General features: G+C 39.7%; 2 protein-coding genes across 5 annotated transcripts; one reads left to right on the top strand and one right to left on the bottom strand.

The window, feature by feature from the left end:
• Positions 1–33,810: 33,810 nt before the first annotated feature.
• SERBP1 (SERPINE1 mRNA binding protein 1) lies at positions 33,811–47,801 on the top strand. Of its 4 annotated transcripts, none has more exons than XM_081143600.1 (8): positions 33,811–34,250; positions 37,759–37,909; positions 38,545–38,685; positions 38,798–38,887; positions 39,528–39,602; positions 42,467–42,644; positions 45,365–45,538; positions 47,401–47,801. In XM_081143600.1, exons 1-8 carry the CDS (start codon positions 33,938–33,940, stop codon positions 47,455–47,457), a joined length of 1,179 nt encoding a protein of 392 aa, XP_080999726.1. In that variant the 5' UTR covers positions 33,811–33,937; the 3' UTR covers positions 47,458–47,801. The 4 variants fall into 4 exon arrangements, with proteins under 4 accessions (XP_080999726.1, XP_080999727.1, XP_080999725.1 ...); XM_081143601.1 differs by having other exon boundaries at positions 33,832–34,250; positions 38,816–38,887; XM_081143599.1 differs by having other exon boundaries at positions 33,832–34,250; positions 38,816–38,887; positions 39,483–39,602.
• Positions 47,802–58,121: 10,320 nt separating this feature from the next.
• On the bottom strand, positions 58,122–118,155 carry IL12RB2 (interleukin 12 receptor subunit beta 2; the record flags this gene model as incomplete). The annotated part of the gene is made up of 15 exons (XM_081143602.1): positions 58,122–59,359; positions 63,993–64,092; positions 66,732–66,822; positions 69,531–69,668; positions 73,629–73,787; positions 73,877–73,975; positions 77,914–78,111; positions 86,905–87,124; positions 97,931–98,010; positions 106,596–106,746; positions 107,238–107,380; positions 108,836–109,020; positions 110,176–110,290; positions 116,257–116,544; positions 118,080–118,155. 15 exons carry the CDS (start codon positions 118,153–118,155, stop codon positions 58,820–58,822), a joined length of 2,583 nt encoding a protein of 860 aa, XP_080999728.1. The 3' UTR covers positions 58,122–58,819.
• Between the last annotated feature and the right edge of the window lie 26,024 nt (positions 118,156–144,179).

Raw genomic sequence — 144,179 nt, 5'->3', positions numbered from 1 at the left:
GTCTCTATAGATTTGCCAGTTCTGGATATTTCATATAAATTGAATTATACAGTATATGTTTTTTGTGTGACTGGCTTCTTTCATTTAGCCTAATAGTTTTAGGGCTCACTTGTGTTATAGTACATATCAATACCTCATTCCTTTTTATTGCCAAATAATATTCTATTATATGGATATACTACATTTTGTTTATCAGTTTGTCAGTTGATAGACATTTGTGTTGTTTCCATTTTTATGTATAACCATCCTAGTGGGTATAAAGTGGTACCTCATTATGGTTTTGATTTGTATTTCCCTAATGGTTTGCACAAACTTACTGGCCACCTTTTCTAGCTGTATTTCTTACTCTATGAATTTTCTGACTCTGTCCTTTCCAACATTTATGTTTTTCTTGGTGCTTTGTACCATACCCAGATGCCTAAATGTAAAGACACTATTCTGCCAGACAGGGTCTCTGGCAAAATTGAGAAGCAGGCAGAATGTGCCTTTGTTACTCATCCAACAACCTTTCTGTCTCCCTCCTTTTCAAGGTACTGTTGACCCTTGAACACAGGGGTTTGAACTGCATGGATTCACTTATACACAGATGTTTTTTCAATAAATACTGTAAATGTATTTTCTCTTCCTTCTGATTTTCTTAACAACATTTTCTTTTCTCTAGCTTACTTTATTGTAAGAATATAGTATATAATACATATAACATGCAAAATATGCGGTAATCGATTGTTTATGTTATCAGCAAAGCTTCCAGTCAACAGTAGGCTATTAATAGTTAAGTTTTGGGGAAGTCAAAAGTTATATATATAGATTTTCAACTGCATTGGGGGGGTGTCAGTGCTCCAAACCCCCCACAGCATTTAAGGGACAGCTGTACTTATGACTTCTACTTGGTACCTGCCTTTCCGTGCGCCACACCATTTTTGGCTCTTTGCTTTCTTCTGAAAACTTACTAGTCCTGGGTTCCACCCCTTCAAAGCTCTTCTGGTTGGCTCATTAGTTAATTTAACTTTGCAAATAATGTAGTTATGTCAGGTAAAGCATTAGGTATGTATTACTTTGCTTTAGCTCACATAAACACTAAGCAATAGTTATCACTATCATTCATGAAATGGGAAACCTGAGGCACAGAGAGGTCAAGTACTTTGCTCAAAGTCACACAGCTAGTTATTGGTTGAAGTGAACTCTGACCAGGCCATCAGACTCCAGAGCCAATGGGGTGGCTGGTTAGTTTATCTCGTCCATAAAATCACATCAAGGCGAAATTGGGTGACTAGCGCTTGATGTTCTTATTATAGTCTAAAATGTGCACTTAACAGCAACCTCAACCCAAAGTTGTGACTAGTTCTGGGTACCATGACAAGACTGGTATAAGGAACAGAAACTATTTTTGGATCAGTTGCCATTGCCTTCCCTTCCTCAAAGCCTGCTGCTTTGTTATATATTGTGTCTGGGCTAAACATGTACAGGCACAGAGTACGTGCTCAAGAAATGGTAGTTTTCTCTCTGACTCCCTGGGCCCCAGACAGATGCTCTGTCATCATCAGTGTAGAGCCTTAGTAATGGTCTATCAAGTTCACTAATAGTATAATAATAAAAGCTACCCTGTGAGTCTACTGCCAGACACTCAGCTAAGCAATTCATATACACTGCCTTATTAACTCACGTCAATCTTACCACATGCCTGAGAAGTCAAACCTTAAACACATAGTCAAATAAAATGTTAAAACATCTGGAAAGTTGATCTTTTTCACATACATCAGATTATGTTACTACTCTTCTGCTTAACCGGTCCCCCTCCCCCAGTGACTTCCCAACTATTTAGAGTAAAATGTAAAGGCTTTACATGGAGTAGTGTTCCAACCAACTTGACTTTCTTACTCTTCCTTAAATAGTCACTCAGAGTGTACCTCCCACCTTAGGGTCATTGCACCTGCTGTTCCCCTCACCTGGAATCTTCTTCTTTACACTTAGTTTATATCTTAGCTCAGAGGGGCCTTCCTTGACCACCCCTTGTAAATAGCTTCCCTCCATCCCTCATATCCCTACTCTCTCATTGCACTCACCACCTGACATCCATATTTATTTTTATCTACTTCACTCAACAAAATTCCTACACGAGAAAAGGAATTTCGTCTTTGTTCACTGCTGTATTTATTCCCAGAGCCTTGAGTCACACATTGAAGGCGCTTAAAAAAATATTTGTTGAAGGAAAGATGAGAGGAAGGAAAAAAGGAAGGAAGGGAGGGAGAGAGGAAGGAAAGAAGGAAGGAAGGAACCATTTCATAGATGAGGATTCAGAGAGGTTACATAACTTGCTCAAGGTCACACAGCTAATTAAGTGGCAAAACAGAGATCTAAGACTTCTCTTAACCACAACATGGTTCTGTCACTAAATATCACCTCACACACTTGAGCACTGGAGAGTTTATTTGCAATATTGCATGACTTTAAAAATAAAAGAGGCCCATGTAACTGTCATTTATAGATTGCTTTCTTCTAAAAAAAGGAAAAAGGAAAAAGAAAACACAAAAAGAACCAAAAAAACAATACTCATTTTGGGTGAAAACACAAATAAAGCTTGAATACCATAGCTATCTTTGGTTTAGTACCTTATTTTAATTCCTTTTTATACATACACTCAAAGGCATGGAGGAATCCTTTTTGTCTGTGACGCAGGGCGGTCATTGTAAATGCCTGGGCTCTGGAAGGCCATAATCTGGGCGCCTTCTCAGAACGCTGACCTGTTCTTTTTACTTAATCCAAGGTAACATAATCCTTCAGACATCCAATTTGTTGGTTAACTGTAAGGTGGTTGGGAAATTGAAGGCTAGATATTATCCTTTTTTACTCTTTTCAGTTTATAGTAAACAGAAAGTGAAAATACAATGTCCAAAATACATAAACCAGAGAGCACAAATGCTAGAAAGCCCTTTAGGGAGCATCTGGTCTACCCCCGCATTCTCCAGATGAGAAATGCAAGCCCTGGGAGATGAATTTCTACATATATAATAATTATGTTTGACATTTGCTTTCAAATTTAGCATGGAGATATGCCAAATGAGCCATAAAGCCAAGAATAGATAGCCAAAAAATTCCATATGTTTCCTCAGGAACTCATAGAATCATGATATCAGTTTTCTTCCCAAGTCTCTAAAATCTGAGTCTCACTAAAAATGATCTCACACCTCAACAGGGAATAAGTCTGTGGGACTGTTAACCTCACAGTGACCAAATACTGGTATTTTTTGTGTATCCTGGACCACAATCGATTCAACCCACTAATCTTTGTTAAGCTGACCGTGCACTACAAATACGAAGTCTTAATCTTTAGCTAGGCAAGAATTCAAAACTAAGGATGGTCTATGTGACTGCAGTGAGATCCTCTGCACAGGGCACTTAATAGCTTAGAATGGCCAGAGACAAGTCTAAACAATTTCTTTTCTTTTTTTTCCTATTCCATTGTTGTTTTATTCCCCACTGTTCCTTCTTTCCTTCCTTCCTGGTAGTAACATAAATACATGTTTGAAGAAGGGAAAAAAAAATCTGGATAGAAGAGTTAAGTATTGTCAACGTTACATCTATAATTCTAAACATCAGTAATGCTTCCATGTGTGGCACTTAAAAGTCCATTAATTAAGAACACAAGGTTGTTAGTGAGAAATCTGGAACCGCAGGTTTGACATCGTCCATCAAGAACCTCCTCCACATCTTCCCAGAGCCCATACTGAGAAAGAGTCTTAGTTGAGTCCATGGGGGGAAATTTCTGTAACTGAGATCCCTGAAGTAAACTGCATCAGAATGTCACCTTGAGATTGAAATCACGGTAAGGGAGAAACGAAGGGTAAGGGCATGGTAGGCATGTCACGGAAAAGCTCCTTGAGGCTTTGGAGCCTGGCTACCTGGGTTAGAATCCTGTCTCTGTTACTCGAGGTTACTCGAACCTCAGAGCCTCCTCTATAAAAATGGAGATAAAGGGTCCTTCTCTGCAGGAAGATGATGAGGATCTTATAAGATGGGCTTACAGAGGTCTTAGCACGGAGCCAGGCACATACTGCGTCCTCACTCACCAGAAGCCACTCTTGTATGACGCCTGCCAGTGCAGCGCCATGGCAACCAGAACTAAAGGAAGAGTCAGAAAAAGTGGGCTCCCTGCTCTGAGTCATCTGCATTCACAGGGCCCCTTCTGGTAATCTCATGATAGGCTGTTTATGGAACCCAGGCTGCGACAAGGCACAGCCTGCCCTCTGCTCTGGGCTTGGGAAGTTAGGGCAGTGGCTGTCAGGGTGCAAAGACATCTCTGTGGGCTGCCTTCACCCAGGCCACCCCCTCCCTCACCCCAGCATGTAGTTCGAGTGAAATCTGGTGGAAATGAGGAGTCTGAACCACCAAAGGAACAGGAGGAATAGAGTCCACGGAAGGACAATCTGAAGCCTAAGGAGGGGGCAGTGTGGAGTTAGGGAAGCGACTTCCACATGCATTGCCCTAGTGTTGGAGGCAGGAAAGGAAAACGAAGTCAGTGCTGGTTCCTATGACAGGAAAAGGAACTCCCCAAGCCAGAGCCCTGGGGAAATCAGCTTAGGAAATCATGCAGGGCTTAATTTGTTAAACTGTTAGAAGGATCAAGATACTAGGAAAGAGGTTCCAAGTACTTTGGGAGAGGGGTACAGTAGGAGGCACACCCTCTGCAGGGAGAGATTCAAACAAATACACTTCTGCTGTCTGTTTTTCAGTGTAAATGAAAAACACACACACCCTCTTCTCCATAATAAGAGGTTTGGTCCGTGCCTCTCTCTGACTTCCTGACAAACAACCACAGGGAGCAGACAGACTCCTCAGATTACTGTTGACCTTGGGAGTTGACCCTTAGAAATGCATTCTGAAAAAACAAACCAAAATCAAACCCAACAACCTCTTGTGAAAGATGGCTTATTTCTGCTGGGGCCTGTTTTCCCCTCTCTAATCCACTGCCACTCCACAGTTAAGATAACTTTAACACACACACACACACACACACACACACACACACACGCGCGCGCCAGATCATCTCTCTTCTAATTAAAACCCTTCACAGCTTCCCACTGTCCCAAGATTAAAATCCAAACAGCAAACTGTTGACAATAATGTCTCACATGAGCCAGACTTGCCCTCTCTCAGACCTCATTCCACACCACTCTCTGGTTGTTCATAATGGGCTGGCTTCCCTGGCCTCGCTCTCGCAGGTTTGTTCCCACTTAGGGCCTTTGCACCAACTGTTCTCTGTGTTTGAAATGCTCTTTCCCCTGATTTCTGCATGGCTGACTCCTTGCTTTCATGTCCCGCGCAAATGTCACTGTCTCAAGGAGACCTTCCTGATCTCCCAAATCTGAAGTAGCCTCTCCATCACTTGTCAGCACTTATCACTTTCTGGCACTTTTCTTGTGCACATGGCAGTTGATTGTTGTTGTTTGTCACTCCTACAGGGACAAAAGTTCTGTGATCACACGGCCTTAGCTGTCCTGTATCCACAGAGTATAAAGTCTTGCCAAACACATGGCAGAGCTCAAAACCTATTTGTAGAAACTTGTGTCTCCCTACTCTTTCCCCCACTGCCATTTCTGACAACTCGATCTCCTTCTTTGATGGAACCTAATTCCTCCTCGCTTCCCCTCTACACCACCGATACCAGCAGAGCCGTATTTTGGCCTTCATCATTATACGCTGGGGCTCCCACTCAAACATCTCCAGCTTGGTACCACTCTTTTCTCTTCAAATCTCTGTATCTTTGAAGCCTCCTTTACCCCACCTCCAGTAAAGCAGGTGAGCCAATGGCTCAGCCCTTCCCAAATCCCCAAGCCTGTTAGCTTCCTTTCCATTTGACTCCCTGAGCAGATTTTTGGCATCATGGCTAAGAACACAGGGCTGCTATCACACCGGTGACTAGGGTTTCAGGGTTTTTTCTGAGGATTAACCCTTTGCGGTCGTTTGTCTGCTCTCAGCCACCACAGCAAGGAACCGTACGAATCTTAACTCTATTCATTCATGTATCAGTTCATAAATCTTGTTTATCTTTCATAATCTTGCATGTTATGTATCACTGCTCTTTCAATGGAAATTAATTCCAACCAGTACGACACCCATGTCCAAATTTAATACGACCGCAAAGGGTTAAATGACTTCAGCACCATGCCTGGCACATTAAGAACACTCAAGCAATGTTATATCACTGTTGTAATTAAAGTTTCTTCTTTGCCTCTGTCTCCTGCCCTTTTTTCTCTCCCTCCCCTTTCACTCCATTTGATTAGTTTTACTCTCCTTGGTTTATTTACATGAGGTGAAGTTGGAACCTTGCCCGGTCATCTTGGTGGCAGTGCAGAGTTCTGACTGGATAGAACCAGTTCAGTGCAAGTTGGAAAGTTGCTGAGAGCTTTCTAAGCTGCCTGGGAGCCTTGAGCACTAGCCTGTGGGCTTTGGGCTCTGTCTGTCTGCTGTCCATCTGTGGATCCCTACAGTTGTTGAGGCCAGGGGACAGAGACCCCCTGAGCTGGGTAGGCTGAGTGATATTCACCTGTGCTTTCACTTATTAGATGCTTAAGAAGCCAGTTTTTATCCTTGGGGTCATCAACTTAGGGTTTACTATAACCCCTTCAATTTTTTAGTCTTTCTCATTAAAGGTCTCAGGCATTCAGAGACGCAATCCTTGGAAATGATCATGAGTAAGTTGGCCTGGTTCCCTGTGAGAGGAGGGGTGGAGTGAGCGCAAACAGATGAGGCTGCCTAGATCCTCTGACCCAGGCAAAATGAAATGATGAGACCCTGTCCTTGCCTCTCCTCAGATAGATCTCAGACTCCAGTTGTGGGGAATTTTTATTTGAGGAAGTCCAGTTTATTTCAGGATGATTAATGCCAATAACATACCAGATTCCCAAAAATATTTGCTGGAAGAATTTATGAATGACTGAATAAAGGAACTGGATATGACTAGAAATGGATATGACTAGACTCCTGATGCTATGAGAGATGGGCAAGTCTGGAATAACCAGTGTCAGATACTGTACTAGATGCTAGGGATACAAGGATGAGCAAGGCAGGCCCAGTCCCTGTTCTCCTAGAGATCAAAGTCAGAGTATACAGGTGAGGATGAGAGAATGTGATAAGTGCTACTGCCAGAGGGAAAGCACAGGGTGATTGATCTGGAAGCACATGGGAGAAGACCCTTAACCCAGACCTGAAGCACGAGGCTTGGAGAGAACTTCTTAGAGGACAACATGATGCCCCAGGTGAGGCTTGAAGGCTGAATGAGTCAGCCAGGTGTCAGGAAAGGAGGCTAGGTTCAAGGAAAGTATTTCAGGCAAAGCCACGAGCATGTGCAAAGATGAAAGATGGGAGAGGGCATGGGGCTCTGCAGGAACTGAGGAGCAGTTGGGTAGGGCTCCACTGCCAGAGGTTCGGATCTAATTGGCATTGGATAGAGCCCAGCCTTGGGTATATTTTAAAAGCTTCCCAGGCGACTTTAATGTGTAGCCAGGGGTGAAAGCCACTGGACCAGAACATGGGATGAAAGGGAGGGAGTGGTGAGAGGCAAGGCTAGAGATGTGAGCTCGGCCAGATCATGCAGGGCCTGGAAGACGGTGTCAGGGACCTGGAGTTTTCTTCTCTGAGCACTGGGAAGCTATTTAAACATTTAAGCAAGGAACAAGTGGCATGTTCAGACTTGCAGACTTCAGAACACCTCTGCTGCGGAACATGGATTAGAAGGGGGCAGGAATAGAAGTAAGAAAACCAGTTGGGAGGCTCTTGCATTAATTCAGGCAAAAGATAATGACAGCCTGAATTAGACGAGTGGCAGCAGGAATGGAGAGAAGTAGATGAATTTCAGAGATATTAGAACTGCTAGGGCTTGATGAAAGATTGGCGATGGGACGATGTCAAGGACTGTACCTTTGTTTGGGAATTTTAGACAGTTGGGTGGATGGAGTGTCACTGACTATGATAGGGCTCCCTGGAGGGGAAGCACCAGGAGAGGAGCACCTGGTTTGTGCATGCATAGGTGAGGACCTCAACCTCGCACCTGTTCAGTTTGAGGTGCCAATGGGATATTCAAGAAAGACGAGCAGTAAACAGATGGTCGCTTAAACCTCAGGAAAAGCATCTAGGTTGAAGATAGAGATTTAGAAGTCATCAGAAACAAGTAGGAATGACTGAGATCATGCAGGGGAGAGAGTGTGAAGTACAAAGAAGAAAATTTATTCACGGAATTTTGAAAGTTCTTCTCTTCCTCCAGGTAGGCAGACATAAACCCATTAAGGGTAATTAGGCTAAGTGGTGATGTGCTTATCTAGCTAGTCCTCAGATAGGTAGGCTGACTCACCCCAGCCACTGTGAACTCCTGCTACAGACCTATACTCAGCCTGTTGTGTCAGTGTAATTGGATAGAGCTGATTTGTAATGAGAAGTGGCTGGCTGCTGTGCCTTGCACCTATGGAGCTCGGCTACAGGAAGCAGTTCCAAATTCCGGGCTCTGCTCAGAGGTTTCTAAATACAGTGGTGGTTATATGTTAGACATCTGAGGCATTTTAAAGAAAGTAAGCCTGAATCATCTGAAAATGGGAACATTCAACAACTAACTCAATACAAAGGTCCTGGGAAGAATTTGCTGTGCAGAGGGAAAGGACGGATAGGCAGCTAGAAATGCTTTTATTAAAATTAGGCTCTGGGCAATTATGTTTTTGGGTTTCAGCCTGCATGGATCTAAGTGCCCTGTTATGCCCTCAGATTCCAGAATCAACCTTTGTGGATTCTGTAAATAACAACAACAAAGCACTTTGACATTAGTAGTTTACTTTAGTCCCAACAACAAACCTATAAAGTAAATAAGGCAAATGTTAGCCCCATTTTAAAGATGAGGAGACTGACTGGAACTAATTAGCTTGCCCATGTTGCAGAAAATACAAATGGGGCTGAGGAGCTAATGCAGTTTCTCACTCCAAATCTACTCCCACCGCCCAACTCCTTCCAACGTTCTGCCTCTTATAAAAGGGCCTTTTGAACCAACTCCAGAGAAGAGAGGATGAGAAAAGGATTTGGAAAGAAGCTTAGCAGGTACCTACTGTTACTGTGTTTGTGACTTTTTCCTTGGCTCTTAATCTCATCCCAACATAAATTGCACATGCCCAACACCAAGAAGTTCAAAGAAAATTGTCATGAGTGGGCAGAGGAGTCAGGGAACCCAATTCCAGATGAATTCTAGACCCTCAGGACTGGAAGGGACCAATGAGTCATTTAATTTATTATTATTATTATTATTATTATTATTATTTTAATCTTCACCCAAGGATACTTTTTCCATTGCTTTTCTGAGAGTGGAAGGGAGAGAGAGAGAGAAATATCAGTGTGAGAGAGACACATTGACTGGTTTCCTCCTGCACTCTCCCCGATCTGGGCCGGGGATCGAGCCTGCAACAGAGGTATGTGTCCTTGTGGGAACCAAGCCTGGGACCCTTCAGTAGGCAGGCTGACGCTCTAACCACTGAGCCAAACTGGCTAGGGCTGGGTCATCTACTTTAACTTCTAAATTTATAAATATATCTTTTATTGATTTCAGAGAGAGGAAAGGAGAGAGACAGACAGACAGACAGAAACATCAATGATGAGAGAGTCATTGGGGATTGAGTCCACAACCCGGGCATGTGCCCTGACAGGGAATCGAACTCCGATCGCCTGGATCCTAGGTCGAAGTTCAACCGCTGAGCCACACCCAGCCGGGCTTAACTTCTAAATTTATAGATGAGAGAAAGTGAGGGCATGAGGGGAATGTAACTCTGCATGCTCACCTGGCCAACTGTGGCAAACAGGAGACCAGATCCTAGCCTGCTGATGTATACCCAAATAACAGTGTAAAATAACCTCAGATTCAGAGCACTGAAACAAACAAACAAAATCAAAAATATCTGGAGAATAGAAGGCAGGCCTAAACAAAACAGGATACACTCTGCTACGCATTCCCCTTTTCTTTGGATACATTTTCATAGGACTCTATTTGAGAAATTTAATTAGGAAAATTATTACTCTCTTTCTCTTGTCTTTTACTGAAGTCATGGGAGGAGGTAGGTGGAAGTGCCTTGAAGGTAAAGTGGATAAAATTGGGAAATTGTTTTGTAAGATTCAGGTTGGTAACAATGGGATTGTTGGTTCTACCAATTTATTATTCAGCAGTCACTAGAATTAACTATAATAATAGCTTGCATTTGTAAAGCATATTCTAATTTACAAAGGGCTTTTATCACATTATCTCATTTGATCTCACTGACAACCCTGTAAGGTAGACAAGGCAGGTATAATTATCCCATTTTATAGATGATAAAACTGAGAGTTGGAGAAGTAAAATGACTTAACCAAGCACATTCAGTTGTTCAAGTCTGGACTAGAAACCAGGTGTAAGACTTAGAGAGCTTTGCAAAGGTCACACAGCCAAGTAGGACTTGAATCCCGGTGAAGCCTCTAGCACTCCTGCTTTGACCACCATGTTCTACCATTCATTCAACAGACATTTGTTGAACAAGGGTGTCTTGTTTTCTTAGTTCCCTGCTCATTGTAAATATAATCCATGTGCTCTTGCTGAGGCAGGTACTCGTTAGTGAAGGCTTGCTTGGTAAAGGCTTCTAGAACCCTCTCCATACCTCAGTAAACACAAGCCTGTGGCCTAATTCCGGAGTCCCCATAAGCACTAATTGCAGGGAAGATGAACCAAGAGGAAATTGACACACAGCCCAAGGACAGCCTCAGCCTTCAGGCTTTGGGCTGTGAGAAGCTGGTGTGCTATACTTCCAGCCTGGGTCTAATTGGAAGTGAGGATGCCAGATAAAGACTTTTTCCCCAGGAGTTTTCTGTGTTGTTCTCTCCCTTCCCCTCTTAGCATTTTTTCCTAAAAACTAGTAGAAACTGTTGGCTAGTCTTGAATATTGCCCAACCTTAGAGAGAGCATGTCACAAAGTACACAAGGCCTCCTTGTGGCTGGACCCTGGGACAGGAGGCTCACCCAGGCAGCTCCATAAATAGCACCTGTGATACGTGAAAGGGGAGGTGGGTCAGGAAAACATGCTGTTTCTCCCTGGTGATTGTAAATCAGCAAGTCTATACGATGTGTCTTGGAAAAAATGTAATTGCTATTATATAGGTCCCTTTAAGAATGAATTCATATTACGAGTTGTTTAGGACTTTCTGTTCCTCGCTCCTTCACTCCTCTTTCTGTCAGTCCCTGACCAACATGCCTTTCCATCCTGTCGGTCAGATGATATTGTATAAGAATCCAGACTGAGTTTTTCTAACTATTTATAGAAGACAGTTGCGCTGCTTTAGCCACTGTAGGAACTAAAGTTTGGTTCCCGGTTGTGTTACGCATGAAAAATTTACAGAAATGTGCTTGTTCTCAAATGTTCCTACCCCACTCCTGCCCCATTGAATCAAAGAAGCCTCTCTGAGTAACATCTCCCTCTCCCGTGTCCTTTCTTAATTAAACTTTTTTTTTCCTGATTATAAAAGCAGTCCATGCAGTTACAAGTTTCAAAGACTGTATAAATGTACAGCTAGAAATGTACAAGTGCCTCTAACTCTCTATCCCAGTGATAACAACTATTAACAGTTATTGTGTTTTTTAGTTTGGAGGCTCTTGCAATGATTCACGGGAACGGTAGAGTACTGAATAGTAGGTATGCATGGAGAAGGGGAGACAGATACAAACATATCAAAAAGTGTTTCAAAGCAAAACCAACAGGAGGTGGGAAAAGAGGAAGGTGAAGGAAATTAGCCTGTCTTTCAGCCTAGGTGACTGGAAGGAAGGTATCTCATGGTCATCTTATGTCAATTATTATCATAATTTTAGGAGCCACAGGTACCGATGCTTAAAAGCCTACAAATGTGCTGTCAGTGTTCCCAGTTCAGACCACTTCAGCATCTCGACAGGAATTAAAAGCTGAGAAAGAGGGAGGAGAAAATTCAGATGTAGAAAAGACTGACTCACCTATTTGAGGAACCTACCGTTTTCAATTATCACCTCCAAGCAGTGGCTCAGAACATTTTAGCTCTGGAATTCACATTTTCTGTAAATGTACCCATAACCTTCTCAAGGTTTAAACATTTTCCAATGAATGCAAAATTAGCTTCAACAAAATGTAACTTGAGCCAAACATACATCTTAAGGCTCAGGTAAGATGCAGAGTGTTTCTAAGTTAGAAATATGAATTCTGCCAGCCTACTTTGGGGATACATTATCTAATAATTAAAAGCAGACCAAGAGTCAAGCTTTTGATCCTATCACTCTTTGCTACTATTAATGCTGCTGGTACTCAATGTTGTGTGTATAACCAGGAAAATTCCCATTTTAGGACCTTGACAAACAGGTCTCACTTGTCTTTCCCTCCTTAATCCAGTATCCTGACAGAATGCACGCGCTATTAAGTAGGCTGTACTAATGCCAGCTCTTATGTACCTTGAATAAGGCCAGTGAGGACAGTCATCCCTTAGCCCTGCTAACTCCAGAGTGGAGGGGTAATTGCAGCTGACTTGCAGCTTTAGATCCTCAGAGGCTCCTCTTCTCTGGGATTGCCCCTCCAGTGAGATTTTCCTTTGGGGTGATGATTGCTGCATCAGTACTTCTATTTTTTTTTTTTCCCCATTATCACAAAAGAAACATAAGAGTTCAGAGGTAATATTGTTTGTTGCTGCTGCTTGGTTATTTTATTTAATTTTACTTTGCCTCTTCAGATTTTTAACATTGGTTTAACTAAAACAAAACTTACATTTTCTCAGCATAGTTCCAAGGGATAGAACAAGCATCAAAGAAAAGAAAAGGCAAAGGAGGCGAGGTTTAGCATTTCTAAAGGCACCAAGCGAGGACTGAAAACGCAGGCTCCTGAATACTGTGTTCCCTCTAACAGAAGCCAAGCAGCCAGCCCGCAGCGCCCAGTGAGCCACGCTACCAGAAGAATGAACAGCCCACATTCTGCAATGTACTGTGTTGCCAGTGGTTTTGGGATATTGTGTTCTGAGTACGTTTAAGGCAGGCTAAGTTAAGCTATAATGTTTTGTAGGTTAGGTGTACTAAATGCATTTTCAACTTACGATATTTTCAGTTTACCGCGGGGTTATGGGGACATTGTAAATCTGAGGAGCATCTGTCTGGAAGTGTGATTCTTTTGTCAGGATGTTGTCATCTGAATGGAAAGGCCTGGGGCAAAGCTCGTTGTTGACTTGGGCAACTCAAGGTAGTTGATCATCTAGAGAGTTTACTAGGTGATGGCATTAATTAGGTATAGTCACCAGATTTCCAAGAAGGGTTATCCCCTTTAAAGGCTCATAAATTGAATTACAAGTACATCAAGATATGATCAAAAGCTAAGAAACTAATTTGCTAAGCTCACTAAAGACATGTATATAAACCAAAGAACCACTTACTCTTTGCCTTTGAGAAATATAACTAGACACATACTGGATATGTCGACCAATTGACTGGATTATCAATTGTAAGGGAAAAAGAACAAAATTTAAACATATCTACAGAATCCTGAAAATACAGTCAAGACTGTATAGTTAAGGATTTTATCATACTTTTAGTTTTCTAGGAATAGGCTCAGCCTCATAACATGTAAGACTATTGACCAATTTTAGCACACTTGACTTTTGGAACGTGTTTCCAACTTTTGAGTTTAACTAGTTTTCAAGAATAGGTCTGCCTTTATGTGGTTAGTAGAAGTGCTTGTTTTAGAAGGGGAAAATTTACAGACTCTCTCTTATGTCATTTCCTTAGTTACTGAGATTATGCCTTACATTGTGCTCTCACTGTTCTTCTCAGAGTTCTGAGTTGAGTCAACTGTGGGAAAAACTGGCAGCTCACTTCTGTACTGACTATAGCGTATCCAGTTATTGAATGGAAGGCCGTACTAGATGACCTTTATGGTCCTTCTGAACTTTGGTTTTATGGTTCTATGAATCTATTAATATGGGAATGAAGCAAGGAGTGGGAAAAGTTGGATAGTTGAAGCAGAGGAATAAAGTGAGGGCTGATTTTGATTTAATTAACTAAAGACATTGTTTTTATTGAGTGCAGAGATGGAATTATGTGTGCTGAATTTTCTCTACTTTCATGTTCATAAGCAAATACCACTTTCGGCAGCTATAAATCCAAGGAGCCTCTGCTGTGAGACAAACTAGGCAGCTGCTCAGAATTGTGCCTGTGTAGTGGCCTCCTCTATGTAAGGGCCCATGTACCTTGTATTAGATTACCATAAACACTTCCTGATTCCAGGCAGAAAATCATTTGGCCTCAATTTAGTTCAGTTAAGTAGCTTGTTCATTTGTTCGAACAACTTTTATTAAGCACTAAGCCAGATGCTGGCAGAGAAAAATAAGTAAATATTATCCACTCAGTCTAAGGAAGAAGGATATAGAACGAATGGTTTTAAAACAAAGTTTTGTGTTTTGTTAAAGGAACACACTAAGTGCTGGTAGATTCAGCGGACAGAAGGAGTGCCTCCAAGCACTTCTTAGTTGTGTTCTACAAATTTTGATACACTGAATTTTTATTCATTTTAATGTACTTTTTTCTTATTTCTCTTGAGACTTCCTTTTTAACCCAGGGATTATTTGGATGGTTTTTGTTTTGTTACCAAGTGCTTAAAGATTTTTCTATAATCTTTCTGTTATTTCTAATTTGCTTTCATTGTGGTTGGAGAATGCACTCTGTATGATTTTAATTCTTTTAGTTTTGTTGAGGTTTGTTTTATGGTCCAGGATATGCTCTATCTTGGTATATGATCCACGGGCACTTGAAAACATGTGCATCCTATTGTTGTGGGATAGAATATTCTATAGGTATTGATACTGTTCGTTGATGGTGTTGCTGAGTTCTATATTCTTGCTAATTTTTTGTCTAGTTGTTCTATCAATTGTTGAGAGATGTATATTAAAGTCTTCAATTATAACTTTAAATTTATCCATTTCTCCTTTTGGTTTTTGCTTCACATATTTTGCAGCTCTGTTGTTTGGTGCATATGTATTTAGGATTGCTATATCCTTTTGATGTAGTGTATCTCTTATCATTATATATTGTCTCTCTCTGTCTTTGGTAGTTTTCTTTTTACTTGAGTCTACTTTACCTGATATTAGTATGGCCATGCATGTTTTCTTTTGATTGTTTGTATGGCATTATCTTTTCTTTCTCTTTACTTTCAACCTGCCTATTGTTATATTTGAAGTGAGTTTCTTATAGATAACATATAGTTGGATAATGTTTTTTAATTCACTCTACCTGTCTCTGTCATTTGATTGCTGTATTTAGACCATTTACATGTAATGTAATTATTAATATGTGAGGTCATAGTTTGTCATTTTATTTTTATTTCCTATTTATTCTGTTTTATTTCTCTCTTTTCTTTTTATGCCTTTGTTCTGGCCACCATGGCCAGAAGAATATACCTAAGGAACTAACAGTAAAGGTAGAACAAGATCCCTACTGTACAGGACAAGGCCCAACAAGCTAGCCCAATAATTACCGCTCCCCCTGAGTTCCTATAGAAAAAACAAACCAGTCACGCTCCGGCCAAGCATGACCCCATTACTCATTGTAGGACATTGTGTTTAAATCGTCCCTTTTATGTTGCTAAAGGTCCCTCCCTTGTTTCCTGTAACAAAAGCTGACAACCTAACAAATTATTGGAAACCCCTTTACCACAGTTCCTTTGTAGTTACGGAGTATAAAATGAGGGAAGAACTAAGGGTCAGGGCTGTAGTTCAGCTCTTACATAGGTGAGACGCTGCAACTGTAGCTGCCAGCCAGCTAATAAAAGCTCCAAAAATTCAAACACCAATTCTGGTGGTCATCTGTCAAGGGTCACCCCAGAACACCTTCTTTGAGTTACTTGACAATTTTTGAGAATTCCATTTTGATTATCTACAGTGTTTTTGAGTATAATTTTTTGTATAGCCTTTCAGTGGTTGCTTAAGGTATTATATACACATAACTTATCTACTGGTGTCATCACTTTACCAATTTGAATGATATGACTGAATTATAGATGAAATTCTTTCCAAAGTCTGTAACATTTAACTACAATACATCACCTCTGGTACCTGAGAAACTCTTGATGTCACTGAGGTCCAGATTTCAGACCTTCCTCATTCTCCAGAGGTACCTGCCTGTGAAATCCAGGCTGTCACCTCCATAGGAAAAAGAAGTTCATTGAAATGTTTACTTAGAAAGCTACCAAGTGTCCATGCTGATGAGCAAAGGGAGAGACTAGATAATTAAAATCCAGATTGAACTTTCAAAATTTCGAATTTTAACTGTATATGCCAACCTGATCAACTTAAAAAAATTTTTTTCATGATTATAATTATTATTTTATTTTTTTAAAATGGAGTGCCATAGATGCCAACCAAAAGTGGATCTGTCTTATTATCTCTTTTTTTTAAAAAAAGAAAGTTTAAAAATAGTAAAATTGCATTACTCAAATTTCAACTGTTGATTTTATTCTTTTGCTAATATTTAATGTAAAGGGAGAAATGGGTCATAAATGGCTCACATTGGGTCATCAGGCTGCAGGTACTCTGAGTGAGGCAATATGAGTTGGCTGTTTGGCCTTATAGATGTCAAGACTTGGATGTCAGATAGAGATGTATGGTTGAATACCAGCTTTGTTATTTATAAGCCATGTGACATTAAATAAATTACTTAACTTTTTGAATACCTCGTTTTTTAATTTGTAAAGTGTAGTCAATCACTTTTACTGCAAAAGTTTGTTGTGAGGATTAAAAAACACATAATATATGTAAAAGGCCTGGCCTAGTGAACGTGTTTAAAAAAATGAGTTCCCTTGCTATGTTTCTGTAGATTTTCACAGAGAAAAACAAAATAATTGTAGTTAAGTGTATGAGTTTCCAAACTAGGCCTCTCTCATCAACTAAAGTTTGTATTTATTGATACCATTTGACATATAAGCACAAGGTGGCTATCAGCAGAAAGGTGTGCTAAATTTTTAATATTTTGGTAGCATTAAAGAAGTCCTTCTTAAAGAGCTTTAAAAATTAAAAAAAAAATTTACTGACCACTGACTCTGATGAGCAGTGGGTGGACACTTTGATATCTGACATCATGGCTTCCTTCTATTGCACCCACCTTGTCATTTCTGAGATCCAGAGAGATGAAGAGTCAGGCAAAAAGAGAGTTGACCTGAAAATTAAGTCTGGGATCCAGATTGGAGTTGTCTAGGTAATTGTTTGACCTTGAAGAAATTACTTAGCTTCTTTATACCTCAGTTTCCTCATCTATTAAATGGGACTAGACCAGTCTTTAGGAAATTGTGAGGTTGAATTAGGTCATGTCCATAAATACTCTTGAGATCTTTGAAAGAAAAGCTTTTACAAATCTATAAACGGCATAATTAAATGTCATTATCACCATTATTATTGTTGATGATGGGGAATAGTTCACACATGCAAACTTCAGAGTTGGGAATATTTGTTACAAACAATGTGAATCTGAAGACTCTCCTATGGAGCATGTCTTTCCCCATTCTCTTTTTGCTGCCTTAAAACATCCCATTCCCAGAGAAGTACTTTGCTTATAGAATTGGCATTTTATTACCAGAAAAAAAAAGTGTCTATGAAGTCCCCTGAGCCATCACCCCTCTCTTTCATAATGGTTAGGGGGTCCCTTGGGGGTGTCTTGAGTGGAACTAGAAAGATTTTCACCTACCTGTACCCTTCACTGTAACACAATAACTTTTTAAATAATATAAACAGCTAACAGTAATATAGTACCCAGGGTATTCCAGGTACTGTGCTAAGAGTTTATCTGCATTATATCATTTAAATCTTACAACAGTCTAGAACACACTTCACTTTCTTACTTTCTTTAGTTTCTACTCAAAGGGTACCTACTTGGGGAAGCTTTTCAGACCATCCTATATAAAAGAGTAACCTGCTCCCTCTCCCCCAGTCCTTTTGCCTGGCTTTATTTTTCTTCATAGTCAACCACCTGACTGACTAGTCATCATTTGACATAATTACATTTCTTTGTAAATTCTGTGTCTCTCCCAATGGAATTCAAGGTCTGTAAGGGCAGGATATTGTTTTGTGAACTGTCTATCCCCAACATCTAATACAGCGCCTGGCACAAGGATGGGTGCTGAAAAATATTTGTGAGCAAATTTATGACCCTTGAGTTAGGTAAGATTATGCTATTTTACTGATGATGAAACAGAGGCTTTAAGACTTGCCCATGGCCACAATAAATGGCAGAGGTAGGACTGGAAACAAAGTGTATCTGATTCTAGTGTGTTCACTAAGTCTTGACCTCATTCATGCTCCACTGCCTTCAGGGACGATCACAAAGATGATACTTATTGCTGTGGCATGTTTCTGTCAGAAGAGTCATGAGGGCAATAGAAATGAGATAAAATCAAGGGATGTGTCTAAAGTGTAAGATAAACTGGGGAAAATAATTAGATTCTAGTAAACTGTCCCTTTCTCTCCTTCTAACATCTTTCATATCTAAAAAAGATATATCAGTCAACTTTCTCTTCAGGTCTAGCTAAGAAGACCTGTAATTTCAGGGACCCAACATCTCTCCCCTCCCTTGTCTGCCTTCTATAACTTCCCCATCAGTTTGCTGGAGCCACAAATTTCTATAAGGAGAAAAAGGGAAATAATATTAATTAAGCATTTAAAATTCATTGCCACTGCTTTAGGAATGCTACATTCCTTATCTCTACTACACACTGATTTACAGGCAGTAGGTATTTTAAACCAATATTTATAGATGGGAAAACTGAGGCTCAAGGAGGCTAAATATCTTCTCCAAGTTGTCTCAGCCTGACTTCAAAACTCATGTTCTTTATCTGTATAGATTAGGGAAGACAGAAACTAGAGTAAACCCACTGAGGTTTTCTAACTACGATCTCATTTAGTCTACTGAGAGATTGATGACAAATACCAGTTATTGAGTATGATAGATACTCAAGATTATACGGTTTGCAACCTCAATGCAAAATGACAAGATTGGTACCTTAATACTTGGTTGAGATATGTCCTCATTGTCCTCTATACCTGGTTCTAGGATGCTCTTCTGTGTGGGAAAGACCAGGGTCCGGGGCTGGGCATTCTGTACCTTTGAGCCTGTACTCTCTCCAGGTAGGATGCTTATGCCTAGGAAAGAAGATCCTGGTTAAAAATAAGTTATCACTAGGACAGTGAGAAAATGGATCTTAATCTGGAAGACAAAAGGGAAGGAATGTTGAGGGAAGGCAGCCTGAGGAAGGAAAGGTGGTTGGTGGTTAGGCTCCCGGAACAGGACTGGAATTGGACCTGACACTTCACGCCAGCTCTCTACTTTCTCGCCCGTCTCCTCCCTTAATCCCTTCCTCCCTCATTCCCTTGACCACCATCTTACACACTTTCTGTACCACCCCTTGTCCACCTCCCCCCACCCCTACCATCCCTACCTCCCACCCTCTCTATCTGTATAAAAGTACACCCTCAGAGGGAGACAGGCTCTGAGGGAAGTACAAATGCCTAATAAACATAAGAAAAGCTGCCAACCTTTCTGGAAATGTAGGAAATTGAAAACAAAGCTAACAAACCTTGGAAGAGATTTTAAACAGGGGAGGGAATGTGGTGAGAACATTTTTTAAACTTGCACCTTTGTTTGACTCTGTATTTTAATGTAGTGTATAATTCTTTGGATACATCTCCAAAACAGAGGATTTAAAATCTGAAAGGTTTTTTTTTTAATATACCAACAAATGGACTGGAGTTTTGGTATTTAAAAATAACATGGTATGGTTGTATATGAAAAACTAGTTTTGCAATTACTATTTTTCTTTTTCCATATCTAAGGATTTCTTTTACCTTATAGGAAAAAAATGATCAATGATGAAAAAGCAAAGGGCAAGGTACATCCTAACACGAACAGTTTAAAGTTTGTTAAGAATTACTGAAACATATTTAGATATGTATAAATTTCATCTAATATGAAGATATACCTTTAGAGTGGTTCTGGAGTTAACTACATAACTCACAAATATTTTGAAAAGTTCTAAAAGTTACAAGTTGGTGGTGTTTTGCTTTGTAACTCATTCCTGGTAAGACCTAACCTGACCTGAATTCATTTAGTGGCAAAACCTGAACTGAGCTCACGTCATGTCGCTATTTATAGTCTTTATTTCCCACTTAGAATGAATATTCATGGGTTTCGATGAAGAAATAATGTTTAATTACAGGTCTGCTGTATACCCCACCAAAGTGTTATATATGTTATATACATATATTATTTTTCTTAAATCTAAGTTCTGAATTCTAAAAACATCTGGTTCCAAAGGTTTAGGATGATGAATTGAGCACCACCTTTCTCAACTCAGGTATTAATAACTGCATAAAAATGTTAAAGAAGAAAAATATCTTAGAGATCATTAAGTCCAACATCTTCCCTTTTAAAAAAGTGAAAACTAGTGTCTATAGAGGAAGTACTTCCAAACACACAAATGGTACCTCATAAAGCTAGGACCAGCATCGCCAAATCCTGTCTCTGATCCTGGAGAAACTCAGCAAGGGAGGGGTCCCTATGCCATCTGGTCCTGAATCATCTCCTTTCACTGTCATGACTCTGAATCCGGCTTTCATTTACCTTCTCTCAGAGGCTGAGAGAAGCACAGGCCATGCACGGTTTTTGAGAATCTTGCTATGTTTTTTAAAGATGCTAAAACAGGGTTACAAAAATTGTGGTCATGCTTACATTAAAAGGTTTTTATTAACAGTTTTGTAAGTATATGGTAAAAGCAATATATTTTTGCTACACACAAAATAATTACAGGACTGTCTTACTAAATTTATTAATATTATTAAAAATATTAATTGATAAAACATTACAGGTGGTATTGTCCAGCAGTGAAAAGCACATTTAAAATTGTATAATGAACATGACCTTCTTTCAAGTCTGTAAATGTATCTCTAATCAGCCACCTTATTTGGAGATAACATCAAAAGTCTATACTGGAGGGCTTTGAACATGAGGCCCAGGCCCTGCGTCAGACCTCCTGGACTGTCCCTGAAATGTTTACTTTCATGTTTTAATGCTCATCTGCTAAATGCACAGAACTCTCAGTCTCTGAAGCTGCCCAAAGTTGGGTCTTTCAAGCATGGGGTTTCCCTGCACTATATGTTTCTCTTGCTGAATTTATATTATTCCTATGTTTTGCTTCTGTACTTAACAGTTATAGAAAAGACCCACATATATTAGGAGCCATGACTCTCCCTCCAGTCAAAATTCCTCTGAAGACTCCAGAATGTCAGTGACTCTTCTCAGCCCTATGGTGAAAGGACAGGCTGTTAGGGACCTATGTATCTAAATAAAGTCTATTGAAAAAAAGGCTGTCTTCTGAGCCAAGTGCTGCCCGGAAGACTCTCCTCTACTCAAAAACATTTTCCTCTTTGGTTGTTTCCTGCCTCTCACTGTAATTGTCTCCCTGGCAGAGGAACCACCTGCTCTGGTTCTCTGGAGGCTGAACATAGCCAACTGACCTGGGTTTTTCTCTTTAACTACTTCAAGTCTATCCCATATGGGTTATTATTCACTCTCTGCAGGCAAGGAGACTGAGGTTGAGAGAAGTTATGTAATTTGCCTAAGGTCTTATTGCTAGCAAATGGTACAGAAATGACATCAAAATGCATGCCTTATTCCACTATGCTAGTTAGGCCAGGTGGTCTATTTCTTCCGACTTTTATAAAGTGTTTGTAACTGATTGTTGAATCCGTTACAAGTGATTCAACTCTACTATTTTGTGGCCCACATTTCTCTCTTTCCCTCAAGGAATTCATGAAATGCTTTTCTAAATGCATTGAATTCTTTATGAAATATGTGGTAACTCCATAAAAAATAAGATTAATTCATAACTCAAGTATTTCTTGAGTATCTGCTGTGTACCAAGTCCTCTGTCTACCATGATTTATTCCAAGGGAATTGATGTGGAATCCTAGTTATCAATTCTTCCTCTTAGTAATTCATAAAACTATTCCTTCAACCTGCTATTCCAAGAATCTAGCCCAGGATGCATGTTGAAGTAACTAAGTTTGCAGAATCCAACTTTTTCACCTTTTTAGAAAATCAAACTATACATCTCCAGAAAACTTTCTTATTCTCCCTGAAAGATAACCAAAGTGGTTCAGCTCTCTCATTTTTAACTTCTTTCCATCGCTCCAACAAATACATCGGCAGAGTACAACTTTATACACATTTTGTTTGATTTTTTTTTTTTTTTTTAATGAGAGTACTTCTTCTCGTAGCTATTACTGAGGTAGCTGTACTGACTGCCTTCTTTTCCCAGGGTCTGCCCAAATGAGAAAAATCTCTCTGACCCAGGGAAGCCTTACTCCTGGATCTGGGATTTATATGTTTTATTGTATAAAATCAAGCTTCTGTGCATATTTGAGCCACCTTTAGCACTTTTCTGGTTAGGGTTACCTGCAGCTGTTCTGTGGAATTGTTCTAACTTTCTATTGCCGTATAACCATACCACGGCTTCATGAATTAAAATAACAACTTATCATTGTGTCTCATAGTGCTGTGGGTTGACTAGGCTCAGCTGGGAAGTTCTCACTTGGGGGTCTCTCAACTGGTTGCAGTGAGTCTACTATGGCCAGGCAGGCTTCCTGGCACGTGACCTGTGTGGTCCTGCAGGACCCGGTGTTTAGAGGGTCTTCACCCTTGGTTCAACACTGCTGTTGCCGTCTTTAATCTCTTAATACTTTTTGAATAGGGAGCCTAAAATATTCATTTTGTACTAAGTCCTACAAATTATGGAGCTAGTCTTGGCTAAGGCTGCAGTCAACTGAAGACTCTGACTAGGCCGGATGTCTAAGCTGCCTCACTCACAAAGCTGGCAGCTGATGCTGGCTGTTGACTGGGAGCTCCACTGAGGATGTCACCTGGAGTCCCCACACATGACTTCTCTGTGTCACCTGGGCTTCTCAGAGAATTTCAAGAGTGAGTGGTCCAATAGTCACAAGCAGAGCTGAAATGCTTCTTATGACCCCACGTGGAACACTCAGAATATCCTGTCACTTGCAACACATTGAGTTGGTCAAGCTAGTCATTAGGACCAGCCCAGACTGAAGGGTAAGTGCAACGGACTCCACCTCTTGATGGGGAGTTGCAAGATCACATTGCAGAAGAGTGTGTGGGATGAGATAGTTGTGTTCGTCTTTGGAAAATACATTCTGCCACAGAGCTATTTGGGGCATGTCATTGCTTTGCTTGGGTGCTCTGCCTCTCTCAGGCTTCTCTGCAAGCTCTGCCCTGTTGGTAGGCATTCATTACCAAATGTGGATAGACAAGACAGCTTCTGGGTATTAGCTCTGTCTTATAGTATCTTTCTAACATGATTAAAATGGATATTGTTCAGAATCTCTTCAAACCAATCATGTGTCTATAAGAAATGTGCTTATGGGGTATTCTGATCCTAAGGTGGAGTAAGGGGCTGCCGGGAGGAACTACCTTTTGAGCTTTTGCCACAGTTCATGTTAAGTAAAAATACTGAGCTTTTCTAGATTACATTGCTAAATCTTGAAGCCTTCAGATCCAAGACCTTAGAGACGAAAGAGAAGAAGGTTTAGTGTTTGATAATACTGGAATAAATACCGATTCCACAATGTACTAGGTAGGTAAACCTCGGAGAACTTCAGTTTCTTTATTTATAAAGTGGGACTGATACTCCCATAGGGACTATTGTGATGATTAAGTAGGATAACGTATTAGGTGTTCAAATAGGTACTGTTATTAGTAAATATATCACTTGTTTTTTATTCAAGTCACTCCTTTTTAGTTTTCCTTTGCCCTGGACACTCATGACTGAGTTCTTAGACCCACCCAGATCCTCTGGAGTGACTTACTGGTGTAGACATAATGAAAACAGCCTAAGAATGGCATGGCCTTGCAGCCTCTGTACTAGAAGGTATACTATGAGGTGTTGGTTCCCATCTGTCAATGTTGAGAGCTGGCAAAACTAATAGTGGTGGTAATTAACATTTACTGAGCAGGGTATTTAAATGTGTTAGAAACTTTTAATTTAATCCTTACTACAACCCTGTGAGGTGGGTACTGTTTTATTCCTAATAGTAAAGATGAAGAAATAGTTATTTGGCAAGAATAAGCAATTTGTGCAAAATCACCAGGCTGGTAAATAGGGGGCCAGGATCCAAACTGAGGTCTCTCTGGCCCCAGTGTGCTTCACTATCCTGCCATATAGCCTCCCAGATAGATTAAAGCATTCACATATCTGAATCCTTTGCATGAGACCTGAGATCCCAGGCTCTTGTTTAGTGACTGACTTGGGAGCTTAAGACCCTAATATTTTACTAAGTCTGGTTTTAAGATCTTCTTGGGGAAAAGTTTCTAAAGTCATCCAATGTTTAGGCTGTTGGTATAAATTCCCTTGGAGGATTATTATCCTGTGGTAGGCCAATCCCTCATGCTTGTGGCTGGGTAGCTTTCTGCAAGGCCTCTACCATTTGGCACTTTTCCTGGCAGGCAGCCAATGGGACTGAGTATTCCTCTGTTTTCTTTTACTTTCGTTCTTAACCATTTCCTCTCAATGTAAACAAAAGAGAACTCAGGGATTTTACTAGTGGAAATGAATTTCAAAGAGCTGTTGTGGGGGAAATGTGCAGTTAGAGGGGAAAGGGGAAAAGATGAGGGGAAGGGAAAAAAGGAAAGAGGGCCCTTATAATTATTAATTCAAAATCCCCTTGAGCTAGAAAGGTTCTAATTTTAAAAGCTGCTTAAATTCCTGAAAGAAAGCTGTTCTGTAAGTATAAATATATGGTTAGGAACCCCTTAATGAGCCATGGAGAATCACTAAGGTGATTACTTATTTGTATTGTGTCCCCAACATTTCTCTTTAGCAAACACTTACAATGGCCTTCCCTTTCCTAATGTTTAATTCCTAAACTTGATGAAAAGTAGCAGAATCGGCTTGTTTGGATCCTTTTTCATCCTTCTACTGATTTAGAAAAGGTTCTGGTAGCTCTTTACAAACCACTAAAATGATTACTTGGCTTTAGTGACCCTCCCCAAGGGGGAACACTTTTCCCTCCTTCTTTTTCTTTTTCTGAGCACTTAACTACAGACCCTGCTCTGCTTTAAGTGTTTTACATGTATGAACTCACTGAATCCTCAAAATCCTAAAAGATCCCTAAAAATGACATCCCTACTTAACAGAGAAGGAAACAGGCTTAGAGAAGTTAAGAAATGAGCCCAGGGCACATGGCCATTAAATGGGGTGATGGTTTGGTAAGGGGGGGCAGGCTTTATTCCATAGCCCCCCAATGGAATCAATCAATTTCACACAGTTGGAAATCAAGACCACGCTCTGCTACCCCCCAACTCACAATTGCTTATACTGCCTATAATGTGCCTGATGTTTTCACAGTATGTATTTCAACTAATCCCAATGAAATCTATGACCTTATGTCCATGAGAAATTAAGTGCGTTCCAGTCCCTAATGCACTTCCTATCCTCTCTCCTTCAATAGGCTCAGAGTTTCTGCGTTTTCACTCCAGTGGAGGTTGGAAGGGATCCTATTTATTTATTCTCTTACTTGACAGACACTCACACACAGGCCATATGGCATAGTGTCAGAGTGCAGACACCAGAGCCAGACTTTGAAATGTAGCTTTGCCATTTAGGAGCTCAAGGTCACACAGCTTGTTATTAAAACTTTTGGTGCCTCGGTTTCCTTATGTAAAATGGATTAATGATAACAATGACCTTGAGCATTATTATGAGTTTTAAATGAGTATTAAATGCTTAGACCTGTGCCTGGCACACAGTAAATGCTCTCTAAGCATAATGTATCATTAAACAGATATTTAGAAAATAGAAGTATGCTAGGCACTGGAAATAAAAGCACTTGTAATCTAGAAAATATGAGGCACATTCCTTCAATAGATCCATTTATGTGCCAAGCACAGAGGGGGTGGGGCATAACAGTTAAACAAAACACATTCACTGCAAATATTTACAAACTATTAGGAGAGGTAAATAAACAACGACATTTTAGTGTGATAAGTACTGCAAATGAGGTAGAAATGAGTAATAGTAGACACACGGTGGGAGGGAGCGGGAACAGGGGGCATGATGTTTGAGGGTCAGAGGGGGCTTCTAACGGGAAGTGAACTTAAGGCAAGACCTGGTGAATGAGAAGGAATTTGCAACATGAATTACTAGAACAGGATGTGAATTGTGAGGTATATGAAGGACATGAAGCATGTGCATGTGCATGGGGTAGAGTGAGTAGTCCTCCATGGCTTGAGGGTAAGGGTGCATAGGGAGGGAGACAGGAAGGAGGAGGCTGGAAAGAAGGTGGCACCAGATTACATAATTGGGAGCCATGAAAAGGTGTCAAGTCTAGGAGTGATAAGATCAGATAATCCAGATGAGGTTTTAAATCAAGGCCAACAGTTACAGTGATACTCCTACAGAGAAATGAAGGTCTGCATTGGAGTGCTAGCCCTGGGGATCCAGGAGAGATGTTTGGGAGACAATAGGAAGAATTGTTAGAATGTAATGACTGAATAGAGCAGAATGGAAAAGCAGTAATACCCTACAAGGCCCTGAAGGGTGGTATCCTTATAGCTACACTTAGCTGGACAAGTTTCAGAAGTACTGGTGGCATAATGGGAAGAAACTGAATTTTTGGAGCTGAGTGGAACTGAATTCAAACCCAGCCTCTACCATTTGTTGGTTTCATGTTTAGTGTGGCTAATAATCCTACCTTAAGGTTTGTTATATAATAATATACTAATAAATGTAAAGTACCTACTACAGTGCCTGGCACATAGTGAGTACTTAGTACATGAGAGCTGTGAGTATCCTATTAGAAAACAGGACATATCAAAGGTTCATGCCAGACAGGAAATGGTTCTTAGTCTTTTGATTGTCATAGATGCTTTTTATTTAAAAAAAACTTTATTGATATATAATTCATATACCATCAGTTCACCCATTTAAAGTTTACAATTCAATGTTGTTTTTTTAATATATTCACAGAGTTGTACAACCACCACTACAATCTAATTTTAGAACAATTTACTTGCCTCTAAAAGAAACTCCATATCCATTAGCAGTCACTGCCCATTCTTCCCCACTGCCCCACCACAGCCCTAGGCAGCCAGTAATCTTTTTTTTTTTTGTAGATTTGCTCTTAAGTATTTCAGAAGATCTGATGAAAGTAGCTTCTGCCCTGGTAATATGCAAAATTTTGTGTGCAATATCAAGGAAATTAGACTCCAGATTAAGATTTAAAAGGAATACTCAATTTCTGCAAAGTTGGCACTAGAAGAAGAAACTCCCAGTGGGGGTGGTGGGCAGCAGCTAGCCCCTTTAGCCCTCATTCCTGTATCTCTTCCTGACCTGAGATCTCTGCACACACACACACACACACACACACACACACACACACACACACAGTGCTCCAAAGTTTCTACACATAATCTCCAGCCATGGAGGCTCCATTTCTTTCACACTTCCCATGCTTCCTCTGGGAGCAGCAGAAACCTAAGGGAGTCCAGCCAGCAATCAAAAGTAGTACCTCTGGCCTGGCAGGCATGGCTCAGCAGTTGAGCATTGACCTAGGACCCAGGAGATTGCGGTTTGATTCCCAGTCAGGGCACATGCCCGGGTTGCGGGCTCGATCCCCGGTAGGGAGCGTGCAGGAGTACCAATCAATGACTCTCTCATCATAGATGTTTCTATCTCTCCTTCTTCCTCTCCCTTCCTCTCTCTGAATTCAATAAAGATATATTAAAAAAAAAATAGTATCTCTGAAGATCGGTTCAACTATTGAGATGATAGTTACCATTCATTCTGTGCTATTATGTCTGAGCATTGTGATTTTTCAATTTTAGGAATACCACCTGGACATGTTCTGTCTCAGCTCTCAGGTAGCTCCTAGTAAATAATATGATGTCACTATATTGCCCTCTTTAATCCACTTCACAGAAGCCAAGAACAGTTGCAGTATAGAGAGGGAACTTTTCTTTTAGATAGTAAAAAAGAGCAATGTTGGAGCTCCCATTGGATCAGGAAAGAATGTCTTCGCCCTCTCAATGCCTAAACTATCAGGTTAGAACTTCAAGAATGTGTTGAGCTGGCCTGTTTTAGAATAATAAATGAGCATTTTGATTACAGAATATTTTCCTGGTTTAAATTGTAAACCTTATTACCATGTTAGTTGAGGGGCTCTTCTTGAAAAAGGACTGGAAACAACTTGAAAACACACAGAGATTTAACTACCTGGTATTCACTACAGGATCCGTCTTCCAATTTGCCACCCCAACCTCATGCTCATTGGGCTACAGACACACAGATTTTTGTTTTTGTTTTTTGTCTTGGTATGTACAAGCTCCTTCCTACTTCATGTTTTCTTGCTTGCTGTTTCTTCTGCTTTTTCTTCAAATCTTTACAAGGCTGGTTCCTTCTCATCATTCAGACTTCTGCTCAGAAGGCTTTCTGACTATACAATCAAAAAAAGTTGTCCCTCCCTTACATTACATTGTCACAGTATTTACCTTTCTCTGAAAATGATCTTGGTGATGTATTTACCTGTTTACTTGTTGCTTCTTTCCACCAGCTGTAAACTCCATGAAAATGGGGACCTTGCCTGTTTTATTCACCACAGAATCCTCAGGGCTCAGAACAGTGCTTGACACACAGGTGGATGTTCAATAAATAGTTGTTGAAGTCAATGTTTATTATAAAAATAAATAGATAAATTGTATTAAGTGTGAACTATATTTTCTGTTTTCAAAGGGGTTTATACAGATGCATTTGGAATTTCATTGGATGCATTTAAACTGCTATTTATGGCAATGTCCAAGATAAAACGTTTTTAAAACAAGAATAAGTTGAATAATAGCAGTATCTTTTTTTTTCCCCTCTGAAGTTTTTCTTTTAGGTTTGACATATTCAAAATTAAGTTAAAAGGAAGGGGAATACATTGAACACAAAATTAATTTTTTTTACCCTCACCTGAGGACATGCTTATTGATTTTAGAGAGAGGGGAAGGGTAAGAGAGAGAGAGACATTGACATGAGAAAGAAACATCGATTGGTTGCCTCCCATCCACAACCCAACTAGGGATCGAACCTGCAACCTTTTGGTGTATGGGACAACACTCCAACCAACTGAGCCACACTGGCCAGGGCAAACACAAAATTAATTTTAAATGGATTATAGGCCAAAATGTAAGAGTTGAAACAATTTAAAAATCTATAAAACTTTTTGAGGAAAACAAAGAAATCTTTGTGACCTTGGGCTAATATGGTCTTGTTAGATATGGCAACAAAAGCACAAGTGACAAGAAAAATAGACAAATTGGACTTCATCACAAAAGACCACGTCAGATTTAAAGCTTTTATGCTGCAAAGGATACCTCCAAGAAAGTGAAAAGTCAGCCTACAGAATGGGATAAAATATTTGCAAATCGTATAACTGATAAGGCACTAGAATCTAGAATATATGAAGAATTCTTACAACTCAACAATAATAAGATAAATATACCAGTTAGAAAACAGGAAAGGACCTAAACAGACATTCTCCAAAGAAGATTTAAAAATGGCTAATAGCATGTGAAAAGATCCTCAACACTCTTAGCCATTAGGGGAATACAAATCAAAATCAAAACTATAATGTGGTACCACCTCTCACCCACTAGGGTGACTATATTTAAAAAGACAGATAATAATAAGCATTAATGAGGATGCGAAGAAATTGGGACCCTCATAATTGTTGGTGGGATTGTAAATCATGCAGCTTCTTTGGAAAACAGTTTGGCTCCTCAAAATGTTAAACCTAAAGTTACCATATAAGCCAGCAATTTTCTTCTTAGATATATATACAAGAGAAATGAAAACATATGTCCACACAAGTCCTGCAAACAAATATTCCTAACAGCCAAAAAACAGAAAGAACCCAACTATCCACTAACTGGTGAAGGAATAAATAAAAGGTAGTTATCTATACAATGGAAAATTATCCAGTCATAAAAGGGAATGAAGTACTAATACATGCAACAACATAGACGGACCTATAAAACATGCTGAGTAAAAGAAACCAGTCACTAAAGACCACATATTATAAGATTCCATTTATATGAAATGTCCAAATAGGCAAATCTATGAGACAGAAAGTAGATCACTGAATGCCTAGGACAGGGGTGAAAGAGAATGAGGAGTGCCTGTTAATGGGAATGGGTTTCCTTGGTGGGTGGGGGTCATGATAAAAATGTTCTAAAATTAGATAGTGATGATAATTGTACAACTCTATGAATACACTAAAAACCTTTGAATAGTAGTACCCTTTAGATGGGTAAATTATCTGACATGTCAATTAGTACAATGTAGGGAAAAAAAGAAAGAAAAGTTAAAAATCAAGAGGATCAACCTTCAAAGTAAGTTTGAGGTGGCAAATAGAATGTAATATTTCTATATTTAGCTTTGATAGTCTAACTTTAGCAAGAGCCTAGACTTGCAAGATTATACTTAGCATTGCATCCTCAGACATAGAGGATTTGCCCTTTCTTTGCAAGAACCACTTTTATTGCTTTTGTTTTAAAAATGCATAATGTATTTAGAGTACATTAAAAATTAGAGTCTCTTACTTCCATTTTATGTGGTGCCTATATCTAGTGTCCCCAAAGTGTTTTTTTGCTACAGGTGTCAACAACATAAGGATGAAGGACTTTGTTCCCGCTACCATGTCCCTCACAAGTGTAATAGCTGGGTGTCCAGACTGTGAGATCAGACTGCCTGGACTCTTTTGGGCAACGTGCATTTGGGAGAGGTTCTCAATCTCAATTTTCCTATCTGTAAAGTGTGTGTGTGGGGTGGTGGAGGTGGGGATAGAGATACTAATACTACTTACTTCATAATGTTGTTCCGAGACTTAAAGAAAATAATGCATGTAAGGTACTCAGCGCATTTTCAAGTGTATAGTAAGGCTCAAATTATAATTGTTAGTAATTATGATTATAATATAGCAAGTTAGTAATAGGGGGTTGAGATTATTAAGAAATGGGTGAAAACAAGTTGCAATGTGATTTGAGAATTGAGTATTAGCATCTTAAAAGCACGTGAGAGTTGTAAGGAAGTATAATATTCTCAGTTTCATAAATATTAGGCAACATATTGGATTATTTAATCAAGCTATTTGGATAGTTTTCAGCATTTACTGTTTAGAAAGCTTGCTATAGATAAGGCTGTGAAGTTTTGTATTTTTCAGAGAACAATATGTGATTTAAGCTTGCTACAGAGGACTGATATTTCAGGCTACATTTTTCATCAGTGGTATCTTATAACTTGTCACTTTACAACTCATGCCTTTAATTGGAACAAGAGTCTTTTTTTCCTCCCTTGAGGTTTATTAGCAATATTTTTTCTATTGAAAGTAGCAGGGACATTTTAAATATTTTTAAAACTATTTTAATTTCTTAGGAGAAAGGGAGCTTTAGTGAAAATAGTTACTTATAAGATAATAATTGATTTGAGATGTAAAAGAATTATCATTTTGAGCTTTATTTGTATACTTTAAAAATGGTCTTTAAAACTTTCCTGGATTAACCCAAATTCTAGGAGAGAAGAAAAGGAGAGAAGGAAGTTGAGAGTGCTTACAAGTTTTTCCCCTTTCCCCAAATTTTATTCCTATTTTTATGCTATCTTAATAGGTAAATTCTCTGAAGAGCGTAAGTGAACCTCATAAATTCACAGCCATACAATTCCCCTATGTGTAGATTAACTTTAAATATTCTTATTGTATTAGTGCTTGGTGATCATAAAAATCTGTTTGAAGAAACCAGGGATCTGTACATAGGATAAAAATTATTATGAACAGGCCAGCCCCACTCCCCAGACTACGGCAGGAGTAATTAAATTACTTAGTCTGTGCTTCATTTTCCTCACCTTAGAAATGAAATAATAATACCTTTCTCACAGAGTTGATGTGAGGATGAAATGAGATCACACATGTAAAATGCACCAAGCACAGAGTAAAATATCAAGTTTTAGCTCTTAATAGTGTTGTGGTAGTGGCCAGAAAAAGGTAAGTTGTAGGATATATCTGGAAGATGCAGCTATTAACAGCCCTTGGTAAAGAGAAAAGGTTTTTAAAGCATGGAGATCTTCCAAATTGCACTTAAGCTATTTTCAAAGGGGCATGAAGAATGTGGTCAAAAACTCCCTGTCTGTTGTCTTCGTAGGAGCCAAAAGAGCCATAGCTTATAGAAGGCGGTGGTGTGTGTGTGGCAGGGAGGGAGGCAACAGAGAAATAAGTGACTTTGAGGAGTGGGGGCTGGATTTAGAAATAAGAAAAGCACCAGGCTTGCTGCCACATGCCTGTAATGTAACTCTTTTACTTCTCTGTTAAGGAATTGATTTAAAATCTGCTCAGAAATTAGTAAGATCACATTCAGCCATGTTACATACTCTGCCTGGCATGCAACAATATTTAAATCTTATTAAATACTAGAAATTAACTAATAATTGACTTCTATCAGAAGGCACAGTTTGAGTTAAAGGGTTGATGTCAACAGTCTCATTACGGAGTTAGAAGCGGGTTTTAACTCCTGGCACTACCACTTAACAGAGGTGTGAACTTGTTAAGTCATTCCACCTCTGAAATGGTTTCACCATCGGTGAAAAGGGGAAAGTACCTACCTAAAAAGTTGTTCAGATTAAGGTTATTCATAGCTCCCGGATCACAGAGATGCATTTTCTATTAAATTTTGTGTTAATGTTAAAAGGTTTAAAAATTATGACGACAGCGTTACCAAATACGCGTGAATCTGCACTGACACTCAGTTACCTTAACAGACGTTAATATTCTCAACTAATATCAGTGCTTTTAGTATGTGACAATCCGCTGACATTTTCCTCCCCTCATTGCACCCCTCAGCACACCACACACTCAGATGCTCTAAAATGTTATTTCTTGAGCACATGTTACTATCATCTAATCCTCGGCTAGCTGGACACTAATGGACAATGGGATTGACTCTGGACAAGTGTTTCTAGAAACGGTGCCTTTTCGAGGCTTGCCCTGTATCTAGCTGGTGCCGCACCGTCAGGAGTTAACAGTAATTAAAGCATCAGTAGCAAAACCGTGTTTCTCACCCAGGGAAGGCGCGCAACACTCCCATGTGATAGTTCGACTTGTTCTTCACGTCCCTGCGAGAGGAAGCGTATTCTGCCTCACGTTCAACACTGTCGGTTCATTATTCGGGGTACAGGAGGGCGACGCCAGCAACTGAGCAGCGAGGGGCTTGAATTGAAACAGGTCGGGTGCTGCTGGGTGAGGCCAGGGCGGCACCTCAGCAACCCCCGAGCCCCGGAAGTTTGCGAGTCTCCAGCTGTAAGATCTGGAGTCACCTTGACCCTCCCGGAAAGGTGGGGAAAGTTAGTCGGAGACGGGGCGAGTGAAACCAAAGACAGAGAACTTTCGGGAGCAAAATACGCCGTCACGTTTTCCTGTTTTCAGTAGAGCTCGAGACTCGAGAGAGTTTAAGGGTGGCAAGAGCAGGTGGCAGGGCTCCGCCCACCACCATGCTTCCCCTCCCCTCACTGGCACGCTGCACTCTCTCCGTCAGGTCCCACCTCTCCGGCGCGCGCGAAGAGTTGTCGCGCCGTGCATTCTGGGAATTGTAGTCCTGGTGCCAGGAGCCGCCTCGGTAGAAGCGACTCTAGCCTACATACCCCGTGATGCCCTGCGGCGCTCGCCGCTCCCGGATGTGTGCCTGGCGCCGGAAGAGAAGACGGCCCCCCTCTTTCGGCCCGGCCATCTTGTGGGAAGAGCTGAAGCAGGCGCTCTTGGCTCGGCGCGGCCCGCTGCAATCCGTGGAGGAACGCGCCGCCGAGCCACCATCATGCCTGGGCATTTACAGGAAGGCTTCGGCTGCGTGGTCACCAACCGATTCGACCAGTTATTTGACGACGAATCGGACCCCTTCGAGGTGTTGAAGGCGGCAGAGAACAAGAAAAAAGAAGCCGGCGGGGGCGGTGTTGGGGGCCCTGGGGCCAAGAGCGCAGCTCAGGCCGCAGCCCAGAACAACTCTAATGCGGCAGGCAAACAGCTGCGTAAAGAGTCCCAGAAAGAACGCAAGAACCCGCTGCCGTCCAACGTTGGCGTGGCTGACAAGAAAGAGGAGACGCAGCCGCCCGTGGCGCTTAAGAAAGAAGGTAAATCCGTGGTAGAAGGTGGGGAAGACCCAGGATGAGGGCAGGAGCGGGGCGGACTTGCGACTACCACTTGCTTCCCGAGCTCCGAGCGTCCGCGGAAGGTTTTGCCGCCTATCTTCCCCCACACGACAAAAGCGAGGTCCTGAGAGCGTGGTAGCCCCAAGCTCAAACCACCACCTGCAAGGTTCCTGGAGCCACCCCCTTCGCGCCTCGGGTTCTGAGCGGAGGAGCGTGGTCTGGAGATAAGCTGTTCCTCAGCGAGCTTGGGATCCCGGGAGGTGGTTGTCTTCCCGCCGGACTCCTCAGGCGGGCGCATGGACTGAGGTTACCGGGAAGCATGGGGTCCCCCAGCTTCCTCCTGTTCAGAGCTCTCCCTCAGTGTGATGTTCTGAGGTGCAGTTGTCTGGTTTAGGCTTCTGTCCTGCCATCTTGTCCCACGATGGCGCGGAGTACCCCAGTGAAAAGCCGAGGGTCGGAGCTTATACCAAGCCCCTTCTCTGTTCGAGGTTACCAGATACTGTGGGGTAAGCTCCTGTTTTAGGTGTCACATGCGCCTTATTGTTCCCCCCGCACCTCAACAATTTTGAACTCTTAGTAAGTTGCTGGAGCGAGTTAAGCTGTTGGGAAGGAGAGAAATGTGGCTACATTCGATTAAGCAGAAGCGGGAATTCTGAATGAAGAGGGATTATTTGAGGAAGTCCCGAGGCTCGTCCTCTTGTCACGACCCTTTCTCCGTCTCCCGCACTCAGTTTCGGGTGGCGTGGCTCGGCCCGGCCCTCGTGGTGAAATGAGTGCAGAGGCTGTCATGTTAGCCGGAGCAGGGAGCTTTTTTGAGTGTAGCTTTTTCTCCACATGTGCGGGAAGCATGGTCAGGATTTCATTGGCGGGTAATAGCTGCTTCCAGGTCACACTGTAAACTTCACAGGAGTGCCTTAAGCTTGAATTTTGCTTTCTCACTCCTCACGGGTTTGTCTTTTGTGGTGAGCGAAAAAGCAAAACAGTTGAGGACAAGAAAAAGCATACGTTATGAGGAGCAAATAGGTGTAGGACTCTTGGTTGGTTTCATACATTTAAAGTTGAAATTTTGCTTTGCTGCCACGTGCTCCGGAAGGGAGTTGCTCATTAGCTTTAGTTGAATTCGTTAACGTTCAACTAATTAAAAAAAAAAAAAGAAAAGAAAACAATTGTGTTATGTTTTGGATTAGGGTTTTTTGTTTTGTTTGTTTTTAATGAGAACTTCTGTGAGGCTTGGCGTGAAGAACCGAGGTGGTGAATAAAACAAAAGAATTCTTGTATTAAAATTACAGGTTTGGGGAAGCACAAGTTGGAGTATTAGAAAAGCATGTATACATCCCTCAAGCCAAATATCTATTTTGTCAACTAAGCTTTATAGCAACCTGTAGCACAACTAAATAAATAAGGAGCACTGGCTTGACTTGTGTAATCATTTGAACTGCTCAACTTTACCTCTTTGATTAGACTAGTCCCAAGAAAGCACGTGAAAAAAATTGAGTCTGAAGTGTAAATCTAGAACGTACAAGGTAGGTGTGTTCACCCATTTTGAATGTTCAAAGGATGAAGCATGTTTGAAATCCCCCATTGTTTGGATCTTAAAGCCCATCTTTGAAACAAGCTCTTACCTGGGAACTAGAATTTTAAGTTACAGAGGTTGGGAATTTCATAAATTTATAACCAAGACTGAGTTTGCCATTCAGTAGTCTTCCCTTGGGAAACCTCCCATATTAGGTACCAACATTTTCCTTAGATCAGTGTTTCAGAGCACGCTTAACTTTAAATTGCATAAAACAAACATAAATAAAGGGAAAATGTTGAATGAAAAATACTGGTTTGAGATCCTGCTGTCAGTTGATGTTCTGGGCATTGGGGAAGGATAGACCTGTAAACAGCCTCTTCCTTTTGTAGTGGAAAGGATTGTTACCCTGGTCATGTGTTAATGTACTTTTGAAGATAGGTCCTAGCACAGTGTTAGACATACCCTAGATATGTATTTAATGTTAATATTATAAGAATTAGCTTTGTAGCTCGTTTTTTGTCCATTTGAAGAACTTGAGAATTGACACCACAGAAGTGATAACTTGTAGACCAAGGTGTTGTGTGCGTTTTTTGTTTGTTTAATTAAAAGCCTGGACTCTAGTAAAAATAAAGTGAGCTTGCAAGTACAGATAAATATATCAAGAGAAGCATTTTTAAATGTCGATTATGGGGTGAATATATTTGGTAAGTTTTTTAGATTCTATAAGCCTAATATTGAGTATTGGGTGGGGAAGCAAGCCATTGTTCATTTGGGTGTGTTTGGCTTGGATATCATTATAAAAGACTGGTTCCATAGCTCCACCCCAATACACTATAGCTCTGACGAAATTTATTTAAGTGCCTTGGTAAAAGATGTAACAATGTGCCTATCCTGAGAGTTTATGTGGAATGGACTTTAAAATTTCATTGAAGAGTTTGATATTTACTGTTTTTTACTCTAGTTACAAGCACCTGGACAATTTGGTACATTTTGATGGTGTTCCACTTTCTTAGAAAGAACCAGGGTGAATCAACTTAAGATCTTGTTATAAAAACAAGTTCCTCAGCTGCTATTTGACTTTGTCAGAAATTGTGGTTTGGGAATTAAGGCGTACCTGAAATTTTTGTCATGAGTTTAGCCATCAGTCTACTTATTTTTAAGGCCACCAGTAATGCATATTGGTTGCCTCATGAGCATTAGACACTAACAGGAGAAAAGTAATAAAGGAAGAAATCAGTAAATGCACTGGTAAGAGAAACCAAAAAAAAAGCTCTCCATCTGAGTATTTTAGATGTTGCATAACAATTTTTTTTGTTAGGTGTAGTGTGTATATATACATATATATGTATACATATATAAAAACTAAATGGAGGATGGTGCTTTTTTTCTGGTTAAATAGCTATTTCAAACTATGGAGGTGCAATCTTAAGTGCTATTTGTTTTCCATTTAATTTTGTAATTTCATAGAATTATCAGTCGTTTTACTCTTTTGAGGGTTCTTTCCCCCTCCAGATTATGTAAATTAAAAGTGTGGCCTTTTAAATTTTTTTGAGGTTCCTTATCTGATGAATGTGTGTGGATTTGCTTGGTTATTATTTATGAATGACTACTGGTGTTATCTTTGGTGTCTAAAGCCAAAATGTGTCATTTGCCTAAAAATTTCTTTAAATTTAGAATTCTAAATTAAGAGACTGGGGCATTTTGAAAAGTGAGAGGAATAATGGCTGCCTACCCAGGTGACTTCCAAGTCGGTTACAGAGAATGCTTTGGGGGGGGGTGTTACTTGGAAAACTAGATATGTTTGGAACAAGTTTATTTAAAATAGGAATTTCTATAAGTACTTTGTTCTACTTTAGAGATGCCCAATGTTTGCCTTTTTCAGCAGTAAGTGCTAGTTAGTGGACCCAAAAGTTTAGGCCTAAATTTTTTTGTATTGCAAATATAATTTGTTTATGCTGTTATTTATCATTTTAGGAATAAGACGTGTTGGAAGAAGACCTGATCAGCAACTTCAGGGTGAAGGGAAAATAATTGATAGGAGACCAGAACGGCGACCACCGCGTGAACGACGATTTGAAAAGCCACTTGAAGAAAAGGGTGAAGGAGGAGAATTTTCAGTTGATAGGCAAGATTTTTTAAAAATCTCTTCATGTTTTGTCAGTCTATAGAGTCATAGCTTAACACAAAGCTATAAATTGGTCATAATTGCCAGCAGTGTGGCTGGTTATGTTTATCAGTTTTTTTCAAAGAAACATCTGAATTTGTGCATTGTTATACATCAGACATTTCAATAGCAGTTTTTAGTGTTCAACCTTAGATTTCTTGTAGTGAAACACTTAATTGAATTGGTAGACAATTTCTTTTTCTTGCTATCCCCAGATGTTAACAGGAAAGTTCTGTTGAGCTGTTATAGCAAAACAGATTACTCATTATGCAGGTTAGATTTGTTTATTTTAATTAAGTGTATTGGTGGATAGCAGGTTTACTCTATTGTAATGTAAAATGAATAACAATTAAAAGAATGCACTAATAGTAGGTTTTAGACAATAAAAATACTTTTCTTGTTTTGGGGGTAGCTAGCTAGCTGCTTAGTTGTTTTGATTTCCTTTATGTGTTTAGAAATACTGTTTTGAATTTTCTAAAACGTGTTTAACTGTTGACTTATGAGCCAATAAATGTATTCCTGTATTTTTGAGTATTTAAATGAATTTCCCTTTTTTTCTGGAAACCTGGGATGTATATAATCTTTGTTTGTTGTAGACCAATTATTGACCGGCCTATCCGAGGCCGTGGTGGTCTTGGAAGAGGTCGAGGAGGCCGTGGACGTGGAATGGGCCGAGGAGATGGATTTGATTCTCGTGGCAAACGTGAATTTGATAGGCATAGTGGAAGTGATAGATCGTAAGTCTTATATTGGTTTTTATTTTAGTTTTATATTTGATACTATTTTTTTAATAAAACAAAATTTGAATTTCTAGAATTAAAGAGTATTATGTTAACTCAGTTTTGTTAGTTCTTTCTCACATTACAGTGGCCTGAAGCATGAGGACAAACGTGGAGGTAGCGGATCTCACAACTGGGGAACTGTCAAAGACGAATTAACGTTGGTATTCTGATTTTTAAAAATAATCTTAATAAAACTGATCCTATACTTTACTAGAAGTTCACCCATAACTCTTAAATATTATTTGTCCCTGGGACAAGAATAGAATAGCTCTCATCTTACAGCTATTTCCATACAAGATAAAGTCTTGTTGGATATGTTTAGGTTACAGTCAAACCTAAACATATCCAATTGGTATCAAGTGACCAATTTTTCTATATTTTAGTATATATGATATCAGTTTTTTTCATATGGCTATATAGCTTTTCCTGAAACCCTTTGAAGTTGGGTATTCTGATTTTCTGTATCTTTAATAGTTTGTAGCTATTGACCCTTCTGGTCATTAACAAAAATTTGATAGGCCAGTGAGGCTTTGTTTTAAAACTAATTGTTCTGTCCTGCTGCTTTTTGAATAAAGTACTATAACTTGGATCAGTATACATTTTGAAGTTATTTCTCTTAAAGGTCTACTGGAGTATAAATTTAATAAGAAAAGACTTAGGGAATGTGAGGATTTTAAAATATTTTTGTGTAATGAATTCTTCAGCTACATGTAAATGGACCTAGATGCCTTTCTTTTTCTTTCTTTCCTTAGAGAGTCCCCAAAATACATTCAGAAACAAATATCTTATAATTGCAGTGACTTGGAGCAACCAAATGTGACTGAGGAAACACCTGAAGGTGAAGAACATCCAGTTGCAGACACTGAAAATAAGTAAGTGGTTTTATGTGTAGTGGTAATGCTCCATCACTGAAATCAGTTTGTGGATTTTTACCAAGAAAACCTATAGGTTTAATGCTGTTATTGTATGGCTTTTTAACAGGAGAGACTTTCATTGTACCCCAATTCCTTAAATAGTATTTATAGAGAGGAGTGCTTTACACAGGTATATATTGATATATTGGGCTCTAATGATTTAAAAAATAAAAATGGTTATTTCTATTTGAAATTACCATTGTTGTCTTAAAAAGATAAGGAAGATACATATTTTAGTAAAACCTGTTAGCCCCAAGCACAAAAATTAACTATTGTAACCTCAAAATAGAGAATGGGAATAAGATGCCATGCATTTTGTACCTAACTAACCTTACTTAATAGAGATAACGGTAAGATATATAAGTAATGGACAATTCAAGTGATAACTGTCTAGAGATGTTGAATAGGTGAGAACTAAAATCTGAAATTGGGGGGTTTCTAAAAATTTGACCAAATGGTTGAAATAAGAGACATTGTAATATTTAGAACCCTTAGTTGAAAATACTTTGGACCCTGTAACTACAAGTTTTCTTTTGAGACAGTTTAAAATTTAAAAAGTGACCACTTTAAAATGAGTTCCTCTCTCTCTCTTAAATTTATTTTCCATCGTTGAATTTGGAACATAGCCTTACTGGCTTGTTTTAAAATGTATAACAAATGCCAGAATATGTTATTTACTAGCTTTCTTAATCTTTTGCATTTTCTGAGTTTTTAGGTAAAAGACTTGGTTTTGAAGTGTTTGTGTATTCAAGGGTGAGAGAGTTTTAAAGATTCAAGTTATGCTGGTAGAAATAATTTAACGCCTTCCTCTGGTTGCTACCAGTGAAGCAGAAATTACATGCCAGTCATTTCTTACAGTATTGTGGTTTAAAGTCTTGCATTATCGATTTAGGTCTAATTCTTAACCAGGGCATATTCAGATCAATCAGGGAAGAGATGCTTTTCTAAACTTTGTCTTTTCTTCAGGAAGAATTGCTCTTACAGTGAACTACTATTAATGATTAGAGTATCATATTCCATGGGTTTGTCGGAATAAGGAATAATAGATTTGCTGTTGGAGACAGTAGAAAAATATATGATGTTAAATGGTGTTGTTGAACTTAGGGTAATATAAATTCATTTGTATGAAACTACATGAAATCATAATTTTGTTTGGTAAACAGTGAAATTGTGGTTCATGAATTAAATGACCCTTATGTAAGTAATAGTAAGTACTTCACAATGCTCAACACAGCTGTTGTTCCTTTAATAAGGAGCACATGTTTAAATCGCCTTAAGTGTTACCTGCAAAGATTATAAATGTCTGCCAGAAGGAAATCATGTATTTTTGATTGGGTATTGGAAACAAATACTTAATTCAGGACCGAGGAGTGAAATTGAGGGTATTTGGTCTAAAGAAGATTATGATGATGATGGCATTAGAGCAGTCTACAGAGTAGGGGAGAATCTGAACATAGTATTGTATCTTGTATATGGAAATATAAATTTAAGAAGCAGAGCTTGGCTGACTTTGACTCCCTTATATATAGTTTCCAGAGTTTTTGTTTGGTCTCAGTTGATCCTTAACAATCCTTGAAGGTAGGTGTCATGGTTCCGTATGACAAAGTGTTCTGAGTTACGTTCTTGGCTATGTCACAACTTACGAGTAACTGGGACTTTTTCCCCTTCAGTTTTCTCATCTGGACCTGATAGCCAAATCTCATCAATTCAATGTAAACTTGAAGTTTTGAGGTAGGATTAGTCAACAGGTACAGAGCAGCATAGAAGGGAGATATTTGAGCTCTAAGGATAACTGGATCACCTGCTATCTTTGGAAAGAAGCAGAGCTCCCAAAATAGCAAACAACTTGTTTGGTGATAATTGGAAATTTAGATTAGACTAAAATAATGGATTTCTAGGCCCATGCTTGCTTTCTGCAAAAAGAGGAAATCATAATATGTAATAGTTATAATTTTGAGATTTATATTTGGAAATAACTAACTTGCTATTAAGTATTTAAACCAATATGCATTGTGGAGAGTTTCATTTCTAGTGAAACCTTAGTCTCCTGTCCACATTCAGGTTGGTTTGAAAGTTGGAATATATAGAGTCTAGGATTTGTATAAACTTGGCTTTTAAAGTTTCTTTTGTTTTGCCTTCAGTATTGCTAAAATAAAAGATAGAGGAATAGTTCTTTTTATATTCTAGAATATAAAGTGTGATTCACAGGCATTCGAGATGATTACTTTCCTGTATGTTATGAGTTATGTATTGTGGGAAATTATGGAAATTAAAAATGTTTTAAGAGAAGTTAGGCCAAAGATTTTAATTTACGAAGTGTCTATTTTAGCCCCACCTTGGTGGCTTGGTTGGAGTATTGTCCCATGCACCAAGGAGGTTGTGGGTTCGATTATCGGTCTGGGCACATACTTAGGTTTTGGGTTCAGTCCCAATCTATACAAATATGGGAGGCAACCAATTGATGTTTCTCTTTCTAAAGTCAGTAAACATCTTCTGGTGAGGATTAAAAAAAGAAAAAAAAATGTATATTTTAGGTGTGATAAAGCCAATTCCAGACTGTATTAGTGATAGATGATCATTTAAAAGTTTATGAAGATGAATTGTATTTTTCTCAGTTACCTGTACTTTCACCAATTTAACAAGCATTGAATTCCTGGTGTCTACCAACTTGCATGTTAGCCATTGGGTTACAAAAATTATGATCCTCCCATCCTTGGATACTTTTCTCTAAAAGATTGACCAACCGAGATTAACTTCCCTATAAATAATACAGGTTTTTGTTAGCCACCTAGTAGGTATAAAATTTAAACATCTTTTCACAGGGAGAATGAAGTTGAAGAAGTAAAGGAAGAGGGTCCAAAAGAAATGACTTTGGATGAGTGGAAGGCTATTCAAAATAAGGACCGGGCAAAAGTAGAATTTAATATCCGAAAACCAAATGAAGGTGCTGATGGGCAGTGGAAAAAGGGATTTGTTCTTCATAAGTCAAAGAGTGAAGAGGTAAAATTAATTTTTGTGGTGGTTGAAAATTTTTTTAAATGTCTTGACAATTCAACACATTTATAATTTTTTTTATCTGTTTATAAAAAAGAAAAGTTTTACATAGGCTCATTTGTGATGGGTAAATTGCTCAAAAAGGAAAATAAACTACATTATCATATAGTCTAAGAAATTTAGTCCCTTCTGTCAATCCATAATTATATTTAATGTGGTAGTGACGTGCCCCCCCCCCCCCAAGGGTGGTTAGTCAATATATATCATACAATTACTATGTTTCAGAAATACAGTAGGTCTTTTCAGAGTTGTGATGATAGTTTTTAAAATCATGCCTAAATTCAAGGACTTGTATTAGATTAAAAGAGTGGCATGTTCATGTGGCTTAATCTAAAATAAAATTGAGTCGCTTTATTCAGCATTCAGTACTTGAAACTGTCTGCCTGCCATATGTAATGGTCAGGATTCTTCAATAAATGGTACTACCCTTTATTGAGGATGATGTAAATACTGGAGAGTTAATTTATAGGTTTCCTTTTCTTACAAAACATGGGAATTAATGAGAAAGACATGTTGGTGGCTTTTAATTTTGCAGCTTCTGTTTAAGCCTTGGGGCACATTCTTAGTGGAATATCCAGGCGCTACATCCTTTTAGGGCTTGTGTAAATATGAGATTTTAGTCATAAAGTTAAATTAAAATGTTATGAAGACATCCTGTAATAAAAAGATGCAGTAAGATCTTACATTTTAATTTTTTAAAAAAAGTTGTGAAACAAACATGGAAACATTTTGAAATAAAACAAGTTGAAGAGATTTAAATATTTTTCTAGGTTTACAGGTGATTTTTAAAAATACTGAGTCTATAAAAAATAGTATAAGTGAGGACATTGTCTTTTAAGTGTCAAGTCCTGCAGAAAAAAACAGTTTGCTTCATTTAGAACACTTGGTTATTTTTTCATAGTTCTTGCAGGTACAGTTGTTTTGTGTATGTGTGTAAAACACATAGGATTCCAGATTAAAGAACCTTGAAAGTTCACCTTGGGGAGATTGTTGAACTAATTATTAAACTGCTTAGGTTAACATGAAAAAGATTTATTGGGTACCTTTGAGACAATTATTCATAACTTTTGGAGGTCCTGACAGAACTTTTCTCTAGAACAAGACATGTACAAGATTCTGATATAATTTTAGGTGATTCATTAATATCCTAAAGCCTCTTCATGCATTTTATAGACATCAGGTTAGGTATCACAGTTTTAAGTATTATTTTATGGTGCACTTTTCAGAAATACACCAGGCGATGTTTATGATTTGAAATTTTTTGAAAACTATAAAATGTGAAATGGGTTATGAAAAACGTTAAAACCAGTACATTTTCATTATTAAGCCATGTTTATATGCTTTTCCAATTTATCCTACTAGTTAAAGGTTAGGGATGTATCCTGAACATCTAGACTTCCTTTATATTATTGAAGTGTAACCTTTTAGGTTGTTTCAGTAATATATCAAGTTAGATTTTTTTTTTTTTTTGCTTTTGTGCTCTAGAAACTTGTAAAAGCTTCTGATTGATAAATTGATACTACTTTGCAAGAGCAAACATTTAAAAATTAGACAAGTAATATATATAATTGACTTTAATTTGTTAGTGATTTTTTGGATTTACATTTACTTTTTAGGCTTCTTTAAAATAAAGAACCTTCTATTACCTTTAAATTAGGTTGGCCTGACACTAAGAGATGACAATTCGGTATTAGGTGATTAAAGGGGTGAAAGCATAGGTACAGTTACAGCATTTATTTGTACTGTAAGGGTAGTTATTGATGATTGTAATATTATAAGATACTTCAAAAGAACAAAATATTAAAATTCCTCCAGAAAAGAGGAATATATGTAGGAAAATTAAAATGTACTTTAATGTCTAAGAAAGTTTCCAATTCGAAGATTAAAACTCATTCATCCCAGATATATCAGAATTCAGGCATTAAGCAGTATAATATTCTCTGGCTGGTTTTTTTTTGCAGACTGGGTCTTGGAGCTTATTACATAAATATAAAGTAGGATCTGGATTTCACAAACATGACTATTTCATTTTAAGATGGTTCCTTTGATAAATTTAAGGTGTGGTTTTATTTGGGCGCAGCTTTTCAAGGTTCCCTTATGTAAAGTTGTGATTCACTTGAATCTGTAGCTCTCCAGTTTATATGAAAGACCATATAAAAGTTGTATATGAACAGAATGGCATTCTGAGAAGTCTACACGCAATTCTATATTCTTCCGAAGATATAAAGCAGAAGTTTTTTTTATAAAGAGATTTAGAATACTACATCAATAATAAGAACCTTACATGCTATCTATCCATGTCTTTATCAGGGGTTCCTTTATGGGAATCCTAATCTGAGGAGCATAAATGTACTGCTAAAGATTAGGATTCATTAGGTTTGAGGTGGGGCCCAGCCGCTTGAATGGCTGTGATTATATACCTGTAATTGAGACTTGCCAATATCACCTGTAATTTCAAGTTAAGAGAATATGAAGGAGAAAAGTGAAAGGAATTCTTCCACTACCACTATGGCTGATCCCAAAGCTTATTATCTATAGTGGTGTTGAAATATTTGTTCACATAAAGTGCAGATAGGATGTTTGGTCTTTTAAGAAGAAAGCTCATTTAGAAATTTGGAACATTGCTTTTCTAGTAATCACCCAGTGGCCTTTACTTAAAATTTTAGGCTCATGCTGAAGATTCGGTTATGGACCATCATTTCCGGAAGCCAGCAAATGATATAACATCTCAGCTGGAGATCAATTTTGGAGACCTTGGCCGCCCAGGACGTGGTGGCAGGGGAGGACGAGGTGGCCGTGGGCGTGGTGGACGTCCAAACCGTGGCAGCAGGACTGACAAGGTAATTTTTAAAGACTTCTTTTGTTCTTTTAAGTAATTCAGGGACCTCTTTAGGTAGGTTCACTGCAGGGGGTCCTTTTGGAAACATAAGTAGAAGGAAAAAAGGTAGACATCTTTAAGAAACTACATGTTAGCCCAGCTGGTATGGCTCTGGTTGAGAGTTGACCCATGAACCAGGAGGCCACAGTTGATTTCCAGTCAGGGCACATGCCCGGGTTGTGGGCTCGAACCCCAGTAGGGGGCATGCAGGATGCAGCTGATCAGTTACTCTAATCATTGATGTTTCTATCTCTCCTCCCTTCCTCTTTCTGAAATCAATAAAAACGTATTTTTAAAAAAAGAAAGAAACTACATTTTAGGCCCTGGCCAGGTACTCGGTTAGAATGTTCTCCCTATATGACAAGCTTGGGGGTGGGATCCCTGGTCAGGGCACATAAAAGTACCAACCAATGAATGCATAAATAGTGGAACAAAAAATCTGTCTCTCTCCCTTCCCCCCTTTTGCTCTCTAAAATCAATAATTTTTTGAAAAAACAACTACTTTTTAGGTTATATTTTTGTTTAAAGTGCTTAAAAGACTGAGTAGTGCTGCCAGTAGAATGAAATGATTGTCTTTTATTGAATACTTAATCAGGTGCTGGTCATGGTGCTGTGCTAGGCGTTTTATGTGCTATATTATTTAATTCGTGTTACTATGTTAGCATCCCCATTTTGCAGCAGAAGAATTCAATCACAGGGAACCAAGTTAAGTCTTGGCCTTTGACAGTTGTCTACTTGAAATGCCAACTACATCCTTTGCATTGACTCTTCACTGCTTTTTACGTCTTAGGTTAACATAACCTTTGTGTCCATTGTATAATTGTGTGAAACTCGGTACTGATGATCTAGTGAACACCTTTTTAGTTCTTGATTTTTAAAAAAAAATATTTTTATTGATTTCAGAGAGAGGAAGGGAGAAGAGAGAGAGAAACATTAATGGTGAGAGTCATTGATTGGCTGCCTCTTGCACGCCCCCTTACTGGAGTGTCGAGTCCCCAACCCAGGCACGTGCCCTAACTAGGAATGGAACGGTGACCTCCAGGTTCATAGGTGGATGCTCAACTGCTGAACCATGCCAGCTGGGCAGTTCTTGATTTTTTTTTTTTAAACTAGACTGTTACGTAAGAACTGGAATTCATTTTTGTCGTAGTTTATCTAGTGTACAGCCATAATGTCCTCCTGAATTCCCAACACCTGATACACAAATTGGGGGGCCTTGATTGGGTCTGCCAGTATTTAATTATAGTGGTATCTTAAATATTACAGATTTTATGGTCACCAGTAACAATGTAATGATATTTTGTTTCTGTTTCTTCCTCTGATATCAGGTGTTTTTAACAGCCAATGTTATGTATATGGACCTTTTCAATACTTTTGGGGTTTTTTTGTTATTTGTACATTGTAAATGGCAGTTGGGTCCCATTCTAACATTGATGAATGTGCTGCTTAAATAAATGTAATCTGTTTCTTAGTTTTCAAATTGATGCCATTCTTATTTAGCAAGTGGGAAAAATATAGGAATGCTTAACAACAAAGTAAGAATCTATAAACACATCCCATATGAATCGACTTGTGTGATTTATTAGAAAAATAACCCATGCTGTTACTAAGGAATTTTCCTAGGTCTTGATAGAAATGCAGGACAAGGCTCATTGCAAATGTTTGTGGTCCTATTCTGACCCAGAATTTTGCCTTTAAAGATTTGACACATTTTACTTAGTATTTTAACTTCAAGATATTTTAGAATTCTGTGTCTAAATGTAGACACTGGCAGTTTATTTTTAAGATTTGAGCATTATTCATTTTAATTTGTTTCTTTTTCAGTCAAGTGCTTCTGCTCCTGATGTAGATGACCCAGAGGCATTCCCAGCTCTGGCTTAACTGGATGCCATAAGACAACCCTGGTTCCTTTGTGGACCCGACTTCTCTGAGGTTTTGCATGCTTAAGGATCCCAACCGACTAAGAAATTAAAAAAAAAAAAAAAAAAAAAAAGACTGTCATTCATACCACTCACACCAACAGACTGAGTTTTATCTGTTTTGAAAATGAACTTCTCTTGCTCCACAGAAGTAACAATATGGTAGTCAGTTTTGTATTTAGAAATGTATTGGTAGCAGGGATGTTTTCAGAGATTATGCATTCTTCATGAATATTTTGTATTGCTGCTTGCAAATATGCATTTCCAAACTTGAAATATAGGTGTGAACATGTGTACCAGTTTAAAGCTTTCACTTCATTTGTGTTTTTTAATTAAGGATTTAGATGTTCCCCCAGTTACAAACCGGTTTTAAATATTGGAATAATATCAGTTTTACTACCTGCTTTGCATTTACACACATGGTCAACTGGGACATGTCAACTCTGATTGTCAAAAGTTATGCTGTGTGGAATACTAACAACTTTATGTATTTTAACTTAGTTTTAATATTTTCATTTCTGGGGAAAATATCTTTTCACTTCTCATGATAGCTATTATATGCTAAATCTTTATACAGAAATATCAGACTTGAACAAATTCAAAGCACATTGGTTTACTAATCCTTGCTCCTGCTTGGTTCATTAGGTTCAAATTATAATTGATTGACAATTTCAACTATATTTTAAAGTGTGTGACTTTCCCATTTTAAAAACCAAACTAGACACCTTACTGTCTAGTAGAAAGTTGTTTAAGCTACTTATTGTTGATAAACACATCCTGTCAGGTGAAGTAGTTTTATGAGTGTTGGGCTTTTCCCCCCTCCAACAGGGTGGGTATAACAAAGTTGATTTGGCTAATGCGTAATATTTAAACTGCATCTGGCCACTCAGTATGATTTGTGTGTGAAAGGTCCCAAATCAAAATTGTATACCCATAATCAATGACCCTTTATCCTTTCCTGTTCTAAAGAAACCAAAGGGCCTGGTTAGTATGGTAAGATGCAGAGTGTTACTTTTTGGAATTTGGAAAGCAGACAGCTTTACTTTGTAAGGTTGGAACAGCAGTACCATCCATGAAATATAAACCAAAAGTCTTATTGTTGCCGAATTTCTTATATTGCTATTAGTTTTGGTCTTAAGTTGATATGTGACTGTTCCACAGAAGGTGATAAGTATCTTTTACCTCTTCCTGCATTAGAAAATTAGGTTATAATAATGGATTCCTGAATGGGACCGTCAGCGCACTTAGTAACATGATCAATAAACAGGTTTTCTAGGATTTTTTTTTTTTTTTTTTTTAGTCTTCTGCCATATTTATTGTTAAGCAGAAAAATTTATTTACAGTTTTAAAGATTTTTTTGTCACTCATTAATTTTCAGTAATTTTCTACCTATGTGTGGTAATGTTCAGTTTTTAAAATATTGAAAATCTTAAGTCATAAAATGTCTGCTGTTTGCTGACTAGTTCTCCCATATACTTCCAAAACAGAGATTGTATAGTACAAAAGTTATTCATTTGAATTAGATTTATTAACCTAGTTACCTACTAGTTTGCCATGTTAGGAAGGAGGCAATTGGTTTTAAATGATGGATAACTTGTGCTGGTGTTTTGGATCTTATGATGCTGAGTGTGTTCTGTACTGGTGCTAATGTCTAATATAATTTTATATTTACAAACATACCTGCTACCCAGAGGCAAATATTAATTTAGTCCATATGGACTATTGACCCCTCCTAAGTTAGTGTATTTGGACTTTCAAGTATCTTAACTCATTTCTGGACATGTAACATGTTTATAAACCTCTTGATTTCTAGCAACATAGAAAACACCTGCTATTAAAAACACTTCACAAGCTCCACTCACTGTCAGCCATTGCTGGCATTCTGTCACTAAAGAATAGACAGCAATATCTGATATGTTGCAAGCTTTCAAGATAGCCTGAACTTCTAAAAGTTGGTCCATTAGTTGTATCTGATGGATGTAAATTTGCCTCCTAGTTCACTTTGTGTCAAGAGCTAAAACTGTGAACCTAACTTTCTTTTATTGGTGGGTAATGACTGAAAATAAAGATTTTATTTTCATGCTCACTTCTTAAAAATCATAAAAACAATCAAATAGGAACCCATTTATCGTCATGTGTTTTCTGACCTGTGTGTGCATCCCAAAGATCATGCTCGTATTTCATTTTTCCCCTTATGCTTAGATTTTGTTTATGTGGGAGGGATGCCTGTTTTAATGAGTATTATAATTAGAAAGTTGAATTCTTGTACAGTGAATTTCAAGGACTGACCTTACAATTGACATTTCTCTTAGCAGATCACATTTTGAACGCAGAGGTTAATCATACTGAACATCACTGTTTTTTGAGGGGAGGGAGGAAATATTAAGCAGGGTATAATACTCTAAAGAAAATCCCTTAATGAATACAGATCCATAAATAATAATGGTGGCTGGCTGAATGTTTTAAATGGGAATAATGTCAGAATTTGTTACTTCATATCTTTTCAGCTTGCATTGAAATGATTGGGATATGTTTTGTTTTTTAGCTTAAATACTATTTTGAGACCTCTGGAGTTAGGAAAGATTTAAAATTGTGTCACTAGGTACTATGCATCTGGTTACTTTACTGTTAAAGTGGAAGGAAGGTAGGACATCTGGGGTTGTAATATATTTGGGGCTTTTTTTTTTTGGCGTGGGTTTGGAGAGAATGTCTAAAGTACTCAGTGTCTTGTTTTTCTTATAGAGATGGTTGCACTGAAATTTTAAAAATGTTATAAGGGAGTTGCATACCAAGTCTAAATATTATATATTGGACTTTAAAATAATCTTTAAGAGCACTAGCGTTGTGTGGAAGGAACCAACAAGTATTCAAGGTTAAAAAAATTAAGGAGAAATGTGAAACTGCTGGGACTTGATATTATGGACATCTATCCCAACATTTAAGTAACTGGTTTTGTTACAAATCCTCAGGCTCTCAGGTGCATGTAATTCTACTTTTTAAGGAAAGTTAATAGAGGCTTAGAAAATAGATTCTAACCCAAACATTTGTAATTCTGCCGAAATAACATGTAAATAAGTGTTTATTGAGTCTGAACCTTATAAACCAGATTGCCATGTTAACTGGAGAAAGCCCAGAACTTGATTACCGTTTTGCTTTGAAGAGTATATATAATGATAATCAGTAAAGTGATTTCTAATTAAACTTCAGTCCTAGTAATTAGTGAAGTAATTTGACATTATTTGCAAAATTGTCAGGTTTTATTTAGATATAGTGTGTCAGCTTTCAGAAATTTGGGGTCAGTTACTTTTTGCTTAGCCTGGGTTTACTTTGGACATGTTCTCTCAATTTGAAGTCTTGACTTTGTAGTTAGAAAAATAGGAAGTTTATATATGAGAAGTGATTAGAATAAGTCTGTTTCAGGCTGAGAAGGGATTCACTAAATAAAGAATATAGTGAAAGGTTGTAACCTAAAGAATTAGCAGCTTTATTTCAGAAAGTAATTAGGATATAAAGATAAATTATTAAAGCCATCAAGATTTTGGCCACAGAGGAAAGTTACTAGCATGGAAATGAGTGTTATTTAAATAAGTGCTATATCTCAGCTAGGGGTCTGCAAATTTTCAGCCTGTGGCTTGTTTTTATACAGTCCCTGAGTTATGAATGGCTTCTACATTTTTAAAGGATTAGAAACAAAACTACAAAGATGTATGTAGCCCACAAGGCTTAAAACATTATCTGGCCCTTTATAGGAAATGTTTGCTGAATCCTGATCTAAGCTATCACCCCTAGGTCAGCATATAAGAGTTCTTTTAAAATAAAAGTTTCATTTTAGGTACAAATTAAAATCATACTACCCTGTGGGAAGCTGTGAAATCAGAAGTATTTTCAAGCAAATTTTTTTGCTACTTGGGATAAGGGCGAAAAGATCTGTTAGCCATCTAGTAAAGATGGTCCTGTTATTTTAAGATTATGTAGCTTGTAATTTAAATATGTTCTCCTGAAAGCTGTTAAGGAAAGTATAAATTTGCTATAAAAGTAAGTTTAATGCCATGGTTAGTTTCATGATTCACGTTTTAGTGGCACTTTTTGACATTTAAGTGTTAAAGTCTTTCTGTTGTAATTAATGTTTCCTGAGATGAAGTTTCTGAATGGGTAAGGAAACAAATATCTGTTGATTAACTCCTAACTTGGTAGATTGAGCTAGGACAGGAATGAATGACTTCTGAGGACTATTTCTCAGCTTTATTAGGAGGCTATCCATTTGGGCAGAATTTAGCTTTTGTGTTGTTGATTACTTTTATATTGAATAACTGGGAGTCAGTTCACTTCTAAATGGAAGGAAAGAAAAGGTGAGAAATGGCCTATACAAGTTAGAAAATAATTTGCCAAATTGTTTTTGTTTGAGGTGTTATGTAGGTACTTAGTTTCAAATCAGTAACCTTTGTCCCTTTTGCTGCCCATTTGGGAGGGTGTGAGGGTGTGGCAGTTCCTGGTACACTTGTATGTGTATTCTGAGTCTTGTGCACATAAGACAAAGTAATATGAGAATTCTGATTCATTATGGATTTTTAACCTATTTAGATAATTGAATCATATCAGTTGAAAATTGCTCTGAACTGATCTTGCTGTGGCATGATTCCTTGAATAGCTATATTTCTGGTATGGAAATGTGAACAGTGAAGGGTTAATTAATATTCAGGATTTTGGTATTTGTTATTTGGTGAACTGAGTAGGGAAAATGGGAAGAAGCTTAGCTTTAGGCATTATTGTTTGTACCACCTTAATTGCAGTTGTAGCTAATTTACTGAACAGATTTAGGAACATAAAAAGACGTCTAATTTGAAGAAATGGCATTGGTTTTCATCTACCTAGAAGATTCTTTATAAAGTGGTCCAGCTGAACTTTGTTCTTGATATTTGACTGCCTAGAATTTCGTCATATTGGACTTAATTTTTTTATTTAGCTGAATTTCCAGTGAACTTCCACTCTTCTCAGTAAAAAAAAGAATTTTCCTACAAACTACAAATAATTTGATTTCAACTTGATCTTGTGTACATGTACACAAAATGTACATGTAGAAGGCTTCACTTAGGTGTTAAAGTTAAGGAGTTTTTGAGGAATACATGGGAAGACTGGATTGGGTAAAACTACTTTTAAGACCTGTTCATTGGTCACTAGTTGGGGGAAAATGACGTACCTACCAGGTAAGGTTTGTACTACAGACCACTGTATTTTGTTCATAACAGTATCCTTTGAAGATTGAGTGGCATTTTGTCACTCCATATCAACAAAATCCAGTAGATCTAAGTGTTTTTAACAATTGGGCTGACCTCCCTGCCTTTTGAGTCAAAAGGTAGAACTGGAAGTTATGTTCACTGAAGTAGAGAAGTGCTTTGGATGCTGTGTAAATGCTAAGTGAAAGTAATTACAGGTCATCTGAGAAATAAATTCAGGAAAATGGGTAAAGTTTATTAAGGAAAAAAAAAGCCACTATACTGTTGATTGAGGAACATAACTAGCACCTCCCAGTTACAGGAGAGCATTAATGTGTCGTCGTGTCGTCGCCCCCCCCCCCCCCCCCCCAATCATCAGTCTCTTAGAGTTACTAAACTAAGTGGGTGGTTCGTTTTTTAAACCCAGCTGCACTGAAAAGCTACCCAGAGGGGTAAACTAAAGGGAGTATATAGGAATACAAAGGAATCATGTCATGGAGTTGTAGTACAAGTGTGAGAGGAGGAAAACCTTAGGAAAGAAGGATTTTCTACAGTGTTGTGAAAAGAAGGCAAATCATCTTTTACTCCTTTGTGATGGAATAAAGTAAGATTTCTGTTTCTAAATGAAATCTTGCAGTGTCCTGTTTTCATCTCGAGAGATTTTGGCTGGTGAGGGCTGGGTATGGGGGTCTTTGGACTTGTTGGTTTAGACAGCACAAGAAAATTATCCTTGGGTTAACACTGGCCACATTCTCAGCTAATATGCAGGAAGACATAAGCCATTTTAGCAAGTGAATTGAGATATTCTTTAGTAAAGGAACAGATTTTTTTTAATATAGTGAAAATTTCCTGCTTGTGGGTGGGCCTGCCTGTCCAGTGAAAATTTAGGGCCTTTCAGAACATTTTATTCTGTGAGAATCTCAGAATAGCTTTTATAATATTTCCTTGGGTCCTATTACCTATAGGTAGTAAAATGTCTGAAATTGGCAAGGGAGGGAAGGGTATTTTGAACCTCACCTACATTCTCTTGCCCTAGGCAAGGCCAGGGTCTTACGGAATAATTCCTTAACGTTGTGGAAATTGAAAAATGGCCTCAGTTGACTTAAAGGGACACCATGGCAGCACATACTAGGTTTGTATGTTTCTTAGAGATGTGATTGAAATCTGAGCAGAACCTACTTAAAAACAACTTGTAAGGAAATGACCACTGGCAAAATGTGCGGCCAGTTACCATAGAGTAAAGGAAAGGCATTTATGTTTCAGCAATTAATACAAGCAACAAAATTGAGTCATGCAGCCATAATTCCTTTTTGCTTAGGAAATAATAGCCTTCATGTTTGGAAAAAAAATATGTAGGTAAATTGGGTGGGATTATAGCTATTATAATTAAAGAGCACAATTGCTCCGGTTACTTTTCTATTTAAAAGGCTTTTTTTATAGCTTGAAATACTCCATTTATCAATTTCCTTAAAATAATGGACTTTCTTGGAAGTCTTTCTGTGGCCTACCTGTGCCTTGTATGATTTAGATTAGCTGGGTAGATAAATTAGCAAATTCAGGTGTACCAGATTTGTCATTTCAAAATTTACCTGTTTTCATAGGTAGATTTCTTAGGAACCAAGAATGATTTAGGACTTCAGAAATATAGAAATGCCAGGTTTTGGTGGTTTAGTAAAAACAGCTCCAAAGGTTTTTATGGCATCAGTTTTAGTCAACTACAATCAGAAGTAAGTTTGTAGAGCAGTCATTTGCATAGAAAGAATTGTATAGCTGAAAGTTACGCTCTGAAACTAGACTGTTCTGTATTAGGTACTAGTAGTGTGACTTTGGTTAATTTACTTGTATTTCAGTTTCCTTTTATATATAGTGGAGGTAACACGTACCTTGAACCAGCCATGGTGAGAACTGAGTTGTGTATCTTAAAAACGGCATGTACTAAGTATATGGCTCTCTATCCATAGCTTCCCCAAAAATGTTTCATAGTTGCTGACATGTCCAAGGGACTTGAGCGTCTGAGAATTTTGGTCTCTGAGCAGGGGTGGTCCTGGAACCAATCCACTAAGGATACCAGGGGATGAATGCACTGTGTTATAATATTGAATGGGAATTTGGCAAAATTTGGCTTGTTTATATAAACTTTGTATTTCAAAGATCCGTTGCTTCAGTCATTACCTTAACACCCCCAGCCCTCACCCTCGTCTTGCTTTGCCTTTTCTACCAACTGAGGAGTACTAAGGGTCAGCGAAGGTGTCGGGTGGAGGATGGAAGAGACATGGGCCTTAAAGAAGGCTGTTGGTAGTGTCTGTCTAGGCCCATTGCAGGTCTTTGGGGAAAATATTGGTTATATTTTATTGACTATCCAGTTATAAGAGGAAGGAGTATTTGTAATGAAAAGTGCAGAAATGTAAGATTGCATAGTATGTTTTTCGTAAATTCTAAGATCCATCCCTATTTCAGGCATTTTAAGGGGGCAGAGGGCTTGTGCACCGTAGAAATCTGGCATATTACAGTTTAATTAGCATTTTTTTCTGTTCAGAACATAATGTAATAGGGGTGTTCTAAAATTAGTAATCTTAGATTCCATGAAATTCAGTGTTTTCTTATATAGATGATTTATATAAAGGGCATTTAGTTCCCGTCTCCGTGTTTTAAACAATGCTGTGATAAATGTTACTCAATTTGTTATTTATAGTGTTCCTTTAGTCTACATTGTTAGGAGTGGATTTTTATATTCAAATTTTTAAAAATATTGCCCAACTGCCTCCAGAAAGGAGCCAGCTAGCATACCTGGTTGCAAATACCAGTTTCTCTGGTTAATACTGACTAATTTTTTCTTTAAATTTGCTAATTTGGTAAATGAAAAGCGGTGTCTTTCATTCTTTTGATTACAGGTTATTTTCTTCATGCTTGTTAAACATTTAATATTTTAGGTTTCTCAGTTCATTTTTCTTCAAAGTGTTGGCTTTTTCCATATTGATCTGTAAGAATGCCTTGTTACTTTTGGCATATGTCACAAATATTTTTATATAACTTGGTGTGTGTGAGTTTTGCAAATTTTTAATTGGAAATTTATTTCAGTATAGGCTGGTGTTTCTTTTAGTTGTCAGCTAGCCAGTAGATTGAATTATTTACCTTTTTTAGGGGGAAGAAGAGACCTCTCTGATCTCTTATTCTAGAGAGTAGTTTACTTGAGGATTCACCTGTCAGCCTTTTATAAGATTGGGTAATGTGAACATCCATGACTCCTGCAGATTAGGGAGAAAAAAACAAGGCTCCTTTGGAGGGCTTGAGCAGTGATACTGGGACACACGACAGCTGCTTCATGTGAAAGAAAAAGAGCTTCAGAAAAACTAAGAATCAAACATGGATTGCCTAGAATAGATTGCCTAGCTTGGCATCTCTTTCACTGGCCTCACGGCATTGCCAAGTTGCAGCTGTAGGCTATTAATGGAAACTGAAAAATTGGGACAGGTTGGAGGGGGGAAAGGCAGTAAAAGAACTAGATAGCACTAGTGTGACTTTCCTATTGTCTGTAAGGAAGACAGAACCCAGGAAATAAATGTCTGGCTCCTAGGAAAGGGCCCTTTCAAGGAACAGGTCAAAGAAAGGATTTCTACACAGGGATTAATGATGGAGATTCCCATGTATCTAGTACGTGTGAACTTGGACTTTATAATATTTAGGTCCCAGAGAATTAAGAAATTTAATGTGTTTGAATAGAGCAGAGATTTCTAGGTTGGCTTTGGGATGTATATCAGGAGTGAGGATTTAAATCATTGCTGATTTTCTTGAACAAAAGTCTGTGAATATTAGTGAGCTCCACCTAGTCCTGGTAAACTAGGCATCCTGATTTGTAATTTTGCATGTGGGCAGGAAGGGGGTGTGTGAAAATTACTTAGGGCAAGGACAGAACAGGATTACCCATCCTCTCATTCATGGAAAGAGGACATTTTTTCTGGCAGAGTGAGCAGCCAAAGTCTTGCTCAGATATGTTTTTAAAATAAACATGGCTGCATGTGTTACAGCAGTGCTGCCAGTAAACAGTGGGGTAGAAGGGGTTGGGAATGAAAAACATGCAAACTCAATTGTCCCAATAAGGAGGAAGTATGTACAGCTGGATTGGCTGCTGAAATAGAACAAGATGAAAGCGGTGGCTGGTCACATCTACTTTTTATTGATGGCCTACCATGTACCCAGGTGTGGTGTTGGAGGAAGAGTGCATAGTTCCCACCTGCAGGCTATTTACAGTCCAGCAGTAGGTGGTATGGGTGTCATGCTTGGGGAGTACTGAGGAGCCACTGTATTTTTAGAAGGACCCTTTAGGAGTCAGGGAAGTCTCCCTTTTTAAAATTAAAAACAAAAAAACGTTCTTAGGAAAACAAATGAGGACTGCAGTATCCCCTAGGGTTTTAAGGGAACGGAAAGGATGGGGAGTGGGGAGTAAAAGGAAGATGGTGCTAGCTGGTCTTCAGGGCCAAGTAGGGAAGGGAAGAGTAAGATGGAAAGGGAATCGAAAGAAAACCAAGGATAGGAAAAACTGAGTACTGCAAGAAAGAAAAGTTGGTTTCTGTTAGGAGGTGATAGGTTGGTCTGCTTCTAAGAAGGTGGCCTTGTCTCCACCCATTGCAAACACACGAGGCACCACATCCTGAGTGCAGACAAGCAGCTGCCTGCAATGCAAGGAACTCTAATGCACAGCAGCTAAATAGAGTAGAATAGAGAAGTAGGTCAAGAAAAGCCTGGGAGAACTAAGTATGTTAAGTCTGGAATGGCAGAAAGCATGGATGAAGAGTTAAACATGAACAACAAGCAGGGCAATGTTCGGTACTTCAATTTCTGGAGCTCTGAGGGACACGTGCTTCAGTTCCAGTTTGGGTGGGATGAGGGTTGGAGGTAGGCGCCATGCTTGACAGGGATTTAAGAAAAAAATTCTTGGACCTTTCATCCTGTTCTGAGAAGGTACTATTAGCAATTAGACCACCAGCTTTGCAGAAGTGATGGGATAGAGGCAATGATTGGGGGGTGGGGGGAGGTTTGACAAGCCAGGGCCACAGCTCTAAAGAAATATGTATCATGTTCCATTTTTGTGCTGGGGAAAATAATTATCTTCTAGGCTCAACGAGAGCTGCCTGAGGACCAGTGCAGAGTTTTCCCCAGGAAGGAAAGCAGAAGGATGACCTGACGAGTGTGGCAGTTTGGGTCTTAGACCCTGAGATAGCCTTGGTCTTGAAGGCAGCACCTGCTGCATCACAAAGAGAAAACAAGGGGCCAGCGAGCCTGTTGCCCACTCCTTTCGAAGACATCTAATTTCAGAGGGGAGGCTGCTTAAGGTCCTAAGGTGGGTTTACAGTAGCTTCCCACAGGCCGCTCTTGAGTTACTGAAAGGTGAATGCAAAACAAACTAGCAAAAGTAGGGGGGAAAATGCATTCTTAGGCTTCCACAAATACATAAGGACAGTCAGGACAATCTTGGAAGTACTTTTATATTGGTGTTCACCAGGGTCTTTTATGCCGTGTATAAAACTAGGCTGATCTGTTCTGAAGGTTCCCCTGTATTTCTTACTAATGTATTCATCACCTGTAGCTGTGTTTAATACTGTAGCCCCTAGCTCATGTATGACTTAATTACATTCAAAATTCAGTTCTTCATACTAGACAATTCCAAAGTGTCAGCAGCCAATATTGTGCAGTGCAGACAGGCCTGTCGGACAGTGCTGATCTAGACGTAAGACCTGGCATGTAGTAGCCGCTTTATAAACAGTTGTTGCATGAGTGGTCCTCAGGACTGTATGCCACTGCTAGTAAGAGCTTTGGTTTCCACTTTCCCCTTTCTAGCCAGCATAGCCAAGAAAGGTGCAGGAGCTTAGACTGGAGTCTGCTGATCCATGCAGTGAGGATGTAATCTTAAGCCACTGGAGAAGGCAAGCTGAGGGGTCTGAGTTGCAGTCAACTCTCAGTTCCTGAGATTCACCTGAGCTGGCTTGATTGCTCTCTAGCTGCAGCCAGACCTAATGATAGCACCCAGAGGTGATGACAAGGAGCAGAGGGTTGGGTATACTGTAACACTGTGCTGGTTGGGAACACTTGGACTTTCTAAGTTCCAAGCTTCGCTCAAAGCATGAGAGAGCCACACCCCATCTTTAACCGATCCAAAGTCAGCTTCTTACCACAGGAGAAGGTGAGTGGGTGAAGGGAACTTGAGGGGAAAACAGAAAGAGAGATGTGCTGAGGCTCCAGTTCTTCCAGGGGCTCAGTTACAGGAGCCTCGTGTGAAGGGAGATAGTCTGTGTTGGAGGGTAAGTAGCCCTCATGAGTGGGAAGATAGTCCATTGGGAGGACTGTCAGGCTTGCTGGGTTTCCTGGCTTTGAGTCAGGTCCCCTGCTCCCCAGCACCTTGTACAGATCCACAAGCTGTCCTGTCTCTGCTGTGAGAGCTCTGGGAGGTGGTGAGCTTGAGGCACTGGACCCTGTGTCTTCCTCAGAGGTATAGTGACCTTGGACTCCTTTTCCCTTTTCTGGCCAGTTGGAACGAAGGAGCTGTGTGAAGACGGGGGTCACTTGATGAAGGACTTCGCTGATGACCAGGGGCTCGGGTTCTTTCGGAGTGGGCCAGTATGTCAGGAGCCTGTCCAAGGGCAGCTGGATCTTCTCCTGAGAAAGGGGAGGAAGAAGCTCATGGCTATGTTAAGTAAGTAGCCTTGACAACCAACTTCCCCAGGGTTTCTAAAGGCCTCACAGCCTGTACTACCTAGTCAGCTCAAGGTGGACTCCGGGCCCTTGACTTTGTGAGGTAAGAGAAGATGTTAACATTGTCAGGGAGGCGGGAGTCACAGACTCCCCTCCACCCCCAGCTAGTGAGTGAGTCAGTCCTGCTCAACCTTCAACCAGACTGTTTCTGGTGAGTCAAACTACTAGCTGCTTTTCCTCTAGGACGGCACACTGTGCGCAGAAGAAAGGCTGAGCTTACCTCTGTGGGGGAGGAGACGGGGAAGTCTATAAAAGGGTCATACTAGAGCTGAATCCTGCAAAGTACAGTATTTTTCAGAGAGAGGTTGTGGGCAAGAGGACTGGTCTATTCTAGGACCTGCTGGTTCTTATAACAGGCAAACTGAGGCTTCCAAAATAGGTCACATGATGAAGGGACTTTTAAGGGATGCTAAGGAGTTTGGGTTTTGACACAACTACTGACAGGTTTTAGGGTAATATTTTCATCAGTTCTGCTCTAAAGAACCACCTCTATAGAATAACTTTTTTGGAAGAAATTATCCTTTTTTCTCTGTAATTTTCTCTTGCTTGCTTTCTCAACAGCACATTGGTTACCAACTCATCAATGTCATATATCTCAAACTTGCTGCTGATCCCTGAGTCCAAGTGCTTTGTAACATTTCTTTTAATGGGCTTTATTGGGCTCTCCTCACATCCTGGAAACTGCCTTTCACACTGACCTTACTAAAGCAAAGCTCTGGAGCCTTTAAGAACTCGGACTTAAATATGCAGTAAAGCTTCACCTTATCAATCAAGTTCCTGCACCTTCCTCTACTTCCCCATTATTTATGTTCAGAAATTATTTCAGGCATACCATCCTGGTCTAACTAAACACAATTTTTTTCCTCTGTGCCACCACCACACTTGTTTCCACTGCCAGCACCCACCAACTTCTGTTTGCTGCACCATCCCCTGCTTGACACCTTCCTCTTTCTTGAAGCCCCGTTGACTGTTCCCTCCTGAACTACAGCAGCGAAGCAGCCTCCCGTTAGGTTCTTGGCACATGGTGCCGTATAATGTCACTTTTAAAAAACATGTCCGAGCAGGAACCATGTCTTAAGGGAGATATAGGATGACAAATAATAGCCTTGGGACAGAGCAAACCCTCAAGAGTATCCCCAACTCCTGATACCTTACAGCTTGGGAAAACCACCTCTCTGGCGTTTCATTCCCTCATCTGTCAAATGTCAAGAGATTTGGTCTGGATTGGCTCTGATGTCCCTGGCCTTGCCTTGAGCATGAAAAGTTTCCAAAAAGTGAATGATGATGCTGTCTCAGGACAGACTTCAGCAAAGGGCCCACAAGCTAGAAGGGTATGTGTGTGTTTCTCTTTTCGGAGGCTATTCTTTTCTGGATTGCTGCCCACACTGGTGCTGGCATGTGGGTGGGGCTTGGGACATGGCTGCGGCTCTGGGAAGCAGAGCTGCCAGTGCTGCTTTCAACAGATGGGAGAGATTACACAGGGTGTGGAAATGGCTCATTATCACCAGGTGAGGTGTTCACGCTGCCGTCTTGAAAGCCTTGGCAGTATTGACAGAGCTGGTCCTTTTATAAAGCAGGCCCCCTGGTGGACAAGTCCTGGGGCAAGGCCTCTCAGACCACTATTAGCTCAGACACCTCATGGACACTATTTTAAGCTTTTACAAGCTCAAAATGGATTAACATTCCAGTGATCCCCTTTATGATTTGGCTTTTTCCTCCAGAGCTTTAAGACAGGTGGTTTTTTAAGCCACATCTTAAGACCTGGTAGGGGCATATAAGGCCTGGGAACAGAAAACATTTTGTTGGAGTTGAAAGATAGACTATTGTACTTCTTAATATCTGCCAAATCTGTCAGATGTCAGGAGTGATTTGGTCTGGATTTGGTTGATCACGAGAGCAGTTCAGGTCTCTAAAACCAGTGTTGACTCACTTCAATGGTCAAGCGACATGGGGTTCTGAGGCTGCCTCAAGACCTTCATTGCAGATATCATGTAGAAGCTAAATTTTTAAAATTTTCTAACTTATGGTTATTTTTGCAAAAGAAATATACACACGTAGTTTTGTAAGAAATTTTAAAAGTTCAAAGGAAATTTATAATGAAAATCAAGTGGCCCTCATATCTCCAACCCCTTCCCCAACTGAGGATCAGTTTTACACATAGGCTTCCAGAAATGTCCTATGCGCATGTGGAGGGGTGTGTGTGTATAAAATCTCCCTCCTTTTTATACACATAAGAACACACTTTAGAAACTTACAAACTTTGCTTTTTTCACTTTTAAATATCTTAGAGATTTTTAGACACATACATAATCTTTTTAAAAAAAAATAGTTGCATAGCCCAGCAGGGCATGGCTCAGCGGCTGAGCGTCGACCTGGGATCCAGGAGATCGGGGTTCGAGTCCTGGTCAGGGCACATGCCCGGGTTGCGGGCTGCAGCCGATCAATGGTTCTCTCATCATTGATGTTTCTATCTCTCTCCCTCTCCCTTCCTCTCTCTGAAATCAATAAAGATATATTTAAAAAAAAAAAATAGTTGCATAATATCCTGTTGTATGGATATACTCAGAATGTTCAGCCTGCCCTCCTGGTGGCAGATGATATTATACCCAATTTTTGGCTTCTATTTTTAGGGCTCTAATGAACATATTTATACCATGGGCATGTGCGTGGCAGTTTTCTGTTACCTTTTCCATGTGCTACTTTCTCTAACCCTTTGTGTGTCTTTCCTAGCATTTCTTCTAGGCTTTTTATGGACCCTTGTCATGCCCACGATGCCAATGCTACCAGCTCAGAAGCCAGGTGTCCGTGACTGACCCAGAGCTGCCTCCTGCTGTGCTATTTCAGGCATTTAGGACATGGAACTGTGGAATCTCAGCATTGGAAGAGAGAGATCTTAAAGCCCAGCTGGTTCAACTCCTAGTCCTTGAATCCCTTCTAACACCAGAAGGCATCCTTCCAGAGTGCATTCCCACAGATCATCACAGTATTGCCGCTAATTGAGGGCCCTCTTAGTCTATTCAGCTCAGAGGCGTTGACTTCTAGAAAGACTCCCCTCGTACCCTGTGCTTAAAGATCTTTTTAGAAGGAAAAGTATAATGGTGGATAGCACATCCTACTTTTATGTGAATTCAGGATCCACATTTACTCTCTAACATTGGGCCAAGTTACTTAGTCCTCTGTGCCTCAGCTTCCTCATCTGAAAAATAGGGATAATAATACACCTTCATTAAACTATTATATGGATTAGATGTTAATGCTTTAAAATGTTTTTTTAAAGTGCCTGGCATATATAAAATAATATATATGTGTATATAAACAAACATATTAGTATGTACCATATTATATATAAGTATATATCATGTAGATGATATATAATATATGCAAAATATAAATATATAATTTAAAAATATACATAAACTGCTATTATCACTGTTCTTGCTATTATAACTTAACAGTGATAAAACCCCTCAATAGACAGTGGAGACATCAAGTATGAGTCTTCCTGGGAGGGGAGTGAATGGCCTTTGCCTTGTATGAGCGATGTGCTTTACATGGCATCTTTCTTAATCCTCACAACAGGGTACATGGGAGATACTGTCACTTCCTCCTATACAGACGGTAAAACAAGGGCTCAGATGTCAGCCACATTCCCCAAGGCTCATCCACATAGTAAGCGGCAGAGGTGGGGTTTACTTCCAGGCCTTATCTCAAAGGCCTTCAATTGCAGTGACTGAAATCCTACCGAGACCAGCTCTCTCCCTGAGCAGCAGCTGGTACCCCTGGCTTCCGGCCTGAGGAAGGGTGTGGATGGTAGAATGCACGGGGCAGTTGAAGAGAAGAATCTTGGAGGGAAAGGGCTATGAGGTGTGAGAGAGGGAGTGTGGGCTGCCAGTGATCCGGGCGTGGGAAGAGTCCTGGCGTACCGCTTTCCTCCCTTTGCCTTCCATAAACGCACAGTCTTGCTCCATACTCAGATGCCTTCAACTGCCAGACCTTTCTCCAGAGATGGACCATCTTGCCCACTGTGAACTGCTCTCACCTCCTTAGACTGCGCAGCAGGGGCTCCCTTTGCTTCCTTTTCTGTAGCGCGCTCATCTGCCTGCTGAGCAACCTCTCCTCTAAAACCTTGCCATACACAACGGGGTGACCTACTGGCTTCCTGCCAAAACCAAAAGAATCTGGGGTCTATATCTGCTCTATTCTCAGGCAGGCTAGTATCATGGTAAAGCTTCAATTCTCGAATTTGAATGAGTTAATCTTCAGGCTATTGCTCAGCAAATGGCAAAAATACCTGCTTTTAAAGTAAGTTGAGGTGAGGAACATAAGGTATAGAGAGGAATGGAAAGCTGTGAGTCTGAACCTTTTGGTCATAAGCTTCAGAAAACTCCCATGCATGGGAGTAATGACTCAGATGATAACCTAGCGTGAATGCGCAGTTCATTCATGGGCTCTTAAGTACCCAGGTTTCCTCCTAACTAAATGGGAAACGTGCTGATGTCTGGAATCCCATCGACTGACTGCTGACGTTATACCTTACCTCCACAGTGGGATAGTTCTTGGCCCAAGTGCTGTTCGCTGGGTCTGGAATTTCTCTGCTACACCACTGAGGTCTGAGGGCTGAAAGGAGAACCAATACCCTGTAGATAAAGAAAACAGGCATCTGGTTAAGTGTGTACACGGTGGCACGGAAGCACAGGTTCTTGGCAGTGATTTCAGTGCAGGGGTATACAAATGAGAAAAATGTAAACACTGAAGGAGAAAAATGATGCATCATCCAAGGACGGACTGTTTTCTGTGAAGTTTGGATAGGTGATAAAGAGTCAGGATGCAGCCCGGCCGGCATGGCTCAGCAGTTGAGCATTGACCTATGATCCAGGAGATCACGGTTTGATTCCCCGTCAGGGGCCTTGAGTTGCGGGCTCAATCCCTAGTGGGGGGCGTGCAGGAGGCAGTCAATTAATGACTCATCATTGATGTTTCTATCTCTCCCTCTCCCTCCCTCTCTCTGAAATCAATAAAAATATGTTTAAAAAAGAAAAAAAAACGGAGTCAGGATGCAATCTCTTGGGGTTTGCCAAACAAACTATAGACCTTTTGCCTAGCGTAACGTTTAGCTGTTACTATCCAGCCATGCGCTTATTCAACAAACATTCCCTAATGTATGGCCAGCACAGTGCTGGGATAGAAGAGCAAACAAGAAGACATGGTCCTGACCCTTGGGAGCTTACTATTCACTTAATTACAATGTTTATAAAGAGTTTATAATGACAGGTTATTATGCTAAAAGTAAAAATATATATATATATATACGGATGATATAAATAGCTTGAACATAGATCATGCAAAAAAATGCCAAGAAAAAATACTATAGAGAAACATTCAGACTGTTAACAGTACTTGTGTTTGGTGATCAGAGGAAATATGGGTCTTTTTTTCCTACATCTTTAGGTTTTTAAAAATATTTTTAAATGAGTTTATATTACTTTTATGATGTGGAAGGAAAAAAAATCCTAAAAATGTTTCTTACAAATGAATGTGGCTTAAATATTTTTACTATATTTGAAAAATCCAAGACCAATGTGAAACATCTTTAAAACCTTGGCTTTAATAAGCTTTGATGTTCAGTTAGAATGGTAAGCTTCCTAGGATGTGTTTAGCTCTCTGAAACGAGATGTGACCATGTGACTAGTTTTTCTCCAAAGAAATGTGAGCAGAGGTACCTGTGACCTAGTATATAGATCATGCAGATGAGGAACAGTGCCCGAAGGAAGGTGGGCCAATAAAATGGAATAAACCTGGGTCCCTAAAGGACTGTGTGGACCACAGCTGTCTACCAACCTGGATAACTTACCTTTTATATGGGTGAGAAATAAACTTTTATTAAAGCCACTATATTTGGGGTCCTCTTTTTTTTCTTTTTCTTTTTTTATTTATCTTAACAGCAGAAGCTTTGACCCTAACTGATAAACTATTTCCCAGAAGAGGATGCATGTGATCCTAGTTAACTCTTTTTTAGTTTAACTTTTTTCAAAATCTACCTAAAGAGAGCTCTGCTTTGAAGTACCTATCATACATGGGGCTTCAATAAATATAAGCCTTTGAGACAAGTTCAATGGCTAGTAGAATGACTTTGAGCTAGTTTTATTTTTACCTCGTCTCATACTTTATACAACATCTGAAGGAAACTTTGTATTGAATAAGTACCTCATTAAAGAATTATCTCTTAATAATACATGTTTAAACAAATTTTAGAAAAAAAGAGCTAAAATCACCTGTGACTTGATTCCCTGATAATGGTGTATTAATATATACAATATGTTGGTGTATATTCTTGGGGCAGAATGTTAATTGCTGCCAAATACCTGTTTTTTTCCTCAGGAAGAGCACCCTAATTTATTGGGACAACTATGAACCCAGCTATAAGGCCACAATTTTAAACCTCCATGTCTCACCAAGTTCTAACCAAAAAAATTGAACCAAAAGTATCCTGTGTGACTTAATGTCAAGTCTGAAAAAGGAAGTGTGGGCACCTTCTTTCCCTATAGTAGCAGAATGCAGGCACCATGGCTCCAATTCCTGCAGCCATTGGACCATGAGGCAAAACTGATGGAAGCCAATGTCAGGATAATGGAGTAGAAAGATAGAAGGAACCTAAGCCCCTGATGACTATGGCACTATACACCAGCCCTTTGCCTGAGTTTACTTCCCTTTTCTGGGTGAGAAACTGTTAACATAGGTTTTTGAATTTTTTATCTTACAACCAAATTTAATGATAATTGATAATATCTTGTATGTGTGTGTGTGTGTGTGCGTGTGTGTATGTACTCTTTCATTTTAAAATGAAAGTACATATTTTGCTGCTTTTTAAAATACAGCAAATATTCATGATTTAATTTTCTTCTACATCTTTAATGGATGTATAATATTGTTATATAGCATGAGATAAATCATGATTTAGTTAATCCCATATCATTGCGCATTTATACTGTTTCAAATTATTTTCCTTTTATGAACAGTACTTGAATGAACATATTTGCCACCAAATATCTGCATACCCTTATGATATACTTAGAATAAATTTCTAGTTAGGAATTGCTAGATCAACGGTACAAAATTTTTAAAAATTAACATACTGTCACTCCAAAAAGTTGAATAAATTTAGTATGCCCCCAGAAATGAGAGTGTCCATCTCTTGGACTTATAGCAGCAACAGCAATTATCATTATAAAACAAAACAAAACACATTTACCAAAATTGGCAGGTGTACCCAACTCACTTTTGCCGGAAGTAGCGCACTGAGAAAACGCCCACCACGATGATAGCAGTGCAAATGCTCGGTACCACAAATGTGCTCCAACTGGCTTTACCTGGAAGGACAGCAACCCTGTGACTGAGTCATCAATCAACATTTCAAAGTAATGTTGTTACGTGAGCCCCTGGGCCCTGCCCAGCACCTGGGTCGCTGGGCTCAGGAACAAGCGAACTCATTTTTATCCATTCATTTAAGGAGAAGGGGCCCTCAGGGAGCCAGTTCTATAGTTCTGGGAGGAGGTCCAGCCCCACAAGGGCTCCTTCCTTCAGCGGGTGAAGGAAAAGGGGTGCGATACAAAGCACTGGTTGCGAACTGGGAGCCCTGATTCTAGTACTGAGTCTTCCACTGACTGATGCATGATCTGTGGACCTCCAATTCTTGATTCATAAAAGGTTATATCTACCTGCAGGTTGCTGTGAAGATTAGAGATAGTATACTTAAAGCGCATAGCAGGCCCTCAAGAAATAGTAGCTAGTAATTTTACCAAACCACTGAATAAATCCTCTATCTAACTAGAGTCTTTGGAACTCTTTTGATTTCTTCCTATGAACATGTATTTTGCCATGTACCAGAATTACTGATTAATTCACCCAGCGTTCATTATTAACCATGTACCAGGCCCCATTAGGTGCTGACATACAAAGGTGAATAGGAACATGGGCTCTGCTGTCTTCAGAAGTCATGAATGTAGCCCAGGAGAGAGAGATGTGAACATGTAAACAACTGTAAAAACAGGCAGGTACAAAGCTGTGTAGCAGAGAACAGCATGAGCATGGCCTCACTCACAGCTCAGCCAGTTTCCCAAAAGGCATGTCAAAGCAGAGTTGGATGGGTGGGAGTTGGCTAAGTGGACAAGTTAGGGAAATGCCACCTGGACTGAGAACTATGCAAAGGCTTGGGAGGAGGAAAGAGCACAGCACTTTCGGGGGACTAAGCAGTCGGTCTTGCTTTTGATTGTAAGTGATGGGGGTGAGGCAGAGGAGGAAGCTGGATGGGTGAGCAGGACCAGGTCCCACTGGGCCTGGTAAGGAGCAGTTTGAATTCTAGCTTGAAGTCCTAGGGGAACACTGATGGGGCTGCAACAAGAGGTGGAATGTCAGCACTGGGCGTCTCGCAGAGTCTTCTGCTTGAAGGACAGGCCGGGAGGGAGGGCGAGCAGGGGACTAGAGGCCAGAGACCTGGTAGGCCCAGTGAGCGGGGTGTTACCAGGGCCGAATGGGGAGTTAACACAGGCGGCCTTGTTACAGCCCCGTATAATCAGCTCAGTCTGACATGTCTTCAGCATCTGTCTTCCTTCCTGGCAGATGGGACAGTCGAGTACCACGGGCAGAAAGATGCTGAGTTCTTAATCTAATTAATTGCTCACAAGTTACCTTTTATGGGAGTAGCTGGGAGATGAAAAGAGGGCTTTTCAGTTTTCCTAGTGGAGAAGTACCTGGCATAGAACAACAAAGTACTGAATGATCAACTCGATACTCCATGTCACAAACAAGAACAGCCGCTTTACTCTTGGAGCAAATGAAAACTAGTGCTGCCAGAGAGAACAGCGTAGCAGCCCATGGAAGCCCGTGGAAGCCCACGATGCCTGGGTCACTTCTTCATACACTCAGATTTAACTTAAGTAGCTCACATCTGAGTTTGATTTGTAGTTCTGCTACTTACCACCTCTATGACCTTGGGTAATTTTTCTGTACCTTACAGTTATAAAAAGGCATCCTAACCCCTCATTCCTATATTTAGTTCATATTGAGTGCCTGGTAGTGTGATCAGGTGTAATCGTGTAAAGCAGGGACTTTACCTGGTTGTAGTCAAGATTACATCAGGAAAGTCTGTGTTACGTGGTTTGAATTGTGTTCTCTTGCCCCCCCCAAGTTCATATGTTGAAGTCCTAATCTCCAATACCACAAAAAAGTGACCTCATTTGGAAATAGGGTCATTGCAGATGTAATTAGTTAAGATGAGGTCAGACTGCAGTAGGGTGGTCTCTAATACAATATGACTGGTGTCCTAATAAAAAGGGGAAGTTTGAACAGAGAGACACACAAGGAAAACTCAATATGAATGATAGAATGGGAGAGATCCACAAGCCAAGGAACACCAAAGACTGCCACCAGACTCAAGGTGAGAGGCTTAAAACAGATTCTTTCATAGCCCTCAGAAGAAATGAACTCTGCTGACACCTTAATCTTGGACTTCCAGCCTCCAGAACTGTGAGAAAATAAATAATATTGTTTAAGCCACCCGGTTTCTGGTGCTTGGTTACTGAAGCCCCAGCAAACCAATATGGTATAAAAGCTCTTAACACAATGACTAGCACATAACTATCTGATATACAATAGCTGCTCTTGTTATTGTTGAGATTCTCATTATTCATTAAACAGATATTCAGTGAACAAGTACCATGTGCTGGGCGCCATTCTAGACCTTGAAGATAGAGATAAACAAATACTGGTCCATGCCTGTTGGATTTAGAGTTTTGAATATGGGCCAAATGTAGTACATTATGAAGGAAATATGGACGTGCGCTTGGGAAGGCTTCCTGGAGGAGGAAACATTTCCACCGAGTTTTGAACAAAGGGTAGACACTGTCTCCAAGCAGACAATGACATGGTAGGGCAGAGTTAGAGGAAACAGCACGCACAAAGGTGCAGCAGTAAGAGAGCTGTGAGCACATTAAAGAAAATCTGATGATCTCCATGCCAAAGGCATGGGACCAGGGTGGGAATCCAGGGCGGACTCTCCATCCCTAAAGTTGTTTCTTACCTTGCAGACAAAATTCCCTCTCCTTTCCTTGGGGGCTTTCACCAGCTGCTGTCAGAGCTGTCATCCACAGGAGGTATCTCACTCTGGGCTGCAGGCTGTCTATTGGATGTGAATTTGGAGAGACCCGATAGGGAATTTCTGAAAGGAAGATTAAGATAAACTAAGGTACATATAAAAGGAAACATTTGAATATGGGCTTATACTCACTTTTATTTGTTAACGCTTCATTTAATTTGAAAGAGAAAAGCACATTTCTGTTTTAAAATAGTCTTAATTTGTACTTAATACTTTAGTAGGCCCTAGACACTGTCATTTATGGAGGCCTCACTTCAAAGCACATCAGAAGTAAATATTTCTTCTGTGGTAAAATCTTTTGAAAGAATTTTTATCATTTTGTTTATGAAATTATTTAGATGTAGTTAACTCTTTATCTCCTATAATGTTTCTGGCATTTACCAGATATATTTGAGAACTCTTGGGGAGGAAATTAAATATACAAATTGTTTTCAATGGAATTTTTAAGAAAGCTGAGTATAGCAATTAATGAAACAGATATTTAAGCAACATTAATTTTGATTTTCCACTTTTTTTTGTAGGCTCTGAGTACTGGGTTTTGTAGGCCTAATAAGATAATTTGCCACAATTTGACATAAAATCTAAAACCTAGAGCAATGGTACTTAAGATTAGATTTATTTTGGCAGTTTAAGCCTAAATCATCAGTTCCTTAAGCTCTCAACAGCCCTGCAGGTCCTCGGCAGGGAAGATTTTGTTTCTTGAGCAATGCACTGAGGCTGTTTTTCTCGGTAAGTAGGCAATCTTAAGGCCAGAACTTCAGCAGGAGTAGCCTGCTGGCTTGCTTGGCAGACTTGCGTCTGTGCTGGTGATCAAAGTGGAAACTAGAACTCAGCACTTTGTTTCTCAACATCATTTACTGGCTCACAAACCTCAGAGCAAATCAGATGATGACCCTGTTTGTGGAAATTATTTCAACAGTCACAAATATTTATTGAGTATCTGCTCTGGACAAGGCACCAAGTATGCAAAGGCACAGTATTTGCCTCAAAGAGTTCACCATCAAGTGGGGAAAACAGACCCCTTCCACTCCCCACCCCTGCTTACTGTGGGTGACCAGCAAGACGGAGCCCTGTAACATTACATCCACTCCGCCCAAAGGCGCTGAGGCTGGAGCGGATCATGTAAGTGCTGTGACTATCAGAGCAATTTCTGTATTTTACATCCTGTTAAGAAAAAGTACCATGTGGAAAATTCCCAAGCCTACTCTAATCTGGTGAAATTGCTTGCACAGACTCAAGCTATATGATTAAACTAAAACATCTCTTATTCCTAAATCAGGGGATTAAAACATTAATTTTGGAGCAAGCTTCTGCTTATCTTGCAGCAGCAAAGCATCAGTGAGCACCAGGGAGTCGGCCGTCAGATTGTGAGAGGGCATCCTAAGCGCTGGGAGCACAAGGAGATGTCGGAACAGAAGAGAAGACATTTGAATGGTGTGCTGGGCCAAAAAGTTTATACACAAACATACACACACGTATTTGAAAAATAAAAATAGAAACTTTATGGGGGAGCAGTAAGGAGGAGTAACGGGAGAAAGGAGTCATGCAGGAAATACTGGTTCTGCTGCCTGGGTCTGGGCTGCGATCTCAGGCACAGATAAAGGGGCCATTCAATCCCTGGCCTTCTGAAACTTTAGGCTCAGGGTGGTTCAAGGACAAAGGCACCAGTTAGGAAGATGTGATTGCTGCCAGTCATCTGACAGGCAGTGGGTAAGAAGGTCAGTGGTCTCAGGAAAAACAGCTGCATTGTTCCTGAAAATTAGTTTTCTTCCTAACAATCTACATGGACTTAACAAAGTGTAGGGTGGTAATCACCGATTTGTTATTCAACAAACACCGTTTTTATTAAGCACCTACTGAGTGCCTGGCTGTATTGTGAGTACACGGGAAACAACGGTGAGCAAACAGCCATGGTGTCTGCCCTCATGATAATTAGAGTCTGTGGGCAAAAACAGCCAAGTGGAACAAAATACAATGTGTGCACCAGAAGAGAAGTGCACCTGCCACTGGTGCCCATGGTGGTACCAACGAACTTCCAGAGGAGAGCCTGTGCACCAGAGTCGCCGGGGAAGGCACTACCATGCCGATGCCCGGGCCCCCGCCAGCAGGGCTCAGTGCCCCTAGCGCCCTCTGCAAGTGCTGTCGTGGAGCCTGGAGGGCAGCGCCCTACGACGGGGAGGACAGAGCCCTCTCCTCTCTCCTCCCACCTCCATTCTGCTCTCCCGCGAGGCCTCGCCTTCCTGTCTCGCCTTCAGCCTTCTGCCCTCTATCGCTCTCTAGAAGCTGCACTTGTGAATTCACCTGTGATTTCTGGTTGTAAAATGCAACAGGCAGTTGTCAGTCCTTGATTAGAGCAGTTACATTATTTTTGTGCACTTTTCCATCTCCTTCAAAAGACTAGGAAAACTCTGTGAAGACAGAGAATGGGTCTTACTCTTCAATATGTGCTTAATGAATAAAAGGAAAATTTAATCAAAACCAGTATAAAATAGGACTTTGAATCTGGGCCTCCTCCCCTTTTGACATATTTTAAAATACCCTTATATAGACTTTAGATTCAACAGATTTGTGGCAAAATAAAATGGGCATTTTCTTCTACATCTATAAGAGCGGCATCTGTCTGGTTGTAAATAAGCATCTCAGTTTAAACTCCGCCAAAATGAAAATTGGGGGGTGGAGGGGAGCAAATTCCACATGAAGAATTTGAAATTGCTCAGGAAGCGGTCAATTGATTCATCACCTTTTGGGGTGTTTTTCAGAACTGACTTATCCTGACGGACTGGCCCAGTGGGAAGCAGTTCTGTCCAATGATACATCCTGTTTATCAACAGGATGACTGAATGATTGCAAGGTCTTACAAAGGACTACTAGAGAGCTGTACCAAAAAATGAGGCAAATCCATATGGACTGATGTGGAAAGATCTCCAGTATGTATTTTTGAGAAGTAAAAGCAGGGTGACGATCAGAATACAGATGATGATTCCAAACGTATGCTTGTATAGGTATTAAATTTTGTTCTGGATGAACACACAAAGAACTGCTAACAGCCTAAGTATAGAGGAAGGGATAATTTTGATTTTATGTCTTACCGAACTATTGGAATGTTTTTATCATGTGCCAGTATTATTTATATAATAAAAAGTTAACTAGCCTCAAAAGTCATAACTCAGAAAAGCAACACTGCAGGTCTCCTAAGGTCAAGAGAGAAGACCGACTGCTAAAGTTTCCCAGGTAAAAATCACTCTTGCGGGCAGCACCCTGGCACCCATATCTCAGGGTGGCTTTGTTACATTCTTCTTGGACCCGCTGGCTCTCATGAAGGAACAAAAATGTTGCTCCCTTATAATAAATCTTTCTGAAAGCAAGCAAGCTGCCTAAGAAATAAGGAGAAGGGCAAGACAAGAAAAAAAAAAAAAAAAACACAACACAGCAAAAAGCTCTGAATAAATTAAAGTTAGAACATCAAGTCTGGCAGGTGCCTGGGAGCTGCTATGAATGAGTGATCCATGAAGTCATTTGAGATAATGCTCCAGCCGGAATTTATTTTAATTGCTTTAGTCTTATAGTTATGAAATAATTATAGGTCATAAGGAATTACTTAAGTTGTACTGTATTTTATCCATTTTGAGAAGAAAATAGCATGCTATGATGGTAAGTGCAAATGGGGCGACTCGAAGTTCTTCCAATGTATTCCTTGCAAACCTCAAGGGTCTGTATAACAGTATTCAAGTGCCTTTATTGCTTGTTGAAATGCTATCTCCGCATATGAGTAAGCTCCTTGAGATCCTAGTCCATTATTTTCATTTCTTTAACTTGCTTGGCACATACATACATTTAGTCACTGTGTGTATGTGTTTAGATGTCTTTTACTTTCCTTCATGCAACTAATTTCCCAATATTTACTGAGCATCTACTAAGCGCCAGGCACGGCAGTGGCCCGGTGTGCACGTACGCACACGCATTCGCCGTGCTCTCCTGGCACCTGAGTAAGAGCGGCCCGCGGCGTTTGTTTCTCACACATACCACAGAGTCGAGGCTGGGCAGTGGAGTCCCGTTCCTTCCAGTATATCCTGTAGTGCAAGATGCAGCCCATTTGTTCCTGGGCTGGAATTTCGTCCCATGAAATGAAAATGCTCCCCTTTTCCTCTGTGATGGCATTAATGTGGGGGCCACTCAGTGGTGCTGTAAAGCAGAACACAGGGAGCTTTGTCACCCTCCAAATCCAAATCATGACACTAAAGCAAAATTTGGCAAAAGGTCCCAAGACTCACCTTTGTGCCCAGAGTTAGCGCGGATGGAGCTGCATCCCCCCTGGTGCCCTGACAGCGCGTGCACGCGGATTTCATAACACATGTGAGGTTTTATGTTCTCTGCAAGGAAAGGGGAGTTCTGATCACAGGGGTGGCATCGCGTGGCGTCACTAAAGGAGCCCTTCAATGTCTGATACAGACGCTTTCAAGGCATTTCTTGCCTCTTCTTAGTGTGGAGATAGCTCAAGTGCAACCTAACTGAGGTAAAGGAATGACTAAGTTACAAAAGCTCAGCCTCTCCTTTGCCATGATACCGGCCCCTGGAAGCCACGCTCCCAACTCCCAAGTTCACCTCACAGTGAACACATAAGCAAACCTGAGCTGCTTCTCAGGGTCATCGCGATTAAGGAGACAAAAGCTAGCCCAGTCCCAACCAGGATTTAAATATAACCACACAGACAGCTTTTGAAACAAAACTTTCCTTCAGAAAAAAAACTTTGACCTCTACAAATAACTCATTTGCTGTTTACCAAAAAGGGAGGCTGGGTTTTTTCAGGCAGAGAACCTGGAAGGCTCTTCTAACCCCGCAGATGCTTATCAGGGTGTGCGGGGAGCTCGGATGACACCTTCGGTGAGGCTGACGGGGGGCTCAGTGTGACCCGCCCCATTGCTCCCTCTCCTCTGTCGCCCCGCACCACCTTCCAGTTAGATTCAGTTGCTTCACAGCCTAGAAGATTCGGAAGTGCCACACTGCAGTGTTCTACCAGCCACAACATTTATTGGCAAGTCGCCCAAGCTCCTTATTTCCATTATTTCTACTTGTTCTAAAAAAAAGGCCCCCTCAAAAAAAAAAAAAAAGAAAGAATAAAAAGCCCCTCTCATAGATACTGCCCATGACATATCTTTAAACTCTCAATGAGCTCTAGCAGGTTTGGCTCCATGGTTAGAGCCTCAGCCCTCAGACTAAGAGTCTCAGGTTCGATTCTGGTCAAGGGCACCTACCTCGGTTGCAGGCTCAATCCTGGCCCCCATTAGGGTGCATGCGGGAGGCAACCAATTGATGTCTCTCTCTCTCACATTGAAGTTTCTCTCTCCCTCCCCCTCCACATTTTCTGAAAAGCAATGGAAAAAATATCCTCAGGTGAGGATTAAAAAAATAATAATTCTCAATGAAAATTTAAAGGAAAAAAGGGAGATAATCCCTACTAGGTAACTACAGTATCATGCAGCCAAAATAAGGACTCTCTCCCATATTGTTTAAAGCCCTGCTATAGGTAGATCTGGTCCCTACCACTCACAATTGATTAGGATTTAATATTTCCTCTTTGGGGAAGAAGAATTTTACCTCACAGAATAATTTACTAAATAATATGTTTTCTATGAAAACCCATTGTCCCTTAAATATCCCAGCAAGTGAGCAGCATATAAAGCTCAAACACACAAGCAGTACTGTCAGAGTGACCGCGAAGAGTAAAGACTAAGGCCACGGGTGAGTTTCCATTTGTATCCGTGAGCTAAGTGAAGTGGAGAAAAGGAAGCAGTCAGCTTAACCGGGTAACGCAAAGATTCTTCGTGGGTGGCATCCAGACCCCCGGAGTCCCAAGAGCAACATGGAGTATGGAATCACGCTTCTTTTCCGAGGGGCTAGTGCCTGGCTGCTCTGCTGCTAGTGGAGGAAGGTGCCAGCCAGCCACTGTGCCCTGCAGGGCATGGGAGTTCCAGATGAGCTCATTCGGCAAAGGCTTTTGTTGCATTTTGCCACGCAAAATGTGATTTCAGGGAAGAAGGCTTGGGAACAGCTACATCAGAAGCTGTGGCTTCTTCTTGTGAACAGCCTACCCTTAGTGGAGAAGGGAGGAAAATGTGGCTCCTTAACTCAGGTGACATTTCCCTTTCCCTAAAGCGCAGAGCAAGCTTGTTCCTCTGTTCTGACCGTGAGAACTCCTATGTGACTGGCTAAATCTACAAACACCCCTTAATCATCTCTGCTCCCCACCTCAAAAATGCCTTGGCCCTGCTGCGCAGTGCTGCGGCCCACCCTGTTAAGATTTTCATTTCTTTCTTCATTCTGGCCCCAACTATGGGCTCATTTCCTTGTGCTCCCATGTATACACATTTACTTGGCACTCTTGGGCAAAGGCTCTGTCTCCATGTTTATAAATAATCTCTTAGGTGGATTTTCTGTAGGATTTTCACCTATTAAGTATGGGAGGAGGCAAACACTAAATGAACAGTAACAAGGAGTAATCCTTAGAGGAAGTACAAGGGGACATGCAAAAGGAGGGCCCAAAATAGCCAAGGAATCAGGGAAGGTTTTCCAGACATGGCGACGTCTGCATACGGTAAAAGGAATGGCTCTGTGTGGCCTGAACCATTTTTATCCAGGACTGATTATCTCCAGCCCAGGTCTCACCAACTTATCATCCTGGAGCTAGATTGTATTCTGGGTCACTCCAAACACACCCTTCTGCCCCAGCCAGAAGCTGAGGATGTGAAGGCAATGAGTCATCTTACTGACTGGACAGGGCCACTTTGATTTCATGATAACTGAATTACTTAATTTTTTAAGAGTTTATTTTCAGAATGTACAAGCAACACAAACTAATAGTTAACTAAGTGTTTTCAATTTCAAGTACCAGAACAACTTTAATAAAGTTATTTTACCAACTATTATATTGATTTCATTCAAATAAATATTTCTAAAATGCTTAAAAACATTTGTTTCCTAAATACGGAAAACATCCTCTCTTTTAATCTGTTTTATGGCATTTGTGTAGATTTATAGCAGGAAGAACTGTAGGGACTATATGTCAAAGCCAGCAACAGCCATCAAGTGACCCCACCCCCCATCTAGAATTCTCTTCCATGTGCTAAGTGGTTTCCACGTTAAAAGATCCAAAACCCCAGGGACTTACTCACCTTCCTCTGTGGCTCACTGGGCAGCATTCTCTTTAAGTGTAGTGATTAAAAGTAAACACAACCCACTAAAAATCTGAGCAGCTAGACTATAAAAAAAGGCACACAGTTAAGGACCGGCTCACGTACTACCATGTGGTGTGCTCTGCTTATTTCATGTGTGTAAATTTTGTTTCCTTAAGAAGGGCGTATGTATCGTCCTGGACAGGTGCAATGATTGTGATGGTATAATGAAAGTATTATGGGATTTAGAGCTTGAAAACCAATTAAAATCTTAGCTCTGTTACATACAATGATAAGGACGATAGCTAAATTATCAGGCACTTAAAATGTGTTAGGCACTGTTCAAAACATTTTCTCTATATTAATTCAGTTAGCCCTCACAATAGCCTAATGAGGTGGATAATATTATTATCCCCATTTTGCAGATAAGGAAACTGAGGCACAGAGAAGTTAACTAATTTTCCCTAGATTATGCAACCTAGAAAATGACAGAGCCTGGACTCAAATTTAGATAGTCTGGCTGCAGAACCAGCACTTAAGTGAACTTACACTTAAAAATGACATTGCCTAAATTCTGTCCAATCATCTCAATATGCTTTCAGATGCTTTCTATCACTTGATTGTAACCACTGACAGATTCGGAATTTGAGGACTGGAGGCACCAATTATCATAAAGATAATACTGAATTTATTATCACACAAATAATAAGCAGCAGAACTGGGAATGAAAGAGGTCCTGGTATCCTCACTTATGTAATAGGCATGATAACTTGACAACTCTTGCTGCACATGATTTTCCTGAGACTTAAATGAACTCCCAAATGTAAGGCGCCCATCACACTACTTAGCTCTCTGCCATGCTCGTTTGGCTTAATTATTCGCTTATCTTATATGGCACTGAGTGAGGCACGTGAATTTTCCATAAATACTAGCTTTTAGTCAGCCTGTTGGTTGGTCTTCTATAGCTGCGGTGGTGTATTCTGAGGTGCTCTCCTGAAGGACCCGAGGTCATCACTGTCCCGTCTTCTCATGTAGCCACTCATCATTGAGGGCAGGGTTTTGGGTTCCTGTGTGCAATTTCCTCAAACAAATGTTAATTTAGTAACCACCCCCCAGAAGAAAGATGAACAATTAAGTACCTGAAATCAAAGCGGACACGTTGTAGGGGGGAGCCCGGCGCCAGTTCAGCGGGGGCAGCGCGCTGCGCGCCGGCCGGAGCTCCCTCCACTCCACCACGTACTCTTGGACAGCAGGGGCAGCCTCCCCGGGGGGCTCCCACGCCACCGAAATGTCCACGCCCTCGGAGCTCGCAGAGACCTGGCGGGGAGCCAGCAACCCTTTATGGAAAATGGGGAGGGGCAAAAACAAAAATCACTATAGATAAAGATATGAAACACAACAACTCATCCTAGCAAAGTTTTAGGAAGAGCCGATTTCTTTTTAAGGTCTCAGGTTCCCAGGTTTAAGTTCATCCTGCTTCTCAGGTCTTGGAGAACCGGCATCAACAGCTTGGATAAGGGCCCTGTACAGTGTTATTTGTAGAAGTATTTGCCCTTCATCTTCCATTTCACTTTCCATTTCTGTGTCCCCAACAGTACCTGCTCTAGTGAATGCAATATGCATCCTTCTAATCCACCTTGTGTGTTTATTTAGACATATATGTAGCCTTGTATATTAGTGCCACTTTGTGCTTGTGAGTTACTTCATGAATTGTATTGAGAGTAAATCTAATGCTGCTTTTTTTTTTTCACTCAACATTATGTTTCTGGGATATATCCCATCCTGCTTCTCTATGTAAATTTAGCTTATTCCTTTAGACTGCTTCCTCAACCCCTTTTTTGCCCAGTTTCCAAGTGACAAGCAGGAGGTTCCCTCCAACTCTTAGTGATGTAGAAAAACCAAACAAACAGGTGCTGTAATAAGTCATAAAGTCCTAACCGGGCAGGCCATGGTGGGTAGTCATGCCCCAGGCCTGTAACTTCTTAAGTGAAAGTTTTTTAAGCCAGCCCTGTCCATTGTACTTGAGCATCTAGATTAACACACCTTTGAGATGCCAGAAGTAATACCCTTCGGAGGCATAACCACCCTTAAGAAAGCACATAGTCTTCTAATCCAACCCCTGCCTTGCCTTCTCCCACCTTCATGAAATCTTCCTTATATCCCCTCTTTAATTTCAAATGCATAAAAGAAAATGAAAAACCGTTATTCTTCAGAGCATTCAAATTTTTATTTCCCAGCATATGTCATCTGTTTGGCTCAAATAAACTCTTATAAAAATTCTCTACAGGTTTGGACCTTCTTATATCCACAAGGATGCGATGGATATCCTGTCACACGTCCTCACGTGTGCCTGTGTAAGTGTCTCTGGAGGCATATGCACGGAGTCGCTTGATAATAAAGTAAATTCACATATTTCACTAAGTATGACCAGACCAATCTCTAAAATAGCCAATCAGTTGACAGTCCAAAAAGAAAAGCTTGAGAAATCTATTCTCCCTAAGCCCCCCAACACTTGGTATTTTCTGGCTTCCTAATTTTTGCCAATCTGGTATGTGTAAAGTGGTATTTAACTGTGGTTTTATTTTCGTTTTCTGATTGCTTACGAGACTGAGCTTCTTTTCACATATTACTAATCATCTGACTTTTTCCCCTCATGTGAACTGCCTGTTCATGTACTTTGCTCATTTTTTCTGAGTTTCCTGTCTTCTCTCTGATTTGCAGAAATAGCTTTTATATTCTAGATCTTAATCATTTGTCAGTTTTCAACTCTAAAAATATCTTACTCCAGTCTTTCGGCTCTCTGATAACTTTATGAGTGTTTGTTGCCCATAAACACTTACTTTGATGTAGGTAAATCTATCTATGGATTGTGCATTTTGAGTCTTGTTTATGAAATTCTTCCATCCTGATGTCAAGAAGATGCTCAACCACATTTTCTCCTATTGACTTCTGGTTTTACATTTCACAATCAAGTTTTTTATCCAAATCTAGCTGAAAGTTGTTTTTTTAAGGGAATAAATTTTATTATTTTCCCCACACACTGAGTCCATATTTTCAAATATAACACCATCCCTAACATACACCAAGTTCTATATATTATTGGGTCTGTGTCTGGTCAGTTTTTTCACCAGAACATACTGTTCACATTACTAGGCTTTGTGATGTCTGACTATTTGGTTGGTCAACTCTCCTCCACATTTTGCCCTTCTTTTTTCAAAATGGTCTTGGTTAGTCATAAAACTTTATTCTTCCACATAGCTTTTAGAATCAATTTATCAGTCTCTGAAAATTCCCACTGGTATTTTTTTTTTTTTTACTGGAATTAAGTTAAATATATAGTTTAATTCCGGAAAAACTGATGCTGTTACAAGGTTAAATTAATTGGTCCATTCATAAATATGCTGTTTTATTAAAATTATTCAGCTCTCCTTTTATATCTTTTAATGGAGTTTAAAAAATTCCTCCTTAAAGTTTTCATGTACTCTTTGTTAGGCTAATTCCTAGGCACTTTATAATTTTAGTTTGCTATAGAAGTGGCATCTTATTTTCTACTATTAACTTGTGAGTGTTATTCTGATTTCCAACAAACCTGCTAAACTCTCTGATTAGTTCTAATAATTTGTTCATTTGCCCTTGTTGAATTTCCATATAATAATCTTATTAGCTTCATACTTAAAATATCTCTTCCTTCCAATCTTTAAATTAAATCCCTTATTTCCTTTTTTTGTTTTGATCTTGTTGCTAATTTTAAAGAGAATGTGCCTATATATCTTTATTAAGATGATATATGCTGCATGTTTTTGGAAGAAAGTCTTAAAAAACTAAAAAGTTTTATTTTATTCATAGTTTCTATGTAGGTTTCTAAAAATATTACTCACTAAAACCTTTTTCTAACTAAATCTTTTCTGCATCTGTTAAGAACGTATCCCTTTTTCTCTCTCTCAGTATTAATGTGATGAATCACATTGATGCATTTTTCTGATATTGCTCTGTCTTTAGATTCATAGGATCGACCCTACTTGATCAGTCTGCACTATATTTTGCAGACTTCTAAAAGTATAGACTATTTTTTAGAGAAGTTTTAAGTTTACAGCAAAATGAGCAGCAGGTACAGAGCTTGTCCACATGCCCCTCAAACACACTTAGTCTCCCCTGCACCAGAGTGATCTACATTCTGTAAGATTCTTCATAAACATTTTCAAGAATTTTTTCCCTTTCATTTACTTTTTTCTCTCACTGGGACTCCTTTTAGGTGGTCATCATCCCTTCTCTTTCAATTCTCTCAGTGTTTTAAGTTTTCTCTCTCTTTTTTTCAAGTTCTTTCCCATTTTTGATGTCTTTTGGAAGAGTTTCTTACCCTATCTTCCACTCACTCCTTCAGTCTTCTGATGAGTCCTTTCTGCCGTCCAACCTATTGGCCAAGTTCTGCATTTCAACAATTACACTTCTCATTCTGAACCTCTTTATTTGGGGCTTCTTCACAGCCACCTATTTCTGGTTCATGTTTCTCTCATCCTCTCTTATCTCCCTTCCTGAGGACGCTTATTACGCTTATTCTAAACTCTCGGCCTTTCTGCTGCATTCGTTATATTTCCTACGGCACAACTGTTCCATTTGTTGCCTCCCCCCTCCCCCCGAACTTGTGCCCTTCAGATTTCTCTTAATTTTCTCCTTGGGATCATGTTTTATTTTCTTGGATTGATCAGTAGCCTTGACCTTCACTTTTCTGTGGGAGGAGGCGTGAAAGCTTAGCTGTAGCTCCTCCAGGTGAGTTTAGGTGAGGGGGCGAGGTTTTTAGGGTGGAAAGCTCCGGGTCAGAGAGCCTATAGTGATGCAACTGAAGCTCTACCTGTCCTCAGGTTTCCCATAGGTGTCCCTGGCACCTCTCAGACCTTACCCGTACTTTTATGTCTGGCACTAATCTTGATGGGCAAGTGGGGCTCTTAGTCTCTGTTGTAATTTCCAGGCCCACAGGGTGGATGGCACAAGAAATCTCAAGGGCCAGTCAGCTCATAGGCACTCTTTGTTCTCAGCTCCTCTCCCTGTTAGGTTCCAGGGCTTTTTTGAGGATACTCTGCCCTGCTCTCAGGACTTCCCTGCCCCACAGTAGGAATGCCTAGGCAATGATCATCTCAGAACAACAGAGGCAAGAAAAAGGAGTGCAACCAGAAGCGCCCCCCCTTCATCACTCTTTCATTTGCACAGGGGCCCTGCCATCCTGTGGCATCCTCAGGGCTGGACGTGGTAGTGAGAACCTGTGACCTGCATAATTCCAGGAACTGGAATTCCCCAGTTGTGGTTCCTTTATCTTCATTTGTCTTAGTATCTGACTTCCTATGCCAGGATTTTTTATTTTAATGAAATGCACTCATTCAGTAAATATTTTTTGTGCCTATGGTTTGCAAGACCCTTTGACAGGTGATGGGCTAATGTAGCCAAAGAGCCTTTCTAACCACTGTTTTCTCTGGAATTAGCAAAGCAAACCAACTTGGCATTGCTCTGCCTCTGAGTCACCACACTTGCCAGGAACCAGCCTGGATTTCCTCCCATGAAGTCTTCTGCCAGGGCTTGTTCTTTCCTTCAGATCTCTGCTCACAACTCACCTCCTCTCTGTGACATTTTAAAACTATTCCTTTAGCCTCATTCAACTTCCCATCTCCATTTTCACTGAGAGCTTCTAAATAGAGTTACAAAGTTCGTAAGATATTTGGAAAAGTGCCCACTTAAGAGACGGGTGGCCTGGTTTTTCTGTCCAGCTCTGACACTAACTGGATGTATGATCTTGGTTAGGTTACTTTACCTTCTGGGGCCTAAGTCTCTGACATCTGTGTGGACTTGTTTATGACTCTACTGGCTTCTGACTCTTGCCATAATTTTGAAAATTCTTGAACACAGGGATTAGTCTGAACTATGAAATATGTTTTATTTGTTGGCTGTGGGTTTGGCATACATTCAATTTTCATGATAAATCAACAAAATTGTTCTTGTGCTTCTTGGTATGGACTGCTGTGGCAGGCCCCTTTGATAATAAAGTTGTTCCTACTTTTCTCAAAGTGAACATAATTCTGCCTTTGGGGCATTATTTTTCCCTTCCTAGAAGGAAAGCTATATATGTGAATAACGTGAACATATATTGAAAGAGAGGGAGACACAAAATTATGGCACACTATTTCTACAGATCATTCAGAATATGTGTGAGACAAGAGCCATCAAGGATGGGATTGTGTGATTTGCCAATCTGTCCCCTAAGTGACCCTGAGATGCACAACAACTTGTATTGGATAGGTCAGGTGTGGTCTTAGGAGAGGGCAAAGGCTCTTGAGAATCCAAGACTTCCAGGACCACCTGGCCAGTGTGGTTCAGTGGTTGAGCATTGACCCATGAACCAGGAGATCACGCTTGATTCCTGGTCAGGTCAGGGCACATGCCTGGGTTGAGGCTCGATCCCCAGTATGGGGGCAGGTGTGCAGGAAGCAGCCGATCAATGACTCCCTCATCATTGATGTTTCTTTCCTTCTCTCTCTCCCTCTCTCTCTCTTTCTCCCCCCCCCCTTTCTCTCTCTGAAATCAATAAAAAAACATATTAAAAAACACACAAAAGACTTCCAGCACCAGGACCCTCTTAGGGACAGCTCAGTTGCAGAGAACTGTTTCAGGGTTGTGCCTTACCTTCTCTACATGCGCATCCTTACTGGGCTTCATTTTTATTTAACACCTGTCCATTCTGAGAGGAAGAAGTGCTCCTTTAACCCTTTTTGTCACTGGATCCCATCTTCTTCCAGCTCCCCAGGGACTTCCTCCCATCAATTATCCCTTTTCTTCCTTTTATTCTCAGCTCTTTCCTAACCCTGGTTTTTTTTTCCAACTTCCATGTTCACTCAGATCCCACTTTAAAACAAGCCCTCATGGCTACACACCTGCACTCCCTCACCTGGCTAATACCAACTTGTCTCTCCCTACCCTGCTCCCATGTTGCCTCCATTCCAAGCCTACACTTTGGCTTTTCTCTGTTCCTAGAGCTGCCAGTGCATACCTTTAATTTCACACATATTATACTGTACTACAGTTTCCTTATTTATATGTCTGCCCTCTTACCTGATAAAGCTGGAGGCCCTCAACAGTGTTTGTTAACCTATTGCTGGATTCCAGTTGACTTAGTATATGCTCAATAAAGGACTACTGAAGGAATAAAGTAGAGGCCAACTCTAAAATAACCAATGTGTCATTTTGAGAAGTTGTTACTGAATCTAAATAAAGAACCTGGAATGGGCCCAGAAAATTCATGAGGCTTATATCCACAAGACTCATCTGCAGTGAGGTTTGAAGAAGTGAGGTATTCTGACATATTTCATTTCAACAACAACAGGCTCCTAAACAGTGGTATGAGTTCAATTTCCCTCACAGAATTCACTTTTTAAAATTACATAGGTAATACTTACCCACTGAAGAAAAAACTTTAAAGTATAAAAAGCAAAAGGGAAGGAAAATCACCTATAATCCCATGACACAGTGATGACCTCTATTAAGATTTCCATTTATATTCTACTAAACTGTTTTTAACATGCAAAAAAAAGTATATTCATGAAATACGTATTTTAAATGACATCCCATTTACACTATTAAAAGCCTGCTTTTGTACTTATTATGTGCATCTTTCCATGGCGATAAAAACATAGCTACATCACTTTAATGCTAGTGTGGCATTTATGCCAGTGAGAATCAGGCTATCTTAAATCAGTTCACCTTCTATTTATTTTACATTTAGGTTGTTTGTGCTGTTTCACTATTTTTTTCCAACAAACATCTTTTTTGCCTGTATTTTTAAGCACTTATTATTTGCTGAGGATACATTCCTAGTGCTACAATTTCTTGATTAAAAGATATGTTTATATTTAAAGTTTGTTACATATGGCCCAACTGTTCTTGAGAAAGTTGTACCAGTTTACACACCCACTAGCAGGGCGCGAGAATGCTTCTCCCTGCACCTCCGCCAATGTGGGCTATACTGTCTGCTCACCCTTTCTCAGCCTCATTTGGTTTCTCTTGCTTTTTCAAAATTTGCATCTCATTGATTGCTGATTAGGCTGCACATATTTTCATTGTTCTTTTTATATTTATTATTCGAATTGCCTGTTCATATCCCCGATCTTATAGCTATTTTAAAAAGTTAGATACATAATCCTCTTTTGCCAAACATGTGACGCATACTTTTCTTAAACTGCTATTTATACATCTGAAACGAACACAAAATAATACTGAATGTACACTTTAATTGAAAAAAAAATTTAAACAAAAATAGAAAAAAAATCTGGCAAAATGTTAACATTTGTTAGATCTGAAAATAGGAGCATGGTTTTATTATGTTACTCTGGAAAAAAATTGCTATTTCTGTTTTCAAAGTTTTATTTTTGGTGTTTTGTTTTACTATGCAGAATATTCAAGTTTTTCCCCACAGTTAATCCATCTTTTCCTTCAGGTTTCTACCTTCAGTACCTATCCCATGTGAGGCAAGATTACCAGCTGCCTACCAAATCCCCCCTCTTCATCTTCTTTAGCAAGGCAACATTGCTGCCTGAAGTATATTTCTGAGCCTCCTTTGCAATTGGGTGTGGCCAGGTGACCAACCTGAGTCAATGACTGAAAGTGTGTTGTGTGTGACCTGAGGCAAAGCTCCTCAAGAGTAGGACGTGAGCCTTCCTCTCTCCTTTTCTGCTGCCTGGATGGAAGTAGCTAGAACTCGGGCAGCCATCTCAGACAATTTCCATCTTGAGGAAGAAAGCCAACTTGGCAGAAGGAATAGAAAGAAGGAGCACGGAGTCCTGATGATGTCATTAAGCTGTTACCCCAGCCCTGTAGAAGGCTGTCTGCTTCTGACTTCTTTAATGTGTGAGAATAAATAAATCACTGTAGTCAGGCTGCTGGTAAGAGCAACCCTTACTCCTAAGAGTAATTCCTAACTCATATACCAACCCAAGGTTATATCAATATTTTCTTGTATTTTCTTCTAGTTATTTTTATTACTCTATTATGTCTATGTTTATAAGTATGTGACTGGAAAGATATATAACCAAGATTTAATGGGATATATATAAAATAATCATGTTTTAGTAGAAGCTTCTTCAAAATGGTGATTGCTAGACTCATATGTAGGTAAAATTATTACACTGAATTTTAAGAAAGGATCTCATTAGAGCTTTATTCTATTAGGTATTTTTGGAAAAAGTTAAGCCTTTTTATAACACAAATCTTGAGAAATAGCATTAGTATCTTTTTGTGTGTGTGTGTGTTTGTGTGTGACTAATTACAGGCTTTTATACAGAGAAATTAGTTTTCAGAGAATGCAACTATAACATGTGTATAGCTAGTTGGGAGGTTTTCAATGTAGATAATTGGACACATATCTAAATTTGCTGAATAAAGAGCTGTAGTATAGAAAAATTTCTGCTATAGTTTCATTACAGCCAGAATTTCATCTTAATACTATTGGTTTTAAAATATGCTTTGACTATAGGTATAAAATGTTTTCTCCTAGAATGTGACAGCACATGTTACTCTTGCTTCTAGAAAAATTAGCCAGATATTAGTGTTCAATTTAATGTAACTAATGTTTCCTTAACTAACATTTATTAAGCATCTATGTATTAGTCTCTGTATTTAATCTTACAATGACCTGTAAAGATGATGATGTAATCCCTACTTTAGAGATGGGAAATTGAAGCTCAGAGGTGTTAATTTACTTGTCCAAGGCCACTCATAGTCTGAGTGGAAAAGATAGCCTCTAAACGCTGTTGACTCCAAATTTGAAATTCTAAAGCTATTCATGCCAGGCCCTGAGCTGAGCCTGCAGAAGATAAGAGATGAATAAGATACAGTTTCCTAAAGGCAATAGTAAAGTTGGGCCCAGTCAGCATGCCTCAGTGGTAGAGCATTGAGCTATAAACCAGGAGGTCATGGGTTCGATTCCCGGTCAGCATGTCCAGGTCTCAGCTCAACCCCAGTAGGGGGCATGCAGGAGGCAGCAGATCAATGACTCTTTCTTATCATTGATGTTTCTCTCTCTCTCCCTTTCCTTTCCTCTTTGAAATGAATAAGAACATATTAAAAAATTCAAAAGAAAAGCTTGTACTTACCTGCCCCACACAAGTCCGTTATGTTAATATGAGTGGGCAGGGAACTGCCTTTTGAGTTAGCGGCAGACACAGACACAGCCCAGTTCTCAGTTCTGGGAATGACCCAGGTCCAGGAGGCATGTTCTGTGATGTTCTGTAGCGTGACTTTCTTCCCTGTTGCTTCCATCAAAGTCACCTGATAGTGAAGGATTCTTCCTCTTGCCTCTGATACACTCAGATTCTGCAACAAAACACATCCACTTACTGTGTAGGCTCAGACAAGATCACTGGACACTCTACGCCTGGACCTCATGGCACCCTGCAGGAGGCGGCTGCATCTGAGTGACCTTTTTATTTACACCTTAGCGTCTCCTCCAATGCACACTATATGCTGCTGTTTGCCTCACCCCCACCATTTAGAGAAAAATATCACTTAGCACTTTTTAAAGCTAATTCTTATGAACACACTGATTTTCTTTTCTTGCTTCAAAATGAAACTTCCTAATAGTAGAAAACTCAATTACATCCAATAGAACAAGGGTTGGCTCTAAACTCAGAAGATCTGGATTTGAGCCGTGGCCGGTTTGGCTCACTGGTTAAAGCGTCAGCCCGTGGACTGAAGGGTCCCAGGTTCCATTCCGGCCAAGGGCACATACCTCGGTGGCAGGCTCCATCCCTGGCACCAGTCAGGACATGTGTGGGAGGCAACGAATTGATGTGTCTCTCTCACATTGATGTTTCTCTCTCTCTCTCCCTTCCACTCTCTGAAAAACAGTGGAAAAAATATCCTTGCGTGAGGATTAAAAATATAAAGAAGATCTGGGTTTGAGTTTTAGCTCTACCAATCACCAACTGTGTCACCCGGGGTAAGACATTTGGCCCCTCTGTATCTCAATTTCTAACACACACACACACCCTTTTTAAATAGAAAATGCAATGCTGCTCATGAAATCAAACAAGATTTTCAAGAGCTAAACTAGTAAAATCCATACTTGGTGAATTGGATTAGCCGTCTGTGCTAGGAAACTGAGACACTGTTTTTAAATGTGTGCCTGACGAGATTTTGGAACTGCAAAAATTCCAATTGAGATCATTTGGGAACAGTCCCAGAAAGTAAGCAGAAAACTAATCATTTGTATTGTAACCCTGTTTGGATAAGGACCATGGGAAACAGAAGCAATGAGAGTGGAGAGCTGCCAAGGTCAGCACTGGCAGTGCCCGCCCATGCCTACTGCATAGAGGGGAAGGCTTAACTCACCAGACGTAAGCATTACAGTTTCCTTGGCAAGGCCATTCCTTCCATCGGGTTCAGGGTTGCTTCAAGCTGCTGAATGACACACCTTGAAATCTGACAAATACCCCTTTCTCTGATTCCCTACTCCCTAAGCAATCTTCTAATAATTTGGTTTCCTGTGTAGTTTATCTGTCAGGAGAGGCTGGGCTAACATGAACATCTGGTTCACTTAAAATTTGTATTTTTCACTTTAAGTGAACAAATTGGGCTTCTGATTATAATTTGGCTCCCAAAATAATTAGCATACTGAGAAAGAATGTTCCTATCTGCTGACTCAAACCTCCTGGCTCGTCCAACAGCTGTATTTTTCACTATAAATTAATCATGAACATGCAGCTTTTTATTATATTTTAGTCTCTGGGAGCTCGATTAATGTAGGTCCTGTCCTAGGTGCCTCTCTGGATCTGCAAGGCCTGAGACTAAATCTTAAACCATGGTCAATGCACTAGCTAAATACCAGTTGCTGAGGGCTGCTCTAAGTGCACACCGAGCCTTTCCCTAAAAGACATCTTTGTGTACTGTCATGAACCAAGAAAAGGTACATCATTCCGAATGTCCATCACAGCTGTTCTCATAGGCCTGTTGTATGAATTAAAATAAGCAAGTGCTTTTGAAATTGTGGTGTTCTAAACTTATTAATAAACGTGCCCTTCAATATAAGAGAAAACAGACACAACAGGATAAATTAAAGCAAAAGGGGGCTAGGGAAGACCATTCCCTCAGCCATCTCTCATTCTGTCCTTCCCTATCTGTTTCCTCTGGAGGTCCAGAGGTAGGACTATTACCCCACCCCCAACCTATGCACCCCACCGTAAGGCATCCCCCATAGCTAACCAAGTTCACCAAGCTCTCCATTCTTGCCACAGACTCAGAGGCTTCAGTCCCACTCTGACAACTAAGCAAACAGAGCCCTAATTGGAAAAAATACCTTACAAGTCAGCCTTTATTATCTCTGTCTCATTGTCTTCATAGACACCTCAACAACCTCATTCAGTTCTATGGTAGAGTGCTGAAAGAAGGGGGGAAATGTCATCTTGGATCCAATGAACTTGCCTAGTGACTGCTGTGAAAATCTAGCTGATCAGTGATCCAGTAAACAGAGGTGTGAATCTGAAAGATAAGTGACGGTTCCCAGAGGGTAGTAAAGGGCCTGGACCATACTTTTGCATTTTTCCTTCCCTAGCCCATATATTAGAGTTGAAAAGATCAGTGAGAAGGTAAGGGTGAGGTTGAGGTAGTTAAACAAATAAATATGTTATCCCATGAGTTATGCTGGTATAAAATGTCAAGCTTAACTTTTGGGATAAAGGTTAACTTCTCTCAGGTAACTGGTCTCCTTAACCAAATTAAAAAATGGGCCTAACTTGTGTAAGAGGGTCCTTAGAACAAAAAATGCAGTGAGCCAAAGGGGAAAAAGTATTTATGCAGCTGGGCTGGTAGCAACTGAAGCAACTGAAAATAGTATACTTAGTTTGGTTTTTAAAAATATAGCAACATAAAGTTTGCAAAAAATGTATGTCATCTATCACTCTTGGATTATTACACTTGGCCCTGATGGAATGGAATATATCACCACAGAACAACAGAAGAGGAAGGGATTCTACAGATTAATATTTCCTTTTATCAATGGGGAAACGAAGCCCCAGGGAGATGAAGTGACTTGCTTAAGGCCACTCAAGGGATCGATGGAGGAGGTGAGAGTGGAATCCAGGGCTCCTGACTTCCAGACTAGTGACCCCTCTACTCTGATGTCTGTTCCTTATACTGGCGAGCCTGAGACGAAGAACTGGTAAGTATGGGCCACCACGTTTCATAGCTGGAGTCCCCAGTCACCCTTCTGCTCTGAAGTTGCAAAGCAGCTTCTCTAATTATGAGGTTGTGGTACATTCTGACGTAAAGCATCAACAGTGGACATGAGGATGGCAATTTTGGGAAGGCGGAGATACAGAATTATTTTTTTCCAGAGACAGCAAGACAAGCTGTGAACCCAGAAGAACTGTGACCTGAGGAGCCAGCTGGGTCTTTCCAGATGAACTTATTTTTATTTCACTATTCGTTTATTTGGGTGAGAGCCATACCATAAGTAAGGAGCTGACATCTATTGTTACATTCAGTCCTTATAACTCCCCACTCCGATGAGGGTGCTGAAGCTTGGAACAGTTAAGAAGCTGACTCAAACAGTCCCCACAGAAAAGTATTGTGAGATTGTATTGTGCCCCCTGGTGGATGTGGGAGAGGAAAGGGTGTCTGGCCCGTTTCTGGCAAACCTGTGTCTGGAAGACCTGGTACTTTCCGCACCTTTTTGGGCAGTGCTGAAGCTGGTCTGAAGCCAGTGTTCCTACTGTCACTGTCACCTTCTCCTATTGGTAAGAATAAGCTAAAAGAGGAAAAGCTGTTCTATTGCCCCTCTCCTTCAGTTTTCTTCCTGCTCTGTCCAGTAGGAAATGACTTAACTTTGTAAACTTAGCCTTTCTGACTTTGGCTATCTGAGAAGCAAAGAGTGAACAGCTCCCTCATAATCCTATTATAAGAGTTCTGTTGCCTGAAAAGGCTTTCAGCATAAAAAATGACTAGATGAGTGTAATCCATGATAGGACAAAACCTAACATGTCTGAATTCAGAGCCCCTGCTTTTTGTTTTGTTTTGTTTTAAAGTACATTAGAAGAAGGGTGTTTCTGTGGATTGATAAATTATTTCTTCTTAGGACTTAAAAAAAAACTAACCTCTGTGAAGACATCTTTTCTTTTTTCTTTTTTGATTTTGGATAGACCCTTTGCTTTCTTGCTCCACCACATAGCGGCTGTGTGACCTTGTCAAGTTATTTTACTTCTCTGAGGCTCAATGTTCTGGTCTATAAAATGAGGATAATCCTTTGTACAGCATAGGCTTATTGGAGGATTCAATGGGCTAAGGGAAATAAACTGTTTCAAAAAGTGCTTGGTGCATGACAGATGTAAAGACACTGGGTGAGTTCCCTTCTCTCATTTACTCTAATATAAAAATCATCATAATTGATACTTTCCCAGTCATAGTCATATGACTCTTCTGTCAATTTATGGAGAGCCAAGCCATCTTGACTTGGCTTATGCCACAGCTCTATAAGGAAGGCTCACCAATGTCATGCAGTTGATTACAAAGAACATATAATTTATGGCTTTAAGTCTGGGTACCTTGATTTCAGAACTCATGACTATCTTCAGCAACCCTAGTCCAAGTGAAAGAGTGCCTCAGAAGACATTCCTCATCTGGAAGTTTTAAAAATCACCGTATCGAAATGACTTATTTATGCATCTATCTTCTCACTAGCCTGCCAGCTTGTCTTTGCATCCTGTGTCATGCACAACGTTTGCCTCCTAACAATGGCTTAGCAAGCACTTTTCACAATTCTCATTAATTTTCACAACAACCTCATGTGGTATATACTAATACTATTATTATCTACTTTATTGGTGAGGAAAATAAGGCACAGAGAGGTTAAGCACCTTGCTCAAGAACACACAGCCATTAAGTGTTAAAGCTGGAACTTGAGCTCAGGTAGCACAGCTTTAGAGGATGAACTCTTAACCACTCTGACGCTAGCACACCTAGCAGACATTGCCCAGGTGTTAAGCTACACTGAACTAACTGCTAGTCATACCTCATGGTATTTACCCCACATAATTTCCATCTTGTTTTGCAGCTAGAAAAACAGCGAAATAATGGAAGCTTTCATAAGTGCAAAACTTTAACTTCCCTTCCACCTATGCTTTCTATCTTCTATTAATTCTCTGCTACTCTCTCTTATTCTTGGTATTGACTCCATTCTGCTACCCAACCAAAAATCCCTACATTACTGCTGGTATAATGTGTGTGACTAGTAAGCAAGGGAAAACAAACTATTCCTTCTGAAACAGTCTTCTGAAATGCTGTGCCAGCCTGTGATGGGACACGATTTGGGAAAAGAAAAGAGATAGATTTGAATATTGTGACAAACTATTGAAATCTTCCCACCTGCTGCTTTTGTATTTCAATATTGATTATGAGATTGGATACATCCTATAATTATATAAGGCCTTAGGCTCCGGGCAGCCAGCCTTCCCTGGGGATTTACAATAAGCCTTTGTCCTACATCAGTATAAATCAGGTTATAAATAATACTGTCTACTTTTACTGAATCTCTTTCATATGAGGAGGCCAAAAAATTCATTCCTTTAGTGCAATGTGATAGAGGTTGGGATATTCTTCATACAATATAGAGAACTACAGGGGGAAGTAGGCAAAGCAAGTATATTAAATAATCTGCCTCTGATCCCAGGAGTGTACAGGGCACATTTTTTCTCTCTTTCTTCTTGACTTTGTGATTTAAGGGTAGCTGTTTATTGAAATGAATCATTTCATTTACCAAATAAATAAAAACACCAAATCTATTCCCCACTTGTGTAACCAAGAGTTTCTCTAACTCTCTTCTGTGCTGCTTATTACAGCCCTAAAGCTGGCCCTTGCAGGGCTGCTCAGTTGCTTAGAACGTCGTCCCGATTCTGAAGGTTGTGAGTTCGATCCCCAGTCAGGGCACATACAAGAAGCAACCAATGAATGCGTAAATAAGTGGAACAACAAAATCGGTGTTTCTCTCTCTCTCTCAAATCCATCAATTTAAAAAAAGAGAAAAGCTCCAGAGCTGCACTGTCCATTACAGGAGGGAGCCCCTAGCTGCAGGAAGCATGGAGCCCTTGAAGCGCAGCCAGCCTGAGCCAAGATGTGCTTCTTTCTGGGGGAGGGGAACACTCAGCCACTGCACTGGCCGGATGCTTAGGAGACACACCAGTTTTCTAAGACTTAGTAGGAAAAAAAAGCAAAATGGCTCATTAATAATTAAAAATATCGATTACATGTTAAAATGAAACTATTCCAGATATATTTGGGTTAAATATCTTTTTAAAATTAATTCTGCCTGCTTCTTTTTATTTTTAAAACTGTGGCTATGAGAAAATTTTAAATTACCCATGATCAGCTCGCATCTGTGGCTTGCTTTCTATTTCTATGGGATGGCACCTCACTGAAGCGATCCTTTCTTTCTAGGTTGAATCCATGGTCCCCAGAGGATCCCGACAAGTGTGCTCCCACCCTCGTGCTGGCTCACCTGCTCTTCCGGAGTCCGCTCCTGTATTACCTTCTGAGAGGTCCTCCCTGACTCCTATCCATTCCCCTGCTCTACTGCGTGAGCCCGATCATCATCCCCCCAGCTGGACCTCGAACCCCTCCTTAGTGCCTGAGTGCCTTCATCACCCCACTCCTATGCCCGTCCTCCCGCTGCACCGTGAGTTCAAGGACATGAGGACTGGATTTGTCACCTTCACTTCCACATCCCCGGCTTGAAGCACACAGCATCCAGTACCAAAGACTGGCTTTGAAATATTTGTTTGAAAGAATGAATGGAGTGAATTCAGCTCCATTTACCCACAAATATTTCTCTTTCAGACACATGGTCTCATAATTTCATTAAGTTTCTAATTTGTTATGATCACTGCTCTTTGAAGAAACGAACAGAGGAAACTGCAATGGTTAATGTGGCTTTACCCACTGTCATATCGTTTCATACATTATCTACATATCTATATCTATATCATCTATACAAGGGGATTTTCTTGTTAAAGGATACATGTTGGATTAACTGGAAGGAACATGTATTGGACTCACAGACTGAAATGCTTAATTCAAGCAAAGGAAACACTATGAAACTTTGCACAGTGGAAGACAGGGGGACTGAGGGACAGGGTTGCTAAAAGCCCCCTGTGAAGGCCTCTTATGCAAAACGGGTTGTTTGTGACAGAGAAACAGTTTCTAAATGTTATTACATTTGTTGTTTTAACAATACTTGGTATTTTTATTGCATTTCATGGATTAGGTGGTACCTTTTGGCTTCAACAGAGAAAATATTTTTTCTCTTAAAATAACTGGCAAAAAATAGTACAGGACATTTTTGAGGAAATGCAGCTTTCAGGAGAAACCAGCAGGTGGGGAAATGAGTAACTATGTGGGAGCCAGAACAACACAGCAAGGGTCCCCCTCACTCCCACACTCTCACATTCATGCAGACACACCTGACATTCACACACATTCACCCCACACCCATACCCACATGCAGACCTCCCACACACTCCCACTTGTTCACTGCTAGTAAATGTGTGTGTCCCCAAGATTCACATTGGGATCCTAATGCCCAATGAGACGGTGTCAGGAGGTGGGGCTTCTGGGAGGTGATTATGTCATGAGCATAGAGCCCTCATGAATGGGATTAATGATCTTACAAAAGAGATCCCACAGAGCTCCCTAGCCCCTTCCACCATATAAGGATATAACAAAAAGTCTGCAACCCGGAGGACACCCTTCACCCAACCATGTTAGCACACTGATCTTGGACTTCCAGACTCCAGAAGTTGGAGAAATAGATTTCTGCTGTTATAAGCCACCCAGTCTATGGTATTTTGTTATAGCAGCCTGAATGGACTAAGACATTCACACACATGCACTTACACGCATATTCCTATAGATATATCCACACCTACACCCACACTCATATCCCTCGCACATTTGAAAGACTTGCATGCATTCACACACATATTCACACATAACCTTTGTACTCACACACATATAAACAACGCATGTCCCCATATCACTCACATACACGCCCACATATACCCACACTCACACATTCATACACACTCTCACAGGGACTGTGCCCATTCAGCACCTGGTGGTTCTCCTCTTATGTAAACATCCTGCAAAAATGAAAGGTCACCTCATTGTTTCCCCAACTGCAAGAGAAACATGCTCTCATGTTGTTCACAGGCTAATGGGGTTTTACTTGGGGCTTCCTTTGCTGCGAACACCTGAAATTCCCTTCTCTGCCGTGGTGGGGTATCCCCTCATTGGGTTTCCCAGTATTAATCACAGTTAAAAAAAAAAAACCCCACCACACGCATGTCTGTGCTTCCTTTCCCCAGTGAGGTCTAATTTGGGCCCCACCACAAAACACCTGGTCTGGCTGCAGCGCTCTTTCTAGTCTGACGTTCAGATGAGTCCCTGTGTCACAGCACCACCCTGTCAAATCCCCAAGCCTAACTTAGAGTAGCCTGAGGAATCCCTGGTCAGAGGAGTGGGACAGGAGTGGTTCCAAACAGAAGGGGCAGTGATTTCCGCCTGGGAAAGGCTCTCAGGAACAAGCACCATATGACCTCTCATTAGAAATCATTTCACCTCCTTAGAGCTGTTTCCACATTTGTACAACAGGTGGTGGGACTGCGTGCCGATTAAATCCCTTTGGCGCTTAGAGGTCTGTGATCCTGTGGTCCAAAGCAGGCCTGCTCGTCTCAGTAACTCTGACCAGTGTTTTGTTCCCATTCCCAGGTGAGTGGCCTACTTGGGGCCATTGGAAGAAGCCCAGGATTTGGCATGAAAGGGACTTAATCCAGTAACAGTCCTGCAAGACTGAGGACTAGATCCAACTTTCCTTAAGGAGCCTCTCAGGCTGGGAAGGCACTGAAGGTTTTGAAGGTGCCCTGTCATGACCACTATCAAGTTACAGAAGCTTCTAGTATTTGCATTTTTTGTTTATTATTCAGGCCAGTTCCAGTCCAAGCATCTACAATTCTGGCTCCACATAAGGGAAGATTTTCTGACAATGAGGGAAGATTTTCTGACAATGCAGTCGTGGCACGGACTGCAGAGAAAGTGGAATTCTCCCTGTCTCAGAGGTCCCGGCAGAGACATCTGCGTGTCCTGGCTAATATGGGACCAATGTTTCTGAGAGGAAGGGTGGACTGGAAGAAGACTGAAGTCCCTTTGAATTCCAAAACCTCATTTTATAACTTATGCTTTGTGTGGATTAGGGGCAAGATCAAAATGAGAAGCAGAGAAGAATTTGCATATGCATGTTTTCTAAGCATTACTTAACAACTGCTTATTCTGACTCAGCTCTGATTCTTGTGTCAGAGTGTGTGATCTAAATTCTGTTACAGTGAGAAGCACACAGCATGGTACTGGGTACATGTGGCTTTCACCATTAGGATAAACATTCATAATGCAGTACCGTTTAATTTTTCTTTGGTGGCCCCAGCAATTGTCCTATGTGTGTGACCTCTCATTTGTAAATCCCCACAGTGGTCTTGTCAGTTACACAGATAGATACGAGTGTCACTCCCCGCGTTCTACAGAGAAACCCTGCGGCAGAGGGGAGTGAAACGGATGAAAAAACAACCTATCTTTTCAGATCACTTGTGAGGACATTTGGGGAGGAGAAATCTTTATGGGAGCAGGAATCTTGGTTTTAACCACTTACTTGTGAAAATGAAAACCAAGAGCCAAGAACTGAGCTGGGTTCTTTTGTCACATTCACAAATATGGCTCCTCTAAATGTCTTGCTTTGAGCATTGTCTTGCTAGTACGAATGGCTTTATTTTAAAATAAACTTGAAGCTCCTGTTTTAGTTTCAAAGTAAAGAGCTTGATTATGACTCACCAAGCTATTTATAGTAGGCTCCTCTTATACCTGACATTTTTCGAGTGAGAGAGAGAAAGGAAAAGAGGGAGAAAGAGCTGATTGGTTGCCTGGCTCAGTCCTTAAATCTGAAGAAGACTGTAACTATCCAAACCTGTCGTGCTAAGCCCATCAGAGAGGACTTTTGATTCCTTACTCTGACCCTTCTGGTTTTGTGCTCACCAACTTCAAAATTCCAAAACTGTTTGTTTACCCTTAGCTGGAAGACGTGCAGTGAGAGGTTTGGGGAATGAGGTGGAGCACAGCTCACCTGAAAACCTCTGATTATGAGCCTGCCAATCAGTGTCTCAATTCAAAGAGCATTTTCTTTCAACCTTTTCAGTCCTGATGCAGCAGAAAGAGCTCTGGGCTGGGTTTCAGTCCAAGCTCTGCACTCAGTAGCTGGGGGACTCTGGGAAGAACTTGCTGTCTCTGACCCCCAGTTTTTGTATTCGTTAAATGGGGATGCCTAGTACCCACCTCATAGGGTTTTGGCAAGGATTCAGTGAAACCACTGCCAGCTTTCAGCACTTGGTGAAACTCTCTCACATCCTGAAATAACATTAGGCTGCATTGTTTTCTGGAAGGTTGTTTGATTTACTGCTGTTTCGCTACTATTCCTGAGGAAGAGCTGCTTTCCTTTTCTATTCATGTTATTTCTTGCTATTATTTGTGTTCCTGAGGTAGGGCAGCTTTCTCCCTCCCTTTTCAATGACCATAGAAAATATATTCTTAAATATCCACATCCACAGATTTCCCGTCTTTAATTTCCCAAAAAGCGCATAAGTCTGGTGGCAGGGTCACTGCTGGGCACACTGTATGTGGGAGAGGGCAATGGGCAGAGGGGGAACACTAGTCAGAAGAGATGATGCAGTGGGGTCCGAGGGTGGACATGCTTGGGGATGGGAAGGGGCCTTGATGAAGAAAAGATGAGGAAGTGGATGACAAAAAGATGTAATTGTGTGGAGGAAGGAACTGAGTCAGAGCTTTCACCCCTATCTGGCAAAAGTAAATGACATTGAGTCAACATCACAAAGATATGGCTGAGAAAGTGAGCTCCAACAGTCTCTGACGCCTCATATGAAAGCCACTATGGGAATAAAAGGCCTTTTTCCGTCCTTGAAACATATTGTTCAAATATATAATTCTCTTTATATGTCAATCATGTCTCAATAAAAACAAAACAAAAAACACAAATATGCCATTCTCTTGAATTTTAAGTTGACACTGAGAACTTACCTTCCAGAAAAGAGAAATCTGTTGTCTATTGTAGTCAATGTTCTGCTTCATGTACCAGACATCTAATGTCCCAGTAGGCTCTGATTTGAAGGGGAAAGAACATATTTTCATGTATAAATATACACACAATATACAACCTTTAAAAGTCAATGGGTTTTTTAATTCTGGGAGAGTAGGATTATAAGATACTTTCAATTTTCCTTATGCCCTGTTGTTTTTCTTTTTCTGTTGTTAAACAATGAACATGTATATCTTTGACCAAAGGGAGCTCAAAATTACCTTAAAAACAAATTTTAAAAAATTGGTGAGGAGGAAATTAGATGTCTAGGTTACTCTTAAAACATATATTAATAAAATAACTCAAAGTATGTATGGTTATTTCTTTTTTATTGGAATGCATAAAGAATTCTCAGCAAAAAATAAAGACAGAAATCATAAGCAGAACATTTTTTGATGCTCTAAAAGTACAAAATACAAATAATAAACTTTGTGTTCAGTACATTCCTGACCTAATGTTGTACAGCAATTAATTGGTTTTATGATCACTAGACAATGGGTTACTTGAAAGGAAGCCTACCTCATGCATCTTTGTATTTCTCCTCCCTAGCACCATACTTAGAGTGTAACAGGCTCCCAGTAACTCTTTGTTAAATGATGAATAAACAAATCAGGCAATATTATCCACTTGATGCTAACATACAGGCTGAGCTGAGAGAAGAAATAACTACCAATCTATAAGATAATGGTCAAATATGACTGAACTTAATATGAGAAAGTCAATCAAGCATGCTTGAAGAAAAACTAAATAATCACCTCCTGTGTTTTAGAGAGAGAGTGTGTATGTGTGTGTGCATGTGCACATGTGAGTGGGTGAAGTAGTTTTATTTCTCCCACTATCAGATTTGTTTTGGTTTATAGCCAGAGGTGGAATCAATATAAGCAGCCCCTGAAAATAGGCTTCAATTGCACCAACCTTGCTTGTTGAACAGTGACACTTAGAGTATATTTAAGGTCAGGCTGTCGTGGGGTTCCTTTAGAGTAGCACGTTCCATTTAACCAGATGGAAATTTCCAAAAAATTAAGTTCCACCAGGATAACAGAAGACAAGTAGCCAGGGAAAGGAAAAGAGAAAGAGAAAAAGGAAGGGAGCACATGTACCAGCACATACTATGGGCAGGTCCTGGGTGGACCCATTCACAGTGGTGATATCTCATGTCCTCCTCACCACTGTGACGTGCATAGCTTCAGGGCAGTGGTTTAAGTGTGAACTCCAGAGCTACACTATCTATGCACAAATCCTAGCTCTGTGATTTTGAACAAATGTTAACCATGTCCTTAAGCCAGTTTCCTCATCTGTCAAGTGAGTGTCATAATTCTGAGCATCATATGGGCTGTTCTGAGAATTTAAAGGAAGAGAAGAATGCTGATACATGGTAAACACTCAGTCAACTTGGCTGTCGTTTTCTTCATTTGAAAACGGAAGTGCTGAGAGGTAAAGGAATTGTTCAAGACCCCAGAACTACTAATCAGAGAAGCCAGGCTTTGAATACAGGTCTGTTTCATGTTTCATTTCATAGCCTGTGGTCTTCACTCTGCACCGTGCAGTTGCCTGGTTCTGAGAAGACTTATGATTGCTCTATACTTCCTTCCAACCCTCCGTAGGTGAGTCTCTTTCATGTTCTACTCTCTTCCTTTGTCACTTCCTCTTCCTGCCTCTCTTGCCTTCTTTTCTTTTTGTTTTTTTTTTCTAAACACTCACTTATTTTCTTCCCCCTCTCTTTCCACCAGTGGTAGTATTTACCCCTATAGTGAGGACTTAGCAGTTAGAAATACATACATAAGACATCTCCAAAAACTCAATCCTTTAGGATATGAAGAGTGACCCAGGAATCAAGCTAGGACTTTTTTTTTTTTTCTAGACCAGATTTGAAAAAGGAAAAATGCACAGGCAACAAAAGGAATGGGAACCTGACATCTATTAACCACTTACTATGTGCCAGGTAATATTTGGACATTTTATATGCATGACTTCACTTAGTCCTCACACATTGCAGGAGGTGCCTGGGATTACATCGATTTTACAGCCAGCAAAGGTTAAATGATTTACAAAAGGCATACAGCTGGTAAATGGCAAAACTGAGAGCTGAGCTAGGTCCCCAAAGGCCCTGCTCTTCCATCACAGTTCATTATGTGGAACAAAGATCTGAACAATTCGCAAACCAGGTAATCCCGCCATTGACACATAATCAGGATATGGAAATATGGGTGTGCTCAGTGTCGAAGCCAGTTGACTTATTCCAAAGAGCTAACTGTCTTCAGTTAACTACATATTGGTAAGAAATTTAAAGGGAACACTCATTGCTTCATTAAAGATCTACAACTTACCATATTATTACAGAGCTAAAATTTGAATTCTAGAATCATAGTTTCTTCAAAGGAGAAATTGCAACTGAAACTGAAAATTTAATGGTGGCTACCTGCAGTGTAAGCCGCTAGGGGAGAGAAACATTAGTTGAATCTGTATGAGTTTCAAAGTGTAGAATTTTCATGACCAGGGGTGTCAAACCACTGCTGCTTAACACAATGTAAGGGCTAATATTAAAGAGAATCTTTGATAGTCAACTGTCACAAAATCATTTAAAGTTCTAACCACAGTGTTATCTAGCACAAGACAGATGAAACTATTATAGGCAGGTGAGAAAAAGAAAGTCAAAGACCCATATATCAAAGTGATTACAAAACAAATGGGTACAATTGATTAAATATACAAATATTGAGAAATGGAAGTCAGCTCTCCTGAGATGAAACTAACTCCTATGTAAAGGGAAATACAGTAGGGATAACTAGAGTCACCAATATTTAAAAAAAAAAAGGAAAAGGGATTCTAAATTAAGCAAGAGATTGGCCTAAATGACTTAAACGATCTTAAGTGTTCTTTCAACTCTAAAATCCCAAAATCCTGGGATTCTATGAAACTGTATGTGTGGCAAACAAATCAGAGTGAAGCCATGTGTTGCTTTTCAGATTAGCATCCACATCTGAAGCCAAGGTAGTGCAGGGCTGTGGACAAGAGCAACTGAATTGGATAGAAAGCTGTCCCTCCACAGAGGTTTTAGCAGGCAATGAAGAGAAGAATAAAGATCCCCAAGAACAGTGAAATTGGAGAATTTAACAAAAAGTAAATATGGAAAAGGTGTATCTCCAGTGGTTCAGGTAAAATTTTTTGGTTCAAGTCATGCTCTAAGCAGGGCAAGAGAGAGAGAGGTCATTCACTGACTTAGTTCCTTGATGTCCACTCTTTAGTCTGTGATATATTTGTCTAAAATCTAGTTTCAAACAATTCAATTCAAATAGGTCTTACAAACACCTACGTGATGAAACAAGTTCTCAGTGGTCGGTTTTCGCCTTCAGCTGTTATCATCTGTTGTGCTTCCTTGAGAAGACCTAAATAGGACTTCGATTTCCCCCCTTTGATTGATGACTTTTAACACTTGGTTTTGGCTCTTTTCACCTCTTTCTGTCACTATTCTTGATGCCCTATCATCCACATAGGTGTACTTTCTCAAAGGCTGTACTTTCAGTCTCTCCACCTACTCACACTCAATGATCTGTTTCCCTCAACTGATGCCTTTGCCTCACACTTTGCTGAGCAAAAGGAAGCAACCAGGCAGGAATTCCTCCATCTTTCCACCATGACAGCTTTCAAACTTCATCACCCTAACCCTGACACAGCACCCCACTGATTTTACTTTGGATGAAGCACCTCTACTTTCATCAAAGTTCAATCCATTAACCTGAGTTCTGAATCCCATCCTCTCTTGCTTTATCAAGAACCTCTCTCCCACTTTTCTTGTATTTAACTTCTCTCTCTCTGCTAGGCCCTTATCATTGCCTTATAAATATACTATATCAGTGATTTTCAACCGATGTGCCACAAGAATTTTTAAAACATCCAATACCTGACTATTTAGTCAGGAACACTGACCTCTTTTCCCTTAGATTGTCAAATAAAAAAATGATGACAGCCAACACAACAATAAGAGTCTGGTGTGGATGAATCAAAATTATTCTTATTTTTTTTGTCAGAACAGCAAAAAATATATTTTTTGGTGTGCTGCATAATTTTAGTAATTAATTTATGTGTGCCATGAGATGAAAAAGGTTGAAAATTGCTGTACTATATAATATCTCTGATCCTAAAAACAAAAACAAAGAGACAAAGCATTTCCTAATACCATATCCTGTTCTAGCTACTGCCTTGCATTTGTGTTCCCCTTCACAGAGCTTTTTGAAAAGTTGTGAACTGTCATTCACCTCCCACTCACTTGCATCCCATTCCAACTGAGGTTTTGTGCCCATCACTCTATTGGTTGGCAATAAACTCTGTGTTGCCAAATCTGACGTTCACTTCTCTGTTCTTATGTCATTGGACTTCTCAGCAACATTTGACATATTTGAGAACTCCTTCTTTGTTTTTTTGAGAAACATAATCTTTTAATATGAAGAATGAGCTCCTTTCTTCATAGAAACAGAGATGTTTCATCCATAATAAAATCAATGGAGGCATTGTGTTAGAGTGCTGTGGAGTATTGATAGAAAAAAAGTAAGTTGTAAAAGAATACATATAGAATATAATTTTGATTAAGTTAAAAAAAATAAGAAAAACTAATAATTGTTTAAAGATATATACATTTTAGAAGGCTATGAGAACAGTATGAGGATGATAAAAACATACAATTCAGGATAGTGATTACTTCTGGAAAGGTATAACGGGTAAGAATATATTGGTAATTTCATAGTATTTAAGTAGAACAGTGAGTTCCTAAGTGTTCATAGTGTTCATTTTGTTGTTATGCTTTTTCATGAGAAAGTAGCTTAATCTAGGGCAATCACAGTTGGCCATGGGAGTAACGAACAGATTTTGAACATGCTCAGGAAAACAAGTCAATTGGTGATATGGGGAAGTGAGAGAAGAGGGAAATTTAAGAATAATTTCTCAATTTTTGACTTGAGTATCTAAGAAGATGGCGTGTCATTTATTGAGATAGAAAAGAATGTAACAAAAGTATTTTTGAAACAGTTTGTTTTCGAGAAGAATTAAGGTTTTGTTTAGGTTATGTGAGGTTTAGGATGTCTGTTGACATCTAAGTGAAGATATAAAATAGGTGCTAGAAACATAAACCTGAAGTTCTGGACAGGGTCCAGACTACAACTATATATTATATCTACCTATCTATCTATCTATCTATCTATCTATCTATCTATCTATCTATCATCTATCTATCTATCTATCATCATCTATCATCTATCTCTCTATTCTGTTTTAGAGCCATGAGACTGAATGAGGTCACCTGAGAAAAGAAGGGGCCCAGTGTAAAGCCATAGGGATTGAGATTGAGAAGAGAAAGATGGCCATCAAAAGAGACCAAGACTTGGCTGATAAAGTAGAATAAAAACCAGGAATGTGAGGTTTCACAGAATTCAAGAGAATCAAGTACTTCAAAGAGGAAATAACTCCCTTTCCCAACTACAATGACCTTGGAGGCCCTATGTTTCAGATAGAGGAAAACCATAAGATTCCCTTTGGACTCTGCATTTCTTCTCATGCCCTCTCCTCCAGGAATCTTTCCCTGATGTTCCAAGATACACCCTTGAATCTGAGGATCTGACTAGTTATCATTGTATCTCAGCACCTGATGTAGTTCCTGATACACGTACATTCCCCACAGACCATCCAGAGAAGCATATATTTTTCATTGGTTTCTGTTTGGAGGGGGCTTCATGGAAAACATTTCTTTCTATTGGGGTGATCACCATCTTGTAAAATAATTGAGCTTAGGCATTTATTTCTTCCATGGTACATGTTGGGCTTAAAGGAGATCAAAAGAAGAGAAGAGGGTAGGGACTGGCTTTGGACCTCAAATAAAACACTTCCTTTCTAATGAAAATGTTTGCATGTAAGTCTCTTTAGAAGGGTAAAGAGGCTTTCATTCTCATTTCCTCAAGCCTCAAGCAAAAAGGCATAAGTATGATACTTTCAAGTTTCGCTAGTTTCGGAGTCAGCAAACTATAGCCCTTGGGCCAGATCTGGCACAGTCCCTGTTTTGGTACAGCCTGTGAATAATAATGGTTTTTACATTTTTAAATAGTTGAAAACAAATCAAAAGAAGAATCATTTTAAGTGACACGTGAAATTATATAAAATACAAATTTCAGCGTCCATAAATAAAGCTTTAATGGAACACAGCTTTGGCTAAGTATTTATACATTGTCAATGGCTGTTTGCCCGCTACAGTAGCAAATTTTAATAATTGAGACAGACTGTATGGTCCACAAAGCCAGAAATGTTTACCATCTGGACCTTTTACAGAAAATGTTTGCTGACCTCTAAGCTAGACTGTTAATGAAATTCTTGCTAACCAAGACGGTAAAATGACCTTTAGTGTTTAATTGTTCACACCTAACTGATTTTAACAATATTTTAAAATTACAAATGAATGAAGGAATTGCCTAGCTTCTGAATGTGAAGAGAGGTGGCTGCTGCCGGTAACCCTGCATTTTCTCTCTCTTTGGGGCTGTCTTACTAATCACCCACATCATCACCATGATAGGGGAGGGCTCCTCCTTTACCACTCTGGCACAAGTATGAGAATGTAACTTCCTTTATTAAGTGTCCACAGTAGAGTTTAGCAAGGCCAAAACTTGAAAATAAGACTTTAAAAAATGGTGAATGAACAGATAGAAACACCAAATTGATAATATAGTTCCAAGGAATGTCTCATTCATCTTAGTTTTGGAGTCTCTTCCCGGGTGTTCTGAGTAGTGAGGGGTCACCTTCTCCCAACATCTGAGCATATTCTCAGGCATGTATGGACACCACACAGCCCAAATTCAAGAGGGTGTTTTCCCATTAGAAGCAAAATATGGTTGCTCAATTCCCAGTATCGAGCCTGCCTTTGATGTATACTGATTGTGGAACTGTCTTAAACACAGAAAGTGGTTTCTTTCCTCCTACCCCTTACTTAGTGGCCATTTAAAAAGTGTTTTTCATGGAGGACAATTACTGGAGTTAAACTGGATGACCCAGGAAAAGGCCATATAGAGTAAATAACGGTCCATTTCCTGTTGACATGATATAAATAACTGTGCCCAATCCACCAGGAGACATTTAGCTCTCAGTTTTGGTAGCAAAGGATCATTCATTTTTAGAGTAACTAAAAATAAACGCTTACTAGTAATATTTTTAAATGCCAAGTTACATATGAGTATATATTTAAAGGGTTAAAAGGAAGACGTGTTAAAAAAATTTCACACCTTTTAGGTTTACATCAGTTGGTGTTTCATAAAGAAACTGATGACAGAAATAGTGGTAAGAGGTGAAAACCATGCAGCTTAGAGTAAGAGAAAAGAGACCCTACAACATTCCACAGAAAGATCAAACACCAAAAAGGGAGATTCAGACAAAAGGAAGCCAACAGAGCTTGGTAACGGTGGTATATCTCAGAGTATGGGTTTCTCTCTTTATGAATGCCTGCAACTACTCTGAAAGAGCCAGCTGTCTTCTTTCAACTCACAATCATCCACGAGTTCTTAACCATAAGTTGCGGCACTCATTGTTATGATGGTAGTTTATTTTATAGAATATGAGAAAGTTACTCTCCTACTTTGAAGGGTTTTTAATTCAACAGATAAACACTTAAAAAGAAAAGAAAACCCCTTTCATACATCTCTAAACAAGTCATTATCAAAGTGAGTAAGAATGACAAGAATTCACAAGACCAGAGTTTCCTTTCTTTATCGTTTAGCCTAATGTGATATAACAAATATTTCCCAGCCTATTTACTGCCTTGAACTTATAAAATATGACCCATTTTTAAGAATTTTATCTGTACTATGTATAAGTAAAATAAAATCCATGAAGGCTTTTTAAAAATACATTACTTTTGCCTGGCCAGTGTGGCTCAGTGATTGAGCATTGACCCATGAACCAAGAGGTCACTGGTTCGATTCCCTGTCAGGGCACATGCCAGGGTTTCAGGCTTGATCCCTGGTAGGGGGCGTGCAGGAGGAAACTGATCAATGACTCTCTCTCATCACTGATGTTTCTATTTCTCTTTCTCTCTCTCTGAAATCAATTAAAAAATATATATTTTTAAAAAAGTTATGTCTCCAGAATCTTCCTTCTTTCAAGCTTTTAGTGGCTCACAAGCTTTTAGAGCCAAATTAATTTTCATAGAATCCAAAAGGTAAAATGTATCAAGGTCTAACTATGAAAGAATGAAATTAATTACTGGTTTAGCTTTGTGACATAAGAGAATTACTGAGATAGTAAGTGCAATAGAAATAGTAAGTGCAATAGAAATAAGACTTATAACCAAACATTGCTGAGGCATAAACTTGTAACCAACATGAACAACATGTGCCAAACAGTAAGATTTACCTAACGTTAAACATTTCCTAGTAATATAAACATATCTCTCTGACAGTTTCAGAACTTAAGTTCATGTGAAAATTAACTTGTTAATTAATGCATTCATACTTTTTGATTCAGTATCAGTACTTTAGAGATTCTGTTTCAAGGAAATCATTGCATTTTCCTCTTTCCCTCCTTTCTTTCTTCCCCTTCTCTCCCATCCTGCTTTTTTTTTTTTTTTTAAACACATACCTTCTTCTGGTGTTTGCATTCTCAATGATTCACTCCAATTACTCCAACTACCTTTATAAAGATGTAGCTTAGAGGAAACCTGAAATTCATATTCTGTAAATGGTTTCAGATCCAACAAATCATGTCTTCCTTTGGCATTTGTAGTATTAACCTTCAATCAGAGAAGATATTTAAAGGTGAGTATTAATACTACATTAATTTAAAGAATTTTAACATAAAGGTAAAGAACTAGACCAGATAACCCTTTTTATTTTTTCAGATCGGTCATTCAATGAAAAGAAATATTAATGGCTGGGTTACTGAATGATGATTAATCTGAAATAATAGCGTCTCAAAAAAACAAAAACAAAAACTCCTGAGATTAAGAAATTATCTGTATGAGTTCCAAGGAGGATCCTAAAACTAGCTGGAAAAGGAGTATAGGTTGAAAACTACAAATTTTCAAAAAGGCCTTTGAGAAGTTTCTACATTAGAGGGTTTTTTTATTTATTTGGTGACAATTAGAATGTGATGCATATTTTAACACTTCTATAGACGACATAGAACTGGTTTCAAACAGAAACTTTTAATTATATAAGATTATTTATCAGCTATATGTAAAACTGACCCTTTGTCATTATAAAACATTCTAAAGACCATTACCATATTCCAGGACCTGCTGTTATTGGGCCGATATCTGAGTCGATTAAGCAGCACCATCCCCTCATCTCTCCACTGAAGAATGCATCTGCTCACAGAATCATTTACAAATTGGATTCCGATGTCCCACGGAGGAAGAGGCTTCACTGGTAACCAGGATAAACAAAAAAGTGTGATTCAGGCTCCACAATTGAAAATTGTCTTATATTTTGACGTGAGCTATAAAGAATTGAACAAAATTAATCTCTAAGATGCATGACCACCAAATTTGGTGAAATAAGAGAGAAGTCCCTGGCTTTTAGAAAAAAAAAGTTTGATTCCCTTCTAAATCATTAAAATAATTCCTTTGCTATGCCGAAGTGGCTCAGCAGTTGACCTATGATCCAGGAGATCGCAGTTGGATTCCCCGTCAGGGCACAGGCTTGGGTTCCGGGTTCAATCCCCAATAGGGGGCGTGCAGGAGACAGCTGATCAATGACTCATCATTGATGTTTCTCTCTCTCTCTCTCTCCCTCTCCCTTCCTCTTTCTGAAATCAATAGACATATTTAAAAAGTAATAATAATAATTCCTCTCAATCTACCCTCATTTTTACCAAATAAACTACCACCAACATTAATGATAGTCTTGATTCCATTTAATCCAGTGATTTAAAGAAAACCGATGTGCCAAATCCTAGAGTTCCAATGGCTGAGAAGGCAGAGGTGGCTAGTGGTGATCGCCTCAGGAGAAGAAATGTTGGTAGAAAAGTCACAAGAAGGAGACATAGGAACAGGGGAACAGAAGAAAAGAATAAGAGGGAAGAAAGTGGCTTAGAGATGTCTGTGTAAAGAGATAGAAGGTAGGATGGGAAGAAGTGTGATAGGAAAATGCATAGTAAATGCCTATGCTCAGACTTATAGTCAGCAGTGTGTATGCAGAGAGGCACAGTGGAAAGAGAGAAGAGAAACACATAGTGTGAGGCTGGGACTTCGGGCAGGCCAGAAACCAGTCCTACCTGGGATGGGCAGAATTTGAGAATGGTCTTTGATTCAGCTGGGCCGATTATATTTGCTCAGAAATGTGCTGGGACTGGCTCATTCCAGCAACCGAGCTGAGAGGAGTAGAGGTAAATATTTGCAGGGCTAGGTGCATTTAAACCTTGATACATTTTATTTATAGTTTTGCACTCGCTGCTCTAGTGCAGCAGGTAGCCCAAACATGTAGCCTAACTCAGGACAGTGGAGTAGCCACAGGGTCAAAATGATACCTCTACCAAGACAGGCCTACACTGAGCTTCTTGAATAACCTCACAGGACCCTCTCTCACTCAGATGGTGTTTAGTGGCAGTGGATGCCTTCAAAGAGTTTGAAGCCAGGGGCTCCTATTTGTCCAATATAGAGAATGATGTTGAATTTTGTACAACCATGTCCATATAGCTCTAGGATCATGCACCTGTTTACTTACATCATAATAATGTTTTTCCTCTGACTATGCCTATTGGTCACTTTCCATCAACTGCTGCCTCTTTTGAAACAATCACATATAGAACATTAGAGTGATTTTAAAAATAATGTTCATGTGCCAACGTATGACACCTACAAAAAGTGAAATAAAATGTACCTATGTCCAAGAATGTGAATGTGAATGGAAATGAAGAAGCACTTCCAAGACTATTGATAGCAATAACCTTGGCTGTGTAACTGGATTCAGGTAATTCAGGGTTTAGGTTGATTCCAAGGTCCAAATGGTCACAATAATAATCATTACATTGTTTCTGCCATGTTAAATTTTTTGGTCCATTTAACCTGTAAATAAAAGACGATTGTGTTTAGCAGGATACATTATGTACTATCTTCTCCTTTTAATATAAAAGAACAAAATTTTCAAATATTTAAAATTCTAGACATCTTTTTAAGGTCAGTCATTACTAGAGGGAACACTATGGAAATATTTGTCTTCTATGGTCATAAATAGGACTACACTTCCCCCATCCCTTTTTTTGGCAGGACTGAGACTTTTTTTTTGATGTTCAGAGAGATGAGTAACCATACCTACACTGCCTGAATTGCCCAAACCCTGTCTGACATCTTGGCTCCTTAGGTCAGATCTGAAGGATCCATGGTCGCCTTGGCATTTACTGCACAGAACTGCCAGCTCCTAGTACAAACCAGAACCCTGGGTCCCACTTCCTTTCCCCCATCTGCTGCTCGATCAGGTATAGAGCAACCCAATGAGACCCTTAGATGGGACTATGGAATCAACTGCAAGAAACAGAATCCCCCAGAATCTCTCTCTTTGTGGACTCTCAGGTCAGGTAAAGGTGCTTTGAAAAGAAACTCCTGCATTGACCCGGGGGGCACCAAGGAGTTGCAGGTTCGATTCCTGCCCAGGGCACATGCTTGGGTTGTAGGCTCCATCCCCAGTGGGGGGCGTGCAGGAGGCAGCTGATTGATGTTTCGCTCTCATATTAATGTTTCACTCTCATATTGATGTTTCTTTCTCTCTCTTCCTTTCCCTTCCTCTCTAAAAATCAATTTTAAAAATCTTAAAAAAAGAAAGAAAGAAAAGAAAAGAAAAGAAACTCTTCCCAGGCTGATGGAAAGCTCCCACAAGGAAGAGTCTATTTTATATATCATGACCACAAGAGTCTGCATCTGCAAAAAAGGAAAGGGATATGATGCAGCCAGTTTAACCCTCCTAGAGCAACATCCCCAGCATGGGCCCTGGGTGCCCTGAAGAGAACTCAGAGTTAGGCCTCAGACCCAAGGCATCAGTTCTCACACTTTAGAGGAATGAATCAGTTTTAATTGATGAACACTGGAATTGTTTTTTTAAAGCATCTAATGATCTAGAGATGTCTATAGCTTCTTTTTGCTGGTAAAACTAGAACTATCAGATATTTCTAAATGTGATCTTACAGAACACCCACAAAAAAGCTCCAAAAACAGTCTCTTACTCACTGTAAAGTATACTCAGTATATAGGTGGGTGTCTTGTCCTCTGTCCCAGGTGCAGGCCAAGGTCCCACGTTCTCCCTTCTGTGTACAAGATAAGTTTTGAGGCTGTTCTGGAGCAACTTCAAAAATAAAGAGCAAAATCATACATATTTTAAATGCCACACAAGCGCTAATTCAATCACATTGTTATTTGTCAACAAGATAACAATACTTTCTCTATATGTCCCATACCCAGACAAGCTGGTAGCTAGTTTAGATCCCATCAAGTTCAAATTTGCCTCTGAGGCATGCATTTCTTCTACTAACAAAAGCAATAATAGTGGCTACAGATCAAACACTTACTACATGCCAAGTCCTATGCTAAGTGTTTTATGTGTGGTTTTTCTCAATTAGACATCACAGCAGCTACATTATATACATACTATTATCCTCACTCTATGGAAGAGGAAACTAAGACTTAGAGGTTAAGTATGTTGCCAAAGATTACAACACTATGAAGTGGCAGAAGCAGGGCTCCAGCCCAGGTGTGGCTGACTTAAGTCCAAGCCTTTCACCACCATATTCTACTATTCTCCCTGGCAGGTGCATACCCAGCGCTACCTCCATTACCCCGGAGATGATGGGTTTACCTTTCCAGAATAAAGCCCATTTAAATATTAGAAACCTTTAAAAATCAGGGGCTCTTTTTCTCCATTGGCCTGAAATTTGCTGCCAAGACATTTCTACCCACTGGCCTTACTCATGTCCTTCTGGCGGGGTACCACCTAAATCTGATTTCTGCAACATCACTTGGAGCACTTTATGAACATTTATAAATTAATTATTTATTGAGTAGCTTCCATTGGCTAGGCACAGTGCTAGCTGCAGAAATACAGAAGTCTACAAGGCAGACATGGTCCCTTCTATCGTAAGGTGTGTATTTTTAAGTGAAGCCATTTTATAGTCAAAGACAGAATTCAAAGCTAGAAGTTTCTCAGATGTAACAGTCATCATATTCTATCCTCATGCTGAGACTCACATGTAGATAGATGTTTCCCTTTGGATGAGACAAAACAAGTATATCACTAAAGCCCTCTGTAATTGACAGAATAAATTTTTTTTGGTCCTTAACACACACCATAGAGCAGGCACAGTAACTGCCAACTGTGTAACCTTGGCCAAGTTAACTCCTCAGAGCTTCAGTTTATCTATAAAATGGATATAATAATATATAGCTCATATAGTTTTGTTTAATGGAATAATACTCTTTTCCTAGAGTAATAGACTCTTCCTTGTATGCACATATATTATATACACATATACGTATGTACATTTATATATTCACTTTATACATCTATATACACTAATTCTAATTCCAACTGAGGCATGTAGAATACTAGGCTAACTTTTCATTTTATGTACAACTTTTTATTTTGAAGTTAGTTTTCGTTTTCCATTTGTTTAATGTTTATTATTATTTAGTTCCAAACTCTCAAGCCAATTATCTGAGTCACTGTTAAAGATATTCAGATGCACTGAGAATTCTACCAGTTTCATCTGCTTGAAGACCTCTTTCCTGGAGCATATTGAACTTTTCAACACGACTGGTTTTCCTCTACACCTGGTACACAGCTATTATTCTGGGACTGCCAATCTTTGGTGTCCTGGAAATTCTCCCTTTTCCTGTGTTGGAGCTCCTGTGCCTTAGAACCAATGCTTTCTTCTTTCTTGACTTAGTTACATATGTTGGTGGAGTATATCTTACTGCAGTTACCTGGGAAACGGTGCAGAGGAGGAAATATTTTTAGCACAGCTTAAATGTCTTTATTCTATCCTCACACTTGACTGATACTTTGGCTGAGTATAAAATTCCAGGTTGAAAAGCATCTTCAGTCAGGATTCTTGAGGCCATGCTCTGTTGTCTTCTATATTCTAGGTTGCTGTTGAGAAGCCCAACATTCTGATTTTTGAGTCATTGTAATAGTCCATTTTTTCTCTTCAGAAGATTGTAGGCTTTTCTTTGTCCCCACTATTCTGAATTTTCACAAAGGTGTGCTTAATGAGGGCCTATTTTCTTCTGCTCTTATGGATTCTCAAAGAGTTCTTACATTCTGCAAACTTTTGTCCTTTAGTTTGGGAAGCATTCTTGATTTCTTTGAGATTCTCTCCTCGATGTTTTTCTTCTTCCTATAAATCCTTAGTTTTCATAGACTGGACTTTCCCCTAATTTTATATTTTATCCTCTATATTTTAAAACTCTTGGTCTCTTTGCTCTAGTATGAGGGAAAAATTTCCTCAGTTTATATATCTACCCTCCTATTGAGTTTTTCATTCCTGCTTATTTGGGTTGGGGGCATATTTTATACTCTCAAAATATTTTCTTTTCATAGCATCCTATTTTTAGCCCCACTTCATCAATTTCTGAGTCTTTCTGGGGTAGGAGCTTCCACATGAAATCAGCCTGCATCTTGACTTTTCCCACTGCCAGCTTTAGGCCAAACCCGTTTTCACTGGTCCATCTGCTTTTCAGCTTCCAAATGTTGTTAATGTATCCCTCCTCCCATTTTTTTTTTTTTTTTTTTTTTTTTGGTCTTTTAGGGTTTGTGCCTCTAGAAAACCTTCTTTATTGCATCTTGGCTTTATTTCAGGGGAAATGAGAGTAAATGTGTTCAAACTACCACCTTTACCCTAACCCTTCATAGGGTCTTTTGATGGCCAAATGATATATAAAATACCTGGCACTTTTACATAATGAAAAAGTTACCCTAAGCAAAATAAGCCAATCAGAGAAAGACAAGTATCTCATGGTCTCACTCATATGTGAAATCTAATGGACAAAGTAAGCTGATGAACAAAATAGATCCAGAGACATAAAAGCATTGAACAGACTGATGAATCTCAGAGGGAAAGAGGGAGGAGGGGGCTGGAAGAGATTAAGCAAATAACTTATATGTATATATGCATAACTCTTGGACACAGACAATAGTGCAGTGAAGACCCTGGGTCCTCAGCGATTGAGGGGGTAGTCAATGGGGGGAAAAGGGGGACATCTGTAATACTTTCAACAATAAAGGTAAATTTTTCAAAAAGTTAGTCTTCATCCTCACTTTTACTCTTAAAAGTTTGCAGAGACTCTAATTTTTAAAGAGCACAGCTTTAACCCACAAGTCATCTTTCTCAATGTGAGTTCCCTGGACCATGAAATCAAGGTGTCTACTTCAGCCCAGGACTTGGTTTTGGCAGAGACTGTCTGTCCCAGGGAAAACCAGACCTAATTCTCCTCAACATAAATATATAATAGCAGATGCCAAGGAAAGGGCAGAAATCAAAGCCTCTAAAGATGAAAATAGCTTATAATATAATAAATTGTTAGGAGTATTCTGATTGTTATTGTTTTTAAAAGCCCTTTTTATCATGGGCAATAAAAAGTCATAGAAAAAATAGCTTTCAGAAATAATCAATAGCCAAATACACATTGAAAACAACCAAGCAAAAATCCATTGTCTTTCATTTATTGCCTTGAATGTCTAAATAGTTGGTCGATCAAACCTAAGCGATTACGCTAAAGCACTGATTGCTTAATTACCACACAGTAGGGATGAGCTCTGGGTAGCAGAGCAGCACAAGCCAAAAAGGGGGCAAGGAAAAAAACGCCAAAAGCTGTTTACTTATTACCTGTTCTGAAGAACCAGCCAACTATACAGGCCCTCTCAGGATATGCAATGGCACTATGGACTGTCACTTATCACAAAAGAGAAAATGGCCTTACTCTCTCATTAGGTAAGATTAAACTTACAACACTGGGTGAAACCAACATTAATTGTGTCTTTTCTTGGAATGACTAGCCATATGCAGAAAAAGGTGTTGCTTCCAGTCAGTCCTTCACCTCAAAGGTGCTAAACTTGTTCAAAGAGCAGCCATTTCATGGTGTGGTTACAGCTTGAGCACGTTGCACAAGCAACATTCCAGCAGGCAAGTACCACCCAACTGAGCTGCACTGTGACAGAGACTCCTCACCATCTCCCTAGATCTTCTGACGCTGCAAACTGTCACAAATGCATCTGCATACTCTGGATGGAAAAGTAAAAAATGAAGAGGTGTTGCAGCACTCCAATTTATCTGAGCAAAGATAGGAAATGGAACAGAACAGCTAAGAACATCTGCAAGGATACTGACTTCCGAGGCTATTGATAGCCTTCTGAAAAATAAAGCAGCAACACTGTGGACTCCTGGAACTGACATCACAGGGCTGGGAATGTCTAATACAAATAGGTAACGATGGTCTGGTAAGATGGCAAATTACCTGGGTAAAAAATTCAGGTGTTCTGAGGACAAGGGAGGTAAGAACCATTGGTGCTTTTTAGAAAAATTTTCATTTTGTCTATAACCAATGCTGTGCTTTCTCTTAAGGAAAGCATTATCGGCTACCCCGCACACCGCACACATGAAGAAAAGAGTAAAACTGTACAGAAGTGCAATCTCAGCACTCGGGACCTATATACTTCTATGTGCCTAGTACTAGATTAAGCACTTTGCACACAAGGTGTCATTGAATCACTGAAACCCTCTTATGAGATAGGTGCTAGTATCTTCATAATGCAGATAGAGAAACTGAGGCTCAGAGAATTGAAATAGTCAAAGGGTACATTGCTGGTGGCAGGATTGGAATTCAAAGCCCATGCTCCTCTTATGACACCATAGGCTGTCACAGCTGAGAGTACATGACCCATAAGAGATGTGGACAGGAGACTGAGCTGAAAGAGGAGCACTGGACTTAGTTTATGTCTCTTTAACCCCCTGTGATTTGATTAGCCATTGTTTGGTATTCTGTTCAATGCTTCTGGTGACCCTCCAGGAAGACTGCCTGGTGCCAACCATACATATCCTTACAGGTCATAGAGAAGAGGTTCCATCTCTCCTGGAAAGAACCTCATTGAGCTCTATATCCCTGTCTTTATGAAAGGGACCCTGTCCTTGTATCTTGGTCAGACTGCTGCAGCAATTACTCCTGCTCTCTTCATACCTCTCACCTGCTACTCTGGGACTTTCCTGGAACCAAAGAGGCACAGAGCAGCATAGGACCTCTCAGGGCCCATGCATGCTCACTGGTTTGCCTGGCTGGGGCTTTAAAGCTGCAGGCTGTGCGTTGCAGGCTGCAAGCTGCAGGCAGGTGTTCTGCTGGCTCATCCTGTGCACTGTGGCTCATGCTGCAGATGCCAACTCTGACATCTTAGCTTTTATTCCCAGCAGCTGCCAGGAGGGACTAGCAATGTAAGCCAGCAGGATGGGGCAGTTGATGGCCTGTGGATGAACTCTGACCTATGGCAGACAGTTAAATTCTTCTCTCTTTCTCCTGTCATTGTATTTCCATATGTTCTTTCTGGGGATGTTCCTAGTGACCAAGCAACTGGATGTATTTTCTGTTGACTCTGTGACCAGCTCAGTAACTTAACCACTTTGTGTTTGCTTTGCTACTTCCCTGGTTCCCTCACTCTTACTTCCCTGGAGCAGTACAACTCTCCTCCCCCCAAGGAGTGTTAGCATGTCAGTTTTGCCCTAGGCAGTTTTCTGGAAAACCTAGGAAAAGATAAGTATAATGATAGTTTTCTTTTAACCTCTGCTAAGTATGATAATCAGTGGTCAGGAGTGTGGATGGAAGAACTGTTTTTTGTTCATTAAGGGAGAGGGGAGAAGTGCTCAGCCTTGGTAGTCAGCCTGGGCTGCATAAGTCAAAAGAGACACTCTTTCTTCTTTTTTAAGAAGTTGTAGCTTTAAACAAATTCTCACAAGTCAAGAAGGGAGGACCACTCAGCTGCAGAGATCCATTTTCCTGCCATTGTAGTCCATGGACAACAGGTAAATGGTGTTATTGGCCAAAAAGAGGAGGGAGGAGAGAGAGAGAGAATAAATAGAGGCTTACCAAATGAGACTCCAATTTTACAGCTTTCTGGACTTCTCACATTGAAGTGCTCACGATGCTATCAAGATAAAATATATCCATGTGGTGGGAAAAGAAAGGTCCCTGTCTTACATTAGGATTTCTGCTTCACACATGACAAACACCAAAAGATCACCCATTTTTAGGAATTCAGAATGGAATGCTCACCACCAACTGAGATCTCTGCCCCACATATTCGGATCTCCTCACTACTGCTACAGGTCAATTTGCAGACAAACAGTGTTGTACCCAGAGGCAGACCTGAGACCTGAGTACTGAGGGAGTGATCATCCTGTAGCTTGATTCTTCTGTCAGACTTGTAGAGGATTAACCTATTAAAGCTGGAATACTGAGAGCAGCCTTGCTTGGGCTTCAAAGAGCATGAGATATTGACAGCTGATCCAAGTGAGATGACATGGGAAGGTTTCACGGTCACATCTCCTCTTTTGCACACATCTGCAGTGAGACACAAACACAACACTCACTTGGCATATAAGAAACCCATTTCAAAATGGAGGGTTGGTATAATTCCCAAAAAGCAGGGTAAAATGAACCCCATCAAATCATGGAAATAGAAATAACCTCTGCTGCCCTGGCTGTATTGGTGATGCACAATGAGAACAGAAGGCAACCCTATTAAAGTCTAACTGAATTAAAAGATGCATTCCTCTCAAAACAGTAATACTATAATCAGAACTATAAATAGGAAAGTGGTGAGAAAACAGGGTTGCAAGAACATTCAAGAACACAGTTCCAGGAAAAACCAGTCTCTCTGTATGTAAATTATTCACCAGACTACTAAAAAGTACTTCCCAGAATAAATCACATTTGTTTCCATCCCCATTTATGATTTATAATGCTTACTTCAATACTCATACAAAAGAGGAAAAAAGACACAATTTCAAAAGGCTATTGCAAACTTTAGGGGGAGATTTGGGAATGGTTCCCTCTTTATACCACTATATTAGTGGTATAAAGTATGTGTAGTCTATAACATTATTTTATAACAGAAAATATTCAGGAGGGCTGGTGTGTTTGCAGTTGGCAACAAGGATGGAAATTAAGTCTTACCATGTCATATTTTCATATTCCTCCAAGATGTAAGGCCCTGGGCTCCACGAAACACTACCCAATATAGCTAATATGAAATTATATGAATGTATTGTTTTTAAAACGAGTTCTCCATACTACTTACAATATGTCAGGTACCACATTAAACTCTTATTTAAAAGAGAGGTCATTCTTACTACTGAAGTTTTTGTATAAATAAATATGACAACTATTCAGAATTAACAGTTTTTGGTGGTACTTAGTAATTGCCAATGAAAGAACCTCAGAATTATAGATTCACCCTGAATTTTTAGATGTGATATAAAATCTTCACTGAAAGTTTTTTTGGGGGAGAGGAGTAATAATTGTAAGATTGCTTGCAACTATCATAAATAGGAATTGATTTTTTAAAAGTTACTTAAATCAAATAAAGTACTGAATATTCACTTAAAATAAAACGTTCTCACTTCTATTTTCAGAACTAAAACTAAGTCTCTTTCTCTTATCTTACTTATGTTTGTTTTCTGCCTGTTTGATCTTCTTTGATCCTAGTGGGCCAGATAGTAAAAAATAAGCTCCCAATAGAAAAAAAATAAAGAAAATGTCAGCCATCATGTTTTAAAAATAGCTTAATTTACCCATGAATACCCTCTGTTAAAATACATTTTAATGTAAAATATTCGTTCATGATGCTGAGCTTGGCTACCTAGCCATTTTCTTAAGAGGAAATGATGTCATTGAACTCTTATTTTAATCATTAGTATAAATTAAATAAAATGCATATTAGTTACATACATGGAACCAGAGTATCCACTTATATGACAGAAGATTGACTACAAAAGACCAACTACCAGAACATTTACCACAAATGCATATTTTATCTGTAACTGAGAATTTAAACCACAAATCCTTCCACAGATTAGATTACAGAAATATCTTACCTATTTTTGCTTTAACCAACAGCCACATGATGACAAAAATAAGTGCCAAATAGCATGCTCTAACTGTGAGTGCCATGAACTGTCACCTCTGGAATACACCTCTATATATTTCCTTGTAAAAGAAGACAGATTCATTCATGTTAAACAAACTCAGAAAAATACCAGAACCACCATCATTCAGAAGGGCTTAAAACGCCCCTTAAATTTTCTCCATATTGTAAAGATTTTGTTTGTTATTTTTAAATAATGAAGTGTCTCTTTAAAACTAGTACATTGAAAAATCTTAGCCATCTCTAATTTCCATGTCACTGAAGCTTCTTGGGGTCAGCAAAGGGTAAGAGAATAGCTTTTGGAGTCCTTTTAGAACTGGGTTTAAATACTTTGAGGTTATTCGCAAATCATTTAACTTTCTAAGCCTCAGTCCTACACAATTTTTTTTTCTTCCAAATATCATCATAGTCAAACATAGTAGTGTGAACTTCCAAGACTAATGAGAATTTCTGATCTAGTCACCTGCTTCTGGAAGTAACAGGAGATTAAAAAGTGGCCCATACCCCACTCCCCCATAGAATTTAGTAAAAGACTGATCTCTTTGGCAGTAGGAAAGGAATTCCAAGGGTTCCAAAGAGGGTCATTCGGGTTTTCTATAGTTCAACTTTACTTGTGTGTTTGCTTGCTTATTTCTTACAATTTTACTGAGTATTTTCATCTTGAATGGTTTGGAAAATGCAAGCTGGTAATTTCTGATTGTTTCCAAATTTATATCTAAGGAATTGCTCTACTAGTCATTAGCAAATTCTCTAAAGATGGAAAGTTCTCTGATGTCAGGCCACTGGGAACCAGACAATACAAAGGTTCACTTCTTATCCCCATACCTAGGAATATGCCAGAGAGCATATTGGAGAGCCTCAGAAAAATCCACTTTTCACTCAGTGATAACCACCTTTCACGTGCCAGGCACAATGTTAGGTGCTGGACACAGTGGCTTTGCCCTAGTGGGCTTCCCAGGAAGTGACCCCTGCTCCATTGACTCCTCTCCTCTAGCCTACTCATCACTCAGAATAGCCCCAAATAATATCAGCATCTTTTCAATAGTCTTGATGGTTACTATTCCTTCTCCTCCTGATGTTTAATTCTTGGAGGATCTCAGCTCACCCAATGCATTATTTTCCCCCCTATTGCTACTGTCTCCCAGGAGATCTCATCTGATCACCTGGCTCCAGTTATCATGTGTATGCTAAAGACTCTCAGGTGCACACCTTCAGCTCAGACTTCTCCCTGAGCTCCGGTCTCACATGTCTGTCTCCTTGGAATCACTTCTTAGACGTCTAGCAGCAACTCAATATTAACATGTTCAGTTCAAATTTTTGGTATCCCTTCTCCAAATTGGTTCTTCTCCTAGCCTTTTCTACCTCAATGAAGAACATTTTTATCCCTTAAGTTGCTCAAAAAACTAGAAGTCACCTTTGACTCCACCCTCTTTCTCATCCCCTACAACCAAACAATCGCCAAGTCCTGTCAATTTTACCCCCGATATATATCACAGATCGTTCCACTTCTCTCCTTTTCTACTGTCCTCACCCTAGTCCCAACCACTATCATCTCTCTGGTAGATGACTAACGTAGCCCATAAAAGTGTCTCTCCAATTCATCTCTGCCCCTTTCTAAGTCATTTTCACATAGCTGACTACCTTTTAAAAACATAAATCAGATTATGTTGTTACCTCTACACACAACCACTATTAAAACCCTTACACGGGTCCCCAATGCTGTTAGAATAAAATCCAAAGTCCTTACCACACACGATCTCCCAGCTACTGCATGGCTTCACCTCTCCCGTCTTATCACCATCATTTGCTTTACGCTTTTGCCCCGCTCACTCTGCTCCACTCACACTGGCCTTCAGGCTCTTGGTTAAATAAGACATGCCTTTTGCTGCCCTGGGGACTCTGCACTTTCCATTTCCTCTGCTAGAATTCTCTTCCCCTGGTTCTCACTAGCTGACTGACTTACATTCTTCAGATCTCATCTTATGTGTCACTTCCTCAGAGAACCCCTCCCTGACCACCAAGCCAAAGTGGCCTTGCCCAGCTAGCTACTTTCTACTCATTGTCTTATTTATTGCTTTCATGGCACAATCTGTAACTACCTTGTTTCTTTACTTGATTACTTGTTTGTCATTACTTTTTTGAATTTAAGCCACCATGAGAGCAGAAACATTGCTTATCTTGCTCACTGCTGTATGGAAGCACTTAGCATTGGGAAAGGATATTCAATAAATGGTTATTGAAAGAAAGCAATGAGGGAGGAAGATAGAGGGTGAGGAAGGGAGAGGGTGAAGGAGGGAGAGAGGGGGAAGGAAAATGAGCTGTAGAGAACTACCTAAACATCCCAGTGGTAGGCAGAGTAATGGCCCACGAAAGATGCCTATGCTCTAATCCCCAGAACCCATAAAAATGTTAGGTTACAAGAAAAAGAGACTTTGGAGATGTGATTAAAATTAAGGACCTTGAGATGAGGAAATTATCCTGGGTTATCCAAATGGGCCCAATCTAATCATGTGAGTCTGTAAAAGTGGAGGAGGGAGCTTCGGTGCATGGACCAGACCTGCCTCTGCTGGCTCTGAAGATGGAGAAAGGAGGCCATGAGCCAAGAAATGTGGTGGCCTCTGAAGTCTGAGGATGGATCTCAATTTACAGATAACATAAAATGTAGTTCTTCTCGGTCTTCATTAGAAATGTTTGAGAAACACTGATCTAAATAGAAATCTGACAGAGTCCCTCTCTCTAAACTATGAAGTACAAGGTCATGGCTTACAGTGGCCTCTGGGAGCTAATTCCTGTCTTTATCACCAGCCATACCTACCACCACTCTCTGCTGACATTCAACTGTCTAGTAACACTGAGCTGCACATCTCATGCCAACTCATGCTTCTGTGTCTTTGTTCATGCTATTCTCTTACCTTCCCGCTGCTCTTGGACTGGCTGAGTCCTACTCACCCAGCCTACCTCAGCACAGACACCTTTTATTCAGTCAGTCAGTCATGCAACAGAGATGTATTAAGCGGTTTCTATGTGCCAGGGGCTTGGGACAGAGTGGAGAAGAAGACAGAGAGGGTTTTGGCTCTCATGGAACCGGCAAAAAAAATAAATAACAAATTCAGATAATGAGAGAAGAAAGAACATAAGGCTAAAAGGAGAGAGAGCCTGGGGAGGAGGGAAGCTGGTCAATGAAGGCGTTTCTAGGAGATGAAGTTTGAAGGTTGAAGACTTAGGAAGAATTTTCCTGACAGAGAAAATGGTGAGTGCAAAGCCAGAAGCAGAGGAACAAGCTTGCTGTGGACTAGGCACCGAAATAAGATCAGGGTGGCTGGAGAAAGTCACTGTGGGGAGATATGAAATGAAACTGGAGAAGGAAGGAGCCAGATCTACCATGGGCTTGTTTGCCATGGAAGGGAGCCTGGATTTTACCCTCAAAACTATGGGAAACCACTGGTGTTTAATTAGAGGTTTTATTTATATATTTAACTGGATTTTAATTGGGGGGGGGGTGTTATAAGATATGAATTACATTAAATACACATACTCAAAAACAAAAAACAAACAAAAAAGTAGTCTTGGCTCCTTGAATGGAGGCCAGAGTGGAAGCTAGCAGATCAGTTAGGAAGCAATTGCAGAGACCTAGGTAGGACCACAGTTATAGTAGTAGAGATGGAAAGAGTTGTAAGATCTTGGGAAGCCTCGCTTATGCCTTCAGGTCAGTCAGACTGAAGCTTCCTACCAGTAATACCTTAATAGCATCTTGCATTCTTTCTTAGCACCTGCCATAAGTAGAGCAAATTTATTTAGATATCTACCTGTCCCCTCCATTCGCTTGCAAGTTCCTCATGGGGAGAGGCCACAATTTGTGGCACACAGCAGGCATGTGCTGAATTGAATGAAACGTCAATGGTTTTTCTGTGTTCATCTAATTTACTTCTAGTCAAAAGTAATGAAAACATTAAATCTTATTCTGCTACATTGTGGCTGATGTCATTAATAAGTTTTTGTTTATTGTAGTTACCTTGGTTGCTTCATTAAAATTTGGAATATACTATAAAGGAAATCAAGAATTGAACTAGAAGGTAATTGAATCAGCAGATACATAGGAATTAAACAGGTTCCTGCTCCCTAACTGCAAAGGGTATCTACAGGGTGTCTTTTAATATGCATCGCTATTTATGAAGCTGCAACATTCTCTGAATAGTGAAATATTCAATACTAAAATATTTGATTGGCTATTACAAGAATTTAAAGATGTGTATATATAAAGTATGTATATATATATGAAATATAGATGAAATATATTTGCACACCTATGTATGAAATAGGCAAAGTACAGAATAAATTTGAGTTTTTATAGTACATCAATCCAAACACAAACTTGCTCATTTTTTCTGAATTCCTGGTAAAACAGCTTCTCCATTTATAAGAAACTCAGAACCCCAAAGACCTTCAAGTAAATGAGGCATCTTCCAATAAAATGAAACCTCCCATCAACTGTAAACATCCTTCATATAGCCAGCCTGGAGGGTCCATATTAAAACTACAACTCTACGTTGAATCAGAAAAAACAAAGAGCGTGCTGTGTCACTGACTCATCACTCCAGTTGTGACAGTTTCCAGACAGTGAAAACAATGCCTCAGTGAGGGGGGCGGGGACTAGCCAGAAATAGAGCCAAGGGCAGACGGCAGAGGCCACAGTGGCCTCTCAATGAGTCTCTTCCCCCACTGCTCCAGGAAGAAGCATAAAATATGCAACTACTTCAAAAATCTTATTTTACTAAGGCCAGGAAAAACCCTTACCACAGGTGATAATTTCACTTAGGCAGGAACACTTTCTACTTCCACACTGCTTTTCTTCGTAGCACCGTGTTAGGTTCCAGGGGCAGCATGGTACGGTGGAAAAGAAAAAGCTAGTGAATCTCAGCTCCACTTTGGGCTATTAACTGAGTACCATTTCCTCACTCATGCAGTGGGTACCTAGACTAAGTTTTGGGAAGGTTAATGTGACAGTGTCATGCACCGTGAGAATACCTAGCACAACGGAGCACTCCACTTAGGCTAGCTCTCTCTTTTTTCCTCTCTCTCTCTCTTTTTTAATCCTTCTACCCAACAGTTCCAACACCCTTCACACGAGCCAAACTGGACACGCACCTGTTTTACTTTCTTATGCGGGTGCTGAGGCTCTCATGAATTTTCTCTCATATCACTGGTTAGCATTCATAGTCCTAATTTTACCATGTCCAGAAATTTTCTTCTCTTGCCCAAATTCAGGGGACTTCTGAAGTTTTGGCACTTGATTTTTGTGTTTTATTTCAGTCACCACGTTTTCTCCTTTCCTTCTTTATGACCTCTTTATCATTTTTCTTAACAAAGATCCCCTTATTTTTTTCTCCCTTCTTTACTGGCTCCCCCCCCCCCCCCCGATATGTTCTGTCAATTCTAATTGTCTTTATTTCCATTTCAGATATATCACATTGGACACAATAAACAGGCTCCCAAAATGTTGTGTATAAACAAGTTATGTTTAATATGCATTAGGGAAAGAAAGGGAGGGAGGAAAAGAAATAAGACATGTATGGCCTCTTGGAGAAATAAAGGACTTGCAGATCACTGATGTTATTTGCTACATTTCATCTTTTCCTTCTTTAGTTCCACAGGCCTACACTACTCATGACACTTGTTCACTTAAGTTTTAACAATTCAACCTTCCCTATTTTCACCTTCTGCATCCTTCTAGAGCTATAAATAAAATAAGCCATCTTCTATTGGGAAGGATGAAGAACTGGAAAAAGCGTGGCGTTTGGGGCCAGAGAACCTGGATGCCACTCTAGTTCCTCCATTTCTACCTGAACCACCAGCACAAGTGACTTCACATTTCAAAACCTCTTTTCCTTGTTTGAAAAAACAACCATCAACATTTATGGAGAAAATCAAATCTCCTTTGCTAACATTTCTCCCGTAGTTTATTGGAAAGGTCTCCCATTGGACAGCCTCCACCATGAAGTCTCCGATTGTGGACAACGGCCTGAGGGTGGGGTGGTTTGGCCTTGATCTTGGGTATTACGAAATCCTGGTGTTTTGCTTCACCTTGTAACATTAGTCCCTGAGTCTTTTCATAAAGTGCTGAGACATTAACAATATCAAAGCATATTTCAATTACTCTGTTTTGAGAGCTTTCTACGAATTTCACAGTTATCTTCAGATAATTGGATGCACATGTGGTGATGTGGTGGGGACTAAGCCTGGTGATCCCCATCCTGCAATGTTACTCGAAGTTTCTTATATAAACTAAGTATTCAACTGAAGTCTCAAACAACCCCATGTCTCAGCATCTCTGCCTGACATTTTACTCAATGTTTCCCTTTCCTCTGCACATTACTGCAAAAGACATGTAAATGAAGATTCTAATCTTAATAATCTCTTATAAGCATTTACTTAGCAATTTATCACAATTCAGAGCACATAATTGAGTTGTTAATATTTGTTCTACTATATATCTCTATTGTGCAGGTGGGGGAATCTGCAAGGTGATACAAAAAAAAAGAAGAGAAAGTAAACTTAGAATTAGATTAATGAGAGCTACCTTGCATGCTTGAGTTTCCTTCTCTGTAAAACGAAAATTAAAATAGCACCTAGCTCACAGGATTATTATGGGGGTTAACTAAAAAGCTCTTAGTACAGTGCCTGGTATATATCAAGAACTCAATAAATATTATCAGCTGCTATTATTATAAGAAAAAAAGATAATATCACTTACTTTTCAAGGATATTATCAGAATTAAGACAGACAGCCTTGCTTTTTGACCTCTTTGCTCATTCATCTGGCTCACCACTGAAAGATGAATTTGATTAAAACTAGATACCATACCACCTTTATAGTAAGTGACTTTATACTACCTAGCATTTATGACAACTAGGTGTATTCATAATTATTGTCTCCCCAAACAGTTTTAACTTCTAGAGGGCAGGGACTGGGTCTTAACTTTTTTTATATTCACTACAGAGATCTGCACGATGTGCTGAACATAATAAATGTTCAATACATAGCTGTACTTTTAAAAAACATTGTCACCATTAGCAAAGAGCACCACAAGTTTCCAAGAGCAAAGGAAACTGGACAAGGCTTCTTTGGGATTTGGCTTTCTTTGGGGGTGGGAGGTGGGGATCTTGGCTTTCTTTTCAGGTTAGTCTGCACAAATTTATATAAAGAAGTTGAGAGCACCGCTGTGAGTGTAATTACAAAGACGGCAAATAATTGGCTAGAGAACAATGCAGGTGCAGTATTACAAAAATAAATACTACAAAAATGAGTGCACAATTGAGAAGTGATGTACAACATCTACTGTACTTAGAGGATTCTTCCTCCATAAAAACCTTACACGTGCTTTAGAATTTTTTCACACTAGAATTCATTCTAATACAAAAAATTGGAGCTTACCAAAATTTGGGAATTTGCCATCTTAAGTAAATACCACAACATTCAAGAAACATGACAAAAAATAAAAGAATGTAGCAACCTCTTTCAGAGACTTTCTTGACTAACAAAGTGATAGTAACGAATTGAGGATTTCACATTAAAATGGGGAGGAGAGTGTCAGCTCTCAGAACAGCTTTCAGTTCTATGTGAGACAGAGAAATAGGACACTATACCATTCCTCGTTAAAGGAAAATGAGAATCTAATGTTTGTTTGCCCAAGTGGAGGTGGCTATAATGTCATTAAGCCTGAGGTGCAAAAAGGCAAGGAGCACAGGGTTTGGAGCCAGAAACCTGTAACACTATCTCTGTGAAAGTGTACAAGTGTCCACATCTGTAAAATGGGAATACTAATAACCACTCACTGGGTTTTCAAACGTTACATAGGATAACAATATGCCAGGTACATAGTAGGTGCTCAACAAAGATTTTATCTACACAGCACACACACCTAGGGAAATGTAACAATTATCCAGAATTGTGTGGTTTGTGTGTGTGTTTTTAAAAAAAGATAGACCAATTTCCCCCTATTCTTTAGACATGCCAGGGTAAAGTCTTTTCGTATGCTTTTGGGCTATACATATTGTAAGACCTATATCTAGAGCTTAATATATAAAACCTTAATCTCTTGCAGTGCTTATATTTAGTGTCCTTCGATCAGGTGAGAAGGGCCTTCTGAAAGAGACATTTCACAAGTGAAAAGCTGAGGCTGGCCAGTCGGCTCACCCCTGAGCCTTCTGCTAGTAACTGGCCAGGAAGGTACTCGGTGTCTGTCTATAGAAGCCACAGGAAAGTGCTGCCGAAAAGGGGGCAAGTCACCCTCATGCGAGACTAAGTACGACCCTCAGTGTCTCATACAAAGTCCACTTTCAAGCCCCCAGTCACGCAGTGGGCCCCGGCCAAGGCCGGGCCCTAAGGGGTGGCCTCTGCCCTTTTCCAGGAGCCTTCCCCTCCCTTCCTCACGCACCTCGGACTCTGTGTCCGGGGCTCCGCCTGAGCGCCCACTCCCCGCCCTGGAGCCAAACCCCACCCCAGCACCCTCAGGTGAACATCAGCGCCCAGGGCGTGAGGTCCTGGATGAGGGGAGGCCGCCGACCACGCCCCCAGGAGAAGCGCAGCCCTGAAGTTGGGCACTGAAACCCGCAGCTCGGCCGGCATCCCCGGGGCCCCCGCCCCCCGAGCCCTAGTCACTCACCGCGTGGCCGGCGCGGCCCCGGCGCTCCGGGGCGCGTGGGTCGCGCTCGCTGGGGGCGCTCGGGTTGCCCCGGGGTCAGCGCGCCCTCGGGCCGCCTGGGAGACCCCCGGGGGGGGGGGTGCGCGGACTCGAGCTGGGGACGCCGCTGCAGCCTTCCGCCGCCCGAGCCGGGCAGCCAGCGCCGGGGTCCGCACGCCGCGGCCGACGCGGGCCGGGCCCCACCAGCTGCCGCGCGCCGCGCCCGGGCCGCGGGGGAGGCGGTTCCCGCCCACAGCCCGTTTCCCCCCCGTGGGAAGCGCGGCGGGCAGGGCCCGGCTCGGAGGGCGAGCGAGGCCGAGCTGGCGCGGTCCGCCCTGCACCGACGGCGTGAGCGCGACGGGATCAGCCTCTGGGTTTTCGCGGCCGCAGCGAAGGGGCCCTTGGCGGGCCCTCCGGTTGGAGAACGTCCCCGGGGTGTCCTGGTGCGGCCGGAGCGCCAGCTCGCGCCACAGCCGGGCTGGGGTCGCCGACGCGGCGGGCGGGGGCGGGGCCGGGGCGGGGGACACCGGGCTGCGGTCTGTGCTCGCTTTCCAGGCTCCGGGGGCTGGGCCTCCCCTCGACGGCGCGGCACCGCCGAGTGGCCCCGGCGCCGCGTTCAAAGCGGGGTTCGAGGGGGGAGGGAAACTGCGCGAAATGCTGTGGGGTGGCAGCGCGCCCTTGCTTATAACAATATTTCACTGAATCTAGGAATCCATTAACTATATAAGACATCTTTTTTTTTTACATACCAGTAAGAAATTAAAAGATCCGTCGCATAAACTACATCATAATGCTTTTTTAATATATATAGAATATGTTTTTAGAATATATTTTTAGAATATATTTAGAATATATTTTTAAAAATATATCTTTATTGATTTCAGAGAGAGGAAAGGAGAGGGAGAGAGAGAGACATCAATGATGAGAGTCATTGATCGAGCCTGCAACCCGGGCATGTGCCCTGACCAGGAATCGAAATCGAACCCCGATCGCCTGGATCCTAGGTCGATGCTCAACCGCTGAGCCCTGCCCGGCGGGCTAGAATATTTTTCATTAAATTTTTATTTATTGAAGTGTCCCTTTTAGATGTATTTAGACATATATGTTTATTATCTAGCACTCTTATTTGGTCAAAAAAGGAAACTATGTATAAGAAAAAAATTGATTAAAATATTCTTTAGGTACATTCAGATTCCAAAACTTCCCATCACTTTTTTATTTTACCCAATATCATTCTCAGTGACATAAGAATGCTAATAAGGCAGCATTTCTTTAAAAAGTGTCCCAGTATTGTCTCTGGGATATTCTTGCAGTCCACAAAAACTAACCCAGGTTTATGAGCATGCGCAGAGCCAACTGCGTTACCATACTGTTTGGGTAGTAGGCATAAGATGTTAAAAAATTTAAAAATGTACATCTTAGAATTTAAAATGCATAATTTGCTTTAATGACAATGTGACATTTTGTAGTTTACATACTTCAGCAATTAATTTATGTGGACAGTCTAATAAAAAAAAATCTTTTAAATTGTAGAATTTTAACATTACTGTGTGGTAAAATGGTGAGTGATTGTGAAAATCAGTTGCAACAAAGTTAAAATAGTAATCTTAGTTAAAAGTGAGTTATTTTTTATTTATCTCTTTTATAAATAAGCAAATATTCTCATTTTAAAAAATCTTTTCTGGCCTGGCTGGCGTGGCTCTGCGGTTGAGCATGGACCTAAGATCCAGGAGGTCTCAGTTAGGTTTCCAGTCAGGGCACATGCCCGGGTTGCGGGCTCAGATCCCCAGCGTGGGGCATGCTGGAGGCAGCCCATCAGTGACTTTCTCATCATTAATGTTTCTATCTCTCTCTCTCCCTCTCCCTTTCTCTCTCTGAAGTTAATTAAAAGGTATTAAAAAAAAACTTTTCTATAATAATATCTGTCTCTCAGTAGCAGGTTACCTAATAGATTTTTCCTAAAATAAGTAAGTAGATAAATATAATAAATCTCAGGCTTCTTTGTCCCTTCAAGGTAATGTTAACATTTTAACACTGAGTGAGAGCATGCAATGAAGAGAAATTTGAAAAAAATATTCAAAATATTGCCATGTGGGCGGAGGAGTGGTTTGCTATAAATTATGTAAGTTTGTCATCTACAAAAAAAATGCTTTAAAAATCTTGGAAACAATTTGCTATCTTGTGTAATTTTTCAATTGAGTAGTTCAGTGAATTTTTAACCCATTTGTTTAAAAAAATGAAAATGCAGCCCGGCCGGGCGTGGCTCAGCGGTTGAGCGTCGACCTAGGATCCAGGCGATCAGGGTTCAATTCCCGGTGAGGGCACATGCCCGGGTTGTGGGCTAGCCGATCAGTGACTCTCATCATTGATGTTTCTATCTCTGTCTCTCCCTCTCCTTTCCTCTCAAATCAATAAAGATATATTAAAAAAAAAAAAAATGAAAATGCAGTAGCTTCTGATTAGTTTAGGACAACTGATCAATATCAGGAATAATAAAATTAAGGTAACCAAATGATAATTTGTATAATTTATGGATTGGCTTATTTTTCAGTAATTTTTAGTGAGAAGAAAGGCTTTTATTTTGTTAATAACTATTTCAAAAGTATTATTCTCTTCATTTAATTTTAAATTTTAATCATTTTTGTTTACATTTTACAATATATATTTGCAATATTTATTTATGTATATAAAATTTATAAGTAAATGAAAACACAGCATATATTGGTATGTATTCTCAAATCCTTTTTTTCTGAAGGAATGAACAATCTAAAATGTTTAAAGAACCACTGGTCTATTAACTTTTACTGCACCATCTTACAAAATTGCTAACTCTGACGCAAGATGGTGTTCCAAATGCATCTGAGCCATTTTCTTTAGGGGACCAGATGAAAGATACTGGATTTCTCTCTGATTGTAAAGCAAACAAAACTAATTATGAGAATGCAATAAGATGCAGGCAACAATGACAGCCTTCTTTATTCTTCTCTTTCCCCTAGATGCAAATAAACCAGAAGATGACCAATCTTACATAAACCTTTTTCTGAAGGGCATTCTTTTGTTTTTAAAGATTTGTTATTGATTTTTAGAGAGAGAGGAAGGGATGGGGAGAGAGAGAGAGAGAGAGAGAGAGAGAGAAACATCGATGTGAGAGCAAATTGGCTGCCTCCTGCACGCCCCCTACTGGGGATCAAACTCACAACCTGGGCGTGTGCCTTGAATGGGAATCAAACTAACAACCTTTTGGTGCCTGGGTTGGTGCCCAACCTACTGAACCACACCTGTTAGGGCCTTACATAAACACTTTAGAGAAATTATCGTCTTCTAACTCCATCAGTATATCATCTGATTTGAGGTTTTAAAATCAAGGGAAGACTTGTGCTAATAGTTATTAATAACAGCAGTTCTCCCTGTATGATAAGTTCCATGAGTGCAAGGGACATATCTGTCTTGTTTGTTCCCTTATCTCCAGCACCTGGCACAGTGAGTGGCACAGGATAGGTGCTCAACAAATATTTACTGAGTGGAATTGACTTGTTCTGAAGAGATCTCACTGTTTTTGGTCAACCAAGGTTATAGGTGGTACTGAATCTTCAAAACTTTCAACAGAGTTTTTAAAATGTAGTTTGAAAATTATATATAGTTTTTCTTGGCAAGTAGGTGACCTTTCCACATGGAATCTGCAGGGAACTTTCAATTTTCTTTCCTCTTTCTCTCCCTTCTCCTACTTCTTTTAATATCTGGAGAGTTTTCCTAGTAGATGCATGGCTGTTGTCAGTGGCTGCCTGTATAGTTAGAGAGAAAAAAATCTTGCTTTCGTGTTTTCTGAGAACAAGCCCTAGACAGTGGAGAATGCCTGACTAAGCAAGAGCCTAACATACAGACCTAAGTATCAACCTTTGATTGTCAGGATGATTATTTTTGGGTCTATGGGTGTGAGATGGCATTCTGCACAGCTATAGCTAGATGAATGTCCATGCTTGCAAATCAAAAGCTCAAGTAAGTGAAAACCACAGTGACAGTGACAAAGACTTTTCTAGGAAATATTAGTTCAGTTTCTATTTCTGGTACTTTTCCATTCCTTTAAACGTCTTTAAGTATTCCTGAAAATACTTACTCACACTGTGCTGTGAACAACTGAGTGTCATTTGTCAGAATAAATACTAGGAGATGGTTGCCAACATAGTGATTTGGGGCATCAGACAAATGCTGGCCCCAGTTAAGCTTGGTAAGAAGGCTTTTACATACATTTTAACCTTTTATTATAATAAGGGGATCAGAATCTAAGGTTAACTATTCATCTTTGCTGCTTCACTTTACAAAAGTTTCATTTCTAAAAGTTTTTACTTAATTATTAATTTTACTCCTCTGTCTAAATTGTTACACTTATAGGACACCAATGAAACTACTAAATATATTTGTAGTGTTTTGTGTTTAAAGGCCTATATAAAATAGTGTAGTACAAGATTCTTAAAGTATCAATAGCCCCCAAAGATTCTTAAAATGCAGAGTTGTAACTTTTCTACAACTGACATTCAGCAAGCACAGATGTTTATAGATGAAACAGCCCACATGGAATACACCACGTCTTGGATAGGAGCAATGCGTTTCAAAGAGGTTTTTAGGTTGCCACAGGCCTTACTAAATGAAAATAAAGGTATTATTAATTTATAAGAGTCTACCTTCAAATAGTGTATAATGTAAGAACTTTACAACAGTATGCTGCTCTCTCCGTATCTTTCGTGTTATTCCATTGTGCATTTTACTTCCCTACATATTTTAAGCTCTACAATACATTGTTACTACTTTTGTTTTAACTATTTATCTTTCAAATAAATTTAAAAGTAGAAAACAAAAGTTATCTATATTGTCTGATATTTATGATTGCCATTCCCTTTCATTCCTTTGTATAAGTCAAAGTTTCCACTGGGTATTATTTCACTTTTACCTAAAGAAATTCCTTTAATATTTCCTATAGTGTAGGTATGCTACTGACAATTTTCTCACCTTTTGTTTGTCTAAAAATGTCTTTATTTCATCTTTATTTTTGAATACTTTTTTTTACTGAATATAAAATGACAGATTTTTTCCTCCTAGCATATTAAAGATATTATTCCATGGTCTTCTGGCTTGCATTGTCTCTGATGAGAAGTCAGTTAAACTCTTATCTGTTTTCCTGTAATATCTACTTTTCTCTTGATACTTTTAAGATCTCCTTATCACTGATTTTCAATATATTATGATGTGCCTTGGTATGGTTTTCTTGGTGTTCATTCTATTTATAATCTTTTGAGCTTGTTAGATCTGTGGTTTTTTAGTTTTTGCAAAATTTGAAAAGTTTTCAGGCATTATTTATGCTTCCACCTCTAGATTCCAATTACATAATTTTAGAGTACTTTATAATGTCTCACAGGTCACTGATGCTCTGTTATATTTTTCAGCTATTTTTCCTTTCTTTGCCTCACTTTGAATAGTTTCTAATGCTGTCTTCAAATTTATTTCCCTTTCTTGTGCAGTGTCAAATCTGTTAAATACATCCAATTAGTTTTTTATAAGACGTTAAAATGTTTATCAACTCTAGAAGTTCCATTTGGTTATTTTTTATAGTTTCCATTTCTCTTATTATCTGTTTTTCCTTTAAATTATTGAGAACATTTATAATAGTTGTATTAAAGTCCTTGTCTGCTATTTCTATCATCTCTGCTATTTTTGGATTTATTTCTATTGCCTGAATTTTCTCCTACTTATGAATCACATTATTTGTGCTTCTTTGCCTATTTAGTAATTTTTATTTTATTTTATTTTTTTACAGAATCCTAGAGATTGTAAATGTTACGTGATCTACAAAGGCTAAAATATTTTCTATCTGGTCCTGTACAGAAAATGTTTGCCGATCCTGCCCTTGACGTTGAGTATAATTATCAGTACATGGAGTACACAATATTCAATTATCCCAACCCCTTCTTTTTTTCCTACAATTAATATATCAGTACTTTTCTTCCCTATTTGGAAAGAGTCAAGAATACAAAAGAGTGAAGAACAAAATATGAACTATCCCCTTTGGTTTAGGGAGATTTTGGTCCTCTCATGATCTCTATCAGTCTTCTCACACCAATCTTTGATAGTGACATTTTCTATTTTTTCAGTTGATGAAAAGTTCCAAGAAAACACAAGCATGAGCTGGGTCTACTGTTAACAAATTCTAATCTCTACACCCATTTTCTGTTAATTATAATCACAAACTTATACCTTTCTTGGTGTGGGTATAGTTGGGACCATAGTTACATATTATTCCTTACTAACGTTATTCACCTTGGAATCCTTTTCATGTTAAGTTGTTTAAGTCTACTTCATACTTTTCTTAAACAGCTTCACTACATTTACAAGACAAATAAGCCATAATTCATGAATGATTTCCATTTTAATGAAAATTTTAACTTGTAATTTCTATTATTATTCATGATATTGTAAGAAACATCCTTCATATAGTTTATATATTTATTTCTGAACATGTGTGGTTATTTGATGGGATACATTTTGGAAATAGAATTTGAGCATCAGAGAAAGTGCATATTCTCAATTTTTTCATTTGAGATAAAATAGATACATAACATATTAGTTTCAGGTACACAACATAATTCTATGTATGTATATAATGTGAAATGACCACCACAATAAGTCTAGTTAATATTCATCATGTACAGTTACAGTTGTTTTTCTTGTGATGAGAAGTTTTAAGATTTACTATCAGCAACTTTGAAATATGCAATAGAGAATAGAGTTTTATTACCTATATGCTTTATATTACAATCCTTATTACTTATTTATTTTATAGCTAGAGGTTTGTTTACTCACTTCACCCATTTTTCCCTCCCCTCACTTCCCCATCTCTGGAAACTACCAATCAGTTCTCTGTATCCATGAGCTTCGTTTTTTGTTTGTTTCTTTGTTTTTTAGATTCCACATATAAGTGAGATCATATGGTATTTGTCTTTCTTTGCCTGACTTATTTCATTTAGCAAAATGCTCTCAAGGTCCATCCATGTTGCAGCTCTAGGGTTTTTTTAAAATATTGATTTTAGAGAGAGATATCAATTTGTTGTTCCACTTATTTATGCATTCATTGATTAATTCTTGTATGTGCCCTGACTGGGGATTGAATCCACAGCCTTGGGGTATATGGATGGTGCGCTAATCCCCTGAGCTAACCAGCCAGGACTCAACTTCATTCTTAATGCAATGCAAATTACTCTGAGACCATTTTTATAACAGCTTGAGATATAATATTTTTGTAACAGCTTGAGATATATTGACATATAGTTCATATACCATATAATCCACCTATTTTAAGTGTATAACTCAATGGTTTCAGTATAGTCACAAAATTGTACAACCATCACCACAATCAATTTCAGACTGTGTCCATCATCTGCTAAAGAAACACTATAACCTTTAGATATCGACTCCAACCCTTCCATCTCCCCTATCCTTAGGCAACCACTAATCTACTTTCTGTATCTATAGATTTGCCTATTCTGGACATTTCATATAAATGAAACCACATAATATGTGGTCTTCTGTGACTGGCCTCTTCTACTTCGCATAATGTTTTCAAGGTTCATCTGTTGTAGCATGTATCAGTGCTTTTACTCCTTTTTATGGTTAAATAAGTTATTTCATTGTAGTGATATACTACATTTTGTATATCCATTCATCAGCTGGTGGACATTTTAGTTGCTTCTCTCTTTTGGTGGAATGATGCTGTTCTGAGCATTCGTGTACAGATTTTTGTGAGGATGTTTGTTTTCATTTCTCTTGGGTATAAGAGTGAAATTGCTGGGTCAAATAGTAACTCCATGTTTAAGTTTTTGAGAAACTGCCCAACTGTTTTCCAAGGTGGCTGCATCATTTAAAATTGCCACCATCAGCAGTGTATGAGGGTTCCTCACCAAAACTTACTATCTTGTTTATTATAGTCATCCTCCTATATGTGAAATGGTATCTCTGTGGTTTTCATTTGCATGAGACCATATTTTTACCTATCATATTGGTGAATATCAAATTTTGAAGAAGAAAAAAAAAGAAACAGACTGGAATGGAGAGTATATTGGGAGAAAAGAGGCACTGGCTTACATTGCTGGTAGGAATGCGAATTAGTGCAACCTCTATAAAGGCCTATCAGCTTTTCTATCAAAATTTGAAATTCACATATTATTTGATTTAACAATCCTCTTCTAGCAATTCAAACTTGAGACTGTCTGCACATGGAAATGTGGAAACTGATTTATGTACAGGGGATTTTCACAGTAACACTGTACCAATTTCCATTTATATGGGATTGGTTATGTAAGCGATACGGTGACACACTTTAAAAGAATGAGGCAATTTCATATGTAGTGATATGAAATTATTTTCAAGATATATGATATATGAAGAAAAGTGGGGTGCCGAGCAATGTTCTTCTATCATTTTTTAAAAAAATTAAGATACATATTTGCATGTATATGCCTAAGATTATCTCTGAAAGAATACATAAGTAACTAAAAGTGGCTATCCCTGGAGAAGAGAATCCAGTACCTGGAAAAGGGTGGAAGGGAATTTCTAAATAATATTTATTTATTTATATATGTTAAAAGTTTTGAACTATATGTATGCTATAATTATTTCATAAATAATTTTTACCTAAAATTTTCTACATAAGGTCTGGTATTACTTATTATGTTAATTCCAACTTTATTGTTCATTGCTATTATAAATAAAATCTTTTTATTTTGAGAGTATATTTATTAAAGCTGGAGATGGTAAAACAAGGAAGGGCTTAGGATAGAAGAAACAACAGGAGAGAGCCTAGGCAGGGCTGCTTTGGCTCCCTAGAAATGTTATAGGAAAGAAGTGAGCCAAGGCAGGGCTGCTGTCAGCTCGCTAGAGAATCAGAGAAAAGGGAGTCTTGGGGACAGGCTCAAGGGGTTAGCCTGGGATGAGCCGCCTCTGCCCGCTGCTTCCCTTGAGCCTTGTGTGGTTCACAGGATTATTCAAGTTCTCCATCACACATGGGCTGAGGCTGTTTGCTGTCTCCTCAGAAGTACTAAAACTCTAGTACCAAAGATCTATAATTACTTCCTTTACCTCTGTGAATTGTTCTGTTTTAGCTCCTACTTCATGCTCTTAGTTTGGGCCTCTCTTCATTTCTGGCAAATAGGATTGTTCTTTCTTGCTTTTGGCTTGCTATGTATTTTAAACAATTTAAAAAATAATCATAATTTCTACATGTTTAGGGTTAGAAACAGCTTCCTGTATCAGCTTCTATATTATTATCTAGAAGTCTCCACCTGCTAAGGACAGTATATTTGTGTCACCCCCAAATTCATGTTATGGCATCGGAGGTGGGGACTTTGGGAAGTAATTAGGTTTGGATGAGGTCATGGGAGTGGAGCCCCTATGATGGGATTGGTACCCTTTTAAGGGGGTGAATAGACCTAAGCTCTTCCGTCTGGTTGTGAGGAAACCAAGAAGAGGGCTCTCACCAGAATCTAACCACCCTGGCACCCTGATCTCAAACTTCTAGCCTCCATAACAGTGAGAAATAAATGTTGTTGTTTAAGCCACTCTTAACTCAAACACCCTTATCATTTAAGTCTCTGGTATTCTTGTTATAGCAGCCCAAAATAGATACCACCTGACCTCCCCTCCCTTTTAACACCCATTACTGACCCTGTTTCCTTTCCTAGTCACTCAAACATAGATATATACATGTCAGAATTTTTGGCCCTCTTTGGTTCTCTTCATTTTCTTTTTTCCTGAGTATATTAGTGTTCTATTGCTACATCACAAATTGCCACATATGTAGCAGTTTAAAACAACATATATTTATTATCTCACAGTTTGGGTAGGTTAGGAGTTTGGACACAGCTCATCTTGATCTCTGCTCAGGTCTCATAAGACTGCAGCCAAGCTGCCAACCAGGGCTGTGATCTCATTTGAAGCTTGGGGTCCTCTTCCAAGCTCACAGGGTTGTTGGGAGAATTAATTTCCATGCAACTGTAGAATTCATGGTGGCTGCTCCTTCAGGGCCAGCAGGAGACTTTCTCTGAGCTCAGGCAGAGCCTCAGTTCCCCTTTTAAAAAGCTCATCTGATTAGATTATGTCCACCAAGATAACCTCCCTTTTAATTAACTCAGAGTTAACTGACTTGGGACGTTAATTACATCTGCAAAATACCTTCACCTTTGCCATAAAGGGTACATAATTGTAGGAGTGATATCATATCATCTATACCATAATCTTTTGTTTAGAAACAGGTTACAGGGGCCACCCACACTTTAGAGGAGGGAATTTACACAAAGGTGTGAGTACAAGGGAGTGGGAATCATGGGCTATTTTAGAACTCTGCCTATTGCACTTGGTAACCTCATACTGAGAAATATGAAATTCACTCTTCAGCAGGAATGACTCTCAAATCTTCATCTCAATCCCAGTTTCTTTTCCAATAGCCATTTCAGCCATCTGATGAGCATCTCTGCCTCTGTGGCCCGTTAGCGTTACACAGTAAACTTGGTTATTCAAGGTGAATGAATGTACCTGCTAATGCTCACATAAGGAAATGCTTGTTTGGGTTCATAACTTTCATATACTCATCCCACAAGCAGGCCTTTTTCACTCTGCGAGGGCCTATAGAGGTTGAGTTCCATTTGCCAGCACCCGGCTGAGCTGGCTACTGAGGGACTCGCTGTCCTGCAGCAGCGCCTCCGGATTCCAGCATGCTTTAGCAGCTGGAAGTTACACACGTCCCGCTCCCCAAGGCTCCCTCTAGAGTACTCAAAACTATGCACATGATAAAGTCTTCTGTATTCTCAAAACCCAATTTTCCTTCACTCCACTAAGCTATTTTTCAAGTCATTCATAGGTTGGTTAATCTTATGACTTTAAAGGAGTCGTGTGTGAGCTTGAGTGGAGGATGTTTAAGGAAGGAATCTTCTGATTCAATATGCAAAAAGATTTGAATGAGCATATGTGCATTTCTTTTTCAGGAATGAATGTCCTTAGCTTTCTTTAGATTGTCAAAGGGGTACATAACTGAATAAAATTGATTTAGATTTAATTTTGTTTTTCCTCTCTTCTTAACTTTTGTGTGGTTGTCAAATTCTTTTAATCTTGCCATTTTGATATTCTCACTACAGTGGTGCCTCGGATTTCGAGTGTGATCCATCCTGGAGACTGTTCGGGCTCTGAAACGTTCGAAACCCAGGGGATCCACAGCCGACAGCTGGGCCTCAGGGCCTTGCCCTCAGCGGAGGCCGCGTGGCTGTTCCACTCCCGAGGTGGGTTGGAAACCCGAGCATTTCCTTCCAGGTTTACAGCTCTCGGGACCCGAAATGTTCGTCAGCGGAGACGGTCGAAAACCGAGGTGCCGCTGTACTTCTATCATCACTACTGGCATCCTAGTTCAGGTCTTCATTGCCTTTGTATTATACTCCTAATTACTCTTTTGCCAATTTAATCTTCCTAAAGCCAACATTTGAACATTTGTTAGCCATTCAACCATTCATTCAATTTACAGTGCCAATTGGCAAATATTGACAATACCTATATAGGTAGAAGTTTCATGTCTTCAGTCTTTTCACCAGTTTTGGTGAAGAAAACAGATATAAAGATTTTAAAAACACACACAGCATATGTACAGGGTAAATTTTGGAATGTGCTCACTGCCTTGGGAATAATCAGAAAACCAACTCATTCCAAGGGAATCACCACAGTCACACAGGATGTCACACTCGAGGCGGGTCTGGAAGAATGAATAGGAACTTGGCAGGCCCAAAGGAAAGACCATCGAGGGAGATGAAACTGTATGGTTTGAAGTGAGGAGTCAAAGTGCAGGTTGGGAAGGTTTGAGCAATTTCTGCGAAACATAAGGATTCATGGGATAGAGTGCTGGGAAATGAGTTGAAATGCAGGGTGGGTCAGATTGGGAGGATACTCATTTGTCCTTTGTGAAGACCCATGAAAGATTCAGCCGTCCATTATATTAACAACAATTCGTTAAATGCCTGGTATGGGTTGAGCATTATTTAGTAAGAGTAGAGCTTGAATGTTTTCACCAAAAAAAGAAAGAAAAACTAAGTATGTGAGATGATAGATGTGTTGTGTCCCCTACTTGCAAATTCATATGTACCATAGAACATGACTGTGCTTGGAGATAAGATCTTTGAAGAATTAATTAAGTTAAAAGGAAGTCATTAGCATGGGCCCTAACCTAATATGACTCGTGTCCTTATAAGAAGAGGAGATTAGGACAGAGACACCACAGAGGGAAGACCATGTGAGAACACAGCCATCTACAAGTCAAAGAGAGAGGCCTCAGAAGAAACCAACCCTGCCGGCAATTTGATATCAAACTTCTAGCCCCCAAATTGTGAGAAAATAAGTTTCTGTTGTTTAAGCCACACAGTCTGTAGTATTTTGTTATGCAGCCCTCGGCAACTAATACAGAAGGCTTTCATAAGGCCAATAAACACACAGACAGGTGTGTTTGTCTGTTAATGTACCTCATTAGTCATCAGGGAAATGCAGATTAAAACCAAATAGGATATCACCACTCACCCACCGGAATGACTAAAATTTAAATGTCTGACAATGCCAAAAGTGTTAACTGTTGCTGTAATCGTTGACTCAGTTAATAGATACTTATAGAACATTGTCCCAGGCATCATTCTAGAGAAAGGGGCCACAAACATAAACAAGACAGACACTGTTCCCACCCACCTTGAACTTACGGTCCAGGAAGGAGGATAGACAACTAAACTCTTTAACAGAAGTGATATGCGATAAGTGCTATGACTGTGGAAAAATGAGGTGCTTTGGGAACACACAGCAAGAATACCGAGCCTAACATGGAAGTAAAATTATCGGCCATTAGAGAGAGGAAAGCATTTGCAGGGCTCTTCTAAAGAGAGTTGGACTGAGACACATAGGCTCCACAAGCAGGCTAATACCTGGTGCACCTTCAGGGAGATGGTTTGCAAATAACTGTTCAACACTTGTTCAAAGATGATGCTGAATTGGTTTGGGAGAAGAGCAGAGAAGGACCACAGGATTTGCCTCAGCCTCTCTCCTACTATTCACAGCCGTCCTGCTCTGGCCACAAACGCATCAGAACAGAAGCCAGCACTCAGGCTGGCTCTGAGGGTGTGTGACTTGTGAAGTTGCACAGGCCCCAAGCTTAGAAGAGCCCTGTGCTTCGTTTAATGCTCTGCTGTCACCTTCTTGAAATTCTTAATAATTTTTGAACAAGGGGCCTCACATTTTCATTTTGCACTCGCCTTTTCCATTTATGTAGCTGGTCCAGCCTGTAATGAACTACACTTGTAATCCTTAAAGAGCAATTTAGTATGTTCCCTGGGACTTTCTTATGGCCAGGATTGTTGTAAATGCAGCTGTTCTGGGCCTACTCCAGACCTACTGAGTTAAAAATCTGCATTTTAAAAGTTCCCCTGGCCACTTAATGCATATGAAAGTGTGAGAAGTGTTAACTAAGAACACCTCATGCCGCTTGTGTGCTGAGAGTAGAGCTAACCCTATCCTGACTCCTCTGGTGAACATGTTACCCGCCTGGCCAATGAGAATTCCCTGGCAACAGTGATTAATTAGTTTGGAGATAGGCATATGACACTGGTTATGCCAAATACTCTAAAGATTGGAATTTGTGTAGGAACAACTCAGCTGAGACCATCTTTTTTCCCCCTGGGACTGCTAGCAGTAAGAGTGACCTGAGTCTGGAGCTGCAGTGGCCACCGTATAGAGCCTGAAAATGAAACCAGCATTGCAGAAACCAAGAGATGGGGAGAGACTGAGTCTTGATGCCATAGCCTTAGCTCCCGGTTCAAGGCGTACTTGCAGTTCAGTCTACGCCTGGATTTTTTAGTTACTTGACCCAATAAATTCCTTTTTCATTTCAGTTCATTTGAGTCAGGTTTTCTGCCCTTGGTCCAAAAGAGACCTGATGAATAAAAAAACTCTCTGTTCATGTTTACATGAGGTGACCCTCAGAGGCAGAGAGATCTGGTTTGCTGGAATCATAGGTACACAGCAATAGACACAGTTTTTGCTTGAACTACCAAGTTTGGTTTCAAGTTGCAGAAATTCACTGGATAATTACCAAATTACCATTTTGTTTTACTTTAAATGATATACCAGTCCTGGATCAAAAATATTTTCTCTTTGCTTGTGTTTTTCTGCTGTTTCAATACATGCAATTCCATTGTAGCTATTATGGAGGACCAGTCAATTCCGATGTATAATAACATGTTTCCCTTCTGGGGTGTAACTTCCTTAGGCGGTTCACTGAGCCAACAATGCTAAGAATGAAAAGCTCCTGTTTTCACATCAGGAATAAATAGCTGAAAGCATTTCTCTAACTAAATCTGTCCTTACTCCCATATTCATTACCTCCTTTAATTATTGCAGAAATTCCTCAAAAAAATAATTAACCAAGCTTTTTCTTTAATACAACAGCAGAATCCTTTTTCCTGCAAAGCATTCCAAACCATGTTTTATTAATCTCTGACTACCTAGTAGGTAGCTCAGTGGCCTGCTTCAGTATTTTCTTAATATGTAGGTATTGATTTCTGTTAAATTAACTCTACACACACTCGTAAGTAGGCTAAAGGTTATAAACTTTTAGATTACAAATCTAACTCGAATATGAACCATTAGAGCTGGAAGGGACTGAGAGATTCTTTAACTGAACTCTTTTATTAGTCTGTCTGTCTGTCTCTCTGTCTCTCTGCCTTTGTCTCTCTCGCTAAGAAATAAAACATTGTAGAGATAACTAAAGCCCACCCTACTCCTCCTTCTCCCGCCCCCTAGTGGTAAGCTCTGGTGAAGTTGTATATTAATCCAGTGTATGTTTTTGTACTTTTATCATGTATTTTAGTGTCTGAAAATTTACACAAGTGGAATCATATTAATGTATCCTTTTGCACTGTGCTCCCCTCCCCCCAATCTTCCATTTTTGAGTTTATCCTTGATGATCATGTGGATCAACTCTAGGATAAGTTTGCACAGGAGCACAGGAAGAATGCATACAGCTGCTCACTGTTGCACTGTTTGTAATTGTGAAAAAGTTGAAACTACCCTATGCAGGGTAATGGACGAGCTGAGGTTTATTCACATAATGGAATGCCAACCCACAGTTAAAACAAATAATTTCTGTATTTTACGTGGTCCAGAGAGGTTATGTGAAATGACAAATGTCGCTCAGATGGGTAATGGGAAATGCAGGACTCCTGGATCTAAGCCTGGTGCTCTTTTTTATTAGCCTTATATTTCGAAGTAATTTCAAACTTACAAAAGTTGTGAAAACAATACATACAATGAATTTCCATATACCTTTACCAGACTATTTTTAACATTTTGCCATTTCTGTACTCTCTCTCTCTCATTTTATTTTCTCTCCCTCTAGAGATACAGTTTCTTTACTAAATTATCTGAGGTTGCTTGCATATATTATGCCCCTTTAGCTAGAATACTCCAATGTGTTTTCATATCAATAAAGATGTGTTTTTAAGTATTCACAGTGCAGGTATCAAATGAAGGAAATTTAACAGTGATGCAGCATTTTAAAAACAATCTACAGCCCATATTAAAATTTTGTTGAATGCCCCACTAATAATCTTGACAGCAAATCTCCTCTTATTCTTGTCCTTGGCATAGGATTCAGTCCAAGATCAGGTGCTGCATTTGGTGGTCAGGCCATTTTCAATGATTCACTGTTGCTGAATCTGAAAATGTCCCACAGGTGTGCCTTTAGTAATTCCTCTATTATACACACCTGCTGGCTTTAATATACTCTTGGTAACTGCTCTATTCTTGGCATGTACACATTATTACTACCAAGGTTCTAGTCTCGCAGGGCAAATGTTCATTAAAAGAAACAATTTAAACAGCATCTTCCTTACCTTGAGGAATTCACAGTTGGGCACAGCGCTGAGATAGGCACATGGTATGAGTGAGGTGACCCTGGCAAGATGCCTCACCTGTCTGACTCAGTTTCCTCAGCGTTAAAATGCTAATAATACACCAAAAGTTGTTGGGAACTTAAACAATGTATGGGAAAAGCCAGGTGTGAATTTGTAGAACCCATTTATCGCAGGTACGTTATTTTTTTTCCTCCAGTTTGTGCACTGAGATTTAGTTTCTGTCAAATTTGAGCATTAATGGTTATGGTACCTAGTGGCTCTTAAGTCTGTTCACAGCAGGAAATGTGGGAGGTGACACTTAAGTCATTTCTCCCCCAGTTTATGACAAGGTTACCTGGTTTCTGCACAAACACAGATAAGGAGCTTTATCTTTTACATACTACACCACATAAAAGTTGGTAGCATGCAAAAATTTTTTGTTTACGTAGTCACAGAAAAGAATTTGTGTCTGGTTGCTGGAACATTTTGGTTAGCCATACTTCACTCACATTCTGAAAGTCAGTCACGTAATTTAAAGGGATTGTCCTCTTCTCAGATAATTTGCAATATCATCGTCTAGGCGTAGTTGTTGAGATGGAAAGCTGAAAATTATAAATACTTTTAAAAATAAAAATATTAGAACTTTGTTTCCATTTTAGACTTCCACTTAGGATGCACAGTGAGCGGATAGTGCAATCCAATGCTCACTGACTTTTAAAATGTATGGTGTTTTCTTCAAGCTGAATTGCATTTATTGCCAATTCTTCTGTCTGTGATTGCAAAGAGGTTGATGTAGGGAGAAGCTGTCAGGATGGCTTGAGGTTTAACTCCAGCAACAATTTACCGAAAACAGCATCAAATATGCCTTTGTGCAGTAGTGCCTTTCAGTTTCAGGTAAACTGATGTGCAAGAGAAAACAAACCAACAGCATCATTGCTAATCATTATTAGAAGAAAATCATGTAGAATCTGGGAGCAAAAGACAAAGCTTTTTTTTTTTTCTTCCTTTTTAAGTCTAGGGAGTTGTATTAATTAGGACTCTCAATTATAAGTAACAACTCTAAGTAGCTTAAGCAAAAAGACTATTATAAAGGTTTCCCATTAACTGTAAGTCGTGAATGTGATTGAATCTTATTAACAGTTAGAACCAGGCAGTACTTAGATGCCTTTAGGCTTTTCCATCCCCTTCTGCTCATCTGTTTATTTTTCTTGCTCTCTGTATGTAGACTGCCCTCCTTTTATTCTGGTCACGTGGAGAAAACACGACTGCCAACAGCTTCTGAACTTTGCATCTAAAATGCTGTCAATGGAGAGAGTCTCTGCTTCTACAAAGTTCCTGGGAGAAATCTTTGATTGGCCCAGCTTAGGTCAGGTGTGCGCCTTTAGCCCCATTGTTTTGACCAGAGGCAAGTCCTGGGGA

This window comes from Miniopterus schreibersii (genome assembly GCF_964146895.1).
Source record: "Miniopterus schreibersii genome assembly, chromosome: 8".
NCBI classification, from domain to species: Eukaryota; Metazoa; Chordata; class Mammalia; order Chiroptera; family Miniopteridae; genus Miniopterus; species Miniopterus schreibersii.
The sequence above is the reverse complement of the archived record's forward strand: the minus strand, read 5'-3'. Positions and strand labels throughout refer to the sequence as shown.

Coding starts and splice junctions, on each gene's coding strand:
- SERBP1 (XM_081143598.1), top strand. CDS start 33,938: ATGCCTGGGCATTTACAGGAAGGCTTCGGCTGCGTGGTCACCAACCGA. Junction 34,251..37,758: donor CGTGGCGCTTAAGAAAGAAG/GTAAATCCGTGG, acceptor TTATCATTTTAG/GAATAAGACGTGTTGGAAGA. Junction 37,910..38,544: donor GGAGAATTTTCAGTTGATAG/GCAAGATTTTTT, acceptor TGTTTGTTGTAG/ACCAATTATTGACCGGCCTA.